At 36.6% G+C, this 144,179-nt stretch overlaps 2 protein-coding genes across 3 annotated transcripts; both read left to right on the forward strand.

Moving 5' to 3' along the window:
* Positions 1–552: 552 nt before the first annotated feature.
* On the forward strand, positions 553–92,783 carry LOC133519039 (band 4.1-like protein 4). 2 transcript variants are annotated; one of them, XM_061852906.1, is made up of 21 exons: positions 553–1,149; positions 38,097–38,205; positions 56,043–56,147; positions 56,622–56,743; positions 60,687–60,784; positions 77,416–77,536; positions 79,405–79,492; positions 79,878–80,030; positions 81,697–81,851; positions 83,690–83,781; positions 83,964–84,042; positions 84,620–84,805; positions 85,076–85,222; positions 85,807–85,882; positions 86,028–86,113; positions 86,949–87,131; positions 87,620–87,763; positions 87,839–88,078; positions 89,531–89,783; positions 91,074–91,258; positions 91,665–91,791. In XM_061852906.1, the coding sequence occupies exons 2-21, from the start codon at positions 38,119–38,121 to the stop codon at positions 91,678–91,680; spliced, it is 2,616 nt and encodes an 871-aa protein (XP_061708890.1). In that variant the 5' UTR covers positions 553–1,149; positions 38,097–38,118; the 3' UTR covers positions 91,681–91,791. The 2 variants fall into 2 exon arrangements, with proteins under 2 accessions (XP_061708890.1, XP_061708891.1); XM_061852907.1 differs by lacking the exon at positions 91,074–91,258 and having other exon boundaries at positions 556–1,149; positions 89,531–89,576; positions 91,665–92,783.
* On the forward strand, positions 26,559–32,246 carry LOC133519037 (uncharacterized). Its single transcript, XM_061852904.1, has one exon. The coding sequence runs from the start codon at positions 26,900–26,902 to the stop codon at positions 32,078–32,080; it is 5,181 nt and encodes a 1,726-aa protein (XP_061708888.1). The 5' UTR covers positions 26,559–26,899; the 3' UTR covers positions 32,081–32,246.
* Positions 92,784–144,179: the final 51,396 nt, after the last annotated feature.

The raw sequence follows: 144,179 nt of genomic DNA on the forward strand, positions 1-144,179 counted from the left end.
GGCGCGACTTTTTGATATTTAACAAATTTAATACATATCTGTAAAAGAATAAGGATCAAAGTCAAATGGCGTTCTATAACTTATAATCATCTGTCGAAAGATGGCAGTAAATGTACTATGGTTACAAAATTTTCTTTGACAATATACCTCTATTTCAAATTCTCTTTGCCTGTATAAAACGTTCGCATTTATATTAGGCAGGTATTAGTATATCCTAAAATTTAGTCCCAAGTCCAAATATTATTATTTATTATATTTGAAAAATAATTTCGAGTAGTGTTTACCGAGAGAACTAATGTTCCTTTAGTAAGCTTAATAGTATTTATAATAATTAATAAGCTATTAGCTTTACAAAGACTCGGGTATTTTAGTTTCATCACATAAAGCCATCTACCGGATATCCATGAAACGCTAAATTTAGCAATGAACATTTGTAAGTTATCTCAGCTTTAATCACAATTTAACGCACAGATATAAGCCGCTAACTGAAGTACGGGGTACCACTTGAGTTGTGTAGATGGCACTGTATAAATTGTTTGCATAGATGGCGCCGCTGTGGTAAGTTTAGTTTAAGTTTGCCTGGCGCCGAGCTCTGCGTGTTTTCAAGAGCTTTACCACCCGACTTTGGTTTATCACGGGCAACTTTTAGTATCGCTGTACATTGCCGTATCTATAACGCTACCAGCAGTACCGTTACATGCTCTGCGAGTAATGTACGACGGTTGAGAGTTTTGTAATGTTATCCACAAGATGTTTGCGTTGCGTAGTGAGCTGGTGGAGTTGAGAACGCGGGACCAACACCGGGCTGCCGGTGGCAGTAGATACGTGTTCCCCGCGGTGACAGGTGGCCCGCCGCCCTCACGCAAGTAACTCGCGTTCGCGAAATCTTCCCTTTTGTTTATAACACTTGTTGTGCTCCCGGTTCGATGATAACCAGCGGGAGAGTTTCCTAAAGTTCGTTTTGAAACTTGAAATGTGAACTTTCAGTGTCGTGAAGTGTTTGGGGAAAACTAAACGGCGCGATTAGTCATGTTAACAAGTACGATTAAAGTGAGATTATTAACATAACTTTGAAGATTTTGATTGACATAGTTCCAGCATGGACTTTGCTGGTGTAATCGAGTCGAGTTCTCAACAAATTTAGTTACCGTAAGTAGATTGAAAAGTTAGTTCCCACGTTTTTTTTGCAGGTAGTCAAGATGGAGCATACTTTGTGTGTGAACCGGAGCGTGATGAATAGGGAGTTCTCATGAAGTATATGATAGTGATGGAACCGTGTTGTAGAACATAAAGCACTAGCGTGAGGCCATGGTCGAGTTGAATGGCCGGCGCCGCGGGCCTCGGACGTCGCCGTGCATACCCAACCACCCGGCCGCTCGCGGTTGCGGTCGCAACGTTCTTACCGAGCCGTAATAATGTGATAGGTATTATTGTTATTACGGATCTAATCAAAACATAACATCTTATACTATTTTATCATGACCATTTAAATGCTTATTAGAATGAAATACGAAATTATTCTCGTCTAAATCATCTCTACTAGTTATGAGCTTGATGTGCTGGTTGCGTAAAAGACAAAAACCCTGTTTAACGTAGAAGTGCTATTATTTAAAATAATAGTATTTCTAAGGATTAGTTCTGTAGCTGGTATATTCTGAAAAAGAAGGACGCCAAATCTGATAAAATCTAAACATCTTAGATGCCTGGGAAATATTAAGGGTACTTTATCATTGGACTAAGTTAACGGACCCCCAGAATTACTTATAAAGCTACAACCTATAATATTATAAGTTATAAGTTGCTAAAAAATATAAGATGGCAATTCTTACATTATTACTATTTATTACTAGCTCTCCTGCTGCTACTAGGTACTACTATAGCTCTACGTTGCTGATTACGGAAGCACTAGATTGCCCAAGATTTTTATATTGGATGTTCTACATGAACTTTTTGCAGCTAAAAAAGCAGTTGAAAACACGTCACATTTGTATCTCAATATCTACATTGTGACACAAATGTCACGTGTTTTCAACTGCTGGTAGAAGACTTCAAAAGTTTCAACTCTGTTCTCGGTACCTACACACTGTTAATTTTCCCCTCACAGAAAGTATTTTCCAAAACTCACTCATCAAAAATTTCGGTCCGGATAGAATGTTTTTTTTTTTTCTTTTTAGACCCCTTAGTAGTTGAATTAAAAAAAAATACTGATACTAAGTACTTGTTTTCTAACGGTGAATTCCTCCGAAGTTTGTAGTCCCTCAATAACTTTCAACCCCCGTTAACCCTATTAGGGGCTGAACATTCAAAAGCACTGAAATTGCATTTCTAGCTTTCTAATATTGAGTCATCCTACGCGTTTAATGTCCCTATCAAATCATTCGCAGTACAAAATTTCAACCCCCTTTTCACCACCTTAGGTGATAATGATACATTTTCAAAAACGCTGAAATCGGTTTTTTAAATAAAATACACTTTAATACCTGTAGGATGCGAAAAAAATAATGGGCCCTGGAGGGAATGTGCCCTGAAACCTAAGCTCATTTTACTTAAAGGAAACATTCTTTTAGTTTTAAAAAGAAACAAAATTGCATGGTTTTTATTTTATTCGCTTGTCTCGCCCGGGCTCAGGGTCCGGAGTTGATCAAACCGACTAAAAAGAAAAAAAAAAGAAAAATAAATACTCGCTATTTTATTGCGCTAGTTCATGATAATGTTATAAATTAGAGATAGGTACCTATTTAGTCTTATACTCGTCTGTCGCACGAAATATCACACAATAGTACACAAATATATTTTTAGATAAGCAAATTGTAATCAATCTTTGAATGCAGTTTTGTTTCTTTTTAAAAACTAAAGAATGATTATTTTGAGTCAAATGAGCTAGCTTAAGTTTTAAGGCAGTTTCCCGCCAGGGCCCATTAATGTTTTCCATCCTGTATATCATAATTTAAAATAAAATTGGAACGCCATACAAACTTTCATCCCCTTTTTAACCCCCTTAGAACTTGAGTTCCTTAGATATGAAATTTCAAAATTCAAAATTCAAAATGTGCCTTGATGTACATAACTTGTGCTTTTGTAGTTTCGGCTCTGCGTTGATGAATCAGTCAGTCAGGACATACGCATTTATTATATATTTAGATATAATGTAGAGTTGAAATTGTTATTTTAGGTTTATTTGAGTGAGATTGTCTTACATAATTGGTATATTTATTTATTAATGGCAACTTGATATCTATTATTAGAGGATCAGTTGAACCCAGTTTACTCAACATGCCCGTGTTTTATTATCTACATAAGTCATCATGATTAGTAATCGATGCATATAAGTCAACACATTTTTTACGAGACTGAGCTATTAATCAAGTAGGTAGGTAAGTCAACGTTTCTCGAGAAGCGCTTTCTTATATCAAGATGGGGAAAAACCAATATGGTAACGCTTTCTTTTGCACTATGTGGGTAATGAAGCAGCAATTCCAACCAGTTCTGCAATAAGAACCCTGCTTAGCTAAAGGCGTGACGCTTTACATTCAGGCGTACATGATTTCTGATTTGAACTTGTTGTGCTATCAAGTTTTTGAGATCCAAAATACAGTAAAAAAATACCGTTTACATAGCTAATTTACTAAATTGCCGAGTGCCAAATTCTAATCTTCCAACTTCTGGTTGATGCGTCCGATGACAGCAGAGAGCTGATGGCAGCTACTTTGACCAGCGGCTAAGTCTGGCCATTCAAAAAGGAACTGCAGCCTGCCGGACACCATCACCTATAGATCACAAAGTGTCACTCACGAAGACGCGTACCATGACTCGTATTCCTATGTTAATAAAGGTTAGATTTGACAACTCTGCGCGTAGATGACACGAACTATACTGGGAAGCATTTTTTATTTGTATGATATTATATTACATATAAGTTTAATAGTTTTAAGTTGTATATAATTCCAGTTATTGTTCATACAGAACGAAAGTTAACTAGATCCGAGCCACTTCCTGACTTTTTGAGCTATAACATCTTTCTTGTCGTTCTTTCCTTATATCGAATCATGATCATAACTAACGGAGATCTGCCAGAATAAGATGATATCACAGCGTTCCGACATTTTCTCGTAACTGTCTATAAATAATAAGTTCGTACGCGGGTGAAGACGGTCTCCGGGGGGCTGCCATCTTTCTTCTTTTCGATCTGGAGCTGTCAGTGATAACGAGCTCCATTTCATTTATTAGCCAGCTTCCTTTAGAATAAATGTCTTTTACCATAATTATTTGCTATCACGATTTCCGGAGGCTGATTGATTCATGACGTCGTCTAATATTTTAAATGTTTGAGTAACATACAGCTGAATAATTTGACTTATCTCTGAGAGCAATAACAGCAGTGTTTTAAAACAAATTAAATATTTTTTATTGAATATAATAGAGTAAGACTAAGCTACGTTTGCAGCGATTTTGATAGCTCAGCCCAGGTGGTGCAAGTGTTATTTAAACGTCAAAGTACTTTGACGTTTAAATAACACTTGTACCGTCTGGGTCATCAAACTCCCTGCCAACTTAACTTAGTCTAACTCTAGTAAACAAGTTGCAAGATGTTTTTACTTGCCTGAAAGATTTAAAGGAAAAGATTTAAAGATTTTAAGAATAATCTTTGTCAGCTATGAGGATGATATTTCGTGTAATTTTAAAATATGTTTAATCTACTTAATAGAGTTGCGTGGGAATTATTGTGGGTCTAAGGAGTGTGAGAATGAGTCATGGCTAGCACATGTTTCTATTGGAAAGTCGGCAGTTGGGATACGGCTGGTGAAGTCTTGGCGAAGCGGTCAAGTGCCCTCTTGTCCTCGATAGGGATTTGTAAAATCACGATCCGCTTTAGCACTACCGACTCTTTAGCTTCATTCCGTCAATAGGAGACAGATTATACGGTAACGATTAAAATGAATGTATAAGAACAGTTTCATAATGTAAAAATTGGAACAGATGGTTCACTCACTAGCAAGGATGTCACAAATGTCGCAAGATTCACTTGAAACTTTGATCTATGGTCTGAAATATAATACACGTTCAATTATTAGCGGTGTGTAAAGGAGAAGGAGCTCTTTGAAGTAAATCTGGAACCATAAAACACTGTATCAGACCAACATAGGAAGGTATTTATTGTTCAAGTAAAGCCCGTCACGATAGCGAGAATGTACCAAAAGATATCTTATAAGTAGGAAGACATCTTACGATATATTTTACGTACCTTTTGATATAATCCACACACGAAGCTATAATATATATTTTGGTATATTTCGTCTCTCTCACAATGTAGACAGTGATATATATTTTGGTATCGATGGCGTGTGTGGTGCTTAGCTATGCTATAAGATATCTGTCGGTATCTTACGGTATATTAATATAAGTACATGTATGTATTTGACGATCGGTCTGGTCTAGTGGGTAGTGACCCTGCCTATGAAGCCGATGATTCTGGGTTCAAATCCTGGTAAGGGCATTTATTAGTGTGATGAGCACGGATATTTGTTCCTGAGTCATGGGTGTTTTCTATGTATTTAAGTATTTATAAATATTTATTTTTTATATTCTGTAAATCGTTGTCTGTACCCTCAACACAAGCCTTATTGAGCTTACTGTGGGAATTTGTCAATTTGTGTAATAATGTCCTGTAGTATTTATCTTTTTATGAATTAATTAATTTATTTATTCGCTCCATCTGTGACGGGCTTAAGATTTACTTAAGTTGAAAGAAATATTTATTGATATGTAACTGCATTGTAAAAATGTATGTAGTAATTATAAGTTGGAAAATTTGAGATATATTTCACAAGAATCTATTCATATGTTTATCTCGAGATAGTTAATTTTACGAAAAAGAAACATGAAGAGTCCCAGCGCCAAGGTCATTAACAAAGCTTGTAGCTTATATAAGATATACATATATATACAGGGGCAAAGCATATAATGCATGTGGAATTGATAAGTTATTAAGATCAAAAGGTTTTGTTGTAGAAATTAGGAAATTAGGTATTTTGTAAAAATAGAGTTAAAAGAGATGTTTATGACATGAGTGTTTTATTCGAAGTAGAGGTAACTAAGCAAATCAAAAATATATCAAAAAATAGAACTAGAAAACTAAATATTTGTCAGCACAAAAGAGGTTACAAACTACAACAGCCGCCCTTAATCGAAGTTGTGCCTGACAAACACAAAAGAAACAAAGAAAAAACTTAAGTTTCTAATCCTAAGTTAAGTATACACCGTTTATGTACTATAGGTCCTAGTGGCTTCGTAAGTACATCGGCAGGCATATCACTACTTTTGATATACTCTAATTTAACAACGTTATTTGACACCTTTTCCCTAATAAAGTGAAACCTGATATCTATATGCTTCGTCCTGTTGTGGTGTACAGGATTTCGAACGAGGTTGATGGCACTCTGACTGTCAGAAGCTAAGTTAACTATATGCAATTTACCTGTTATCTCATAGATAAACCGACGTAAGTAGCATGCTTCCTTCGTGGCAGACGCTAGTGCCATGTATTCCGATTCGGCTGATGATAAGGCCACTGTAGGCTGCTTCTTGGACTCCCAGGATACTGGACCTCCACTTAACTTGAAGGTGTATCCGGTGTACGACCTTCTGTCAATCGGACAATTTGCCCAGTCCGCATCACAAAAGCCTTTTAAAGGTTCTCCACTCTTCCTGTAAACCAAGGAATAGTCTAAAGTACCCTTCAGGTACTGCAGAACCCTTTTGGCAGCATTCCAGTGTTCCTTAGTAAAACACGTATTAAACTGACTTAAATAGCTTGTAGAGTAAGCGATGTCGGGTCGTGAGTTTACCGTCAGATACATGAGACACCCTAATAAGTTCTGATACGGATAAGACTCACCTACTTGACCATCAGTTCTTCTTTCCATATTCTTTTTAACTAAAGGAGTATCCACAGTCTTACAATCCTTCATGTTAAACTTTTCCAATATTGAGAGAATATAATTTCGCTGGTTTACTTTAATACACTCGGAATTACATTCGATTTGCAATCCTAAATAACATTTTAATATTCCGAGATCTTTTAGTGAAAAATATTTCAACAAATCGTTTTTGACAGTGCCAAACGTTGAATCTGATTGAAAGAATACTATAATGTCATCGACAAAGATACCCAATATCACGAGTTCCTTACCAAAAAGTTTCGTATATACGCAAGGCTCGGAAGGAGTTCCTATAAAACCTATTTTTAAAAGCGTTTCGTTTAACTTTTTGTTCCATGCTCGCGGTGCCTGTTTAAGGCCGTAAAGGGATTTCTTCAGCAAACAAACCTTGTTTTCTTTGCCTTTTTCGATGAAACCCAGAGGTTGCTCCATAAAAACTTCTTCTTCTAAATCTCCGTTTAGGAACGCGGTATCAACGTCTAAGTGCTTCATTCTTAATCCCACCTCTGCAGCTATGGCAAATAAAGTGCGGAGGGAAGAATGGCGAATCACTGGTGCAAACGTCTCATCGTAGTCTACTCCCTCGACTTGATGAAAACCTTTTACGACGAGTCTCGCTTTATACTTCGTTATATTACCGTACGTGTCCTTTTTAATCTTGTAAACCCATTTACATGGTATGACCTTTTTATTAGGCTTATCGACTAGGTCCCATGTGTGGAGTTTTTTCAGTGAATTATACTCATCAGCCATAGCATGTTTCCACTTATCTGCATCATCGGCATGAGTAGCTTCATAATATGTCGTAGGTTCGCTAGAATCAACCGTCGACACATTGTAAGTTAGGAAATCTGGTGGTTTCCTATCTCTTGAGGGGTATCTCGGCTCAGGGAGAGATTCCTCTTCCACAGTTGCTGTCTCTTCATCCGCACTAGGTAGCCTTGGTTCACTGAAGGGCTCTCGCTCTTCTGTAGATACTAAATCTTCGGCACTTTCTAGATTTATCGGCGAAGGTGATGGCGCCGCGTCGTTACTTTCATCACAGTCATAAAATTGACAATCTTGACAGTTTTCAGACTCGGTCTCTCTTTTATCTTCAAAAGATAAAATAGAGTCTGACTGTACCTCAGCTTCTGGTGACCTCTGTTTTAGCTCTGTAAAACAATTCTCAAAAAAGGTTGCATCTCTGGACATAAACATTTTTCGTGGGTTAGCAGGATGCCTAAATACGTAAGTACCTGGATTTTTTGAATAGCCGACGAAAATCACTTCCTGTGCCTTGACATCTAATTTCCTTCTGTGAGATGAGGGTATATGGACAAGTGCTCTACATCCGAACACCTTCAGGTGACTAAGATCACTTCTACGACCATACCACCTGTCACAAGGAATTTGTCCACCTAAGGCTCGATGAGGAGACCTATTCTTCAGGTACACTGCAACTTGGAATGCGTCTTCCCAGAATGCTTTCGACAGTGAGCTTTCAGCAAGCAACGTCCGCGCCTTCTCTGTAACTGAACGATGTGTGCGTTCCGCGACTCCAACCTGTTGAGGACTATAAGGCGTTGTCGTTTGATGGTCAATACCTTTTGAAGCAAGGTAATCAACAAACTCCTTATTAACGAACTCCTTACCTCCGTCAGTCCTAACCGATTTTATTTTCCTATCTAGTTGATTTTCAACAAAAGTTTGAAATAAACCAAATTTATTTTTGACCTCTGTTTTGGAAGAAATAAAATAAGCAAACACCTTTCGCGTATAATCGTCTACTATCGTAAGCATATACCTATTGCCTTGAAAAGAGGTCGTAGACACTGGTCCCATGAGATCCATATGGATCAGCTCTAAGGGGGAAGTAGCCCTATTAAACGCTACCTTCTTGAAAGGTTTCCTCGCTTGTTTACCTTCCACACAAGCGATGCAACTATTTTTATCTACTACTGAATATTTTACGCCTACCTCGTGATTCTTCAGTTGGTTCATGCCTATGCGACACAAATGTCCTAGCCTCTTATGCCAAAGTTGATAATTATCCTGACAGTCAGAGTGCACATCCTTTGTCATATAATTATCTGCCACATTCTCGGGAACATTGACAGTACCGTCTAAAACGTACAGTCCACCACAGGGCGAGGCATGAGCAACAGATTCACCTGTAAAACGAAAATTATCAGATTTATAAAAATTACATCCATTAATATCAAAAACACATACAAAACCCTTCTCAACCGTTTTATGTACAGACAACAAATTAGCTTTTAAATCTGGTACAAAATCAACATCATTAATCTTGTTGACCACGTTCTCGGGTGTGTTTATTGAAATATTTCCAATTCCGCAGCACTTAATTTGTTCGCCATTTGCGACAGTAACGGTACCTTGATTCTGTATCGTAAAATTCTGAAACCAATCTCGTCTAGAAGTCATGTGTCTAGTACAGCCCGAGTCTACATAAAAAATGCTTGAGCTGCCAGAAGTATTAAGTGCTGTAAGTGTCATATTATTAATAGTTACTGCATTGGTCTTTTCCTTCTTGCTTCTCATTGGACAGTCTGGTCGTTTATGTCCAGGCATCTTGCACTCGTAGCAAATAATATCCTTCTTCTTTAACTTCGGCTTCTTTTTCGCATGAAAAACGGATTCTGATGGCATAGCCGCATCTTTAGACATTTCATTTAGCAGTTTTGTCTTAACTAAGTCTGTAGTCACGTCGACATTACAGTTTTCTAAAGCCATAATGAGAGGTTCGTATTTTGGAGTGAGACCTCCCAAAAGTATTGCAGCAATAGACTTATCCTCTAAGACTACATCTATATCCGCCAGATCCTGTGCGGTTGACATAACTGCGTTAATGTACAGTTCCATATTCGAAAAGTCCGACAGACTCAACCTGTACATTTTTCGCTCTAAAGCTAGCCTTCGTCCCATTCCCTTATCCTCAAAAGCTTTCTGCAAAGATGTCCATGCTTCGGCTGCAGTTTTTGCACATCTTACATGAATAATTGCCGCACCATCTACTGTCAAACATATCTTTGCTAGTGCTTTCGAATCTTTTCGTACCTTTGTAGGGGCAGGGGTCGTGTCTCCTTCTGGGTAGCCACCGATTGTCTCCCACAGATCCTCGTGCAATAGGTAATTGCGCATCTTGAATTTCCATACAGGATATCCATCTTTGCTCCTTAAGCAAAAAAATGGAATAGATGCGCTCGAAGGGGAATTTCTAACACTCGCAGTATCTCCCGTTTCATGTGACATTTTTACTATTTGTATTTTTTCTTTAAATCACACTAACACTACAACTCAATATTTTACGTAATACACTTTAAACTCAACTTTCCATTATTAATTATAGCATTCGTGCTGATAACGTGTTGTAGAAATTAGGAAATTAGGTATTTTGTAAAAATAGAGTTAAAAGAGATGTTTATGACATGAGTGTTTTATTCGAAGTAGAGGTAACTAAGCAAATCAAAAATATATCAAAAAATAGAACTAGAAAACTAAATATTTGTCAGCACAAAAGAGGTTACAAACTACAACAGGTTTTTATATTTATATCAATATAAATAAAAGATGTATAAATATGTTAATATATTATGCTTAGGTTATGCAGAGGCACATATTATTCTTTTCGACGACCGCATATAAAAAACGTGTCCAATCAAAACAGACACATTCAACGCAAATCTAATTACAGAAGTGGTCACGTTTTTGCTCGTAAATTTTAGCACAAATTAATTGAATGACGGTTTCCGTGATCAAACGGAATCTATGTGATCCAAATCTGTATGCATGGAGTATTCAATATGAATGTGCGCGGACGGCGGGCGCGCTGACCGGCAGGCGCGGGCAGCGGGCAGCGGGCAGTGGCCGGTTGACAATAGGAGCCTTTGTTGCACAATGCCCATTTCCGATTACCAGATTCACCAGATTGAATTGAATGCCGTCACTGCGGCTGTGCCACCGGTCGTTCAATTGAAATAATTTTCGCATCATATGGCTCAAAAGCTCTGATGCTCGCGAAATCTCAAGCGAAACAGCCAAATCTCAGAATCGTGGCTGTCTTGTCGTGGTGCTTCGTAGGCACAACCGGTTTATTGGCAATATACCGTTTTAACTCTTCAATATTTCGTGTTTTCTAATGAACTCAACAACAACAAAAATTAAAACATCTAAATATCATCGACTTAGCTTGCTACGTAAAATAAATACTGAAAACTCCTTACATTTCTGGATTTACAGGGAGTATTATTAGATATAGGCTCAGCATTTATATAAACCGATTTAGCCAACATTTGCTATTTCCCAACGGTAGCTCAGTGCTTTGAACTCGGAATTTATACAAGCATCAAACGCGTTTCCCATCAAAGCTGTTACCGTTTCAAGATTGTTTCTGCTCTCATTAAAGGCAGAACTATCGTCTGTCGCTATCGGAACATTGTTACGGTCGTGTGAGTCGTGCGACGCCGCATTTTTCTTCTGTTTATCTTCCTTTGTCGCGTCGCAACAATCTCACGTTACCGGCATCGGCTCTGACGTCGTGTTTGCAATATGTTGCCTACCTCTTACCAAACGATTCTTTGTAATCATTTTCATCGGATGTTGAACATTGCTTTAGTGGTTGTGGCTTATTGCTTAGGTGGACATCATATCAGAACTGAACTAATTTTTAAGTACGTACTTCCGTTTAAAGATTTATTTCTCAAAAGAATAACAATTATTCACTTATATGAGAAAAAACAACAATCCATTACAAATTAAATTAGTGAGCGATAAAAGTAAATACATAAATAATGGTGCCGCGCTAGTGAGTAGTAGAAAAACAATCTAATATAATAAAAGTGGTGTGTGTCAGGTAGAACAAAAACATGCAAAACAAGTTCAAGAAGTGTGGTTGCTATTGCTAGGAGCGTACCGCGCTGCGCGATGCAAGTCGCAGTCAGCTCGCAGTAGATAAGATAAGACGAACAGAATTGCGCGGATGTAAAGAGCGTGGAAGTGGCTAAGTAAGTGCATGCATTCAACCACGCTCGGGGTGTGGGAGCGATATTTTTATAGTGCTTATTTTTTTTGTTTTTTTTTTTTTTATTTAATTTTTGCAGCTTATGTTAATTATATTATGTAAATTTTATATTATTTTTTTTTACCGAATTATTAGTGTTCTAATTAATTACTACTTGTTTTAGTTATGTTATTAAGTAACTGAATTTTTATTTTCAGTTACTTAACAACATGCATTTTACATATTTTCGACTATTCCTTTTATAGGTATTTATAAGTAATTGAAGTGATTAAACATATTCTTAAAGGCGTGTTAAAAGATGTTGCTTTAGTAATCGTTTGAATGTACTTAATGATTTAGCATCTTTGATGTCGCTCGGTAGTTTGTTATACAGGTTGGCTCCTTCATACAATATACATTTTTTGCCGTAGTTAGTTCGCGGCGGCCGGAGGACGAGGTTATTTGCATTTCTGAGTTTCATTTTTTGGATTTGTTTCTTTCTTGTAAACGAAATTTGAATATGTAGGTCCTTTAGTAGTATTTTTCTAATTAGTATACAGGTATGGTAAATGTAAGCATGGTCAATATTTAGAATTTTAGTTTCCTTGTAGATTTTAGTCGTCGGAGTTAAATAATTGAAATGAAATAAGACCTTTATGAGTTTGTTCTGGGCTCTTTGCAGCGTGGTCAAAGTACTTAAGTATTTTGTAATGATAATGTAAAACGTTTATAATGTATTGTAAGTACATGATGTAGTTCATGTAGGGTAGGTGTGTTTAGTTTAGGTGCACTTTACATACGTGCCAAAAACATTACATACCTACTTAAAATAGCTAGAATACTTAGTAATTAAACTTTCCATGAACATTATCCGTCTACACTTTTTTTATTAGTATCATGACCTGTGAAAGGCACAGTTGCGAAGCGAATAATATTTTATTTTTAATTCGGTACTCGCGAAATATCATCTTTATCCATTGTTTAGACATTAAGGATTGCATTAAGTTCAAAAATGTGCGATAAGGTAGGTTTATATTCAAATTTTATGCAATTCTTTGCAGCGACCCCATCAGTTTGACGAAAATTTGAGCTGGACGGAAACTAGCGCAGTAACCCTACCTACAATGTTATTGAAAATAAAGTCAACATCTTTCGTTGTGTGAATAACTCTTATTCATTGTGATTTAAAGGCAAATAGAATTGCAGACAAACACTCAAATTGATGAAATAAGTTTTCTACTAATTCCTGTAAACGACTGGGCCAGGCATAATTGAATGGTGGCTAGCTGACACGCTCTGTAACGTGCAACTAAGTCTCATAGCTTGACTGCAGTTTTGCGATTTCCAACTTCACAATCACCAAGTTTTTAGAAATGTTGCCATAATAACGAATATGTGTACATATTGTATGTAACGAACCGTATTGTTGTATGTAACGTTCTTATTTTTTTGCGATTATAATTTTTATTCCGAGTTTGGATCTTTGTGTCAATTATGATAATAAAGTTAGACCAAGGTTTTGATAGCACACGCAGTGCAAGTGTTGTTTATACGTCATAATTTCAAAGAAGTTTGACGTTTAAAATAACACTTGCACTGCGTGTGCTATCGCTATCAAAATCGTTGCAGACTTATCTGGGTCTAACAGAACTCTATTATAACTTACGTTTACAGGTTGATACTTAGTGTCAATGGAAACGATGCTAAATATACCGTTATTGAAAAATAACGACTTTTTTATCCCCAACCTAGCACAGTTTTCCAACTTCTATTTAATTCGAAAACGGAGCCCAAGTCGCGTCTGAGGTTTTCTTATTATTTCATTTACTTAACCTTTTTGGTATGCGGGTGAGGGAGGACATTAATTAACAACTTCCATAATTGGTTCCAAATTAATATTTTCCAGTCACCACTCAGGCATTATGATTAGGTTAGGTATTTTGTTACTTGTTTTGTTTGTGTACCTCTTCGTAAATAGGTATTCAGTAATTTTTAAATTTTACGGTTACACATTATAACGTACTTAGGTCACTTTTGGACAGTGTTGCATCGGGTAACATTGCAATAAACATACAGTTACTGAACAATAAACAAATTTAAAAATGACACTGTGGTCACCAATTTTATGAAACTGCTTATGGCAAATAGCGCTGTCTGGTTTAATGTTTAAATGGGCATTCAACAGTACAAACATGTACCTTTATAATATTATGAGCAAAAATTAATTCACTTCAAGCGAAATGTCGATTGCACTAGGATTAAATTTGGCGAGATCATGCTTGAGGGGCTCGGCGTGCTGAACACCGGCTCGTTGTAGCGAAAATTTAGACGAATTTGCGACGATTGCGTTTCATTAAGAAGCGTTTTAGTGCAAAGAGGCGCTTTGTGAGGCGGTACGAGTGCGGCGCAGAACAAAGTTTAGAGGGGTTCTTAGTTAGTTGCTCACTCGCGAGCGCAGATTACCATGCAAAGACACCACGTTATGAAGCGTTTAAGAAGACGTGAGTGGTTATCAGTGTTATCACACATAGGCGCTCCTATGGTTGTTGATTGTTCTCTTGTTGACACTCCGCGATCCGCAAATTCAAGATGATTCAATTCAAGGTTCGGTAGTGAGCTAGTGATCCTACCTATGAAGCAGGAGGTCCCGGGTTCAAATCCTGGTATAAGGGCATTTATTTGTGTGTTCATCACATATATTCCTGAGTTATGGATTTTCTCTATGTATTTAAATATTTATCTATACGAGTATCTATCTGTTATTCAAGTTTTATTGAGCTTACCATGGAGCTGTATAATAAAACTATTAGCCTATTAGCCTGTCTACAAATAAGTATAAAGCTTTGCTAATTGGACATACAATTGAATTGAGTCGTTTTCATACTCATATTAGTAAGGGAGCAGTAATGCCGCGTCACTATGACTGAGAATCGTGTAAGTAATCTGTGTTTGCAGGTAGAGGCGCGGTGAATATATTAATCGCGAATGTGCGAACTTTATTCTTACGCAAAGGTAACTTTATACTCCGCAATGCTTGTTACTGTGAGCTCCGCTGAGCTTAAAGTGCTGAATAGAATTGTGTGCCTACGTAAGCTACCTACCCTTGTAACGCTAGGAAAGACCTGCATTCTTTTTTGCAAACGTAATCGGAAAAGATTTGCGTATATTGCTGACTTCGATGAAGTAAGAATGGCCGAATTACCTTAATTTAATAATTAGGGTAAAATTTTACCTTTGACAGCAAAAATTCTTAAGATTTCCTCAAATTAATTATTACGTTTTTCTGGAAAATTGAATAATTCAAGATATCTATTATTGCCATCTATCTATATAATTAGGGGTCTCTATTGTTTCCATAAAGTTTTAAGTCATAATGTCTTGTTTGTTCGCATTTTCGTTAGTCATAATTTGGTTTTTCTCAGAAACGCGTAATTTTTCAGGATTGGCATAAAACAGACCTAACCTAACCTATCCTATCTATAGGATCCAGAGTTATGACTAATGATAATCTGACTATTATTACATTATGACTTTCAATCATTATGCCAAACAAAGGGATCCGTAAAGGGAGCTTTATTAAATAGACATTACAAGTTTGTATCTATTAGAAGCTAAGGTGCAACTCAAGCTTAGATAGTTGACTTAGGTACACTAATCTTCATACGAATTGACACAAAGAAAGGATGAAGAGACAGTATTAGGGACGCTTCCATGCCTTCTCATCTTCATATTCACTAGCAAATGGCATTATAAAGGCGCCCCGGATGAGGCCACAAGCATTATTAATATTCCATTTAGCCCCGCGCGCCGACTAAGCTCAGCAAAATCTGAGCGCAGAGAATCCTTACGTGATAACTGCAACTTTTTAATTAAGGCTGATTTAAAGCCACAGAAACTTAACGAGCCGTCCCTTCCGCAAATCCGCATCCTTCCTTTGGCTTCCGAACGCCGAGCCAGCGAAAACTTGGAGAAAGCCACTGACACCCATTTTGAAGTCAGATTTCAAAAAGCGTCTGTGAAACACTTATCCCTATTATATAGCCGTTGACCTTTTTATTTGACAGACGGCCCAACAATACACCCACAAGAAATTAGCCCGGGTTCCAGCATAATGACAATATAATTATCGGGGTCCATAATGAATAATACGAATCTAGCATTATCCCAAGCGAGTTGAAAAATGTTAAACTGTGGGCGTGTCCGGAGGTGTATGGAGCTGAGCCGGTGAGTCCGACAGCGCGCTGCTGATTGCCGCAGAGCGGGACCGCCGCGGGCTACCTGATGTAATTTGTGAGCCAACAAATTACTCATAATAATAATGTGCCTACTAATTTTAAAAATCAGACTTTAAATCCTTCCTCTCGGTTTGAAAGCAAGCTACAGATTATGTGTGACTCAGCGCCGATCTTGCATAGTATGCGTCTTACGACCCCGCTTGTAATTTAGTAGAGTCGTGCTCAAAGCTCCGCCTAGTTTGATACAAAGTATTAGTCTTCATCGGGCGCCGACATAAAAAATGCGTGAACTTTGTCTGGTGAACAGTCTCTAGTTTAATACAACTAGTGAATTACTACTCAATTATTGTTTTGTTAAGATTATTACTTTTCTTTCACACAACACAATTTAAAGAATGAGCCTAACTAAACTTTGTTGTTTCTATATTTGCTAGTCACACATCGGTCATACTCAGTTACAGTTTGAAAAATAGGCGAATAATTCACTTTTGTTAAGATTCATGGCACAAACAAGTTTTGACAAATGATAGTATTTATATTATAAATTAATATTTGCCGAAATATTTGTATTTTCCCCTACAATTCACATATTCAATCGTCGCCAAACCAATATGTCACTCGTAAGCCATTCGTGACTTGTTTTGGCTTCTTTCCAACAAACTACTTGTATCCAAACCGTAAGTTGAATGTATTAAAAATAAAAAAGGAATACGTTAAACTTCTCCACATGTCATCTTCCATAGAAGGGCAGTGTTGGTTAATTTAATTTGTGTAACTTCTCAGAAACCTTATATGTTTTGTATTCAATAAAAATAAAATAAATATTATTCTGAAGTACAGGATGTCATTACTGCTGCGGTCTACAAAGGTGTTATTTTTGTTGGGTAATATTGTTGAAGTTTTTTTAAGTAGCGCGATCAGTAGAACGGGCCACTAGTTGGTTCACCGAAGCTTGACGAGTGCCCGAGCCCACATCCCACAGCCTCCGCGGCGTGTTGTGCAAACTTTACGACGTCCGTCCGTCGAGATATGGCCTCCCTGATCAATTTATTTCCTATCGTTTTACATCACACAGTGTACCTAAAAGGAAACACGCAATTACGATTAAGTGTAGCGAACGACCGTAAAAATTCGATCGGTCTCATTTGACTTAATAGCAGTGCCGGATTAAGAAATTTTGATGCCCTAAGCATTTCTAGATCTTGGTGCCCCCTCTGCCTAGGCTCATCCAGATTACGTTGACAACATTGTTTTTTTTGGTAAACTAAGTTACGTTCATGGTCGCATTACTGCTGCAATTAGTATTTTCAATCCATTACTTATTTTATCAAGGAAATTGACAGTGCTGCAGCAGAAACGTTGCAACAGTAATGCTGATGCAGTCGCCATCCTAATGTCACCTTTATCAAAGCATGCGTGAACTAAATGACTGAAATTACCTATATCTATGATTGTGTACTTGCCTTTCCGCTAACTATGTGATTAAAACCCGCTTTGGTTCACTTCACAAATAAACCCTAGATGTAACATGACCAAAAGTAACCCGAAAGTTACATTAAGGACTGAGGCCCAGAGGCAATTGTAAATTCGTACGTGCGACAGGGAGACAACACGTCGAACGTGGTTCGCGGTTGACCCTCAGTTTTTTCAACCGCGGCGGGAAATCGTGCGAGGCCGAAGGCCAAATTGCAGGATAGCAGTGCTTGGAATTGAACCAATGGTGGCAATAGTCAAAAAACAAATCCAACGGCCACGCTCTTCATAAGGTTGAAGATCCGAAATGCCCACTTGGCGCTTCCGAGCAAGACCCAAAGGCGAAGTTGCGAGAGGGCTGGGTTTTATAACTGACTGAAAAAAATACCCAGTGTAAGCGAGGACTAAGGCGGAGCTCCACGCAGGGTTGAAAAGAGAGCTTTTCTGAGAAGCGCATTCATGTGAGGCCAAAGGTCGAGCTTCAGCAGGGCTGAGCTCTGGCAAGAATCTATGGCCAAGTGTCTTAAAAAACTAAGTCGAAAGCTGAGCTCTTCATTAGGCTGAAAGCGCGGTCAGATCGGCGCTTTTACGTATGAGGCCAAAGCCCACGCTGCAAGAAAGTAGAACTTGGAATTGACAAATTGTGTGAATGAGGCCGAAGGCTGAGGTCCTCATAAGGTTAGGTTAGACGCCCGGAGAGTCTGATGGAGGCGCGCTATAAAAAAAAAAACAATGGCGAATTGTAAACAAGGCATAATGCCCAGCCGCGAGAGACGAAAGCCTGGATTTGGACACATGGCCAAGTTTATGTGAGGCTTAAGGTCAACTTTTGCATAAAGTAAAAAGCCGAGTATGAATAAGACCTAACGAAATCGAACCAATGTGATCAGGGCTCTCCTGCTGCTCGGCATTTGGCCTCGCTATCAAAAGGGCACGTGATTAGAGTTAGTTGCAGCCGATGAAATAGGCGTTTCGAACCGAAGATTTCCTTTGGCAGGATTGGCCCCTAGGAGTTAGGACCCAAGCCCAAGGGTTGATTTAGTTAAGAAGTGGAACCACCAAGTTTTGTAGTGTATATTTTTAGAGGAGGGTGTGGGCTTTCAACTTTATCTTGATATCTACATCAGTTAAGCTAGTAGGCTATGTTTGGTATCGTTTTCGTAAAAATGGGGTATTCCGAACTCATTTACGAGTATGGTATCACATTGACACCATTCCGAAGTGGAAACATGTAATTTTTTTTTTTTTTTTTTAATATTCCTCTTCACGCTTCAACCGCTGAACCAATTTAGTTGAAATTTGGTATAGAGATAATTAGTTTAGTCCCGAGAAAGGACATAGGATAGTTTTAATCTAAAAAATCATCGCTAAGGATGTGTAAAGGAGGGTGGAAGTTTATGTGGGGAATCAATAACCGCTGCACCTATTTGAATGAAATTTGGTATGATCTACATTTTAGATTTTGTCGAAAATGATACCAAACGTAACTTAGAACCTAAACTTAAACAGTTATTGACCTCCGACTGACCGACTTCGCCGAAGCTGAAATAAACCAGAATCAAAAATCTGGGTGGCATCACTTCTTAATCTTAGGAAAACAAAGATTAATTCTGCTAAAAACCTTTGGTTCAAATAAAACCTCAAAATAAAAGCTTTTGGTTTTCGACCTTCGTGGGGCCCCGAATCTGCACTTCAGCCTTTGATTCCGTCATCAGTTTTTTTATCATAAAACTTTGACAATTAGTTCGCACGATCGCGGCTCTGCAGCTTGGCCGTGTGCAATACGTCGCAAACCAATCTGGGTGCAAGAGATCGGGCAGCATGAGTGACAAATTCCGATCCTCGAAAACCTGTTAAGACTTCGGTGCGAAGCCGAAGGCTGAGTTGCAAGAGAGCGAAATTCGGACACGACATAATTATAAATTAAGACAAAAGTGTAGATCTACTATTAAATTCGACACCCCGAGAAGGCTGAAGAACAATCTCCACGTAGGGTTGAAGACAAATAGCTTTCTAAAACTGAGCTCTACGTTGGGTGTAAGGCCCTTTGACCCAAAGGCTGACAGACTTGCAGAATGCTGGTAATCAAAAATCAACCACGAACAAATGGGTAAAGTATGAGGAAAAAATCAGGATATTGCAAGCCTGATGGAATGGGTCTCCTCGTAGGGGCAAAGGCCTGCGTCGGAGACGCGCTTACGAGCCCTGTACACGATGCACAAAGGTTCATGTACAAACTACCCGTTTTTTTTGCCAGCGATTTTGGTGCCCCCCCAGACGTGGTGCCCTAAACAAGTGCTTATTTTGCTTAATGGTTAATCCGGCACTGCTTAATAGGAATACACGGTAAAGTTATTTCAATTCCTCTGTCAAGGCCAAATTTTATGAGAGACAATATGTTGCAGTATCAAACGAAAGGTAATTACTTAGAAAGTGACTTACATCCCATGTTCGACGAATCGATCGACATGCATCCAATTGGAATCCTCAAAATGCAGTTTGGGCTTTATTTAGTTGCGCTGCTACAAAGCTATTCATTCATTCATGCACTGAAACGAACGAAATATTCACGTCTCGTTAGTCAAACGCATTGGCAGTGGCATATATCTATCAATTTTCCAATACGTTTTAGTATAGAAATAGTTAATTTCGTTTTTTTGTCCATTTAAGAATACAAATGTAAATTAAATACCTACCTAGGTAATATAGGTATTACCTACCTAAGTAGGCAGGTATCGTATAACATAGAAACGAAATACCTATTCATTATAACATAAGAAAATTTGTAACTTTAAACAATTAAGAATGAACGCCAATGTTTTTATATGGATAGAATGTTAAAATATGCCTACAGGGACAATTTCTAAAAGAATGGATACTTCTTATCATATGAAGTAATAAGTACCATTAAACATAATAAAAATGTTTCTGTCAATGTTCAAAGCAATGTAGTTAATTTGATTTTCAAGGGGCCTAGCTATCCCGCCCGGGCACAATTGGGAGGCGAGACACAAGGGCGCTATGTCAATGTCGTAATAAAGTACACATATGATAATTAAATCTGCCTTATTATATTATCAAACATTTCGAATAACAATTACCTTTATTATAAAATCGGGAGGCGTAGTCTGATTGTAATAACAGGTTATGGATTTGATCTGGATTTGTTATGGACACGATCTGTCAGTGTCAGAAGGGGCACTTCTGGTTTTAAATGTTATCACAATTATATATGCAATGTAAGCTTTGCTTAGTTTGAGCCACGGTCGATCTGTGTAAAATTAGATGTAAAATAGCTTAAAGATGGCCACTAAAGCAAAATATAACCTAAACAATTTAATTTTACTATTACAACATGATAGATTTTGTCGAATCTTGTACCGAAGCCAGAACAAGGATACATACAACACTACTATTTGGCTGAGAACTCTATGCAGTATGCTAACTTCAATATTTGTATGCAAAATTAAAATTACTCTACCATTTTTATGAGCCTTGCTTTGCCTTCTATGATTCTGTTACATAAAACGGGAATTTTATATAATTGTTGTATCATTTATGATAGAGGAAATGAATCTGCTTTTGTAAGTAGCCAAAAAATCCTTCTGGCAATTAACTTAATAATAACTGGCCAAGTGGCCATTATTCAGTCCCGGGCCCGGTTTACATTCTGACAGTGACTGTACCTCTACTTTCAAAGTACTTCATTGCTAAACGAGTAAACAAATTATGTTCTTGGATCCCAAAACTGCCGCGAGACGATTCTGTCACGCACGAGGCGGTATCCCATGTAATGACACTAACTATACATACTCTTTCCACATACAGATGTGATAAAAACTAATTAATAGAACTAGTGTTTTGAACTACGCGACAACCATGTTTTTTCCTATTATTTGTCTGATTTGATATTAAAGTAAAGCAATAAAGTTATTGAAGTAGTGTCTAAGCGGCCAGTGCCATCAGTATGCGAGAGGTCTGCGCGTGTTGGTATGCATTGGCGTCCGCTCGCACCTCTACTGGTGTTTAAAATGCATAGTAACAACTGCCTCAAGCCAACCAGTGTAGTTACAATCTCCGACTACTTATACTTGTTACAAAACTCGAGGTCACAATTATACTTGACGAATAAACGATGTGTATGTAAGCAATGGTCACAACACGACTGCTTATATTATAACCATATCAGAGTTATTCTTATGGCTGCTAACGCTTTTCCAAATTGAGGGAGGTCTGAAGTTAGATACATAGAACAGGAGTAAAAGTTTTATAGCGCTCGTAATTCAAAAGGTATTTTTTGGACAATAAACGGAAATTAGATTGTGAAAAATTTGGGGAGATTTTAGAATGCTATTAAAAATGTGTTCATGTAATTTTAGTTAGTTTTAAGCAACTTTGATGCTGAACTGAAATGCATTTGTTTTTTGATGACATCATATTTCCTATGTTGTAAGAAGGTTTGAATAAAATTAAAAATTACCCACCATTTCAAAAACGAGCTACTGCTAAGTGATGTTGAACAGTTATAAGTTCATTTCATTTTACATGCAATTTTCGGAATTTAAAAGTTTAACGTAGCGGAAAAATTTTGCTTTTTTTTTAATTTTACAGGTATCAGGTAGCTTTAGTCTACATATATTTTTTCAACACACTTGCTCAAAACGACGTTTTTATTCCACCAATTTTTAGCTCATAATCCTAGATATTAAACACGCGTGCTTTTTAGGGTTCCGTAGCCAAGTGGCATAAAACGGAACCCTTATAGTTTCGCCATGTCCGTCTGTCTGTCTGTCTGTCCGAGGCTTTGCTCCGTGGTCGTTAGTGCTAGAAAGCTGAAATTTGGCATGGATATATAAATCAATAAAGCCGACAAAGTCGTACAATAAAATCTGAAAAATTTTTTTTTTAGGGTACCTCCCCTACACGTAAAGTGGGGGTGAAATGTTTTTTCGCTTCAACCCTAGAGTGTGGGGTATCGTTGGAAAGGTCTTTCAAAACTAATAGGGGTTTTCAAGAAACATTTTTTGATAAAGACAATATATTCGGAGATAATCGCTCCGAAAGAAAAAAAAAATGTGTCCCCCCCCCCCTCTAACTTTTGAACCATAGGTCCAAAAAATATGAAAAAAATCGTGGAAGTAGAGCTTAAGAAAGACATTAAATGAAAACTATAGCGGACATGATCAGTTTAGCTGTTTTTGAGTTATCGCAAAAAGTTTTCCCTTCATAGTAAAAAGACTTACTTTAATTAGGTACTGATTATGCAAATTTGCCTATTTGTTTAACTCGGGTGAAAGGTACCGTTTCATCCCTTGGTTAACAATTTACTATACTTTAAGCTCCAGTTTAGCTTATTGTGACGGAAGAGTAACTATGGAACCCTACACTGAGCGTGGCCCGACATGCTCTTGGCCGGTTATTTTTCAGTATATTATAACACTTGGGCTTTTTCATTATATTATCCGACTGAGTTAAGAAGGTAACTGATTGCAAATAATATGCATGGAAACGGAGCCTTCTTAATTTGGTCGAGTACCTAATACATTTTTTTTAAACCAACTATGAGGTTTCAAATGTTAGTTCAAAGAGGTTTTATCACATCAAACATAATTAACATAATTTATAGATGAAATTATCTCGTAAATTACATTACTTAATGAATAAACATAAAATTTTATCGATTTGATCTCCATTCGTCGAATAGAAATACAAAAATATTAGCTTTTTTACATTTTTTAAATTGGCTGCTACATAACTGTGTTCGCTATCGATGACTGAATTAAAAAAATTGGTTCCTGATCACCGATTAAATTTCACCGTGTACAGATCAGATTGTACCTTGGATTTCAAACCTAACTATCCGTTATTGGAAACTCTATATCAAAAGTTTATTAAGCGGAGTGATAATCACAATACCGCCAGCCAGTACAGTCACCATCAAAAGTAGCGGATCAAATAACGCTTCATAAGTATCTATAACAGCTTTATACCAACAAAAAGCGGCCAAGTGCGAGTCGGACTCGCCCATGAAGGGTTCCGTACCATTTATAACGTATTAAAAAAAACTACTTACTAGATCTCGTTCAAACCAATTTTCGGTGGAAGTTTGCATGGTAATGTATATCATATATTTTTTTAGTTTTATCATTCTGTTGTTTTAGAAGTTACAGGAGGGGGGGGGGGGGGGGGACACACATTTTATCACTTTGGAAGTGTCTCTCGCGCAAACTATTCAGTTTAGAAAAAAATGATATTAGAAACCTCAATATCATTTTTGAAGACCTATCCATAGATACCCCACACGTATGGGTTTGATGAAAAAAAAATTGAGTTTCAGTTTTAAGTATGGGGAACCCCTAAAATTTATTGTTTTTTTTTTCTATTTTTATATAAAAATATAATGCGGTTCATAGAATACATCTACTTATCAAGTTTGAACAGTATAGTTTTTATGGTTTCGGAAAAAAGTGAGTGTGACATAAACGGACTGACAGACGGACATGACGAATCTATAAGGGTTCCGTTTTTTGCCATTTGGCTACGGAACCCTAAAAAGTGATGTCTTTGATATAAAACAACTAAGACTGTAAAAGATATGTTTTTGAACGCGAATTTTAGAATTTTATCTATATTTGGAAAAGTTATCCGGAATATCATATACTTTTGGCGCGTTGTTTCATCCGCTACTTTTGATGCTGACTGTACATACGTAGCGCCGTATTTTATTTTGTCTCGCTACTCTCGCCGTGTGTGTCGCAAAACGACAATTACTGACAATTTATATGTATAAAACGGTCACAACACTGCGGAAACAAAAGCGTATAAAGCTGGCCCCAGCGGCGTCACCAACGCTTCGATAATTGGCCAATTTGGCCATATTGGTTTTTCCATGCCTATAGGTACTTATGTACCTACACTACGAACTTGCACTCATGTACTGGCGTAGCGTTTTCACTTTTCTCAAATATCGTCATGATAGTATAGACTTCAAAAAATATTTTGGTTCTTAATATTTTTGGGCAGAATGCTAATTCTATGCTAAGATATACTCAACATTCCATATCCGCATAAAGGATTCAAGATTAAAATTAAATAATTTTTTATCCCCAAATAAAGAATACATATAAGATAGGTAGTGAGAAAAGGCAATGGGTGTTGTAGAGGTAGAGTTGGTCTTTAAGGAGCATAATTTGCCTAGTTTCAGACTTAAAACCAATTAAAAAAACTGGCCAGGTGCGAGTCGGACTCGCGGACGAAGGGTTCCGTACCTTTACGCATAAAACGGCAAAATAATCAAGTTTGTTGTATGGGAGCCCCACTTAAATATTTAATTTATTCTCTTTTTAGTATTTGTTGTTATATCGGCAACAAAAATACATTATCTGTGAAAATTTAACATGGTTCATGAGATACTTCCTGGTGACAGACAGACAGATAGACGGACAGTGGAATCATAGTAATAGGGTCCCGTTCTTACCCTTTGGGTACGGAACCCTAAAAACATCCTTTTCTTGTTACTTTGTTCAAAATGCCTGTTTGTTTCCGATGTTGTCACTATGGGGCCTAGTCTTAACATCCTTATTGACAGATAACAAAAAGTAACAAGTAACACTTTGAAAAAACTGAAAGTACCAATTCATTATAAGTGAAAGTTTTACTAATGACATTAACTATTATGTACATTAAAAAAAAAAAAAAAAAAATAGAAAAAAATGTGGCGAAATTGACTTACACTCATATTATTTTTTTTCCTTCTTTTGGCTTCAGAAATGCATGGTTTAATATTTCGGGTTCCCCGTGAGCACCTTGTATTAGATTGTGATTCTCATTTCAAGACCAAATGCAGGCCCTTTATTCCACGATAACACAAAATTGTTGTTATGTGACAGTGATCGCTTGTGGGAAAGAAAATATAACGCGACCCCATGATGTTGGATAAGTGCAGCAAGCTGTCGACGACTTACGTTAATGTAATAACACCTAACGAGATTAACTGTGACTCGCTGTTACGTGACGGTGAAGTGATGAATGCAATGAAAATAAAAGAAATTCGCCTTCAGGAATTCTGCAATCCTTTCTTAACTATTTTATTTATCTAATTATCTGTCTCTGGGTAGATGTATAATTTTGTCATTTAAACACAATGTATAAGATTTCTACATCGCTCGCTGTTCTACTCGCACTTGGTCTTTTTTCAAAGCGTACATTGTAAAGACCAATAAGGTACGAAGCGGTAGGCAGCGGTTATTACCACAGTGAAACAGAAAAAGCTCTCAACAAGCAAACTGCTGCTCATTGTCGGTAATCTCGTTTGTGCACATGAGAAAAGGCACTCATGAGAACGGAGTGATGAATTGACGACTGCGTAACGATGTTATCGTGGGTACGCAGTGAGAATATTGCCGTTTCTATATTAACGGGCCTAATGCGGTACCTCTGTCTCGCGCGTGATTCTCGAACAAAGGGGAAAAAGAAAAACGCAGGGGTTGTTATTCTCTTTAGTTACTGAGTAGTTACTTGTTTTAAAGGACCAATGTATCTAGAGACCAGTGGTCTAGAGATCCGTAACAACTCTGCATTTTCGAAGATTAGACATGGTGTGTCTATAGCTTCGGAAGGCGATGGGAAGCACCGCTGGGGCGCGAGGGGACACGCTAAGATAGACGAGAATCCCACCAGTAAATCTGCCGCGTTATCTGCTTTAGATAAAAATAAGTACCACAGCCTCATTATCTGACAAGTTAAATGACACTGTCTAAATAATGGGTGTTGTATATTAAAGTGACATCTGTGGATTTACAGGACAAAATAATAAAAATCATGACTAACTTCTATTTTACGAAGTAAATATTAACTTCCAGATCGATTTTCTTACACAAACCACCATTACCATTGCAAAGAGTAGTTAACGCGCACTCGAACTTATCATAACTAGTAGTATTATATATGCATTTCATTTTTAGTAGCATTACAAAAATCATAGCAACAGGACGTGTTTTAATTCTCCACTCAATTATGAACCTTATTGCATTCAACATATGGTCCAAACGATCCGGATAAGGAAAAAGTGTTTCGAGCGCTCGCCGTTGGACACCTGGCCGCGAGAACAAAAGAATGTGATAAACAAGCCGATAGAAACAAGTTAAAAGATAAGATTTCAATGCAATTTCGTTTCAACTTAAATATTTATTTCAAATCATTGTGTTTACTTGTGTTTATACGTGAATAAGTGAAGATTCAACTTACGAAAAATGGCTACGGCGGAACAATTGATGACTGTTTTACAAGATACGGCAGGTTTACTTCAGAAAACACAAGTGAATTTAAAGAAATGCTCTAAGGCACGATTAACAAGAGGTTATGTTGAGGCGAGATTAAGCTGCATACAAGGATACTGGGCGACGTTCAAACAAACACATCAAGAACTTATTAAGGTTATGCCACGCGAACAACGAGCTGTTACGCAATATTTTATTAACGAAGAATACTTTATTTACGAAGATTTATACTTGAACATTGAAGGCGATCTGAAAGACTTATTGAACAGCAACACAAAACAAATCAACCTCAATACAAATAACTCGGATAACCAAGTGGGAAAATTACCTCGAATTCAACTTCCAAGTTTTACCGGTGGTTATGAACAATGGCCCACTTTTAAAGATTTGTTTTTGTCAATTGTGCATAACAATGCGTCGCTTAGTAATGTACAAAAATTGCATTATTTGAAGACCAGTGTATCCGGCGAGGCAGAAGCGATTTTAAAGCACGTTCAAATTACCGAAAGTAATTATACACAAGCGTGGGACATTCTTCAAAAGCGTTATGGAAACAAAAGGTTAATAGTGAATTCTATATTGAAGCGGTTATTTATGCAAAAGAGATTAAATACTCAGTCGGCCACTAACCTGAAATCATTATTGGATACTACAACTGAATGCTTAAATAGTTTACATAATTTGAATATGGCCACCGATTCCTGGGATCCTTTAATCATTTTTCTGGTAGTGCAGAAATTGGACCCGGAGTCACACAAGGATTGGGAGGAGTACGCTCACAAGGATGATTCCGAGGAATTACCCAAGTGGACAGACTTCGTCAAATTTCTGGAAGCTAAATTCCGAACGCTAGAGCTCATCACCGCTTCTTTATCAACTCCGCGCGAAAGAAACATAGTCAAAGAGCGCACGTTCCACGCCACAGAATCGCATACAGAGAAGAGTTGTGTCATGTGTAAAGGTAATCACACACTCTCTCATTGCAAAGAATTTGCAAAGATGCTACCTAATGAGAGATGTGAATATGTAAAAAACAATAGGCTATGTTATAATTGTCTAGTACCAGGACATGCGGTTTTCAAGTGTCGATTGCCCATGTCATGCCGAATATGTCGCAAGCGCCATCATTCACTCGTCCATGTATCCAAGAGCCCGGAAACAGCAGATCAAGATAACAATACCCAACCGACGCTATCCAAGGACAACGAGACTGAACCAGGAATTCAAGCTACCGTGGCAATTGCATCACACCACACAGCTAGACATAGTGATGGCTTATTAGCAACTGCAATCGTGAACGTAAAGAGTGAGCAAGGTCACACCATTGCACTCAGGGCTCTTATCGACCCGTGCTCACAGGCATCTTTCATTAGTGAGAAAGCGGCCCAATTATTAAAACTTAAAAGAGAATCAACAAGAGCAAGTATAACTGGATTGGGGCCTATAAAGGCGAACGCAAATCAAGTGGTTCAATTAAAGGTTTCGTCGCAATATCAAACGTCGTATTCCATACAGCTTCGAGCCTATGTGATTTCCAAGCAATTGACCACTGAAATGCCTGTGAAAACTATGAATACAAGCAATTGGTCTCACATACAAAATCTACACCTGGCCGACCCAAAGTATAACACACCAGGTCCAGTAGATCTTCTCCTTGGAGTTAAAGTATATGCACAGATTATTCAAGAAGATACACCAATAATCAAGGGTCCCCCGGGTACACCATGTGCTCAGAGAACCTACTTGGGTTGGATCCTATTTGGAGATAATGGAGAGACGGATACAAGTATACAGGAAAAATCTTTTATTACAATGCATCATCAAGTCGATGTAGATGATTTATTGAAGACTATATGGGAGGTTGAACCCGATACAAAGAGAACATTAACGGAAGAAGAACAGACATGTGAAAGAATTTACAAAAATACCTACAAAAGAAATGAAGAAGGAAGATACATCGTCAAGCTACCTTTAAAGACAGAAGTACCAAGAGCATGTGAAGGAAATACACGAGAAATAGCACAGAACAGATTAATACAACTAGAGAGAAGATTTCTAAAAATGCCAAAGCTTAAAGAAGAATATGTAAAGGTGATTGATGATTACATCGAACAGAAGCACATGGAAAAGGTACCAACCGATGAAAGACATACAAAGAAGAGTGTATACTTAGCCCATCATGCAATTATTCGAGAAGAGAAGGAAACTACAAAAACGCGTGTCGTGTATGACGCGTCGTGTAAGGGTACCAATGGTTTCTCTTTAAACGACGACCTCCTTGTTGGGCCAGTTTTACAAGAAGATTTGAGAAGTTTGATAATGAGATGGCGTATGCACGCTGTATGCTTCGTCTCAGACATTCACAAAATGTATAGGATGATTCTAACAACTAAAGAAGATTCCGACTACCAGAGAATTTTATGGAGAAGTAGCAGCGACAAGGAAATAGAAGATTACCGTCTCCTAACAGTAACTTTCGGAACAGCTTCAGCTCCATATCTGGCAGTTAAAACGTTGCAACAGCTGGCTATAGATGAAGGAGACGAGTTTCCTGTTGCAGCAAAGATGATCACAGAAGACTTCTACGTCGACGACCTGATGTCCGGATGTGACACTATCGAACAAGCAATAGAAGCCAGCAAACAATTGCAAGAAGTTATGCAAAAAGGAGGATTTCAGCTCAAGAAATGGTCATCCAATAGTGTCGAGTTTATGCGAAGTTTGAAGCCCGAAGATAGATCAGTTAACGCACATATTGATTTAAACATGGATGGCACGATCAAGGCACTTGGTGTTCAATGGAACATGGGAACAGATCAATTCGAGTACAACCTTAATCTTCCAGAGGTAACTAATCATATCAGCAAACGAACCATTTTGTCTGACATCCAGAAACTGTTTGATCCTCTGGGCTGGATCTCACCCTGTGTCCTGATGGTTAAAATACTGATACAGAAGTTGTGGCTGGCAAAGGTGAATTGGGACGAGGAACTTAGTCAACCCTTAAAAGATGAATGGCTTCGATTAAGAGTAGACTTGAGACAGGTCAATGAGGTCCGTATTGATAGATGGCTGGACACTTTGAGCACTGAAGGAGCAAATATTCAGATACACGGTTTCAGTGACGCCTCTATCTCCGCTTACGGTGCAGCCGTTTACATTAGAGTAGAAAAGGCAGACGGTACAGTCAAAACAAGGTTAATCGCTTCGAGAACACGAGTCTCTCCAGTGAAACCTGTCTCTTTACCTAAATTGGAATTGTGTGGAGCTGTTGTGTTGGCAAAATTGTTAAGACAAGTCCGCTGTGCTATGAGAATGCCAGCTTCACAAATATTCGCATGGACAGACTCTTCCATTGTAATTTCATGGATTTTTGGCGAACCACAAAGGTGGAAAACGTTTGTGGCAAACAGAGTTGTGGAAATAACAAACAATGTTAGTCAAAACCAGTGGCATCACGTTACTTCAGAGGATAACCCCGCTGACATTGCATCTAGAGGAATGTACTTGTCAGAGTTGAAGGTTTCTAAGATATGGTGGGAAGGCCCTGAATGGCTATCTAGAAAGGAAATAGAATATAGAAGACCAAATGTCATTTCAACCGACATAGAAAGGAAAAACGTGATACAGGCAAATTTAAACGTGTATGGAAGCGAGAAGGAGAGAAAATTAACAGAGCAATTTAAAGACTTTGATAATTTACAAGAATTAATAAAAACCGTAACATATTGTCGCAAATTTCTGAACGTGAAAAAACTGCAAATAGACAATTTAAAATTAACTACTCATGACTTAGACCACACATTGCAAATATGTTTAAGACTTGTACAAAAGGAAGAATTTGGAGAAGAAATAGATAGACTAACGACGAACAAACAAGTACATAAACGGAGCACTATAAAATCTTTAAATCCCTATTTGGAAGAAGGTCTACTGAGAGTGGGAGGAAGGCTTAGACTTGCAAACATAAATAATGAAGAAAAGCATCCCTTAATATTGGGCAATAGAAACAACTTAACTCCTCTGATAATAGCCGACGCACACTTAAAGACCATGCATGGTGGAATAACACTCACGATGAGTTATTTACGTTCCAAATTTTGGATTATAAAATCAAAGAATTTAGTAAAGGCTCACGTCAATAAATGCCTTGTATGCGTCAGACAAAACGCTGCTCCAAAAGCACAGCTGATGGGAGACCTGCCAAGAGAACGAGTTACGCCTGCTAGACCATTTTTACATAGTGGCGTCGACTTTGCAGGACCTTTCACTACCCTAATGTCTAAGGGTAGAGGAGCAAAGACTACGAAGACGTATGTAGCTATATTTATATGCTTATCAGTTAAATGCATACATCTAGAGCTAGTCAGTGACCTGACTTCTGAAGCCTTTATAGCTGCCTTCAAGAGATTTGTGGCCAGGAGAGGGAGATGCAACCATTTGTGGAGTGACCAAGGAAGAAACTTTGTTGGAGCCAATAAGGAATTGATTAACGCATGGAAAGAGGCACAACTAGATTTTACAGGAGAAATTTCCGATTCCTTGGCTAAAGACGGTACGCAGTGGCATTTCATCCCCGCCTATAGTCCGAATTTTGGTGGTTTGTGGGAGGCTGGTGTAAAATCCCTGAAACATCATCTAAAAAGAATCGTCACCTCTCACCTTACCTTCGAGCAATTTGTGACAGTCCTTTGCGAAATTGAGGCATGCTTAAATTCAAGGCCGTTATGTCCAATTGATAACGACGATACAGACAGTATAGAACCCCTAACACCCGGACACTTTCTGATCGGCGAAGCACCCATAAACGTCCCATCGCCCGACTTGAAGGATGTTCGAATGAGCTCACTATCACGATGGCAGCACACACAGAAATTGGTCAGAGATCTTTGGTGCAGATGGCAACACGAGTACCTGTCACGTTTGCAACAGCGACCAAAGTGGTTAAAGAGAGTAGAAGAGTTCAAAGAGGGACAGATTGTTCTCATTAAAACCGACAATCTTCCACCTGGAAAATGGGCTCTCGGCCGAATAGTCGCTAAACATCCAGGTCCAGACCATATTACGCGAGTGTATAGTGTTAAAAGTGGTGATAGTGTGGTGAAAAGACCAGTTACAAAACTATGCTTATTACCAATACAGATTAATGATTAATGTACCAATATATTTGCATGCTTTCAGCTTATTAAAATGTATAATTGTTTTTAAAGGACTTAGTAGTCCTTTGGCCGGCGGTATGTTAACGCGCACTCGAACTTATCATAACTAGTAGTATTATATATGCATTTCATTTTTAGTAGCATTACAAAAATCATAGCAACAGGACGTGTTTTAATTCTCCACTCAATTATGAACCTTATTGCATTCAACAAGTAATTTTTAAGATTAATGTGTTTTAGAAGAGTAGAGATTTATATAATTAAATGTGATGCATTATATTTTTAGTTATATCCTTCTATCTAGGCAGTTTTCTTCGTAGTATCTTAAAATTGTATGAACACTTTTAAATCGAAAAAGCGAACTAATTTACCCACTTATAAAATTAAGACAATTAAAAGTCGGGTTATGTTTATTTGACAGTGCTGTCGCCGTAGAAATTGTAACATGTAGTCCTGAATAATCAAAACCCAGGACTAACATTTCAAATTACATATTGATGTCAAATGTGTTATTCTTTCGCCTGTGCATCTCGCTCGCACTTACGTATTCGTGTGAGCGAGATGCGCTGCGAGTATAACATAATAACAGACTTTTAAAACCTTACCGCTCCAGCTCGCGAGCGGGACTCGCTCGGCCCGCCGCGTTGCAGCGCCACGATGTCAATCGCGACTCCTCTTTTTGCTTCCGCCGAGACAATGGCGGGAAAATGTTTTCCACGTGTGGGGTGGGGTCAGGGGGCACTAATCTCTGTCGGGCTCGTTCGGATTAATGGCTCGTATTGCCATCTCTGTTCCGTTGTTTGCTGCCTCCAAGTTCTTGGCTTGTATAGTTGTTAGAAGTTTTGCAATGCGTTAAACGTGATGCGTTAATGTTTGCCTTTTCTTTTACGCGATGTCTAGCACCAAGGATTCATATCTTACGTCGACGGGAAATTTGTTACAAAAGTGGAAAAGTTATGTAAATTGTTAAAACCTGCTACTACTACTTAGAACACGGAAATGTTTATTCACTGTTTTTAATTGTTAACAGGTTTTATTTAAAAGTTTCTGGTAGTGAAAATGCAAACAATAAGCGTGTTAAGGAGTCCTCGGCAAGCTCGGCTGAATTTCACCTTCCCATACAAACGGAGTTTCGATCTCCTTTTAAAACGAGTTGGATTTTAATGAAACGTTGCACATACAATGACATGAGGTATACATATCTGGGGCTGAAATGAGTTTATATTGCTCCACCTTATAAAGCAAAAAATAGAGCAACAACAATTTTTTTTTAATTTTTTTAATTTCGCTGATTTTTAGGGTTCCGTACCCAAAGGGTCAAACGGGACCCTATTACTGAGCCTTCGCTGTTCGTCCGTCCGTCCGTCCGTCCGTCTGTCACCAGGCTGTATCTCATGAACTGTGATAGCTAGACAGTTGAAATTTTCACAGATGTTGTATCTCTGTTGCCGCTATAACAACAAATACTAAAAACAGAATAAAATATATATTTAAGGGGGCTCCCATACAACAAACATTTTTTTTTTGCCGGGTTTGTAAATAATGGTACGGAACCCTTCGTGTGCGAGTTCGACTCGCACTTGCCCGTTTTTTTTTTATTATGGTATCTGGGGGTACATAAACTAATTACAGTTTAGATATATACCTTATCCTATTATAAGTAGGTACAAAGTTGCACAGCAATCTATATAGTCGTTTTAAAAATAGAGCGTAACTATGTTAGAACCGAGCTTGTGTGTGTGTAATTCCAATAGACTAAATGTGTTAACTAAACCACATTATTTAGTATATTGTAATAAACATGATGTACTATTACAAAGACAATCATTGTAATTTAATGTAATATTATTGTACACAATTATTTATGGTGGGTACCTACCAAACAATGCCATTGCATTATACCTCACAAATGGCAAATTACGCCGCACTATATTTGGTTTAGATGACTCGTGTCTATTGTGTCAACCATTTACCAGTTACAATTTATGTTTAATTTAAAATAATAATCTACACAAAAGATGGGAAGATGACTTTCCTGAAGACTGGAGAAGACTCTCAAAAAACCGTTAGGAGTGGCGCCGCCTGGAGGAGCCCTATGTCAAGAACAGCCTGACAAAGAAAAATAAACACAGAAAGAGTAAAAACATAAATAAATAAATAAGTGGATACTTGTATAACTTTAAAAGAACTAAGTGTCAGGAATAAAGGCTATAATTCAATTCAATAATGTAAGATTAGTGTTAAAGTCATTCTTATTGTTGTTTGTTGAGTACCTGCATGTAAGCAGTACATTGAAGTAGGTACTTAGTATTTGTAAATTTTTTAGTTCCATGCCTTAAAAACATCTCTCCGTCTAATCAAGACCTTTTTTTCAGCATGGTATTTCGAACGCGTGGAGGTATCTAGCTGAAATTAATATCAAATACTCGGGTTTTTTACAACCTTTCGAATAGTGAAAAAAGAATACTTCGAAGTCAACGCCATCTAAGGGTTTATGCTCCGTGTATAGAGCATATTTTGACGCTCGCAAAAGAATCAAAACCTACAGGGGATTTCCTGTTGACCTAAAAATTTTTTTATACCACGTTGGTGGCAAACAAGCATACGGCCCACCTGGTGGTAAGCAGTCACCGTAGCCTATGGACGCCTGCAACTCCAGAGGTGTTACATGCATACACTCCTTTTTTGAAGAACCCCATACTGTATACCCTCGGGAAAAATGATGAAATTTGAAATCTGGCTCCTGGCAATGTCATGTAGCAATTGTAGCAGTTAATGAAAAATCCGAAAATCGTAAATTTGTAGTTACATCACAAAAGTAATGCATATTGAACCCTCCGCGCATGACTTCTGCTCTCACTTGACCAGTATAAACTGGACTAAGCAGAATAAGGTCTTGTTAGATTTGTCACTTATAGGGTTAAAACACAAACTTTTTTCTATTTGAATGAATTGATTATTTAACAAAATCTTTTTTAAGACAAGCAAAAATCTGGAAACTTGTAAATCCTCCAGATTGATATATGAAATTTGTTATAAACAAACTGATAAGTAATAAATCGAATTGTTTGTGGCAGCTAATTGTTTAACAACTGCAAAATTTAGATGGGAGATCTAATAAATCTTAGTCGAGTCGAGCTTCGTAAATAATACGGCATCGGCTCATCACGTAAAATCTTAATTAATTGCGTGTCTACTCATAAATAACAAAAGATTCATTTTATGGTTAGGTTAGGTATTATTGCTTATACAGGTACAGCAATTATAGGTAATCTATTTCATGGACCATTTTCGATCGCCACGTATAATATCGTGTTTACTATTCCGAACGGTAAACTTTCATTCCAGGTTCAAATGTGGTATTTTACGTTCCTATTCCTATTTTTCGTTTTCCAAACAGGCATTACGAACGCGGTCCTTACTGTTACTTTAACGTACGAAAAACCTTTTAGAGATCACAAAAAGTCCCGCCGAATCGAATACGCCTATTAGGGAGGGCGCTGCTACTAATTAAAACAAAATTGTTAAAACACACCCTCCCTGTGCGCTCGCTCTCCCCGACTAACTTTTAACGAGTATATATTTGGTTTCGACCAACCCTTTGGTGATTTTACTATTGAGTCTGACTGCAAATTCAAATAACTCCGTAATTGACTGCAAACAACTTCTGGTTTTACGGTCAGAATACTGGGATTTGTATTAGGCTACCTGCAAGGGATTTAATTTGCCCTAAAGCGCAAAACCCAACTCCAAATTTACATGCAGTTTCATACTATCTGGTAAATAGGTTGGCTTTATGCTTAAAACGTACCCACGAACAGAAAGCAGCTAATGATTACATTGAATTATAACCCGGCTACACTACAACTGAAGGGATGTTAATATGGGACTTGATTTTACTTGTGTTGATTAACAAAATCATTATTTACATAATAAATATATACAGTATCACTATAACTAAGTAGCTTAGGCGCGGACTAAGGATGCTGTCGCCATTTCCTAGTTGGATCGCAATGCTGATACGTTATGCGAGGATGCCGTCAGCTCTAAGGTCACCAGTTACGTCAACCTGACGCTTCTCGGACCTAATTGTGTTGACTTAAATTTACAGCAGAATTATCTAACAACCCCCAACCTCTTTTAGAATCTTGATGGAGGTCTCGCGAGGTCCTCTACATACCTATAATAATTTGAATTTGAACACGTAGTTTATACTCAATCTTACCTGGCGAAGGCTAACTTACATTAGTGCTATTCACTATGTACACGACTGTCACGCAACCTAGCGTCCGCAAGTCTAGGGGAAAACGTCAATTCACTATATCTTATAAAACTACTCCAAAACTAAAAACTACTGATTAGATTTTCATACGACTTTCATCTATCAATAGAGTAATTCTTGAGGAAAGCTTAGGTATATAACTTGTTATGGTTTTGTGTAAATTGGTTGAAATATAACGATATTTTCGGAAAAAATTGCGCTGGCTAGGAGGTTTAATCGAAAACGCTGCCTAATCCGTTTGAGCTATAACATTAACAACACAATGTATGGTGGGGTTGTTTCTCATTCATAGGTCTACAAAAAAGTCCGCGATGTTAAATGTCTATCTTTTAAGGATAACTTACTATACCCATTCTTAACTTCTAGAAAAAGATCACGTAATATGTGGCATTTGCAAAGCTATTTACATGGATAAATTATTAACAATTATCCAATTAAATATTTCATACAGATTACAATAAATGAATATTTCAGGAGAAAACGTAAATTAAAGTTTCATTTCGAGCCATATAACTTGTACGAAATGTTAAAACACTTAAAACGCTATCCGCAGTTAGTTCTCATTTTTACCACCTTATGCGCTGGGATCGCTTTACTTACCCCCACCATGCACTTCGCACGGTCCCAATAAGCTACGGAGTAGTGCTCGTAGGATAGATTATCAGGTACATCAAACAAATGTTAAACTTAGAACGTGCGTTTATGGTATGCCAAAAAATCACAAATTATTCGTGGAGAAGGAGGAGAAAAATAACAATCAACTGCGAGAAATTTTTTGTTCCTGCTCCATACATTAAAAAAAAAACAACTTTTTTCAAGCCAAATCGTTTGAAATTCATATGTTAGCATAACAATGATGGGCAAAACCAATATCAATAAAAAAAACTTTACAATGATAACTAAATATTTGCTACTTTTCCATGCAAACAATAAACGATTAAAAACCGCACCCGTGACGTGAAAATGTAGTATGCCAAAAAAACAGAAATAATTCGTAGTATGATCATCAGCGAGGATATTACGGTATATATTGCGGTTCTTGAAATATCGGTGGCTGAGAATAAGTTTAGCCATACTAATCCATAAAAAAAAACCGTGCTTTAATGATTCCTAAAATAACAAAATAATATACTATATAATAATTGACACTAATCGGTTTAAAAATAAAATATTTTTCAAAAATGTTCTGCCATATCAGCATTTTTCTATAGAATAATTTAAACTTTGTTAACAGAAAATTAATTATATTTATTTTAGGATTTTTCTGTATTTAATATTAGTTTACGTGACTATTCCACATATGCGCCTAAACGCCCTGACAGGTTATTCGTATAAAGATACAAGCAAATCTCGTCCTTATGGAGCCGCGACAAAGAGGGACGTTTTGCCGGCCGCGGTCACTTATGACATATGAATATGATCATCCTAATAAGAACGAGATACAAGCCTCTAGTTTGACTTCTCACGTGGACGCACATTTTGATCGAACAGCTCAGTCCGGGTTATATTCAGGTTCGTGATTTTTTTTGGAACCGCGGCGCCTATATACGAAGACTAGCCACGTAGGTGAACTTGTAACAAGTTTTCGAACTTGTGTCTTGTGCCGCTTTGAGAGGGTCAATTTTAATTATTATATGATATAAATATTTACAATGGATATTAGTATGGCTGCCTGCTATAGTAGCCTACCGATTATTTAGCATGTTGCTGATATTTTTTTTTGTTGCAGGGCGCCAGGCGCACGCAGCACGATGATGGACTGCCTGTGCCCCGCGCCGCGCACGCTGGCCTGCCGCGTCGTGCTGCTGGATGAGCGAGAACTACTCCACGAAATACAGGTAATCATATACATTCTGTAAAAACACCCTACCATAGTAAGTATAGTAAGCATTCTCTTTAATTTTGTCTTAAATACTTACTTTCCTTTAGAACTGCGTATTTTTTTATAAATAATACTAGTTACACCAACACAAATATTGAGTTAATTAGATTTGGATTATAATTGGCAGATATTGGGGTGTAGTTTGGTGGTTTTACGGTTATTACTATTAATAATAAAAACAGGGTATATTATGACAATCTGTCTTACCTAGTGGGTAGTGACCCTGCCTATTAAACCGATGGTCCCGGGTTCGAATCCCGGTAAGGGCATTTATTTGTGTGGTGTTATTTCCTGAGTCGTGGGTGTTTTCTATGTATATAATTATGTATTTATCTATGTAAGTTATGTATATCTTTGCCTGGTATCTATAGTACAAGCTTTGCTTAACTAGTTTGGCGCTAATCCATCTTTATTTAATTTTATTTTCACACACCAAAGCTATGTACCATCTTTCGGATCACTGCTGCTACAATCGCCCCATCGCACTGTGGGCTGAAATTCGGCTCTCATTGACACAGAAACCGAAGTTGTTATTTTTTTTTTATTGAAATAGGTTTTGCCCAGCATTGTTATGGTAATTGGTTACCTATGAATTTTAGACGATTTGGAATGAAAAATGTCGAGTTACAGGTATTTTCATTTTTTTGTTCCGGCTCCATATATATATATATATACATATATATATATAAATCATAACTCTATTATTGCGGTATTTGTTGCGGTTCTTGAGATATTATGATATGTTCTTCGGGCTCCATACATTTTTTTAAAAATCATAACTCTACTATTTTCTTTTTAAATCGTCTGAAAATTCTTAAATTCTTTTTCTTTTTTCTTTTTGAATCGACTTCCATGCGTCTGATTTGTAATAAAGCAAAAAAAAAATATGGTGTTTTTTGAAACTTTCAAAATTTCTCGAGATACTCGAGAAATCCTGGTCGATAATTCCCGTGCCTCGAGAAATAAAAAAAGGTCGACGACCAGAAACCCTAGATCCGTGCAATAAAAACAATGAAAATTTACCTAATAGTTTCACATTTTTTTGCTACAGTTCCGTATTTCTTCAATTTCACGTTCAAAGTCTGTTTGTCCATCAAAACATCTCCCTTCGGTCGTGTTTTAATTTATCGCCACTCGTTGCGAATGTCCTATTTTTCGCACTTGTGTCGCACGTAATTTACTATAAAAAATGTTAATTAAGTTGTCATTTTTATCCATACTATCTACTAAAATTACTTCTTTACAGTCAAATACCCATTAACTATAATACCTTTTTAATATTTTGTGTTTATTTATTTAAATTTTATTGCACAGTAAAAAATATACAGTGACGAAAGGCGTAATGTAACGCGGCATTCTCTACCAGTCAACCAGTTGTGTTCTACATACATTGTATCAATATATATGTATCGGAAGTCTCACAGTTTGAAAAGCCACAATAATTCCGGTATCTGATAATATTATAGTAGGTACTAACCTGGGCCCTTATTCGACATGCTAAAAGTGACGTTTCGTGTTGATTTCCATTTGATGTGAGAAATATTGTGACTTGTCGAATTGCTATTATCGCCACCTGTCAGTGAACAATATCCACACTAGAGGCGGGGCGTTGTACCGGAATAGTTTTTGGAACAGGTTATTTGTAATAGACTACTTTTAGCTTGTCGAGTATTTAAGAGTACGGACTTTGATTTCTGAAATAAAACAAATATGAAACTTTTATCACCTCGTACCTCCATTCTTACCGTTACTTTAGGTAAAATAAAATTTTGTTAACAGATGCTCGTCTGGGTGTCTGTTGTATCTAAAAATAATGTAATAATATATAACAAAAATATGACAATAGATTCATAGCCTTCACTCAAAACGTCACCATATTTCCGACCCTTACCGAAATAATAAGTCGATATTTGTATAAATAATCCTTATTTGTAAGACGCCTAAGCACGGCAAATACGTAAACTGCCTATTGGGGGTCATACTCGTAAAACTGGTATTTTAGACGTACTTTTGGTACGAGTAACAGAGACGTACTTTTGGTACGCAGTCCCAGCTCTAGTCAGGATTCTAGTTGTCAAATATAAGCGTGTCGAATACGTATTAGTTAACTGTCAAATGAAATTAGATCAACGGTAGACATTTTTGTCGATGGGTATGGCTGCCATGTTTGGATTTATGACATTTAAAAGGGGATCCTAAGGCAGAGAGTAGTTTTACCTGTACGATTTTGATTCTTCTACTGGACGCAAGATGGAGTTAGCTGCCAAATTCCGATCAGGCTGACGCAACTAGGAAGAAAAAGTTTTGTATGGAATTTGTTTCGCAAATCATTGCCAACGAAGAAAAAGAAAACGTCAGTGCTATTTATTCTGTTAAGTTTACATCAAGTCTACTGTCAGCCTAATTGCTTTGTTTGTTTTGAAGGCTTCAATGTTTTGTTCGGGTATTTCGTGTAATTTCTTTATTATTTAGTGCAAAAATCGAAAATAGTCAACCGTGATCAGAGTAAAGAGCGAGTTTGTTACAATGCCAGCGAGAAAACGGTTTACTAAGTGTGAAATATGTGGCAAACGAGCCACTCGAGAAAATCACGAAAAAAGGGATTTTATGGCGAAATTTCCCTTGGATGAAGACTGGTAAGTATTGCTTTAGATACTTTTGACCTTATTTTGGGTCAGCAGGCTATAAACACATTGAAAATTAGATTTTTTACATTATTTTTCGTTGTGAACTAGGGATGTACTATAACTATCGATAACTGTAGTTTTATTTGTATATCAGTGTAAATAATTAAATTAAATATGTGAAATTTCCTTAGAACTAGCATGCAATATGACCCTAATTAATTCGTCGAAGATTAATAATGCATAAATTATCTATTACTTATGCATTAATTGTCATTAGTTAACATATTTTTTTTAGCTAGTGATTATTTAATATATTAACCTAAAATGTAAGAAAATTAATCTTTGTTTTTATGATAAATAAAGAAATATTATAGGACATTATTACACAAACTGACTTAGTACTAAAGTATGAATGGCATGTGTTGTGGGTACTTAGACAACGATATATATATATACCCACAACACATGCCATTCATACTTTAGTACTAAGTCAGTTTGTGCAATAATGTATATATATATATATGTACATAGACCTAATTTATAAGTATTTATAAATACATAGAAAATACCCATGTCTCAGGAACAAATATTCATGCTCATCACACTAATAAATGCCCGTTCCAGGATTTGAACCTGGGACCATCGGCTTCATAGGCAGGGTCGCTGCCAACAAGGCCAGACTCGTTCTCATGATTAACAGACATATAAATACATAAAAAGTTAAAGCATTGATAAAGGGTTGTTGATAACTGGATGCCGAAAAACATGATTTATAGATGCATATTAGCGCGAAATAATCAGTTGATCATCTCATTAGCAAACACATGGAATATAAACTGTAGATAAAGTCATGTTTTTCCAAGGCTGTATGTTTTCAGATGCAGGCAGAGGGCCAAATTTGTTGGAAACGAAGACCTGATACATCTTCCCATAGAAAAGTTACATTTATTCAAACATGTATGTGCACATCATTATGAAAATCAAGCATTTAATAAAATAAAAAACACGACTTAAACACTGTATTTAAATAATTCGGGTCCACATTAAGCCCGACCAGATAGTAGTCCAATTAAGAACTATCCACTATATAACATACAACTTAAATGTGGACTCGATGCTAACCTGATTTCGAGTACAAAATTTGTAGACAGGAGCCTATGTTTCAACCCTCCCCATTTTATCGATATCGATAAGAATCGTAAGCGTCTAGCGTACTACACTATTGAAATCGCTTATGTTGGTACTATGGTTCATTGACAGTTCTTTGTCGTACATTTTGGTAATGATTTGCGAAACAAACTGATTCCACTCGCTAGTATGGAAGTCCCGTCTCTTAAAACGTAGTGATTATATGCTCTTTGACAATGACATGCAGTTGCGTCGATGTAGATCTATAATAAAAACGTACATGTGACGCATGTGACAATTGTCCAGGATGAAAGAAATATCTTGACAATTCACATAAAGCAATACAATACCACAAAATGTCAACAAGAAAACAGATTTATTATAAAAATACAAATTATATACAAAGCTTCATTTTAAAACCAATGGTCGTGGGTTCTAACCCCGGCTCTTAACAATGTGCATCTTGGAACATGTACCGATTGCTTTTCAGTAAAGTAAAATATATTATCATGAGGAAGATGGAGTAGCCCCAATAAGGTATATTTTCCCCTCTGGGTTAGAAGGTCAGATAGTAGTGAGACAGGGAGATATAGTGAAGAATGCGGAAAAACAAGCATTTATTGTGTTGTTAGGCTAGTTCTTTTTTTCAAAATTTGAAAACGAACGCAACAGCATGCTCAAAGCTCCCTGTGAGTCAGAATCTGTTAAATTCAGGCTTAAGACGAAACAGGAGCTGAGCCCGTACACAAATTTGAGATTTTTAGGTAAAAGGTAAAAAATATCGCCGTCGCGCTGACGAGTGTGGCACCCCGTACCTAGCTAGAGACTATCCCTTGTGTGTGTACCAACAAACCAAATTTTAGACAAATATGATACGTCTTCTTCTTCTTTGTCGTTGTACTCTTTGCATAGCGTCGTGGTCAACTGCTGATATCAGGCGCAGATGTTGCTTGCCGTACGATTTCTCGCCATTTTTCGCGGTTGGGGGCCATTCTGGCAAATGCGTTCAGGGGACCCTTCATGGCAGATTTGATTTGGTCAGTCCATCACATAGGTGGCCTTTTGCGCGGTCTTTTTCCGTTTGCTCTACCCTGCACCACTAGACGCTCTATGGAGTCGTTGTTCCTCCTCGAGACGTGACCGAAAAAACTGAGTATGCGGGTCTTTACGAGAGTCGAAAGGCGCTGCTTGATACGGAGTTCTTTAAGGATGGAGACATTAGTCCGAAACTCGGTCCAGGATATCCCCAGCATTTTCCTCCAGTACCATTTTTCTAGGGCGTCTATCGTCTTCTACTCTGTCTTTCGGATAGTCCAGGTCTCCGCAGCGTATAAGAATATAGGAAAAACGAGGGCCCGTATAAGCCGAACCTTCGTGGTGTTTGTGACGTTTCGGTGATACGTAGCCTATATGTAAAAACTAGCCAAGACGAATCCTTTATAATTTCAGGATTTTCTACACAGCACAGAACATGGCACCCATATAGATCTCAATTCCGTTGTCGGCGAGTCAAGAACGACACATATTCTTAATATTGAACTTAATTGGCTCTCATTTCACATTTATGTTTTAAATTAATTATAGGCATAGACATACCATATCCTATTGTAAGTACAAAGTTTCAGAGCAATCTAGCAAGTCATTTTAAAATGAGAGCATAACTACATTTGTATGGAGAACCGAATTTGCTGCGGACGCACAATGTAGCATAATCGGATTAGGACCAACCTCGAAATCTCTGTAACAGTCATGCAATTTATTATGTATATAAATTAAAGGCCCCTTTTTCATGCCCAAACCCTACTTTTACTTGTTCTATTAAAGAAAAATCAATACAGCCGCCTTGAGAGGACTCCGAATATTAAATCATATTTTTTCTTCTAGCGCCTAAACTATTGAGCAGAGTACAGTAAAACAGACATCAGTAGATCCACAGTTAGTATACAAGTGCTATGCAATACAAAGTTACTAAAATTAACGGAAGAAAAAAGTTTAGGGCTAAATAATACGTCATTTAAAAAATCCGTCCAGTATCCTAAGCTACAGGGTGTCCTGAATCCTCAGTACTTATACCCATAACCCTACTTTCTGGTTAAGTTGCAGTCAAGTAAAATATTGATATTGGGGTAGATTATGTACAAATGTATAGTTAAAAGTGGAATTTTTATTCTTCCAAGTTTCCTATTAAGAGAATATCCCATGAAAGGGTATAAGGGCTAAATCTGGGTTTTGCAAGTATTTTTTAAAGCAAGATCATTTTTTTTCGCAAAGATGTCTAAAACTATTTTGTGTAGAATTTTATAAGCTTGAATGTTGGCTTACACGATTATTGAATAAAGAACGTAGATTTAGAGTAAAACGCGAATTTCTCCTGGATGGTCCACATTTTCCAAGATGGCTGCGGTTCCTCGAGGTCCCCAAATGTCAAATGGTGTGGGCATGAAAAAGGGGCGTATATACATACCAAATTTCATGACTGTTCAGACATTTCGAGTTTGGTCCTAATCCGACTGTGCTAATGCCACTATGTACGTAAACTGTAACTGTACTGCGGACTCAACCTTCACGTTATAATTTTTTAAGTATTAACGTTGACATAGTAACGAAAATAATAAACACGTCAATTGAAGTAAACAATATTATTATATGCAAGAAAATTTTGCAAAATAGGTACATTAATGATTAATATGTAAAACACCATTAATTATTGAATTAAAATTATGATTTTGTGTTAAAAAATATGAGGGCTACATATTAAAAATGATTATCATGGAAACAGTAAATATACACAGGTGAACAAAGTTATAGTAAAATAGGTGCATAATTTCAGAGCTTGCCTGGCCCACCTGTACCACCTACCATGACCACGGCCGTCTCCTACTATTTTTTTTTTCTAATACCTATGGCCTTACTAGCGAATAGTATACCATGTTCTTGATCCAGAATTTAAACCCTTAACTACATATTTGTGGCACTTGGGGTTGAATTTGAAACTCTAGGGCACTAGCGTGGCTCTATGAGAGCGCCTTATATAGGCTTCTGGTGACCAGAGGATCAGCATTGTTAACCAGCGCGGAAATGCACCCAGCCTTCTGGGCACCCTACCGAGCGACCAGAATATAGGGCAAATATTTTATGTATACGTTTTTGACTTAAGTGTTTTTATCATGATTTATATTTAAACTTACAGATGTCGAACTACCAGCAAAGTTTTTGAAGAGGTGTAGTTTTTATATTTCCTGGTACCAAACTGATACAGGAAATTGGAACATCAGTAAATAATCCACACCGAAGACAATGAAATATAGTCACATAATACTTTAATGTTTTATTTTATTAAAGAAATCGGTAAAAAAATGTGTTAACTGAAAAAGATAAATTTTATTTTATTTGTAGTTGAATAACAAAATATGTATTTAATCTCCTTTTAACATAGGAATTCTCTTTGTGTAGGTACATATAAATAATAGGTACTTAGGTCTTGGTAAGTAATATAGACAGTACAGTAGGTCTTATCTTAATAATTTGAGATCTCATACATGCGTTCCGATATATCTGATGGCGACTGTACATACAATGGGGTCGCGTATACGAGTACAAAGAGCATTAAAATAGTTGTTGATAGACCAAGTGAGCGAGCTACTATGGTACCTATCTTTATATCAATTTTATGCATTATGTAATAGCGCAATACAGAATTTTTTTTTGACAAATGTAGTATTATTTTTATAGTAATAAAGGTTATTCATGAACCATCTCGTAATTTAAAAAAAAAACGGACTTTATCTCTAAATCATATGCCTTATATTTACAGATGTGTTAGGTTACAACTTGGTTCGTGAACGTGGTTTAGAAGCAACTTGAGACTGGGTGCGGAGTAAATTGCATCAATTTTTTTTACAATTTTGAGCGTTTATAGGAGAATATGTGGAGCGAGCATTATTCGACGTGTAGGTGTGGGTTCAACAAAAAGATCGCATGTCAATAGTTCTTTATTGTCGTTAAAATTCAATTAATAATCGCCTTTATCGACCATCAACTGTGTGGTCACTTTTTAATTGATTGACGTTGTCAGGTACAGTTTCACTACTCGCCGCCGCATTGTTCATAGCGCATTACTTATCCTATCGAATACAAGATGTCGCTGATTCCTGTAAACTTATGTTTTAAAAAAAAAGACGCTTTTCTCTATGACATATATTGTAGGAAAGGAAGGGTATTCCCTGTCGTACGTCAAAAAATCCAAGATGGTGCCCAAGCCCATGGACAAAAAAGTCTAGCAATAAAATCAACACTTGTCAAAATTTGACATTAGCAATCCACAGTCAGGTGACAATCAAATCAAACCGAACCACTTCGAGTTCAGAGCCATTTCAAACTATATAGTAGTAATAAACAAAGTTGATTTTTGTTTGATTATTTTTTCTATGAATGAGTTTTGATTGTTCCAAATGATAATATCCACAGTTGATAGAATCAACACTTGATACAATCAACATGCGATAGAATCAAGTGTTGATTTGATGTGGACGCGAAATTTGACAGTTGTGCATCTCGAATAAGGCCCCTGTTTTTGGTCGAAGAAATGTCATTGTTGACCGCTGACAGATTATTTCCATAAGGTATCCAGATCAAATTCATAACCGGTTATTACAATTAGTATAAGCCTCCTTGCTTGGGTTACATTGGAGCCTGGAGGGATTTTGTAAGGTCATATACTAAAATACTAAGTTGAAATTACTCGTAAATACGACTGCTGACCGCCGCGCTATATATTGGTCCAGACTCAATATCACTCAGGGTCACATTGGGCAAGCTTACATATATTGAGAACCGCACACGTTCATAAGTCATTATATACTCGTATCATTCTAGTTTGATACTATTGTACAGATATATAATCTTACACTAATCGATCGAGTTCCACAGTAAATTCAATGAGAGTGGTGTTGTGGTGACTAGGTGACGATAAATATAATGTATGGATACATATAAATACTTATGCACATAGAAAAAACCCATAACTCAGGATCAAGTCAAATATTTGGGATAAACACAAAAATAATAGGCAAATGCCCTTACCAGGATTTTAATAAGGAACCTCCTGCTCTGTACGCAGGGCAACTAGCGACTAGGAACCCGATGTATTTGATCTGTTAGCTGTCAACTAAGACGTTTCTGGACTATAAATTACTGTTTTTGGATAAGGAATAAAAATAAAAATTGAGTTATAGGTTAGGAGGCCATCAAAATAGTTTTCATATTGCATGAATAATAACGCATTCGTTTCATTTTAATGTACATATTTCATGAACAAGTGGAAGATCGTTTTTACTTTATTGCTGCCCTATCATATTTAATCCAGCTGTAAGAAATTACATTCAATGTACCTAGGTATTGTATTGTTTCCTTCCCCTACAAAGCCAAACTATCAAGCACGGGCGATAATCTTAGTGTTATATATTACAATTGAAAACAACTTCACTTCTCTGTGATGACTTCGATTACCGCTCCTAGTAGGAACGGCGAAAATTGGCCGGGGATTATTTCGAAATTCAACCTTCGCCACCTCGTCCCGGCGGACGCTGGCGGTATTTTCAATTTCCCTCGTATGAAACAACGCGTGAATTTTTTCTCGGATTCCCTTCCCTTACTTTTGAAGTGCAGCAGCTATTCCGAGACGAATTATTTGAAGTACACCCAGGGGCTCGAGGAAGGTCTTTTATATGCGAGGCTCGGGTCCAAGGTGCGGACGATGAATTCACTGAATCGTACGTCGACTCTATGAATATTAAATTCTATTTGGCTGGCATTGTCGCCGCGTGGTGAATGTGAGAGTGGCTGACTCCCGCCGCGCGCCCGCCGCCGCGAGCTTCACTATCGGCCAATTATACCAGCTGGCTCATCATCGCGCCCCGAGAGCGATTATTCCTTCTACTTGTTGAATGGCGTCCCATATCTAAAGCTTCCCTAACACTTTCCACTCCCACGTTGAAAACGTTGTTATAAGTTTTTCCAAAGCTGAGATAAGTTATGGCTCCAAAAACACCCTCGTCCGCCGAGGAATAATGGCCGCCTCGATCGACCTCACACACAATGTCTATTATCTCCAAAACTCCGACAAACTTGGAAACATAGAGCCACCGACTTCGAACGAATACCGACCAGTTACTCTGTCATAACCGTAAACAAGGACGGAATTTGTCCTAGAAATGCTTTTGTTTGGCATTCATGGATCCTCAACTTACACGTCAAACAAATTCCCCAGAAAATATATTGAGGCCAGACTCATCCAATTTGGGTAAAGTGAAAGCGACGAGAATGCGACATTTTATCCTAAATTGTATGGGTATTTTAGATAAATCGCCTTTCTTCCCTCAGTTTTCCATCTACAAAGGGACATTTGTCTTAAACGGATCTAACAAAAACTTTTCTCTTTTCACACATCCGATATCCAATAAAATATCGTGATTTGTTATTCACAACTCTCGGATAGTAGGTTTGTGGATTTAATTTCAGCCTCAAACCTCTTTGCGTTGATTTATAAGCTTAATAATCTATAATTATTTCACTCACCTTATCTCGCAGATGAAAAGGATGACTCACTAACGTGAACGGTCCGGGGCATCCGGCACTTCGTTTTCTATAGAAAACATCACGTGATCACCGATCACCTGTCATAGAAACCGAAGTGGCGGACGCCCCGGCCCGGACGCGGAACATTCTAACCTTAACTGTATTTTTAAATGTTTAGCAAAATAAGTATGAACAGGTAATTTAAAATCACCAAAATAGTGGAGCTTCATCGATTAGAGGTAAACGTTGAAATTGAAGAATAGCGGAACGTGTAATTGGCTGCGCTTATACTTTTATCATGTTTATTACCGAAGATTACAGACGGGGCGGACGATCGCTCTCAGCCGCGGCCGGCACCGCCCAAGAAATAGGTTATTCCAATAACTTGCCGACCTCAAGTCAGCTAATTTGATGGCAACATGTATAAGTAAGCATATTTGATACCAATTGAGATTTCATGGTTTGTCTGCAGCGAGCGTTCACCAGCGTTTGGTAAACATTGGGAATAAGACTGACTACGTAGACGGCATAATTATTTCAAAATTTGTGCGTCAGACCAACTAGTATAAGTGAACTTGGACCTCATAGAGTAGGCAATATGCATGCTCTAGGACGCACCAGCTGGTCCACGAATGCTCGCAAACGCTCAGGAAACGAAAGGGATTAACATCCCAGGATACTTAATCGTCCATACAAAAAGAAAAAACGTTTTTCCTCTTCTAAATATTCTCCATTCTCCATTATTTTTTAGTACGTTATTGAAACAATGAAAAATTAGGTTTATAGGTTTTCATTTTTTTCAAACTTTGCATAACAAAAAAAGGAAAACCTATAAACCTAGAATATATTATGCTGAAGTGATCGACGTCAAAATCAAAGTGATTTGTTAAGATTTAGTTAGTGGAAGACGTTTTCTCCCGAAATGGAATTTCATAGAAAAAATACCGTTATTTCCCTAGATTCGAAAAGCTATTCCCTCTTAAGTGCCTACTGTATAATATCTACAATATAATAGTGGTACAATTTGTGATTTAGAAGTAATAACCACATGACAGCATAGTAGCTACAACTTGATTCGAGCTTTCTAATGTAAGTTAAATTTATGGAAATTTAATTAAACGGTTGCCAGGAAATGTTGAATTAATTAAAAGTAAAAGTTAATTAATTTTTTGTCATGTTTCGCTGAGTGACTTTGACGAAAAAAGATATTCCTATTTATCCTTCGTGTAAACCAGGTCAGAGGCAATAAATACCTTAATAAAATTCGTCCTTATAGCTCAGAGAGCTTATGGTTTTAATGAGAATGCAAAAGATAATTTTGATTTTGTTACTGAATGGACTCCGTATGAACTATTAATGTTAGCTATATTTTGATTTGAGTAAGCTAATTGCTAGAAGTTTTAATGGAAAATAGATTGTAATTGATTGATTAATTTGGAGTCATAATTTGCTAACCGTTAGCTTTGTACTTTTGTACCTACAATAGGATAAGGTATATCTATACCTGTAATTGGTTTATGTAGCTTCAGATACCATATTTAAAAACTACAGTGAATTTAAGTTTTTTGTTCAAAACTTGTTCTTCGTTTGTTTTATAAGCTGGATCTATATTAACTATTACAAGCATAGATATACCTCTTGTCATTGTATGTGCAAAGTTTCATTACAATCCAACTCGTAGTTTTAAAATGAGACCGTAACTCCATTTGTATGGGAAGGTGAGATTCGGCCGAGCTTGCTGCGTAATGTTAAGACCTTGAAGTAGAAATTTCAGTAGTCAAAATCATTCTGAATCGACTATCAATTTGATTTAAGTACTTATAAGTAACACGGAAGCTTAATTAGCTTGTAACGTTTCTCTAAGCATTGGCTAAAAGCGTAAGAAAAAGGAAGCTATCTAGTTGTCAGACAAAAGCAAGGCAAATAAAGCTTTGTCGGACTTTTCTAGCAAAGCTGTTTTTATTTGACTCAAACACTAGAAGGAAAGGGAAGATAAGAAATTGCGCAGCAATTTATGAAGCGAGCCTAGTGTCGGCGACAACGCGATGGCTCGCCATTGTGCTGTATTGCAGGAGCAAATTGACTCTGCAGAGTTTCACGGTCTGCTGCATGGTACTGCAGCAACGACTACTTGTTTTTCATTGATGCCTTCCTTTAACTTCACTTCGCGTTCTAGTTTTTCTTTCAAATTACGGATTTTTCACCTCGCGCGTAGTTCTGAGTGCACCAATGCACAGGTTAAAATAAATACGCAAAACATTTACAGTTTCTACAGAATTCCATTAACTCAGATCAACCTAGCCCCAAACTAAGCAAAGTTTATATTAAGGGTACTAGGCGACGATATACATTCTTGTATAGATAAATTCATACTTATATACATAGAAAATACCCATATCTGAACACTTATTCGAATCCAGGACCATCAGCTTCACAGTCAAATTCACTACCCACTAGACCATACCGGTCATCAGATATTTATTTATTTTTATTTTATTTCTTCTGTAAAGTATATCATGTATTATTCGTTCTGTATTTGATTATTGAAATACTTTTGTCAAGCTTAAATAGCCTGTAGGTACGTAAACAAAATATTCGATTTCGTATTATAATAAAAGCATAAGTTGAAAACACAGACCTACCACCTGAAGTGTGCATCACGTATATGAACATCCCATGAGTGCGACGTAATTTATAAATAGAAAAATATAAATCAATCGGGAAGAAAACTATACTAAAGCGTTGCAGTCAGAATAGTGTTATGATCTGTGCTGGATTGCAGCGTAACAGGACCAAATAATTCAAGCAATTACCCGTAAAAAGGTAAAATTAAATTATGCTAATCTGGGCGAAATTTTTCATACAATATTTTGTTGAATTGTGTGTGTGTAAACAAGTTTTTAATATTTTTTTCATTTAAGTCAATGTATTTCTTGGAGGAACCATCGCGGCGGTGCCCACCACCAGACATATATGTGCCAGTGTCGGAGCATTTACCACCCGGCCACAAAGAACCATGGCCCATCTGGAAGGCGATGAACAGGCTCAGGTCTCAGGTTGGCCGTTGTAAACAGAGCATGGTCGAATGGGGACTGCTTCGTGGCCACTCTATTCAATGTGCTTGCGACACTGCACCACAAACCATGGCGCACCTGCTGAATTGCCCCGCGTGCCCGCACTCGTGCTCTGAATCTGACCTGAGAGATGCCACGGTCCGGGCTGTCAGTACCGCTGCTTTCTGGGCATCCACTGTTTAGGGGAACCTCGACACGAGAGAAGAATTTAAGTCAATAATCAAGAATATTTTCTGTAAAAACCTAAATTGTTACATTATGCTAGGGCTGAAAAAATGATAATATGACTAGTCGATATATATATATAAAAATAAAACTATCAATTCACTAAAATTATTATATAACTTTCATATCCGACTTAAAATAACAACTATTGTTGTACTTTTTCAGACGCATATGTTTAGCGGTAAATTTCAACTACGATGCTTGATTTATTTCCTGGGAAGTATTGCAGGACCTGACATACAGTTAGCCTCAAATAGATAGTGACAGTCAAAGTGGCCAAATATATCGAGGCATATCATTCCATGGTAACAAAAGTGTGTTGCTATGCTATGTATAATTAATATGACATCGCTATTTTTGATCTCACATTGACAATTTACGCACACACATTTCATTTTTGGTCGCACTTATGAACAGTCTTTCATAGTTATCAGGTTCTGTGATTGGAACTATATATAAATATTACAAATATTACAAACTGTTAGAAATAAGTACCTAATTAATTCGAAAAACTGTGACAGTATTTGATGCTATTTGAAAGTTTATTGTCACTACAATTCCAAATATGTAGGTTCCAATCAAACCTACTTCATAAAGTATGAAGTAGGTGTATATGTAGGAATTATATTAACTACACTTACGTATATAATATTTAACGATTTTAATATACTTAGCTTTACTCCTAGCATTTTATGAAAATTTGAATATCCTTGGTCGTCTTCGTCTGCCTATTTATAAATTGACTAATTAATGAAGTGAAGCGAATAAAGCATTTCATAAATTAACTGTATTAAATCCCAGCAAATTACATCGAAATCGCTCTCAATTTCTACGTTCAACTGAGAGAATTCAGAATTTATTTTATTTTCGAATGTTTATTTACCTTTCAGCTTCAGACGCTATCTTTATAATTTTGCTTTCACAATTTTCCTGACATTAGAATTGGAAACATTGAGGTTAAATTTTTATGCAAATCCAAACATTTGTACAGATGCGGAAACAAAAGTAGCCCGGCTTATCTCCGCGACACAGATGCCAGCGCACTCGTATACTGACCAAGACTGCTTCTGGGAAACATAACTAACTTGTTTAACGTTTCTCGTCATATGATAAGCTGATTTAATTGCTTCAATTTACTCTGATTATCTCAACTTGATTCCAGGTTGAGAAAATGCTTGTAGACGCAGAAGGTATAAAGTAATAGGTGTATGTAGCATGTAATGTATGTTGCTGGCAGTGAGCGGCCGGAGGCCGAGCGCCCGCGGGAGGTGGATCGCGTGCACCGACGCACATACCGCGACTGCCGGCACTTTTTAAAATCGTTTGTTATTTTTCGACCCGAACGTACGTTGGGAGCAAACGCGCTCTGTTATTAAATCATTTATTATTCAACCCAACGAACTGTTTCGCAATTTTCCCACAAACTCGGAGGCTTATGTACAAGCAAATACAGCTCTTCTGCGGATACCTACTTTTGCTGCATCTACTATTATTGTTGCGTTTCCATACTGTGGATGTGAAGTGAGCTTGGCTTAATTATGTACCTATTCCGGTACACTTAGCTAGGCACTTGTCGCATAGCAAAAATCTCTGAAATGAAATTACGTGCACACTGCAATAAATCTAGAAGTTAATTAAGTTAATCATTAAAATTATACGTATTAACTTTTCTTTTACTTTGCTGGAGTCTATAATGTCTCCATTCATTTCCATCTGTTTATCACCCCACTTGCAAAATACCCATGTAATAAATAAAAGTAAAACTTACATGGAATGCCTTTACTTAATATATTTAGTAACTTATTCGTATACCTACGTATTTTAGCATTGCTTGATTGATATTAAAGGAACCTTCACTAAGATAGTTAGTTGTAACTACCAGGTATCGGTTGAGCACAAATACCTTCCATATAATTTTCCCATATCAGGTCATCGCCCTGATCTTTCAAAAAGCACGAACATTAATTTTAGAAGAAACAAAAGGCAGTTAGTAATTTCGCGGTCCGTTTTTATAGTAATTCTAGAGTAGTTATCGCGTCATGGGCACAGCTTGCCGAGCATTCCAACTGGTTTGTCGGCAAGCGAGTCGAATTCTTAGATGAACCAATACAACTTAGCTCCAAGACCGGTATTAATTTGCAAACAAAAAGGGGTGCCTATACTGGGTGTCCTCACTCCTCAGCCTTGCCCGTACTTGATTGGAATGGCAATGTTGCGCGCGCACGCATCGCACGCGAGCGCGCGCGTGAGACCAACCCGCTCATTATAGTGGATATCACTACTGGTCTTACTGGTCCAGCCGTTGGCATCGCGTGCGAATTACCCTAATTGTGGAAAGCCAGGCTTCGGAAATGCAAATTGGAGATAGTTACGTGCCAATACCGTGGGATATTAATATTCGGCTCTCGTGCATCTTCGCTTTCTAATGCTTAACAAAATCGATGAGCTTTTGAACAACATTTTTTAATGTAAATTGAAAATGCTCGTAGTAGTATACCTATCAGTCACATTCGACACCAGTTGCACTGAATTCTCTGTGAACGGAAACCCTTGATCATTTCTATTGAAAAGTTTATCAGCATAGGATATCTTGACTATAAATTTGTTGCGATAGTGATACCTATCTATGTATATTAATTCTATTCGACTAGTGGCTATTTTTTCTAATTTTTGTTTTTTTTTTTTTTCAACGTAGAATATAGGGAATCAATAAGGTTACACTTATATGACTGTACTTTAAGAAATGATACAGATTCCAGAAGAATTATGTAGAACCCAAAAACGGTAACATTTAGAGTTTTAGACTAAGTAACGAATGTACCCCATATGCTAAAGTGTTCAAGGCAGGAGCTTTATATGTAAGTAGTACTTGCGCAGTGTGAAAGAATAGGGAGAGATTAGTAAGCATTTTACCGTTATCATATTTTATTATTTTATCCTGAAAGTTACATAACTAAGCAGTAATGAAAACAGAAACGCCAGAGTTAACCCAAGAGTAACGAAGATTCCGTTCCAGACGTTTAAATTTATGACTTCAAACGTAAAGTTATTTGAAGAAACAACAGAGAAATGGAATTGCGAACAGTTAGTAGGTATTCAGTTGAGGGAACAGTTCCGAGACTTTTGTACCGCCCCGAGCAGATATAAATCTCTTGTTAGAAAATTACCCAAGAACAAACGACTCTTCTAGTACCTCATTACTCGGCTTTAAAACCGTTTAGTTACCATGGTATTTGTACCTATTAATGATATTTACAATTATTTATATGATTACGTTATTGAATAATATAATACTTATATGAAGCAGTGTTGGCCGAACGCTAACTAGAATTGACCATTAACCATTATAAATTGAACCGTAACCGTAACGGACGGTTACAGTTTACGGTTCAATTTGTAATGGTTAATGGTAAATTCTAGTGAACGTTCGGCCAACACTGATATGAATTTGAAAATAAAAATGCCATCAAAAAAAGTCTCGCAACTCAGTTCTTCTACCGTAAAAAGTAATGAGATCAATGTAATACCAAGTCGGTTAATTTATTCAGTCCCTACTTAAGGGACCTTCTGTCTTAAATTATTACGTTATTAGCTAACCTTACAACATCTTATAGTAACCATATCAATATTATAAATCTTTTGTTTTAAATAAATATATTGACTTGGCATGCCGCTTTTTTGCTCGACTTGGCAGGGGCACTGCCGTGCCCCCAGATAAAAATATCCGCTTGGAGTAGATACCTACTAAAAGATATTTTATCTCAAGGATTATAATCGAATATCGGACTGGTACGTCAAATCAGTTTTCTAAGCGTCAAAATGTTTCATCGTCAATATGAAGCCAATTAGCAATTATTCCAATTAACACGTAAGGTTGAACTGTTAGTGTAAATTGTATGCTACAAATAAATTGAAATTAAAGTTTAATGTTAGACAAGAAAATTTACTCCTAACTGTTGGCTTAGCACAGGAGCGGCACGATAGTATCTCGCGGGCTAGACTGCCCTTCCCTCTCTAATAAACACAGAAACAGGCTGGGTAGTCTATCTAGGCGAAATACCGTCGCCCCGCTCCTATATGCTAAGTCAGCTTAGAGCTTTATTTGACTAGTTTTAACTCGGTTTCATAAACGTCCATGTGATACAGTGTTATTTTTATTACAGGATAACAGTACGGGGCAAGCACTCCTGGACGTAGTTTTCCGGCATCTAGACCTCCTGGAAACAGCCTACTTTGGGCTGCGATACGTTGACCAGGACAATCAAACTGTAAGTTGAAAGTTTGTTGAAAGAAATTATGATAGTATTTAAAATAAACGATAAACTTGCTGACATGTCTTTTTAACTAGTGCAAAAATTATATGATTATCTCTTTTTTTAAAGCGATGAAGAACAAGGGTGCCTAGCCAACGTGCCAATCGTTTACGCTCCGTAGCGTAGTCATCTCTCCGTATCACTCTTTCATATTAGTGCGACAGAGGCATTTCGTTCCCTACAGAGCGTAAACGATTGGCTGGTTGGCTAGGCACCCAGGTCTGTAAAGGAACCAGTGAGAAGTTGTGAAATAAACTTGTTACTTGGTACCTACTCGTTGAAAGTGGTAATCAGGAATGCCAATACTCAAAAGGATATCAAAATTTTTAAGCTTATAAAGCTAAAGTTTTTGATATTATTATATAAGAAGAGGTAATTACGAGTAGCATAACAATATCGGCGTAAACTAACGCATTGTGTTGTGTACAGCACTGGTTGGACGTCGGGAAGCGCCTGCGTCGGCAGTTGCGCGGTTCTGACCCGCACACCTTCTACTTCGGAGTCAAGTTCTACGCCGCTGACCCTTGCAAGCTACTGGAGGAAATCACGAGGTATCTGGAGGAGTTTTTATATCATCATAAATATATAAATAATTAATTATAATTATCTTTATCTAGGTTGACCATTCTGAAATGCGACCGCTGACAACATAACAATAATAACTGTCCCAATGCCTGCTGTGACCGGTTCATAGATGTCTTGTTGCGCCTGTGAACGAGTTCCAGCAGGCGTTCTACAAAACATTAAAGGTCTCTAAGGGGTCTCTAAGTGTTGGATCTATATCCCCACGCAACCCTATCAAAAGACTGGGATAGGCCCGTGAAATTCAAGGAGATACAAATAATGACTGTAAATGTTATTTTAGTGATCTTAACTTCCATTATGTACATTAGTTTTACGTGAATTTATATTATTAAGCATATATATTAAAAAAAGCTAGCTATATGCGTCAACCCTTTCAACTTTTCCGCCCACATGCTCGTTAAGCCCCCAAATGCCCACATTACGCCCACAATATTAAAATGTAAGTATGTTGCCTACCAGCCAATTATTTACTGGCCTAGCTTCAAATTATTTGTATTCAGAGAAACCAAAGAAATGAAGAAATTATTTGTAGAAGAGATTGTGAAAAACTTTTAAGGTAATTAATAGTAAATATTAATTTTGGTATTGCATTTCTTCTCGCGGTCTAAGCGTTCGTCCACTATTGTCTTCACGTTTTGAAAGAACAACAGCCAGCCTAGCCAAGGTGACAATCGCTATCGCTCCGACAACGAATCGCTTTGTGTCTCTCTATCACTCTTCCATATAAGTGGGACAGTAACAGTTGCGTTTTGATCGCTACGGACCGTAAGCGATTTGCACGTTGGCTACGCGGCCAGTTTTGACATTTATTTATCAGCTACTTAGTTCAAAAGGTTCATACTCGTATTATTTTATTGCACGAATAAGATTCTTTTGTCCATTATTAATTAACGAACGAGAACGCAATGCGGTTCCTACCCAAAATATAGCATAATGGAATACCTACATTTACGCATTTTTGACGTGGCGTAGGTAAAGATTTAATTAAAAATTCTACATTGCTCTTATTCGCTTACGATTATTTTATGTTTGCATAAAAAAAGATGTTTTGTTTTCTTATACTTAACTGTAAGCGTCGATGTAAAACCAGTTTGCCGAGCCGTCTTGTACCACTGACCTTATCCCGTATAGTGCGTAATATATTTCGGTTATTATAAAACGGCCCGCCGAAACCGCTAACTGTGCTTTTGAATAATAAATGATCGGAGTAGTTACATTAATAATGAATGCGGCAGCTATATTTGTTTTACCTTTCGAAGTGCTTTCCATTTATGTACAAATAAAATGTACACATGTTACCGGTTTATCGTGTAATTGTTTATATATTTAATAAGATGCACTTATTTAATCTGCCTATATAAATAATTAAACCAGATAAACTATTTTTAATTCACATTGTGTTATATCATGTATATAATACATGGACACATTAAACATCTATAGTAGTTGCAGTAATGTTGTTTATTAAATTCTTATTTTGTCTTAGGTTGACCAGAAAATATAACGAGATTTTACAAATGCCAATTTACCTAACACATTCGTACGAGGAATTATTCGTACGCTGATAATAATATGAGGCAGACCGGCTGCGATCGAAACTATAAAAGACATCTGCGCTTCACGCTACTCAGCACTTTGCCATCACCTCGGACCCTCAGTTATTATTAAAACTATATACTTCGTGTTATTCCGAAAGGTCACTACTATGAACTGTGTCCTTAGGGAAAACTCTTATTTTGTCTCCAAATGTTAGTAGTCGCTGGCTCCATACCAAAATTTAGGTTAGTAGACTTAAATAAATAAATAAAAAGCAAAAACATTATTTATGAAAAGTATAAATGAATGATTTTTTTATTGCGTTTATGGTAATTCCAGTTACAATATCAGGTACAATTGCATATAACAAAGTAGTTCCACTGATCACTACCTTTACAGGTATACACCTCGTGTTGTGCTTGTGTTGTAATAACATACAAGTTAAAAATAGCGTCACTTTTTTATTGTGTAATTCTATTCGAGTGAGAGTTTTCACTGATAACATACTTACGAACACTCGTAATCATGACTCTCGAACCATTAACTCTATCGGTAGAGCAACCAAATGTAAGCAGACATTGAGTAGTGTGACGTGGGACGTGGGCTCACTGAATCCATAAACCAAACAGTTAGAGCCAGATAGATAGCGAACACGAAAGAGGGATCGCTCCCACGTCCACATACGTAGCTCTGCTTAGGAATTACGTCATGGGAAAACCACGCATGACCACTTTACTGTTACGCTTCGCAAGAACCATGAACCATGAGCCACATACGTTCTTGACAATTATAAATAGTTAGATACTAACTAAAAATGTACGATAAATCTATTGAAATATATTTTGTTTGGTAGCAATCAGTCAAGCAACGACAATCTTTTGGAAGTAACGATTTTAAAATACGAAATTACGAGTACAGTATCAATTTTAAGGAGTGGTTATTTCTATTGTGTTTCACTACTTACTCCGTTGGCTCAGCGACCCAAAATGAGACTTGGCCTCCGACACAAGACGGCGCCACTTTTCTCGATCCTGTGCGAGTTCTCGCCAATTTTTGACTCGAAGTTTGCGCAAATCCGCCTCCACCAATTCGCTCCAACAATACCTGGGACGTCCGGTAGGTCGTCCTCCTGCTAGGCGACCCAGGTACGCTCTTTTCACGTTCCGAACTTCATATATTCTCTCAAGTTGGCCCAACCAACGACGTCTGTGAGCTTGACTTCCATGATGTTAGGTTAGGCCACTAACTCAGAAACAAAATTCCGTTCGTTTTTTTTTATATACGTTTGCGACGTGTGAATAATACAGTAACACCTACACTGTTTTTAACAATGGCAAGAAATATCTCATTAATATATAAAACTTATACCTAAGCAAGTTGATTAAGTGCACACTTGAAACACAAAAGTGCATTCTACTTTAACTACCGTAGGTTTATTGGTGACTGCAAAATTTTATGACATAAAGTACAATGCGGGTGCGCAATAACTTGTGAGCCTCGTAAAGTCCCGCACAACAAAGGCTTAATAGAAACGCCAAATAAAAAAACTCCTCTAATTGAATTCTATAATAATGCATAAAACGGAGTTTCCGTTTTAATTTGTCGTTAGGACGTGGACTGTTAATTTCTTTTTCTCATTTGTATTTTTTAAGGCAGGGTTCTAATTTTTGGTTTCCCTTTTACCTCGAAAGTTTTACTCTCAACAATGGCACAATTGAAGGCAGTTAAGTGGAATATTTGAAAGTATTCATTATACTTTATTTCGACGTAGGCCTGCTACGGGAATTGAAATGTTTTATTAAAATTTCGTTATTACGACGTCCGCCGCCTCCTGTTACGGCGGTGCTGCACGAGGAAACATCTTCCTGTAGATACTTTAGATAAGAGCCACATTTAAAGCTCGAGTATTTTTACAGTAATGCTCTTTTAATATTTAATCTCGCATTAAGGGCTGTATTCCCTTAGATCTTTTTTTACTAAGCGCAATACCAGAAGGAGAAAAATGAGTTACAAATGAATTCTATTTCTCATTTAATTATCTCGAGGTAACTTTAACAAGCATTCCAAGCGTAACTTTCTATGCATTTTTCTTTAAGGAAAATCGTATTTAATTTTCTTATTACTTCTACCCTTTCATTTATAAATGGCAGCCGTAGGTAGGTACTATTTACTAGACTGTCGAAAAAAGAGGGTGACAATTTGTATTATTAGGTGAGTTCTCTAGCCCAGCATTCAACCATTTCATGTGTCCTAAGTTCATAGTGACAATAAGCTTAAAATTAAGTGTAATAATATTTATGTTAGGTTAAAAGGTTTATGTCTTGTCAAAACAAATAACATTCGTTATGTAATGTACGAGTGTGTGTTGCTCAGGTACCAGTTGTTCCTGCAAGTGAAGCAAGACGTGCTCCGCGGCCGGCTGCCCGTCAACTTCGACCTCGCCGCCGAGCTGGCAGCCTTTGTGCTACAATGTGAGTACTATTACACTTATATCATTTATCATCCAATTCCTCAAGTAATATAAAATACATGTTGTAACCTGGGGGACTAGCCAAGTGAAATTGGTTTAATTAAAGAAAACTTCCATCCAAACTCTTAAATCTCAAGTGACTTTTCGTTCGACTTTATCGTCCCGATATATATACATATATTTATAAAAAAGAATGATAAATGATTTTCATTGTGGTTACGGTCCCTGGACCACTACCTACTATCTATTTATTTATTTATTTAATCTTTATTGCACATAAGAAAACACACTGTACAATAGGCGAACTTAATGCCGTAAGGCATTCTCTACCAGTCAACCTGTAGGCAAAGCAGATAAGTTGTAGGCAGTGCAAAAACATAGGTATAGGTGATACAATTGATACATGTACGAACACAATACATTCATAAAAAAAACACATACATAAACATACATATATATTAATAATATTGATACAAATACATATACTTACATATACATACCTATATATATATATATATATATATATATATGACATCAGATGAACTTACAAAGCAGAAACATTAAGATTTTCCAGTACTGCCAGCAAAGTGCTCACTTAAGGATTTTTTAAAAGCAAACCTGTTCGGACACTGTCTAATTTTGACAGGGAGACTATTCCAAAGGCGAGCTGCCTGAATAGAGAAAGAATCGGACATGTAACCAGTTCGGTGAGATGGTATAGACAGAGATAGATTGCCAGAAGAGCGAAGCTGACGGACACGAGAGACACCATAGTAGTGGAAGAAAGATTTTAGATATTCGGGGGACTGAGGGTCGTTAAGAACAGAAAAGAGGGTGCAGAGCATGCGAATGTTGCGCCGAATACGAATGGGAAACCAGCCAAGTTTTAAGCGGAATGAGGAGACATGATCGTATTTGCGGAGACAGAAAACAAAACGGATACAATTATTCATTAAACGATCTAATTTGTCCAAGAGCTCCTCATTTAAGTCCGGATAACACACATCGCCATAGTCGATTATTGGTAGGATTAAAGTTTGTACTAATAATATTTTGGTTTTAATAGGTAAAAAGTGTTTAAGTCTGTTGAGAGCATGAAGAGAACCAGTAACTTTGCGGCTTATTTCAGCTATCTGTGTCCTCCAGCTCAGGGTACTATCGATATAGACACCCAAGTCTTTTACACTTTGGCTGTAGGGAATAGGCGTGCCACTAAAGTATACAGGAGGTATAAATTCGAGTTTAAGGAGCTGTCGGGCGCCGCCTATGACAATGGCCTGACACTTGGAGGGGTTAACGAATAGACCGAACTTCTGAGACCAATGTTGGATGTGTATAAGATCCAGATTTAACTTATCAATGGTGGCAGTAAGGTCAGCAATGTTACACCGGTCATAGAGTTGCAGGTCGTCGGCGTAGAGATGGTACTATGTTGAAAACTAAAAGGAAAAATGTTTTTAAATTTGGAATATTATGGTTCTTTTCTCTTGCTAATTCCCATTTACACGACGCGAGAACTTGCAAACAATATTCGATACATTGCTAACTACAGAAAACAATGAATTCAGTCCGATCTACTAAGTACTGCAATTTAACAAAAATCGCATGCAAATTCTTGATGCGTCTAAATGGGGCTTTACAATTGCAATAACAAATTGTTACCTTAAGTACTTAAGCTCGTTGTAACCAAAGAGTAAAGTGTTCTAACTTCTCATAAAGTATTGTATGATGATCACCATATAGATAGCTGTCAGTAAAAAAAGTTTAATTAACTATCACGCGTTGCCGTTAAATACAGCTTGTTAGGTAGGTATTTTTAGTTCATATATGCTTTCCAATGACCTATTTGGCATTGCTACGTAATTTAACTCGAGTAGAAAGTAGGTACGAGATACGCAAAACAAAATAGGAAACAACATTCAATTTTGCAATAACGTCAGAAACGGAAGCGAAAACACTGTTATTGGCCAAACTCTCTCGAAACTCTACACGGCACATTCCCGACAATACCCATTTGTTTTTCACACAGAATAAGTAAAGGGTTGTTTCTCCTTTGTGACCAATAAGCGAAATGGACTAAAGTCATAATAGTACCCACTCAAGGCGTGTAAAAATCCTGGTGTGAATTAGAGTTCCCTGGGCGCGAGGAGTGCCCGTATAAAGACGTGGGCCGTGCTCGGGTTACAAAGCGCTCTCGGTCAGTAATATGCCGATTCTTCGGATAGGGTTATCAGGTACGAATTTGTGAAATCCTGGTTAAATTCAATAGTGTTTGTATAACATTTTGTAATTTTTGCTACTTTGCAACTACATTGCGCTTAGCCGAGTTGATTTGTTTTTACTTTTAGGGAAGTATGTGACGTTCCCGGTAAATAGAGTCGGAATTTAGAGAATTCGAATGCTCTTATTTTGATTAGTTCAATCAATGATAGTTATTGAGTTAATTCTAAAGTTCAATGACATTTTTTTTAAGAAAATCAAAGGGAAAAAATATATAATACGGATCGAAAAAAGAGGCGTTTTTGATACGCATTTTTGACGTTACTCTAGTTAAGCACGTAGAGAGAAAATTCTACTCTACATTGTTCGCAATCGTTTAAACGATTCTTTTATTTTTATACCTATAAAAAGATTAACAAGTAAAAAAAATACCATACATAATTCTTCTTTCAAAGTCCTACGCTTGGCTAACAAACACCGCAAAGTTTAATAACATCAATGTAAAAAAGCGGCCAAGTGCGAGTCGGACTCACCCATGAAGGGTTCCGTACCATTTATGACGTATTAAAAAAAACTACTTACTAGATCTCGTTCTAACCAATTTTCGGTGGAATTTTGCATGGTAATGTATATCATATATTTTTTTTAGATTTTTCATTCTGTTATTTTAGAAGTTACAGGGGGGGGGGACACATTTTTTCACTTTGGAAGTGTCTCTCGCGCAAACTATTCAGTTTAGAAAAAAATGATATTAGAAACCTAAATATATAATTTTTAAAGACCTATCCATAGATACCCCACACGTATGGGCTTGATGAAAAAAGATTTTTTGAGTTTCAGTTCTAAGTATGGGGAACGCCAAATATTTTTTTATTTTTATTTTTGTGTAAAAATCTTAATGCGGTTCATAGAATACATCTACTTACCAAGTTTCAACAGTATAACTCTTATAATTTCGGAAAAAAGTGGCTGTCACATAAACGGACAGACAGACGGATATGACGAATCTATAAGGGTTCCGTTTTTTGCCATTTGGCTACGGAACCCTAAAAATATTATTTCTGTATTCGGTACGCTTCCTTGATAACATTTTTATACAATCCAGAAGTCTGGTAACCCTTACTCCGAGCTCCAGTGTCGACACCCGTCGTTTACCATTTCACGTAAAAGCACAACTATTTTACTAACCTGATTGTGCAGCTCTCGTTGTAAGTGGAAAACTACTCCATTTGCTTTGAGAAATGTGATCTATTGTTGTGGATTTTACGTGCACTGCTCACGGAGGAATTAGTAAATTAATCGTGATTTATAGAACCTCCTTAATTTATGTTATTATCACGCACAAACCATGCTTAGAATTTCTATTTGTTTTAGTAAGTAGCTATTAAACTTATTTACATTAAATTGTTATAAAATAATTTGTCTCGTCACAATGGAGGGTTAAAATCCGCAATCGTTGTAATAAAGGTGTTATTAAATTGTCACCATATGAATTAAACCTTCCAAAATGGGAATAAGTCATTGATAACTCCAAATCCTTTATTATAAGAAAATTTATGACAAAATGGATCAGGATCACCTATGAAAATTTTATGGGTTTTCTAGAGCACGACGAGAAATTCTCGGACATGAAAAAAAGGGTAGCTAAGGTGAACTTCGTGTCAAACTGGCATATAGCTTGCCACTAAAGGAATTTTTTGGCGAATTTCTCCATTGAACATGCTTTATAAATCTGATTTATGAAGACTCGCGATATGTCAGGTTTTTTTAGTTGTTTGCATTTGCACATTTGATTGGCTTCTACCAGTATTTTTGGATAAATCTGGAGAGGAGATAGACGGATTCTGATTAATGTTTCTGATTCCGTTTTCTTCTAATTTTCTGTTTTGAGTTTTGATTCTAATTTTCTATTCCGTTTTTTTAAAGGTTGACCTTCTCGTTGTTTTCTATCAGTAGTTCCATCTTGCCTTAACTTTTTTAGGATCCTTTGCATTGTTTCCCTAGTTGTTGCAAGTTTTTACAAGCTCCGAGGTAGATACGAGTACATCCTCAATGGATTTAAAGAAAATTAGTGCAAAATTAATTCACAGATATAAAAAACTATGTATTTGTAATCAATAACGTTAAAAAATCATTGTAAATGCTTTAATAGAGCTCTCCCCTTAATAAAAGGGTTATTCAACTTATTCTTGTCACTCGTTGCAATGGTCACCTAGTTCACTCTTATAAGCCTGGTTTTTATGGTACAGTCAGCGTCAAATGTTTTGTAGCAGTCAGAGTGGCTGCTACAAAGTGTATATATACACAAATAAATAATACACATAATAAACATATAATATATGGTGTACCGAACTATTTGGCTACTATGGTTGCTACAAAGTATTTGACGCTGACTAACCAAACTTATTTTTTATAGTTATACAGTCATAGTAATACAACTTGTCACTGGGTGCTAGTACTAGCGTAAGACAAAGGCAGTATGATTTTCTCTATCTATGTTAGAATTGAGGCAGTCCTAGGCCAAACTATATGTTATTATTGTCGCCTAGCTTATGGGACAGAAAAGCAAAAAAAGTAGATCCACCCAAGAACGTCTTCTGTTGTCAGTCGGTTTTTTGCTGTAACAGTTTTTTTCCAAAATTATATTTCACCTCGGAACTCGTAGTTCCAGAGTTTTGACTGTCAGTCCTGAATTCAATTCAAATTACACCAAGACGCGCGCCTGGACTTGTATTATCATGTTATTAAAGGTTAGATTTGAAAATCAGCGCGTCATCGTGATTGACACGAACTATAGCTTTTAAGTAAGCACATGAATATAGGTACCCGTTCGGTGTTTAGATAAGTTTGGCAGAGCCCGGGAGGCGTAATTTTGATTGTAATAACAGGGAATGGGTTAGAACTGGATTTGTTTTGGTTTGGATATGATCTGTCAGTGACAAAAGTCAACCAGAAACAGATCGGTACCCCTAGTGTAAATTTTATCGACAACATAACATGACGAACGCGTTTGCGTTAAGTCTCATTTTGTATAGGATTTTGAGTTTCCAAAACGTCCCGCTTGGCGCGCTCTTTCTAAATCCAATACAAAATGAGACTAAACGCAAACGCGTACGTCACGTTTCAAAATCGAATTTATTTACACTAGGGGTACTGTACGTATTTATAACAAATCAAAATCAAAAGATATAACCTGTTATTACAATCAGAATGCGCCTCAGGGATGGGTGATAGTTGAAAGCCATTCCTTGCGCGAGTGCCCTGGCGAGATAAGGCCAAGCTACAACAACGCTCGGGGTAGCCATTTATCTTGGGAATTTTAAACTATTTTACGTTGCTTTGGTTTTGTGTTTTGTGTGTTTGTCAGTGTTATTTACTCCTACTCTTATTTATTTTCATGTATTACATTTAAATTGATCGAATAGCCAAATGATTTTTTGATTAATTAATGGTCCTTGATTTGTCATTAAGACGAAAGTGGAAGATCCGCACGAATCACCTTTTCATACAAACGTAGTCCTGATTTTTCTCTCTGAACATTATTGAAAATATTTTGACATAAATAGTTGCATATCAATCACAGCTATGCCCCTACTTTTGATTTTTTTTTTCGATTTTTTATTTAGTATAGGAGTTAGAAGTATTTGAAATTATGTATGAATTTCGCCCTTTTATTTTAAATACGATTGTTTTTAATTGTATAGAATAGTATGTACGGATTACTACAAAAATATCGCTACTTAAAAATTATCACTAAATAAAATGAAAAATCCACATAATGTGCTGTTACTTTTTTTCTGAACCACTCCTTAATTTCAATATCTAGAGAGGAAAATGGTCTCCATTTGTATGGAGAAGCGGCCGTCCCTTTTCCTCTTAAGCACAAATCTAAATCGAAAATGAATATAGCACTAGACATGATTTTCTTTCGTGGATATAATGTCATAAATTTTATCAAACTAGTCGTGCCCTTAACTCATTCTTCACAAAGTTTCAAGTCATAAATTTTCCACGGAGCCTGAACACTTGTATTATCTTTTGGAAACTTGAAAGTCTAGCTTGAACTTATCACGGTTAATATTTGCTTTAAAGCCTTATTTTATTCATATCTTATCTTTACGCAGTACAACCCCGTTTAATATATCTCCTTTTGTCTATGAAACGAGATTTATTTATTTAATCGTATGGCATATTTTTTAAACAGAATACAGACAGCTATAGATGTAGATTCAGGGCAGTCAGCCACTTGATGGCCTCGTCGCTAAGGGTGATCAGGTCTTCAGGAGGTCCATTGGCATAACGCGTTATGGGACACTCCTCGATAATGTGCTGGATTGTTTGGGCAGCCTCTCCACAATTGCAGGCCCGGGATTCCACCCATCCACACCGGTGTTTGTAATGAGCACAGCGGCCGTGGCCAGTGCGAAACGAGATAAATAATATTGTTCACCTCAGTAGACGTAACACCATATAGAGCAGTTACGTCTTGTGCTTTTGACTCCCTCTCGCTACTGCAAAGATTCTTAACTATAGAATATTTCGCTTGAACGGGAACGGGACTCAAATAAATGCCGAACTTTACTCTCTTGTTGCAAAAACAACTATAAGTTATATGATTAGCAGTTTAGACATAAACATAATTTATTGGTAAAGAGGTATTACAGGTCAAGATTTCAAACTTATTTCTACACATCTTATATCTATTATATTTATATCAATGTAATATTAAACGATTAAATTAAATTAATTAATTATATTACGCTATTCTTTATAATCAATAAATTCTTGAAAAATAGAAAAGCTTTGTTTGACGAGCCAATTTTTTAGTTTTGTTTTGAAGGAACTAAGCTTTACCGCTTCTCTGAGACTGGCAGCTTGTTGTATACTACCGGACCAGCAACATAGACTGTCTTTCCGTTTTTGCGTTTATGTAGGTATGTGTATAATTTTTATATTTACAATTGATGTGTTCCACCGAAATGTTGCAAGCACCGAGACGATTTTCATAATAGAAAAAAAAAATTAAATGGCTGTGTTGTGTAATTTAGCCGGTATCACAGAAAAATAGGTACATCATATTAGTTTTATTTTATGTTTACTTCTATTGATGTATAACGTATTACCCTTACTCAAGCCACTCAACCTTTTAGCTAGTGACCAGAGTTTTTGAATTTCCCAAATGTTTTCCGAATGTTTCCGGTTTCAGGTGAACGGACAATAAATATGGAGTACATGGAAATTGTTAAAACCCCATGGGTAACCAACTGACTGTGTCTGAATCTACGGTTTATGTATTACTATAGATGGTTGTGGCGGGTGGATCAGTAGCTTTACCACGAGGTTGACAGTGACACTGACCTATACACTAATATATAACTCACTTGCACTAATATGCGTAACACGCTATCGAATATGTCAGTGTCAATCTCGAGGTAAGGTTAAAGTACTATTGTTTAGTGTTATCCGGTCTATAAATGCACAGTTATTAATACTTATTGCAATGTAATTTGGAACGAATGTCATGATTGTAATAAACTCCAGTCTTGTGTTAATAAAATTTCACTGCAATACTCACTCTCTCAAGTCTCTCAACACAATTAATTATGGTGGCTTAACAGGCTAAGGCGACAAAAGGGTGAGCCCTACCAAGATCCAATTCAAAACCGATATAAATAATTTGATTCCTACCGATTACGTAATTAAGTATTTAAAGGTTATTTTAGGGTAGCCTAGTAGGTAACTATTTTAATAGATCTGCCATACTCAATAAGTAAATTTTTACAAAAGTAGATTCATATTGATAACCTATCAATATGCGTGTTCTCTATTTGAGTAAGTATTCCAATTTTCTAATTATAATTACCATTACAACATCAAATTACGGAATGCAATTTACTGATTATACACAAACAAACATACTTCTCGGAGTACTTACATTTATTCTTGAGATTAAATTAGTACATATTTTATTTTCCTTAATTCTTTGTTGTCAAGTGCACAGTTCGTGGTCGGAAGACACGATTTTGAGTTTTCACATTATAACTATAAGTATCTAACACCATTCTCGCATGGTTTCTAAATCCTCCTACAGCTACATCTAAGGTTTCCTCTAAGTCATTAAACGTTTATCCTTACCTGATATTAATAACAGCTCTGTAGCTCGTTCTTCCCGAACCAATTTTTCAAAGGGCGCGTTTTTTACCTCGTCCCATTTAGGCGTAAGTGCCGTAAACAAGAGCGCGGGTAATATCGATGCGTTATTCAAGAGGTAAATGAGCCATCAGCAGTGGCGTCGTTTGCATCTAATCTCGGCCTTTATGCCACAGATTATATAATACGAGTATGAAGATGGTTATCCCGTAAGGCATTAATAGTCTGCCATTTGTACTATTTTTATGTGCAATAAAGTATAAATAAATTAATTATAAATTAAGCTTAAGCTAAACTAACAAACTACTCAAAGAGTTGCGAGTTGTTCCCGGCGCAAAGGTGCCCATCACACTCGCTGCGTTACCGCGTTGAATTGCGGTGGATAGCCTTTGTGCCAGGAAAGAACCCACGCGGGCATCACACCCCCTCTCGCTAGCTCTCCGCCCTATCTCTCTTATAAAATCCATATCCATATCCTTAAATTATATATTATAGCAGATCCGAAGGATCTTAAAAATAAACAGCCAAATAATCTACTTTTCCCGAGCCAAATCATACTAGGGTCACTATAATATTTTTCTGCCTGTGGGATCAGTTACATACGATTACCTATACGACTATCAAGCTGCGGCCTGGAGTTGCCATGAGCTTTTCATAAGGCGATTTGAGCGTACAATTGTTTGCCATATTATGAAATAAACATGAAGTTGTGGATACTGTAGCTATTGTTTTGGTTTGGAAATACATTAACATAAAACAAAACTATACATTAGACAAAAATATAAAAATAATAATAATAATTACAGTTAAGTATCTGTAATATTTTGTAATCTGTGCCTCGACCTTTGTGCCGCATCGCCGGCCCACGGGATACACCGGCGTCTCGTAATCGTGTGCAATTTGTACTAACTCCCAATTACAAGAAAGCGTTAAAGTTTACAAGACTTGAAATAACTTCATTAACAGAGCCACGTTGCCGTAACTACGCTGTAGCTGTATTAGATTGCTTAAAGTTCAGGATGCTCTTAGAATTTAAATGAAGCTGCAAAATGCTAACGATTTTTATTTAAATTTTATAATACGAGATTTTTTTAATTTCTAGAATCAAGTTATTACAGAATAAATCTTTGGAGTCTAGAGTTCCTTTTTAACCTACATCAGATCTTATGTTACCATATATTCATTGTGAATAAACGTTTTCATTCATTTATTCATTCATAGTAGGAAACATAAAGGAAAGAACAGCGTTTCAAACGCCGGTTTGTGTTCTTGACGCAGCGGTGTAACCCAGTCGTAAAGAGAAATTTCCTGATTTTCCGCCCTTTTTCACCCAAAATTACCCAAACCTGTGAGACTACCTTCTGGTGAGGGCGGACGGTTTCTTTATGAGATATTCTTATGCAGAAAAAAGTCGTATAAAAAAGTCATATTTATAAATGTCCGTTCATTTTTCTAAGTCTCAAAGTTTACGGTTTCTCGGAGACAATAATTTATAGTAAAAACGCTAAAGATACTGTTGTTCAAAAGTAAACAGAAGCGCATTTCAGGAAACGGCATCGAACAATTTATTACCACAGTTGGATGCTATAGTCTATTCTTAGTTTAGTCCCATATCCACGCGAGAGTCGCTTCTGCTTGCGAGATGGTATCGGCTTGGTGACAATACAGTGTTATTCTCGTAGCTCAACGAGAACACTCAAGTATAGTTTTGATCTCCAACTACACAAAGTTTTTACGGATATCAAGGCAGCAATAGCATTGGTTCGCAAGAGTCGAGCACTCGCTTATAGTAAACTGAGCACAGAGCCTAGTACTTCGTGCGGGCTCGTTCGCTCGCAACAAGTAGCGAAACACTCCTCGCATTAATCAACCGGGTAATTGCTGTCTGCGCCAAATGAGACGCTGTACGGTGACCACAATATGGATATTCCTGCTTAACTATAACGTAATAAAGATAATAAGCACTTGAAATGCTACATTTGAAGCTTAACGACCCCCATGAATTTTAAACGCTGTCGAGAACTTGAAATTTAAAGTTACAAGTTCGTGGAACGTTTTTATGAGTGAATAACTGTTTATTTAGGTCATCTATTAACACATGTGATAAAATCTCTATTTGTTTAAAGAAGGACTTTAAAATGTGGCTTCCGTGAGTCGTTGCGGTGGATATTCCTAATATCCTACTCGTTACGCTACCGCGGGCGAGTCAGGTTTTCGGTAGAACCACTGCAAGTGGAGTTCTGTAACAACTCAGAGAGCACACTTAAACTATTTCGGTTGATCCTTTTATCCTCCCGTGCTCGGTAAGCTATAGGAGCGACAACCCTGGACGGATGGGCGGTCCGCCTCTTGATCCATGTTCCCTCCACAGATCATTCACATCTAACGCAAAACAGATTCCTTTCTCTTCACTTATACTGATGGTACACACGATGGAAACCATCAGGCGATGAAATTCTTTGATGTCGAAATTATATTAGAAAACGAAACGCGTGGAGTGTTTGCGCTCATAAATTTACACAGATTCGATTGGATATTTTTGTTTAACATGCTAACCAATATTCATATCGCTCTTGGGGAAAATCTGTTTGATTTAAATGCGTATCATAAATTATTCATTCGAAATTATTCAGGTTTTCGATTTTTAGTAGGTTAATGAGGAAGGAGTTATTAAGTTTTATAGATTCGAAGAGGGTTAAATTACATAAATACCCTAAATAATAGATACTCTAAAATTACTCAATAGTGTATTTTTTAAACGGTCTATATACTTAATGTCTTATTGTAATTGTATTAAATTTAATTCCAATACTTACTCGTACTCAACCAAAATGTGTCATTTTCATGACATGTTGTGTCGTGTAAAAATCTTATTTCGTTGAGTTGAATTTGCATTGCCCTATTTGCAAAGTGATTTGTCTTAACTTTATTTCAACCCACATTAAATGTAAAAAAAGATACACGTGTATGCTTTCGTACTATGATCACACGTACCAGATGTGATGTCCGCAGCAAAAAAAAAAGATATACGGCGGGAAATGACACTCGGCTCGTCCATCCTACTTTTTCTGGAGTGTTATTCCTAACTTACTAAGTGCTGTCAAGTCGAACACACTAACCATTATATTTAAGACGCAACTGAGTAACGCGGCTTGTCGCTACAATACTACGATTAGTATTTTACGAATGTGTGGTGGCCTTCGCGTAAACGCTTTACAATCGGTAGGTACTAGTCTTTGAAAGGTAATCCATAGGCCACAGATAATGGATGGTCAAAGAGTGAGAATTGTATGGGGCAATGGGAATTACAAAGTCTGGAAGATTATTTATTTTACCGCAGTTCGCACGTCCGCTAAACGTGGTCGGTACTCGAAACGAACCATTAATCTTTGGCTAGGACCCATGAATATTAGGCCAACCATGAAGTGCCCGCAACGCTAAAACTATAAAGTGCTATTAACAAATATCGCTAAGTTACCACGTTTAAAGGTTACTTTAAATATTAACCCAAAGTATATTTTATTATAAAATATCAATATTTTCTATTTAGTTTAGTTTATAATATTAAACTATAATAACAACAGCACAATCTAAATGCGTAATTCAGTATAAATATCAGGCCCTAAGTTCTTGTTTTTTGCAAAGTAAGACTGTACTTGTGAAAAAAAAAACAAGAACCCTGTTTACAATATATTTAGCTGTGCTCGTGTCATCTCAGACTATGGCAATGCTGTAAGATTGACATAACCAACTGAAAGATGTTCATTTCACTCTAGTATATCCTCGGGTGTTGACTGTGTGTGATTTAATTTAAGCATCAGCTTAGCCGTTGCAAAAAGTTATTAATAGGAGGAGTGTTTAACAAGAAAAAAATCTTGAATTTAACAGCTAAAGTAAATGTCGCTGAATGCCTGAACGCATCTAGTTCGGCCCAAACTCAAGGGCGCGTTTTTCTGCGACGTTAGCCCTGTTACAGTTCTACGATTTATTCACTAGTTTGCTATAGTGATAATACTAACAGGTCAATTCGAACGTACGCTGACAACAGAATGATATTTGAATGATCTCATTTAGCTATCGTGCGTCTCGCTCGCGCCAATACATGTCAAGACAAGTACGACCGAATTGCAGGACAACTAAATGACATAATTTAGATGTCAGTGTACGTTCGAAATGGCTTCATGGCATCTTATACTTGCTTCTCAAAGCTATTCATCAGTGCAGTGAAAATAGATGGAGCCGGCGAGTTTCACTGCTAATTGTTATCTATAACGTTACTATATTTCAATTATGAGCCTAAATTCGTTAATAAACCCCACACGTAGCTCCTTGCGATATATAATGTCTGATATGTAATTCCAATCCCGATCCTGTGGACTCGTTCGAGCGATAACATATTAGGTACCTACGTAGATATTGGGATTTTCCATGATAAATTTAATTTGTGGAAAATAAATGGTTAGATTTTTATTTCCAGTATATAGTACTGAAAACAAGTATCCTTCTTAAAAAACTATTCTTTTTAAGTACAATATTTTATTTATTTCAAGAAATTTCCCTTAATAATTTACCAGTACCCCAGTGTAAATAAATTCGATTTCGAAACGTGACGTACGCGTTTGCGTTTAGTCTCATTTTGTATGTGATTTAGAAAGAGCGCGCCAAGCGGGACGTTTTGGAAACTCAAAATCCTATACAAAATGAGACTTAACGCAAACGCGTTCGTCACATTTTGATGTCGATTAAATTTATACTAGGGGTACAGAATAATGAAAACTTAAGTACCTTATAGAAACTATTTAAAAAAACGGCCAAGTGCGTGTCGGACAACGCATAATGAAGGATTCCGTACTACCTTCATACGATATAAAAAGCCATAAATAGAAGCAATATTCGTACCTATCTGTGCCGCACTTACGTTCTGGTAAATTTGATCAGGTTGCTAATAATTGCCGTGGTAAGTAGTTATGTATTTGAATTTATGTTCTTAATTTTGTTTAAATATATTTTTCGTACGCCCGGTTCAAAAGTTAGGGGGCGGAGTCACATTGTATCATAAAAATCTGAAGCTATTATTTACAAAAGTTATCTATGATGACTGATATACCTGATCAAAAAAGCTTTATTAGAATCGTTAAATTAATATAATTTTTGTCACTTTTACTTAAGTAGATATATTGCACCCCTAATTTTTTTTAATTCTTACCTCTAAATTAAGTAGCAGCTCATAAAATACACATATAGATAGTATTATATATTAAAATAGGAGTATATCTTATAGATTTTGAGAATAATGGCTGTGACTTATGGGCTGACGGACGGACGAACAGACACAGACAGGAGGACATGACGAAACTATAAGGTTTCCCTAACACTTGTCTTTATTAATAGAGAAAATACATTGCACGATTCATGGAATGGGTCGTAGTTGACAATAAAACCGGCTAATTTTACTGTGCTTGAGGTTACAGTTAGGCCCAACGAGTTTCTGATCTGAATGTTTATGAGAATGAATAAGCTGTATGATCTTATGTTAATAGTTCTCAATATTTTCTGATCTTATTACCTATGTTAACATTGATCGCGAAAATCTATCTACCGTGGGCTTAACACTCTGTAAGGAACGGGAATATTCGACCATAGCAATAATAATCGTGTTAACGAGCGTAGCTACATACATAATGTAAACAGCGATATTTAGTTAGATATAGAGTCCTTTGAATTGATTGAATTAATTGTTTCCGAAGATGGGGGCGGCAGGTCGGCGTTGTAATAGTGTTACGGACGCATCTCGTATATTTGTAACACCAGGGACAAAGACTAGAAAATAATGAAGATCGGTCACGATCGAAATACCTCTACGGAACTCAAAATATCCGAGCACACCTTAATGGCTTGGCTTAGTTTAAACACGAATAATAATACAACCATGAAGTCAACACAGAAAAAAAACTCTCTTCTAAGCATTTCCAGAAGTTAAGAATATTGAAACTTTTCTTGGTGATTTATATCGGCCAGAACGAAAATTGAAGGTGTTTCTTTCACCTATACCTATTATTATTGTTACGTAACACATTGTTCTGTAAGATTTTTTAGGTGAACTCTAAAGACTCCTTACAATCTTCTGTTTTTGTCAGTAATGTAGGTAAATATGGTAGATTCTCGTAAAACTATTGAACGTCACTGAACATTAAGCTTAGAATAAATTTAAAAGTGGAAAAAAAACTGTCTTGGGTGAGACTCGAACTCACGGCCTCTGGATCCAGAGATGAGAGAGGACTAATAGCATCGTTCGCAGATGTTTCTGCTTATTAAAAATTTGTCACTGAACATTTACGGAGGGTTATTCAATAGATAGTTTCCGATTAGGTTTAAACTCGTCTATCAGTTTTCAATAAATTACCATATATTTTAGGGACAAACTGTATGTAACTAGGTACAGGACACAGACCTAGTCAATTATCAATGCTGTCTAAAACAATTATACTGATACTAGACCTATATCGACCGGGATATTGACCGTGGGTACCTTTTCTATTGTTTTTTTTCTAACAACCACCCGCTATCTTCAGTTATCCGTCAAGATGCACGTAACAGCGTCGAATCAAAATATCGGGAGCTTAAAAACAATACAAAAGGTAATCAAAAATATCCCAATCGCTAGACTCGATTGACACTAACCGTGATTTATTCAAAACTGTTAATTATACTGATATCATTGATGATGATTGACAATTTTTTTAGGGTTCCGTACCCAAAGGGTCAAACGGGACCCTATTACTGAGACTCCGCTGTCCGTCCGTCCGTTCTTCCGTCCGTCCGTCTGGTACAACAAGGCTGTATCTCATGAACCGTGATAGTTAGCTAGTTGAAATTTCTGCAGATTATGTATTTCTGTTGCCGCTATAACAACAAATACTAAAAACAGAATAAAATAATTTATGGGGGCTCTCATCAAAAAAGTGATTTTTAGATAATGGTACCGAACTCTTCGTGCGCGAGTCCGACTCGCACTTGGCCGATTTTTATTTACTATCTCTGATCGTAACTATTTTCGTATCTCTACCTATAGGTATTCTTATAAGTGACGGTGCTCCAAACAAGGTATGTGTTACTAAAACGGTCTGTCGCGCTCTGAGCTATTTCTATCCACTTGTTTGAAGTGCTTCATTACCTATAAATGGACTTACTTACATGATACCAAGTATTTATGTGGTTTTATTAACCTCAGTAGTGTCACATGTGTACAAAGCCGACAATATTTTAGTTTTACTGATGGCGTACCTATATTTTGATAGAACGATATCTTAAAAACAAAACAGTGCAACGCAGTAAATCTAAATATTTATTACGTTATTTCAGAATTAAGGTAGAATGGTATAGGTGTACCACACACTTAAGCTCCAAACTCTGACACAACTGGAGTATAGTAAACTCAATAGTTTTATCTGTACCTATAGCTTGACTGCTTACTATTTAGCTTAACTCTTCTTATATTAAAACTTAACTATTTATACCACCCATCTTTTTTATTATACTACGTCGGTGGCAAACAAGCATATCTGACGAGACTGACGAAAAAGGGTGCTTAATGTGTTTGGAGTGTAGGTAAGTTATATCTAAGATGTGTCTATGTAAGTTTCTTTCTTTTTAGCCCAAACAAAGGGTATTAACCATTGTTTTATTACTGACTTGTCATTAAAGATAAACAGTGTTATAAATTTAAGCATCTCTCAAAATGTACCCGTCTAGCAAATAGATTGATGTAACCAGCAAACCAAAGGGTACTTTAGGACATACTTGCTCATGATTTATGTTAACTAAAATTTGAGCACTTACGTGTGAGTGTAGGTTTGGTTAGAAACGTGTCTCGGAAACATAATGTACTCCTCGATCACGATTGTTTATTACTGCTTGTGGAAGTGGAACGAAGTATAATGTGTGCATTGACATCTGTTGGAATAATAAAGAGAGGTCTGCGTTTAATGCCTGTTGGGAGTATTTATGTTTTCTAGTACTCGTAGAGTCGATCAATAAAGTAATCAATGTCTAGTGCTAGGGGAATAGACAGCAACACTATCCTATGGACGGTTCATTGCGTTTTCTGTACATAATAAACCATTATACAATTTAAAAAATCCTGTTTATGGACTGTATGGTATTACTATTTTTTTTTAATTTCTTAAATCAATATACACTACCAATTCAGCGTTCATAAATTGTAGTAATGTGTCATAATAATAATGATATTTATTTATACAGCGGAGCTTGGTGACTACGATCCCCGAAGGCACGTGCCTGGCTACGTGTCGGAGTTTCGGTTCCTGGCGCACCAAACCCATGAACTGGAAGCTCGCGCTGCTGACATCCACCGTACGCTCACGTGAGTCCATCCTATTACTTCTGGATAACCAAACTAAAAGAATGCGCGCGCTCATATGAGACACTTAATCCATTATTTCCTGATAGCGCCCTCATAAACCTGCTAATTACAAATACGATACGATGATCGATGAACGATGATACGATACGATGGTCGGTCGGCCTATGTTACGGCATAAGGACTGCGCCAAGCGAGACATGCACGCCTTCAACATCCCTGTTCATAAATGGGAGGAGCTTGCCGAGGACAGAGATAAGTGGCGCAAACTGGTGTTCGGCGGACGTAAAATCCATGATGAGGCTTGGTTTAAGACACTTGCTAGTAAGCGAGCCAAGCGTCATCAGCCCGACATCGACACCTGTTCGCCACGGACATACTACACCTGCCTGGCTTGTGGTCGTGTTTGCCGCTCCCGTATTGGCCTACATAGCCATGAAAAGCGCTGCCGCCCTACCTGACACTGTTTGAATAGTCTGTAATAGACTCAAAGGCCAATGATGACGATGATCGAAGTATAAGTTCGGGAGAATAAGAAAGTACCTATGTTACATTTTGACTAAAAATGCGTTTTAGTTTTCCGTATCGCCTCAATGAAAAGTAATTTATAGAAAAAACTCGTTTGCATAAAAATATTTTCTAAACAATTTGTCAAAACTAGTTTTTAATAAATAAACCAGTTCTAAACTAATCGATATTAAACTTTCGTGAGACATATTTAAAAATAAATATTAGAAACATGTCGCCAATAGCGACGAATAATTCACGTGAGTGTAACCGGTGTTATTTAAACAGTTAAAACTAGTTTTCACCGAGGCCTTACAGAAAACTGTTGCGATACGGAACACGTATTAAGTATAACCAGGAAAACGCGTTTTCATTAAAAACGGGTTTTTACAGTAACATCTATGTACTCATATAAATAAATAAATAAATATTATAGGACATTATTACACAAATTGACTAAATCCCACAGTAAGCTCAATAAGGCTTGTGTTGAGGGTACTTAGACAACGACATATATAATATATAAATATTTATAAATACTTAAATACATAGAAAACACCCATGACTCAGAAACAAAATTTGTTGGATATTTAATATCCATGCTCATTACACAAAAACATGTCCTTACCAGGATTTGAACCCGGGACCATCAGCTTCGTAGGCAGGGTTCAGTCACTAGGCCAAACCGGTCGTCAAAAACAATCATATAATACGATCTTTATGCGTGATTTGTACCTGCCTGTTACTTTCCAGTGTAACGCAGGCATAAGTAGCAGCAACGAAGTTCTAGACAACTGAACTAGAAACCTGCAAGTTTCTTCTTACGACTAAAATATGCAAGTTATGAGACAACAGAAAATCTTCACATGAAGTTTTAGACTTGTATGCATCTCACAAACAATGCTAACTACAAAAGCAGCTTGGAACAAAAAGACGCGTATACGGAACCTTGTATATTATGATCACGGCAAAGAGAGTAGCAAGTTGGTTGCATCGTCAGAAGAAAGTAAGTTTCAAGGAATTAAGATTTCAGAGGGAGCAGTTTCACGCCGGAAGAGTCCCCGCCCGCTCCGGAAATTAAACTTCGTCGCGCTTCTCGCCTAATTGAATGAATTTTTAACCGTACAAAGATGCAGTCTGCGGCCGAGGGCGCGTCACAAAGCCGCAATTACATGCAAATTACGTGTACTTAGCACCAAGTGCGGCCGCGACTGCGAACGCCGCGGGCGCCGTAACCAACTGATTATTCATTGTTAGACTTTCCAGAATAATGCCACAATTTGTAATAATTCACTTCAGCTATTCTTTATTATTGTCTTTTGTTTCTGTTACCCCTTTCGACTAAATTGCGTTATTTGTTACAGCGGCATTTCGCCGGCGCAAGCTGAACTGAGTTACCTGGATAAAGTGAAATGGCTCGACATGTATGGCGTCGATTTGCACCCTGTTCTGGTAAGATATTTGGCTGAATGCCTATATTATTCATACGAATAGCAAACACCAGTGTACGTACCTAAGTGAAATCTGGGTTTCAGGTTGAATGGAAATTTTATAGTGCAAAAGGCCGTCTGAATTCATAGGTAAATTATGCAACAAAATGTATCATATATTTTGTTGAATAATTTAACAACAAGCAAGGCATAAAAATGCCATACAAAGATAAATTTAAATTAACTCTACTTTGTTCGGCAAAATGTCAAAAACTACTTATCTTATAAAAAGCTTTATGGCACTAAAAAAAGATATTATAATCATAATCGTTGTAGACAATTCCATAGTTAAATGACTAACTATCATTATATTTTGTCGTGTGTACTTACGTTATTATGTCCAATAGGGTGAAGACAGCGTAGAATATTTCCTCGGCCTGGCGCCCAGCGGGTTGCTATTGCTGAAAGGAAAACACACCGTCGCTAACTATTACTGGCCGCGCGTCTCCAAGTTGTATTACAAGGGGCGTTACTTCATGCTTCGCGTAGCGGACAAAAATGTAAGCACTCATCTTTAATGTTAATTACTACGAATATTTTCCTCCTGCGACAGCGGAAGCGAAAAATCCGGCGAAAAACTTCACTAATTGAGAGACGAATAAATAAACAAAATCCTGAGTCTTGACCCCGTTTTCGGTTGGCAGCTATCTCATAATCGCGCAGTGAATAGTGAAGTGGTGCAAGACGTCCACCTTCTGAGGCTTCCTTGAAAGACATTCGTAGGAAGGCAATTATAGATAAGTCAGAGGACTGAGCGGCGTATTTACTGCGCTGTGGGGCGGCTGATAACCGCGCGCTCGCTCGCGTTCTGCGTCTTGTAGCTGGGTATTGGCCTATTTAACAGTTAAGATGATTTTTTTTTCTATTCTATATTAAACGTGTAATTCAATTCAATAATTTTAATTCAGAAAATAAATGCTATACATTAAAATACAATATAAATTAAAATTAAAATTAAATATGTTAGTAACAATGGGTAAATCCTTAAGAAACTATGTTAGTAATGTATGCTCCTAAGTTAAGTGTTTATGGTATAAACATTATAAAAATTACATGTTCTTCAAAATAGTTTAGCGTACGCGCGTAGCGTAGCGTACGAGTATGTTCTTTGATAATTTTTATTGTGTTTTGTATATAATGATTTCTATTTAGGATGTCGTGCTGTTTTGGACTTAATAGGAGAAAACACTGACAATGAATTTTCATATATATATACACGGTTTTTTTTTAATCCGTTAATTTCAAGGGTGCATTCCTAAGCTTAAATTAAGTAACTTTCTCAAATAAATCGGTATTCAAGCTAACTCTAATTTGGAGATAATCAATAATTTACTTTTATCTGGTAAGGCCCCCACGAGCGTGTACAACTTCCCTTAGGGCCTGTTACATTTGAGTTTATACATATTACATTCGCTACTAAACGCAAGTACCTACTATATCGGACAATCGCTGTTCGAAATGTCATCGATATATCATAGTTTTCAATTGTTTGCTGGATTTAAATATAATATAAGGACCGTGCGCGTTGGAGGGTCTGCCATCTTGTGGCCTGAATCGGAACAATAAACATGTAAATTTACACGTCACGTGTTTTGTCGTGCATGGTAGGTTCTGCCATCTTGTGGGCTACATTGGAACAATAAACATCAGATTTACGCCTCGCGCCAAAAATCTGACGGCTCCTGTGCTGCCTCCTATAGTTCATGCACGCTTCCTATCCGTGTTACATTACAACAACGCTATTATTACGAAGAATAAAAATAAATGAAAATATGCCCTATGCCATTCAGTTTTCTTACACCAAACCACCATACCTCGAAGTTAAGGGAGTTTATAAAAAACGTGTAAATAACGTACCTCCCATTACGTTACCTACGACATACAACGTTTATGGACCACACCATTAATAAAATGTTCGTAAATTATACCAAGTCTGGGTAATCATTTACATAAATAATTGTTAAGTTTGTTTCCTTTTTTATGGTGTTTCTTGTTTATAACACATTGAGTACCGGGAACCCGCTCGGCGGGTTCTCTGTTCGTAGTCGCTTTCCTCTACAATGCGGGAAAACTCTGGGATCGGCTACGAGTGTAGCGCTACGAAAACGTTGGTAGCCAATGTGTTAAAAAAATACATACCTATTATAATTATTTATCGTTCATCAGAATGAGACGTCAACATACGGCTTCGAGTCTCCAACGCGGTCGGCCTGCCGGCACCTATGGCGATGCTGCTCCGACCACCACGCCTTCTTCCGCCTCCAACAGACTTCGCCAGCCTCCGCCGACATCTTTGCGTTAGGAACTCGGCTGAGGAACAGGTTACAAACAATCCTAACATTAACTATAGAATGAGACATCAACATAGGCCGACCGCGTTGGAGACTTCAAGTAGTCCAAGCAGTCATGGAGTCTCCAACGCGGTCGGCCCGTCGACACCTAAGGCGCTGCTGCTCCACCACCACGCTTTCTGTCGTGCGCAATGATCATTTCTTACCTTTTATAGGCCTGAATTATTTTCCTATTAGGCAGGAAATCGTTTCTCTATGTGCCTCCTTCCTATTAAAATGTAATTATATTATATAAATAAATTAAAATTATATATCCAGTTTATTAATACAGAACTATGAGTGAAATATCTAACTCCTTTAATTAGGTAGTGGTAACCATTAAATATTGCTTTGCGACGAAGTGGATTGCGACGATAGTTAGTCTTAATTTACATTTTAGGACGTGAAAGATCAGATGTCAATAAATATGTCCAAACTAAAAAAGTAAACACGTATAACTTTAAAAAAACCTGCTTCAGCTCAAGGAAAAACTAAGTTCGTAGCAATAACTGTCTATCAGATCAGTCTGATAGATATTATAAATTCCTTATTGAACTTCCACGTCCCGTAGTTTTTACACTTCGCTCTCGTAGTTTTTACTTGTTGAACTTTTCAACAATCTTTTGAAGTCGTTTCGCACCTCTTATTTTATATCAATGGAAAATAGAGCTGCATGATTTATTAACAGGGGTCGGACAAAAAGTGCGAATGACGTCAAACCACTTATAGGATGATTTCAAATAGTATTTTTGATTTTCATAAACAATTATCACGTATCATTTATCAATCTCTTTATTGACCTCTTTATTAAACGATATCGCCACTTGAAAAGAGTAAGTACGTTTTTGACTGACACATTGTCAATCAGATGAACAGTCAGCGTCAAATACTTCGTAGCAGTCAAAGTGGCCAAATAGTTCGGTACACCATACTAAATATATGGTGTACCGAACTATTTGGCTACTTTGACTGCTACGAAGTATTTGACGCTGACTGAACAATAAATTGACTTCGTTATTGTTTAGCTATTGTATCCTCACGATTATATTTAGCTAAAATTTATATTTACTAATATATAAGAAAACGCTCTAAAATGTCATCTTTACTCGAATATTGTGGCAATTTTCCGTTTTTGGAGGTACGTGACAAACACGTATACTGCTAATCTTACCTACTGTTCCCACTTTTGACTATTAAACCTATTTATCTGAGGATCCCACAGACTTGTTCTAACTAATTTCAAATAATTATACCTTATGGTAACAAGTTTCGTGAAATTTATTTTATTCACTACATCACCCTACCACCTGTATTATTAATTCCATGGATTTATTTACGATTATTTTGTTACTTCATTAATACTACTTTGTTACTACATGTCACACGGAAGTTTAAATACAAACTCAAACATCATCCTGTGTGCAAGATTAAGTACGTCATTTTTACGTCATCCGCACTTTTTGTCCGACCCCTGTTTATTAACGTTTTGAACAACTAGATCGAATAGCAATAAATTTGGAAGCGAATAAAATGAGATCTTATACTGAAACTTCGATGACTTTTAAAGCTATAGAATGTTATTACATCAAACATCGGCTTTTAAATATTATCAGAAGTTTAAAAAAAAACATATTTTGTGAGCGACACTCTGGTAGAGTCATATAGGTACCTACTATGTAGTAACATCACCGAAATAAATAAATAATTTCAGCTATCCGTTTTCCTAAAAAACGGTACGACTTATGGTTAGGTGGAAAGAAAACTAGATTGACTTCGAAACAAAACTCGACGAATAAAAGTGTATTTATTTTCTCTGCTTGTTCTGACAGCGGGAGAGGAGCCCGGCCGAGGCCGCCGCCGGCCTTCACACGCACGCCATCGCGGCGTATCGCGCGGCCTCCACACGCCTCAATGCACGACGGTAAAATCAATTAAAACAAGCCAAAAAATTGATTGAAATTCCATTCATATTTCCTAGGAAATACTCGTAGTGTGTTGCATACATGTTGGGAACTATGTTCTCTTCGTTTATGAAGCATATACCTAATATTATAATATAGGTACTAAGAACTTAATTGTATAATATTTTTATGATTTTTTCAGTGCACAAACTAGAAGACTTGAGAATAAAAGACTGTCCCCCGGAAATTAAACAACCTACCTCAATACACCGACCCGTTTCGTGAGTGTCAATTACCTACTTCAGATAGATTTCGATTTGATTGAATTTATTGCTACGCGGCTTGATTGAAAATATCATGACGTAATTTGATTGAATCGATTTCGGTAGGTCTTCGAATTCGAAGCCTTTTCCGGATGTCATATCAATAAAGTGAGAAGTAAAAAAAACATAAACACAAGTCACTACATGATTCCATATTAGACCTACAATTAAATCACGATAGTATTAGGTTTTCATTCAATGCAACTAAATTAATGGTTGTTAATCCGTTACTTAATTATTGTGACAGTTGCTTTGAGAATTTCCACATTTTATCATTTTGATGTCAAATTAAGTCTTGCTGCTAGTTACCTACATAATGAAATCTGTTAATTTAGATACCTGCGATGCAGAAAAGACAAGACACAATCAGAAAAGAATTAATTACTTTATAAACTTAAGATTAATTATTTGTAATTGAAAGCAGTTTCTATAAATCGCTAAAACTGTCATTTTCAACAAAATTTATTGTGGTAAAGCTATATTTAAGATAGCTTAGCATTGCGAGGGAAGAGTTTAATGTTACCTTTCTTCGCAGCATGAGCGTCGATGGAACGTTAGAGCCGGCACCAGCCCCGGGCTCGCCGCGGTCGACGCGCTCAGCCCCGGCGCGGCGAGGGCTGTACTCTGCGTCGCCGAGCGCAACGCGACCACCTCCAGCGCCCCGGCACCGCTCCGCATCCGTCGACTCGCAGAGCTCCAACGACTCGCGATCCAACCGCAGGTCATTACAGAATTGACCATAATAATATGTCGAATTGGTTGGGGACCCCAGCACACTTTAGCCACTTGTCTGTCATAGTTAGATAAGTAGATAGCCCATATCTCTACTCTCCATCAGGGATAATGACCGACCTCTACAGTCGAAGAACTGGTTTGAAGTCTGGCGACTAGTGATACAGTCGGTTTCGTAAATTATTAACACACATAACATATTATAAATTAAATTGTTACTATTTTTGGTTTAATGGGTGTGTGTGTGTTATGTGTGCAGGCATAAGCACCGGTCTCGAAGACAGCAGTCGGACGCCGAGAGTGAAATGTCGCGCGGTTCAGGACGCTCGGGGCGGCGGCACCGGCGGCACCGCTCGCGCCACAAGCACGAGTCCGGCTCCGAACACGACTCGCAACCCGATACCAAGTAAGTGTCGTCAACGTAAGCACTGATTTGACTAAGTTACAGATTAGGTATCTGATGTTAGAAATAGCGCCGAGGACGCATAAAAAGCGCGTACGCATCCCGCTTCCTCTAATTATGAGAGAAGATTGAGAAGCTACCTTGTTATACTTGATTTACACAAAACTTAAGAGAAAAGAATAGCTTTGCTATCCTAACGAAATAACGGTAATTTTTCTATGAATTTCCATTTCGGGAGAAAATGATTTCCACTAATAAAATCTGAACAAATCACTTTTATTATGATGTCGATCGTTTTAGCATAGTCTCGCTTTTTTGAAAGATTTTGTTTTGTTTTGCAAATTTTGAAAAAAGAAAACCTCTAAACCTAATTTTTTATTGTGTCAATAACATACTAAAAAATCATGGAGAATGGAAAATATTTAGAAATGGAAAAACATTTTTTCTTTTTTTGTATGGACGATCTGAACGATCTCGTGCTATACTTCCCAGTAAAGGCTTTATCTTTTCGTTAAAATACTACTCGCGTTCTAAAATTAGCGAGCGAACGTGAAGCGAGAAAACGTAAAACATGACATGTTTTGCAGAGAATACGAGCTGGTGGAATCTGAGTCCCAGTGGAAGGAGGTACTGAGACAGACGACCGCCGGCAGCGGCGTTCAAGTAAGTGCCGACCGTAAACATAACCATCAAACTGCAGACGCTGCGCTTGCATTATTCAAATCCTAAAGATTAAGAACGTCTAGAAACGGACATAGAAAGCGATACGATGGAAATTTACATTTTAATGAAATCGTTCAATTTGTAGGTTGCCAACGTTCGTCGTTCACAAACGGAACCAGAAACAGGAACGCACCGATCCTCTCACAAACACAGAAGGCACAGGAAACATCGGTAAACTTTATGCGCGCTCTCATATTATCTTACATATCTGTATGTTACCTATATATATCTTGTACCTACTTTTGTAGTTATGGATAGTGACTTAGCCGAAAACTTTGATCGTAACCAACCATTACACGAAATTGAGAAAGTTTTTTCCTGCCAGTCACTTATTTTAGAATACAAATAAGAAGGTAGATATAAACGCAAGACATATTCTGTATTTGATTGCTTTACCCTTAAGGCTGAGTTGGATTTATTAAGCGAAGTCAAATTGAAATCTAGATCCAAGATGGTTTTATTATTTACTCCGTCGAAATCTTATTATTGACTTTAGAGAAGGCAGGCTTATTCATTGTATAATTTCGTGAATTCTGCTTGCAATATTTTAAATCTGTATTTATCATGAGACGATATAAATTATATAGGTAGGTACCTCCCTAATGTCCAATTCGATATCAGAGCCGATATAGGCGGTTGTCACTCAGCAGCCGCATTTCATTGCGAAGTGCGATGCGACAAATTTACGAACGTATAGCTGCGGTGCAAGTTGAATCGCGTAAATCGCGTTTATTAAAAAAAATCGGTACGGTACGGCGTACGGAGCTCGGTGTGCCATCATTTGCTCTGCGGCTCTTCGTGCGATTCGGACCTTCGCACGGAGAGGCGGAGCCAGTATGTTTATACCATGAGGTTTTTATGTACAAAGTTAAAAACCGCAGCACCGGATGTCGCTCCGAAGTACGGAGCAGTGTTATAACCGCCACTAATATATTTATTTTATTTGCTGTACCATACTCGTACAAATTTTAGCCCACCGTTTTAAATGCCATTGTGTCTATATTAGGTCTCGATCTGGATCTCCAAACGATAAGAAATGGCTGCCTAGCGAGCTGAAGCAACACCTAGAATTTTCACTTGTGGATACGGCGGGCATGACAGAGGAACAACTCAAGGAGATCCCCTACACCGTGGTACAGACTAGCCACGCGAGGCAGAACAAAATAAGGACCTCCTCTCGACATAGACAGTGAGTAACCGATTATTGGACTAAATTAAATGGATATCATTATCGATACGACACAGTAATAAATACTGGCCTCTAGATTTTAATTTAGGTATTTTTCTCGACCCGCATCTATCAAATTTGCATCACATCACTAATTGTAGTAAATAATTGTATTTACATTTTTATTGTTACAAACATAATTCAAATAGTGCAGTGTAAAACTAACATCTAATTTGTTTATATTTATTGATTAATTTGACCAGGGTTTCATTCGCGCCCTAGAATAAGACTTATTTATTTATCAACTTTGTTACTCCAAATAAAAATAAAATAAAACAAATTATAGGATACCTATCGTATAGTTAAAGAATTTGCCTCATTTAGATTGGTCCATTTGTATAATACCTATTTACCGCAAAGCAAAACAAGTAACAAAAATAAGCTGTTACAAGTTACACTAATTGTGTTCACTGAAATGTCAAATTCGCCAATATCAAACTTATTTTTAGGACGGAACACGGATCATTAGCGAGACGAGAGAAGAGTTCCTTAACTCACAGCAAGAGCGCCCATGACAACCATAACCAAGGATCCCTCCGATCAAGCTCAAGCACCCTCGGCACGCACCGAACCGGCATCGAGAAATACGGAAGGTACGAACTCGGGAAACCGCAAAACAGATTTATTCGGTAAGCTTCAGGGTTATGTAATATTACAAATGTTTTCAGGCGTGTATACCCAAGCTACGACGAGACCGTCGGTCGGAATGGAGATGATTTCTTAACAAACAACGGATATAAAGGCAACGTGACGCCTGTCTCGAACAACAACAACCCTTACAGCCCAGTGACAAATAGCAATAGCAACAGCTCAAGCGGAGAATTGATATCAGGGAGCGTGCGGGTCTCCCACGAACACACCGACTCGGGCCTGGGGGCGGATCAGGATTACGCCTATTCTTCCGAAAGGTGAACAAGCCATTTATTTAATCGTTTAATCACTTACCTACATAAAAACGTCCTTAACTAGAGTACATAAAGTAAGTATAGGCACTTTGGAAAAGCGAATATATTTGTCGCGATGAAAGTTGAAAGGCGGTAAATGATGCGATCGACTGATCCGATCACGTGTCATTCAATGCATTTTAAATACTGTACGAAACGAATAGCTTGTTGAACATCTGAAATTCAGTGTTGCGGGGATTTGGAAGATTTACATCGTTTTCATTCAGAGTATTGTAGGTACATTTGTTCGAAGGTGGATTGATGCTACCTATATTATTTGTCTATTAAATCTATCAATTCATTCAGTGGGTATATATGTGTATATACTCGTAGATATTTTTATAATAAAAAAATATTTTTTTAGAAACTGAGCTCTTTATCTGTGCAGTGTTTGTCACATAATTATTTTCTGAGTACCGAGTGGTTATTAATTGGAATTTAAGCGTATTAATAGGAGGGGAGCCGGTGATGCTAAATGTAGTTACTCGAGCGACGTAGAGACCTATTGGATTCGAAAGATTAGATAGATGATGGGAAGAGAAAAATATAATGACTATAATTTTTTTTTTTAACGAGCCAGACGATTAAAAAAAATCTATTCAAGACAATTTTAAAATTACCAGTCGTTTATATTTGAACTTAACAGATTAAACATTAAAGGTACTAAATCCTGGCGTAATAAAAATAATGGTAGCTTAGCGTTTTTTCTTAAAAATGAAATCGATAACTTGAAAAATTATAACGCCTGCAGAATTGTAATAGCAAGCAAAATATAAAATGAGTCAAACTTGGAAAGCACAAATAAAATGACTCATATTGTAATTGAATATGAAGGTACAAAAAAGGTACAAAAATTTGGGTTTATAGAATTTATCAATAACCACGAGAACATAGCGTAATAAAGTACACCCGCCATTCTGACCGTCAGGATGGCGGGTGTACTGTTTTTTTATTGTACCGTGACCGTACAAATTAGGTACAAAAATATGGTATGCTTTTCAATTATTTTTATTTAGGTACACCCGCTATTCTGACTTTCACAAAAATCCCGTCTTGGGCTCCCTTAGTATAAGGGCACTAGGTATATACTAATTAGTAAATAGTGTTTTTATTGTAGGTATATACTTAGAGTCAATAATTCTCTAACGAGGGTTAGAGAACTAAAAAATATATTTTTATAAATATTGGTTTTAAAGTCAAGCTTTTTAAATTCAACTATATATGAGGATTCACAAGTGCTATAACTATTTATAGAAGCATCCAGCCCTTGCTTTCGCGGCGACACTTGATCCCGACTTCAATCCCTCTTTTGAGGGAAAGGGACTTCAAGTGCTTCGTTCTTTCATAATGTTTGAAATCGTGATGATTCGCTTTTTATCTAAGTTGGTGTTTTTACAAGCTGTATTTTGATTGCAGGTCGAGCGACAGCGCGAAGTGCGGCGCACCGGTGTCGGCGGCGCCAGTGAGTAGGCAGTGGCGCGTGGCGGACGGGCCGGGCGGCGCGGCGGTGGCGCGGCGGCCGCCGACGGCGCCGCGCGCGCGCAGCTCGGCGACGGGCTCGCAGCGCTCGCTGCTGTCCGTGGCCAGCGACAGCGCCACCTCGCGCCGCCCGCGCGACCTGTTCCCTCGCTACTACCCCCATCCTGCGGACACGGGCTTTTCTCTCTTCGTGAGTGGGCGCTTCGCTTTCTAACCGAACTTCCGCGATCCGGCGGCCCTTGGCGAGCAGATATTAATTGAGTTCTGAAGGGTTATTACCAGTAGGAACTACCGCTATCAGAATCGGATAGTCGCCGTTTAACTTTGGCGATTATCAAAAGGTTCAGCGCCGACTGCAGATGTTAAAACCTGTTGGAAATAGAGGGAATAAAAACAATTATTAGCCATTTCCGTCAGTAGAAAAAGGCGGCAAACATAAAAAAATGTACCTAGACGAGAAGGGTTGTCCTCCCATAGAAATTATTATTACCTACTAATTTAACGCCTTTTTCTACTGAAAAGTGGGATTCCAAGAGTATCTATAATCTATATGTATTTTATTGAGAAAAATGGTTATTAAATTATAGATTTTTAAATTGTAAAGTGATGCAAAATATGTTTCACAAGTAGTTTCAAATTCATTTAATAAAATGGTATCTAATTGAAGACAATGGATTGAAAGGAAAAAAAACATTTACAATGTACTGCAAATAAAAGGCGGTATTTATTAAATTGAAGACTGGCGAGCATGAAAAACGCCTTCAACGTTCTCTTTTAATTGCTTCGGCGGCGATTTAAAAAGAAGCCAGTAAAGTACAATAAATTACAAAGAAGCTTACAAGGGCCGCCGGATTAATCCGCAGCTCCTGTTTCTTGGTCGCTGACGAAGCTAACCGTGTACAGGCTGCTGCCAACATCAAACCATTTACTGTTTTATATTTTTTTACTGGAAAAACTCCAAATATCCTTCTTTTCTAGTTTTGGCAACAATATTTAAAAATGTTTGTAATTAGAGTACCTTGACGGCTTTATTTAAGCGTTTTTTGACCAAAGTTGTAACGGAAGGATAACAAGAGGCGTTCCATAACTTACATAAGAGTTTGATATAAAACGTGTGTACTTACTAGACTATGATATGCGCATTTTATAGTACACCCGAGTTGAATAGTCTAATTCACTGACGCATATTAGATTTGGTATACATTAAAATATCATATACATATACTATTCTATGCTACGGGGCTTTCAATTTTCAAAACAGCAGAGCACTACGAATAATAAACAGCATAAGTAATGAAAATTGAACGTTGTTTATACTTGTAGTGCGTTGCGTCATTTATTGCCTCTCGCTATTTGGGGATATATCTCACTTTAGCTATGTTATAGTTACTTACATGTATAACCTTACGTCACAAGTACTGTATGAAGCTATGGTGTGCACCGGTAGTCGTTGACGCGCGTGTGATTATGGGATACGCAGAGACATGCTAGCAACAACAACATATTGGTCGGCGAGCCGGGCGGGTCGCTGGCGCGGCGGCCGCAGGCGCGCGAGTCCCGTGAGGCGCGCGACCGCAACGCCAACCTGGCGCGCACGCACGCGCGCATCCACCGCCACGACAACACCCTCGACATTATCCTTAAGCCTCTCATAGAAAGCACGCAGTAAGTAAGGCTCGCGCCCGACCCACCTCTGTGTCGCAACACGTAGCGGAATGACCTAGCTGCACGCAACCCCGGTTTGTTAGTATGTCCGCCTCCCTGCCTGCGGAGGCCTCTGTGTTTTTATTTTATATTTGTGCATGCCGGTTGAGGAGTAGTGGTTAAGAATGTGGTATCAAAGTAGACTAACCCGATTTGACTAACATATTACCTACTACACTTATTCAATTTCATGTTTTATCTTATTTTTATGCACTTGTGATTGTGATTAAAAATATAAATTGTACGTAACTAAACGTGTGATTCACTGTTTTTATTTCAGTATTATCTACTTTTATTAATTTAGCTTTTTGCATCATGTTTACAATTTGACGATTCGCTCTGGTAATACGACTTTCCATGAAAACAGGCTGCAGAGCAACTGAATTCTTCGAGCGAGGCGCCCGGGGACCCGGGCGCGGACGGGCCGCCGCCGGCCGGCGCCAAAACTTCGGCCACGGCTGAAATGAGCACCGAGCTGTGAACCGACTTAAATTACACTTAGTAAAAATATTGTGAATATTCAATTGTGTTTTTCCAAAATGTATGTTAACGTATGTTTAAATTTTATTTTATTGTTTACAATAATTATGTAATTCTCATTAGGTATGTTAAATATTTTCAAATTAAGGCATGAAGCTCACATCAGTATTTATGTTTGTGTTGTGTACAGGATTTTGTTTTAATTAGTAAATAGACAGATTTATTTTACTTTTATATCTTAATTATGAAATAAGGTTAAAACTATTCAATGATACCCATCCAAGATTGTGACAATTTATATAAAATATCAATTATATAAGATCTGTGCCAAAGACTTGTTCTTACTTTTTACTTCTGGGTACTAGACGTTGTTAAGTACTGGAAATGCTCAGTTTAAATAAGGAGTAATTTATTCGTCATGTTAGGAATGCCTGATTAACTCCATTAACAGTTTTTTCTACATCTTTTCTTTACATTCAAATTTGTATTAAGTATTAAGTGAAATGATATTTTTTTCATGAAGAAGACGGGTATTATTATGTACTAGGTACTTATTATCAGTTTCACTGAACAAGTTATTGAACCATGTACAGTTGTTATGTAGATTAGTATTTTTGGAATAACGAGCAAATGTGTAAAGTGTGAACATGTTCACCAACATAATATAAAGTAACTATCAGTAATCTTTTTCTAGTTTTTGATTTACATGTAAATAATACCAATAGAGCGGTGAAGCGTTAGGTTTGAAGTTTGTAAGCCGGTACCTAGTATTGATTACAAAACTCATTAAAAGTACCTATCTCCACAGAACAAAATCTCAGTACCTAATTCTGGATGTTATAAAATAATTTGTAAGCGCAAGTCACAAGCAGGTAGAGTAAGAGGGTCAATTGGTAGGGGAAAGTGGCAAGACCCACTAAACCTGGAAGTTTGTATCCAATTACAGTTTTATATGTATTTTTTCAAAACTGTTCCGATTGTCCACAATAAACATTACTATTTGGAAGCATTTGTTTACTTATTTCTACAAATAATACCTGCCAGCTGCCGAATGCTATTTATTCTCGTGACAGTTTAAATGTTGTCTCAGTAATAAAATAGAAAATAAAATATATAATTACACACTAACAAAGCTGCAAATACCGGATTTTAAAGGGCGAGAGGCTAGGTAGGTGCTTACTAAAGCAGAGACTAGACGTTCTTCTGGACAACAGAGTTATTGGATTTTTTTATAATTCATTGCCGTCCAACGTCCGAGAGCTATATGTCAGTATCGGCCCAATTCGTACGTCAAATATTAGGTCTAGATACGATATGGATCGGATATATCATTGTCAAAAATGACTTTTTTGTTTGAAAAAAATCTAGATCTAATATTTGACGTATCTTAAAGTTTGAATCGGGCCGTTAGTATATTTATAAATATTTATGCAAACCAATAATATAAATAAATGTGTCTAAAGAGAGTATATTTTGGCATAAGTAGCTATTCCCTATTATAGTTAGTTAGGCGGCGTAACCATGTACCTATTTTATAATTCAGAAATGCAGAAACAAGGTTTTAGACTATTTAGGCAAGATCACATGCAGAGTCGGGCTCAACTGGTCGTTGTGTAGATCCTCACCAAGGCTCTTTTGTCTATCACCAGAAGTTTTTGGGTAATGCTCATAGTCGAGTTTGATACACGGTGTTTTGTTTAAAGTAAATTAATTTCAAGGGTGCATTCCTGAGCTTAAATCAAGTAGGTAACTTTCTTAAAGAAACCAGTATTCTAATTATGATTTATTTTTATCTGGTAAGGCCTCTGACGAACGTATACACTTGCCTTAGGCCCTATTTACACATTGATTAATGTTTAGTATGAGTGTATACATTTGCTACTAAATGGAAGTTCTATCTCGGACGATCGATATTCGAAACGTCATTGATATGTCATAGTATTCAATTGTTTGGTGGATTTAAATATATTATCCGTGTTACAACAAGTCAATTAATTAGTTAGTCTTTACGAAAAACAAACTATGCCATTTAGTTTCCTTGAATGTACGTAGCTATACCCCAAAGTTAACGGAGTTTAAAAAAAACCGGCCAAGCGCATGTCGGGCCACGCTCAGTGTAGGGTTCCGTAGTTACTGTTCCGTCACAATAAGCTAAACTGGAGCTTAAAGTATAGTAATTGTTAACAAAGGGATGAAACGGTACCTTTCACGCGAGTTAAACAAATAGGCAAATTTGCATAATCAGTATCTAATTAAAGTAAGTCTTTTTACTATGAAGGGGAAACTTTTTGCGATAACTCAAAAACAGCTAAACTGATCATGTCCGCTATAGTTTTCATTTAATTCATCCACGATTTTTTTCATATTTTTTGGACCTATGGTTCAAGGGACACCATTTTTTTTTTCTTGCGGAGCGATTATATCCGAATATATTCACTTTATCAAAAAATGTTTGTTAAAGACCCCTATTTGTTTTGAAAGACCTTTCCAACGATACCCCACACTGTAGGGTTGAAGCAAAAAAAAATCACCCCCACTTTACGTGTAGGGATGGTACCCTCAAAAAAATTAAATTTTTAGGTTTTATTGTACGACTTTGTCGGCTTTATTGATTTATATAGCCATGCCGAATTCCAGCTTTCTAGCACTAACGACCACGGAGCAAAGCCTCGGACAGACAGACAGACAGACGGACATGGCGAAACTATAAGGGTTCCTAGTTGACTACGGAACCCTAAAAAAACACCGTTTAAAAGTAACTACTCAACAAAGTTATTATATAAGTATAATACATATAAAGGTAAATAAATAACAAATAGGTCATAAATACGTCTGTATTTATGTCTATAAGTACCTAAATCGTTATCAGAACTATTATAATAATTCGGTATAACAAAGGGCCCGTGGCTACGGCATTAATTATACTGTATCGTTCCGACCGCCATTACCGTTAATGAGGGCCGTTCGAATCGTCGCCGAGCTGCCTTTCATTTCATTGACATATGCTCGAAGCAATACACGTCATAAATATCTAAATAACTGTCAATGGGCGCTAATGCTAAGCTGTTGTCGAGAACCGAACACGGATGTGAAACTCAATATATAACGATTTAAGTTGTATTATTAAGAAATAAACTGGGTGAAAAACGAGCATAGGTCTGGCCCCTGTTTCACTATTTTGGCCATTGTCACCTAGTGGTAACTTCGCCGTACATTGCTGGGTAAGAGAAGGTATTAGATTTAAATACGTCTAAAATTGTACGGTTAGTACAAGACAGCGTATGGTCATTTGGTGAGAGTCAGAATGGCGGGTGTACCTAAATAAAATCAAATGAAAAGCATACCATATTTTTGTAACTAATTTATACTATGTATTTAGTACCTCGTTTAAAAAAATTTGTACCTCACGGTACGTAAAGTTATCATCAAAAAACAGGTCACCCGCCATCCTGACAGTCAGAATGGCGGGTGTACTTTATTGCGCTATGTTCCCGTGGTTATTGATAAATTCTATAAAAGCCAAATTTTTGTACCTTTTTTGTACCTTCATATTCAGCGTAATAAAGTACACCCGCCATTCTGACTGTCAGGATGGCGGGTGACCAGTTTTTTGGTGATAACTTTAAGTACCGTGAGGTACAAACTTTTTTAAAGGAGGTACTAAATAGTACAAATTAGGTACAAAAATATGGTATGGCTTTCATTTAATTTTATTTAGGTACACCCGCGATTCTGACTCTCACGATCATTTGATTAGCTCTTGTAAAGCGACAGCTGGACTTTACAAGAAGCACGTGGACTACCGGCCGCTGGCTCGAAAATGGTAGCTAAGCGCGTTTCAAGATTTCTCCATTCACTGCATACTACCATATTAGTTTACTGTATAATAAGCTATCGATTTTACACTTAAAATAATTTTAATGAGCAAAAAACAAAGGAATTAATCACGAGGCTAAACAAACAACAAGACTAAAAAGGAATAACCATCAAGATGGCGCTCGAACTGGAAGTCCCCTTGTTGTAACTTATCGATCCGGAAATATACAAAAAACTGTCAGTGTCAATTGTCAGCGTGATTAAATAGGTGAAGGTACCTAAAAGGATGCATCGTAGGCTCTACTAATACTGCGTGTATGAAACTCAGCAGATGCCTCAGGCTGTGACTGTTTAATAGGTACGAGTAGACAAACAAATCTGTTGGAAAAGTAGCCCATGTTGCCCGCGTTGCATTCACATCTTTTTGATCCCTTTCATTATATACTACGGTATAACAGCTAATAAATTCTATGCTAACTAATCTTGCCATGTGTAGTATAACTCGGGTACCTACATCCAGCTAATCGGTGCAATTTCTCTGTTATCCCGGCCCAAACGGTATCCGATTGCAACGTCTAATTTGATTCAACCAGTTTGGTTTTGGAATCGGAGCCCCTTCGGCCCTGTCTTGCTAACCACATAGTGCTCGTACGGGACATGCGATAGTAAGTACTTTGCGTCTCTTTTGACCAATGGAACTAATCAAATCCAGTGAACAAGATCCTTTATTTAATAATGATTAAAGTAGAAACTAACGAAATCGAAACGAAATAAGTATTCTATAAGTATCATATTATTTATTAATGGTATAATTAAACGATTACAGCAAATTAAATTATTTTCAGAAAATATTTTATTTTGTTTTTATTTCAAATAGAAACACTACTATATAAATTTTAAACTGAAATCAATGTCATAATGGCTCCTGCCGCGATAGGTTCGATTCCAGCTTGGGGTACTGGAGACTTTAGTATTTCAGTTTACCATTAAAGGACTTAACAAACAACGGCAAAATAACACTTTTAGTACTAATAAATAATTAAGCAAGGCTTCAAGCAGGATACTAGTCCTACTCTTATTTACAGATAAATTTCGCGGGTAGGTAATTTTATCAAAGCATGTAATCATATTTGTCTTTGCCAATTGAAAGCCAAAAGCAATGACTTCTTCGATTTTCTTTTTATTCTGCCTAACTAACTGAACGCCTCGCTCTTGATCAATTTGTCAGCACAACCAAAAGACAAAACACGACGCGGGTGGTTCTCAAAGCTCCAATGTCCATTCGTCGAAGGGTGAAAAGTCATTAACCGTATTTAATGAAAGGGCTTCTAGGGGCGTGTATGATTACTAGTTAATTGAAAGCCGGAAAATCAGAGAGCAAGACAAAGTAACTTGTAAATTGAAATTTAACAGGTAGAAATTACTTATGCAGTAGATGTACTCGTACCTACACCTACATTTTTCACAAAGCATTTTTTTAATCATACTTAGGTACATCAGTTATCATCAGGCATAGTAGGATTTACATTTTCATTACAGACTAATGAATGAAATACGTAGAACAAGAACAAGGTAGATGACGAATTATGGTTATAGTATTGACATATATCTAAGGACAGGCCTTATGGGTAACAAGAATGGTGCCAGTTCAGCGGTGTCACACATGAATTCGAGCCGATCATGTAGTCTAAAGCAACTAGTTGCCACCAATCGCGTTGTGGCGTTAGACTGCACGATTGGCTCGAATTCGTGTGTGACACCGCTGAACTAGCACATTATAAATGCCCGTAAGGCCCGTCTTGAGATATATGTTAATTAATCATATACTTCAATTAATCTTTTCAACTATAACCTGTCGCGAATGATGATATTGATGATCCCTATGACAATTTTTAGGGTTCCGTAGCCAAATGGCAAAAAACGGAACCCTTATAGATTCGTTATGTCCGTCTGTCTGTCCGATTCTGTCACAGCCACTTTTTTCCGAAACTATAAAAGCTATACTGTTCAAACTTGGTAAGTAGATGTATTCTATGAACCGCATTATGATGTTTACACAAAAATAGAAAAAAAAACAATAAATTTTGGGGGTTCCCCATACTTAGAACTGAAACTCAAAAAATCTTTTTTCATCAAACCCATACGTGTGGGGTATCTAGGGATAGGTCTTCAAAAATGATATTGAGGTTTCTAATATCATTTTTTTCTAAACTGAATAGTTTGCGCGAGAGACACTTCCAAAGTGAAAAAATGTGTGCCCCCCCCCCCCCCCCCCTGTAACTTCTAAAATAACAGAATGAAAAATCTAAAAAAAATATATGATATACATTACCATGCAAACTTCCAACGAAAATTGGTTTGAACCAGATCTAGTAAGTAGTTTTTTTTTTAATACGTCATAAATGGTACGGAACCCTTCATGGGCGAGTCCGACTCGCACTTGGCCGCTTTTTTTTATATAGGGTAGCTGTCCCGAAAAATGTTTGAAGACACTTTCTTGGAACTTTACTTTTTTAGCGCATTAATTTATTTAAAAAACATTTTTGTAATAAAATACGATAAATACATATTTTTACACGTAAGTATTTCTTGAACTAGGTAAGCCCAACCAAACCAAATGTGAATCGGAAAAATTGTCATAGGGATATTAGGGATCAACATTCGACGCGTGATTGGGTATATCGATTAACGCAAATTTGAAAAAAAATGCTTTTTTATTATACAGGGTGATTCATGAGACGTGAGCAGGACTAAACCTACACAATCAGTAAATGTTTAATGAATCGTTCACCATCATATTTAAGTACAACAATCACGCTTTTTATCTGTTATTTAACTTTTTGCTAAGAGCAAATTTGATTATCTACAATCATGGACACCCTACAAGACTTAATTAACAAAGATAAAACCTCTTTAACCGTTATGACAGCACTTTGATTATGAAGAAAATAAAATTATGTCACACTTGAGTGAGATACGATTTTATAAAAGTAACCACACTCCGATGACATTCAATTTGTCACTTATTATGGATAAAACAAAGAGGGTGACCATAAATATCGTAAATAAAATAAAACTCTTTTTTTTTTAACAGTAAAAATAAATTAACGTTAATCTCACGAATACTGATACGAAACAGTTGCTGCATGATAACTTACTGAATATGCAGGTTTGATCTGTCTCCTGAATCATCCTGTATTAGTCATGTATATATTTTAAGTCGCTTTAATCTCACTATCATTATAACAGCGTGGCGTTGATACCGAAATAGTACTTGCGCGTGAGTAATTGAAATAAAAGCGTAATATTTAATTGAATTAGCGATTTCATCTCTCACGTAATCACTTACCCATAAAATAAAGGCGTATCGAAGGCTTAATCTCATCTAAACGCCATGCATATTAGAGTAATTGTTGTAATTTATGAAGCAGGGTGAAGCAAAAGTAATTCCCAATGAGCAGTTTAGAGGCTTTACAAAGGTTTGAGATCGATCTTAAACGTTTTTAATTTAATTGTTTATGTTAATTTTAGGTTTTATACAACACACGCAACGTTGAACTAGAAGACCGTCGAACTTTATTAATCACATGATTTTATATTGATCTAATATTTATTTCACAATACTTGCAACCGTCACGAGTGAGAGGCATAATTACATAGTTCCAAACCACTATCGTGCTACGAATATCGTAGCACTTCGTAGCAAAATATTAACTTAATCAATAGCTTGCTTTATATGCTAATTACTTATAGATATCTGCTGGTGATCTCAAAAAATTAATTAATTTGTAAGATAATAGTATAGATATATCGGTTTAAGAAGTTAACTATGTACGCTGTTAAAATATGGATCCAATAGATTAAGTTAAATGCTTACAATTGTTATAGTACATTACGATACAAGTGCGAAAAATAGCAAATTCGAAATCAGTGGTGATAAATTAAAACACGACCGAAGGGAGTGTTTTAAATCGACACGAGTTGCGAATTACCTATTCGCACAAGTATCGTACAACGTTTTACAGTACATATGGCCCTTTAAATGTTCGACATAGTTACGTAATATGCTAATTTTCGCACTAGTGCGGTAAAGTAGCACCATATGTACTGTAAATATATTTTATACCATTGTGCATTTTTTTCAATGGCCGGTATCAATATCTGCGACGCAAAAAAAAATCGAACGGCCAAAAAATTAGTATTGTTATTTGAACCGAAGAGAATCACGTCCATATTTCATGAAACAGTTCTTTTAGGGACCCAAGCAATGACCGAACAATCCGCTAGTCTCAAATATTTTCATCGTAATCACGCTGAGTGCTTGTCGCCATTTATTAAGTTCAGACGGGATTTACTAGTGTATTTAGAGAATTACGGATCCAATGTACCTATATCTACATTATATCAAGAAAACATATGCCGTGTATACGAGTATATTTCACAAGATGAAAATTATGTAAGTATACCTAACTATTACAATATCGTTAGTTTTTGCAACAAATGTATTTTATAGTATTACAGTTTACACGATTGCTGACAAGATTCAATGGAATTTATTTAATTTACTAAATCTCTACTTGTAGGATAAATATATTTCTACGGAGTACTTTTTCACTTGAAAGCTAACCATTTTACTTTTTCACTTGAAAGCTAACGTAATTCCTCTTTACTATGAAGATTTTGTAATCCTGAGTCCTATGTCTTTCCACATGAATCGTTATAATTTTTGGTTCTAAAAAGCAAAGAAATATTACTTTTGAGGTGTAGTGAATTAGTTCATTATTATCTCTGATAGTGTTTCTTTAGACCCATATAGGCATAGAAAATTCTACCTACCTGTAGTACCTAGGTACGTATGCGAAAAAGTAAGCGGGTTCTACACGTAGTAAGGCGCAGTGCGCACTCGGTTACGAGCGTGGTGGCTGGCGGTACAGAGTCACCCTCTGATTATGTTTATACTTACAAAATTTGTGTAGTTTGTTTGGTTACAGCTATTTAGTTAAATATTTAATATTTACGAGGGTATATATAATTACTCACAGATTCCTACAAAATTTCTGCGAAGCTTTCTACAACATTGACTTCCGAGTTTACACTTATAGAAACCTCGCATAATCATAAAATTTGGAAAGATTGAAAGAAAGATATTGTAAAGAAATTAATGAATAATATATTGTTCATTGCCAGTTTTGTAGTAATGTAACTTCAACCGTTTTCCTACTAACAATAACAATAAAAACTGAAAAATGGGACATAAAATTGGGAACAAAAGTGGGAAATACCCATTGGACCCGTTGTTCCCCTTCTTTTTTTTTGTTACTTTAAGTACCTAGACTTAAGCTACGTCGTGCCTGCAGTTTCTTCCAAAAATGAGTCGGTACTTTTTTACGTAAATAAGTTGGATTAGCTATAGTAAAAACTACTGACATATGTTTATCGCAACGCAAGCAAATTATAAACAGAAATTAGAGAGGCGTATTTTAAACAGAAAACAAATATTTCTTAATTGTTCATTGAAATCAATAGTTAAATCCAACGAAGGATGCTATAAATACACATTTGAATTTAATGACCAATTCAGAAATATTTGGTTTTAGTTGTTGAAGCTTAGAAGCACACGTATACAGAGTAAATAGAACACATTGATATAGGCAATTAACGTTTGATCGAGCTCGTCGGCAAATCGTATTTGCTTATAGCATTTCCTCTGTCAACGGTATTTGCTTTGCCAATATCCAATCGAAATCGCTGTTATCTTTATGGGAGATACTATAATATCGAACCAACAAATAAAAATAATCTCTCTTTATATTTGATTAGGTACATTTAGTTAATGGTTTATTTAGTGTTTGTTAAATTGGTAATTGTATATAACACTGGCTCGACAATGCCCTCGATAAATACTTGTAACTTCACATCCACAACAGTAATCATCTAGCCTCTCCGCCATCATACCATTGACAGTGACAGTTACATTTTTACGGCTTTCCCGCCAACACAAGGACACACGAGATAGCGTATGTATGCTATTTAAGCCACTCGCATAATCGCATACACAACAGTTTATAGTCTGTTCAGAAAGAGAAGAGTCGTGGAATGTATTGGGCCCCATACATTCCACGACTCTCCTCTTTCTGCACAGAGTCTATATAGTAAATACTTCTTCTCCTCATTTCAGCGCTCTCTAACTTAATCCCAAACGTTGGCGTAAACTCTAATAGCCTTACCACGAGTTTGACACTGACATAGAGTCAGATCAAGCTAAGTTGAAAACGATTTTGATAGCCCAGCTTGTACAAGTGTGTGTCTGTGTGTTAAATAAACGTCATAATTTTATAGAAGTATGACGTTTAAAATAACATTTACATTGTCATGGCTGCCAATTAAGTTGTCTGACTCTATTCGCTAGCGTGTACCTTACTTACTTTCTCTGCATCTCGCTCGCACTAATATGCCTGTATGATATGAATGAATATGAATAAGATGTATCGAAAGAAAGTTATTCAGACGTTAGTGAGTGTCAAACTCGTGGTAAGGCTATAGTTTTTACGAAAACAACTGCCAACCCATATGAGAAACGAGTATCGATGTAAAGTAAAATGTAGAGTGATCGCTTGGCTGGACTTAGGGTTTAGTAGGTAGTTTGCAACAAGATGCAGCATTGAGAAGAGGTTATCAGGGCCACTCTGCACATTGACGATAAGAACTCGATTGCTTAGTTTATAACTCAACTAAATCTTAGTTAGTAGTTTGAAAAATCACCCTTCAACACAGAGTGTGCAGAAACTCCTTTCCTCCACAACCTACATATTGTTATTGCACTGTGGTACCTGCAGCGTAATATCAAGACAAGTAAAATGTAGAGTGATCGCTTGGCTGGACTTAGGGTTTAGTAGGTAGTTTGCAACAAGATGCAGCATCGAGAAGAGGTTATCAAGGCCACTCTGCACATTGACGATAAGAACTCGATTGCTTAGTTTATAACTCAACTAAATCTTAGTTAGTAGTTTGAAAAATCACCCTTCAACACAGAGTGTGCAGAAACTCCTTTCCTCCACAACCTACATATTGTTATTGCACTGTGGTACCTGCAGCGTAATATCAAGACTCCACATTCCGAACTTATCGTGTACTTTTATTTTAACAGCTCGCTTGCCACAGTCGTAAACAAACCTCCTTGCTAAATATTATAAGAGTTAAGACTGATGTAAACATGTAAAGTTTGCTTTTGAGTTGAGGCAACTCGAGCAGGAAGCGCATTCGAACTCAACTGCGTGGAAAAAATTATTCGAAGTCGCGGGGCCGAGGCCTCTTCCGCTCCCCCAGCTTACGTATGCCACTTCTAAGAGCTTTACTCTTACTCAACGAAATAAAAATACTATAATTACTTCTGAGATCTTTTCACTTAAGTATATAATAACTATATGCCGCCCGCCAAATTTATTGGTATAACTGAAGCATCAGAAGTTCATAACGAATAGGTATATTGTTAGAATGAAATATGGTCAGTACCTATTGGGCAAAGTCACTTTTCAATATGTGACCGGAATTTAAATATATCCCTCGCTTCAAAAAGCGATGGCAAAGGATGAAATTCAAAATTGCATATTTGGCGCATCATATAGGTGTTGTAGAGAGGGAGCGAGGACGCCAGTGCTCGGCAATTAGCAGCGTGACAATGACATTCAAAACGTGTGCAAATAGAGCAGCGGCAGCGGCCCCGTCCTCACGCCTTACGGGTATGCTATCAACGTTGCTTACAAAACAATCGGGGTAGGAACTAAGAACCAGTGTAAATAAATAAATACAAAAAAAAACATAAAAAATGATATATATATATATAAATGATGTTCGCCTTTGTATAAATGATGTGTGTTTTTTCCTGTTTCTTTTTGTACAAAATAGTGTTTTACTACTTACTACCATTTTTGACAACAAGCAGTAAAGCTCTATTTTAATGTTTGGCGACGGGGTGTGACTCTTAAGACGAAAGCGGAGGACCTGCGCGAAATCGCCATTTCATACAAACTTAGTCCTCATTTTCCTCTCTAGATTTTATGATAAATATTTTGACACAATTAGTTGTATATCAACCACCTACACTTGATTTTTTCGATTTTTTAATTATTATTTAGTTTTTCGCGTGCGGTTAATATACACCAAATTATATTTTCCATAATGTCAATAACTAGAGAGGAAAATGGGGCCTACGTTTGTATGGAACGGCCGTCCCCTTTCCTCTTAAGTAACACAGAATTTTCAGACTGTGACGGACGAACACAAATTAATCAAGTAACTCTTAAATAAACATGAAAGTTTTACAGCAAAAAGGACGACGTAACGTGAATAAGTATGTATAGTTATAAAGTTATCCAATTTGCGATCGTTAACAATGGCCATTGAAAATGTCCAGTGACTCGTAACAATAGGGCCAGAGCCTGGCACAGAGAGGGCGTACAGTCGCCAGGCGATGGAACTCACTCAAAAATAAAAACTAGCAGAAAACTTTAATATTTTAATCAAAATGTTTTATTTCCTTCCATTTGAATGGCGTAATCAGAGTAATCATCAAAACTAGGTTGTGTCCCGAATGTATAACGACTAATTAAGTAAAGGGAAATTCCATTCCGAATTATTTGTGAAAGTATAGCCAAATCAAAAATCAATACCGCGGCTGCCTCAAGGAGTGCTAAAATTTTAATCCAATTAGCGAGAGTTCCCGTTATATTTTAACGTCAAAATTAATTTAACAATAAATTAATCTCCTAATTCAGCTTTGTCAGTGTACATTGTTCTGATAGTAGGTACATTTTTACTTGATTTTATTGTTTATTACTGAAAAGGTTGTTTCTCCTTTCGAAAACGTCACGTTACTCCTTACATTTGTGGGAGCATAATAAAATTATCATAAATTGTGACTACTTCAAAGCAATGATTAGTAACAAACCTTCGTCATCTGTCTAGATAGGTAGACAAAGAACGGGACGGGAATTAAATTACACAAAGGACTGCTATGTTAAATTGAAACATGGCTTAGACTAACTTGTCAGACAGGTACTTGTTTCAGTCGACGCGACGACGTCTAGCTATATAATTCCCTGTCACATGATTATTAGATCGGATACAATGTCGAAACAGACTCAGCGCTGCGACGGAAATCACTCCCCGAACGTAATAAGCTCAAAGACACACCTGTACCTGTCAGCTACTCAAGTGTTTCAGCTATTATTACGCCTTTAGATGTTGGAATAAATAAAAGCATACTTATGGGCAAAATATGCGCGACACTTTCTGTTCAACTTCCTTTTTCTTTCTAATCTGTTCAAGAAACTTCAAACATGTTGATTGTTCCTTCACAGTTTATTTAAAAGCATGACAGATGTTGTTATTGTTATTTGACAGTTAGGGAACAAGCTGAAAACTGATAAATTTTATATTTCTTTACTCAATGAAGTAACTGTTTTTTTTTAAGTTTTCCCAATAACGAATTAATGAACACAAAGTAAAACAATATAATTTACCCAAAAATCCATATCACAAGGTACTTACAACATTATGAAAGCGCGAATCGATGAAATCCGGACATTAGTTGATTTTTCATTCCTGGGGATACGTACTTGCGGCAATCGTAATTTTTCTTCGGTCTAGATCCATCGTTGGTCTCAGATGACCCCTTTTTAGCTGCCCAATTTTCTGCTAAAACTTACTTTAACGTGTGGTTTTATTACATATTATAATTATATATTAGTTATTGAGAGAAATGCTTACGATTACTGAAACCTACAAGTATATACATAAGCTTCTAACAATATGTCTGTTCATTGAACAAGTTTGATCTAATTAATCACCTACTTAATACATGGGCGTACCGTACATTTAGACATCCATTATATATTAAATGTGCTCACCTCAGTAACAAGCTCAGTTTATCAAAGGCTGCGGGGTGATTAAAGGCTTCAGTGCAATTGACGTTTGATTTAGCTTTGAGGGCAACACGTAAACCGGGGAATGTCGGCATGCCCAGCCGTATTGAGCGGGCCGACTTCACCTGTAGCCACTTCGTAAATTAATTTATATTCTAATATTCTCTAATAATTTCTATTTGAATTCCTTCAAATTCATGAGCATTCACAATCACAACCTGAAGGATCTATTTTCCTTAACAATATTACAGGGCAACGGACGTATCGTGTAACTTTATTACAATTTCCTTGTTTGGAAATAACAAGCGGCAGGGGTCCCGACCCCCGCCTCTAATATCTGTTTTGTTATTAATGTCCTTATCCGGATCTCCAATTATCTCGTAACAGCGAGCCTCGCGCTTCAATAAGCGACGCAACCTGTATGTTATGTACGTTTGCTATAATGCAGGTACGCTTAATACCGGGAGATTTACCCTCTTATTAAGACCTGGATGACGATATGGGGTTAAAAATGTATGCAAAATTCTTCATTTTTCTTAGGGTTCCGTAGTTCAACTGAGACATTAAAATTTATGCTCGATATTTAAGGAATAATATGTCAAAAGACGACGTTGGAGTTTATTTCTATATGGGTAACAATATATCGGGTGTTATTACACATTGAAATTAATTCTAAGACGCAATGTATTGCGAAATTCGTTACGTTTAAAGCGTGACAAGCAACCTCAAACACACTAATGTTAGCATACATTGAAAATAATATGTAAATTTGTATGAAAAAGATAAAATCTAAAGTTTTCGTAATTTTTAAAAGTTTTTAATCAAAAGTTATAACGTTTTAGTAGTTCTATATTATTAATTAATTAAGTACAATATATTTAATTATTTCCTAGTGCATGTTACAGGAAACACCCGGTATACATAGGTAATCTGTGAATTGAACATGATATAGGAGTAGTCCAATTATCAATAAAATAATAACCGGAAGAATAAAGTGGTTCATTAAAAGTAAAATAAGTACGTTGAAGCAACTAGGGGCCTATTTTTGGTTTTCGAGCGCTCGAAACCAAATAGTGATTTAAAAAAAATCATTGCTCTTTTGATATGAACTTAATAATTAATGATGATTTACAATAAATATATATAGAATAGCGCAGCCCAGTGAGGTACTCCACCCATATTACTATTAAGTAAGTTTGCTTAGATTTTTAGAATAAAATTTGTCGGCATCGTATTTCTTCTTAGAGAATAATGATTTTATACAAAATTGAATCCATGAAACTTCTTATAGTGTATCAGCACCAATTCCAGAAGTGTGTTTACGAACTAGACCAATTTAATATCATTGGCAAGAACCTCTACCGTGTACCTAGAGTGTAGTGCGATACGGCCACGTTACGTCGTCTGCAATTTGTCTAGCGAGCACAGCCTGCGGCGCCTGTGATTGAAATTCTTCCCGCTCCTTCTGCAACACGACTTCACAAACGCCAAAAGTCCTACAACATGTTAAAGAATTTCTACACTTAAGTCTTTTGCACAATCCACTTCACCGCAACCTGCTTCAAGTGTAGAGTTTTCTAGTCATGCACTTGTGTCGGATTTTTAAAAGTCACAGAATATTGGGAACGATATAAAATCGCCCGCAATTACTAAAACAAGAAACACTATACTGGTTGACTTCCAAAGTAGTTAGGTTTCCTTCCAAGATAGTTTCGATACTACAACTTGGTACACTACTTGATTAATTTTGACGACGTCGTTTGACTGGAAAGTTTCCGTATGTAGCTTGCCCGACAACCACCATAAGTAAATGTGTAAATCAAACCTGACCCGTGGACTAAGTTATAACTAGGTACCTACTATCATTCCTTTATTAAATTAAGTTTAGTACAGTCAGCATCAAAAGTAAAGGATCAAACTACGCGTCAAAAGTATCTTCCATTCTCTGAATGCTTAACAATAACTTTTACTTGATTTTAATGCGTCCACTTTTTGATATCAACAAATACAATATTCACAGTAAAAAGCCTTTCTTTAATGTGTTCTATAGGGAGCAATCAGGCGATGTATACGTTACCTATATTTAGGACAAATATAAAGGTAAAAAATAATTAGATTATGAATGTGTCTTTTCTTTTGTTTATTCAAAAATCGTACGGCTTCACCGCATAAACAGGATAGGAGAAAGGTGAAATAACGCGAAATGGGTCCTAAGAGTTATTTCCATTTGCGTCGTCGTATTTCCTGGGAAACAAAGCGGGACTTTGAAACTGGCCAAACAGTAATAAATAATTTACAAAAGCGGTCATGTGAAAGAGAATCCCCTCTTCAGTGGGAGTAACCATGCGGTGGTTAGGTATTTGAATTGCTAATGACTTCCCGAACCGAATAACTTGGGGCACAGCGTTAACTGGTTTCGGAGACATGGGATACATCGCGCTCGTTGTTCTACGAGTATTGCTGCGGATTCCGAGGACCTCATATCAAATAACTATTATTTCTTTGTTTGATACTATAAAAATACACACGTAATTTGTTCTCAGAAAAAATTAAATTACTTTGTATGAAGTTGTGTTTTTACAAATAGACACACTATTTAAACTATAAACGAAATAAGTGTCATTTGCAAAATAAACAATGACCAAGGCCTCCATTGTCCAGGTGCAATTTTTTTCTGGAAATCAATTAAGTAATAAATCCCTTGCTGTCAATTTCTGAAATTAGACTACACGGCAAAATTACACTACTTATTTATTTTACTGGCCCATAAGAGTGTCCCACTGCTGGCCAAAGGCCGACCCTCTTTTCCGCCATTTGGTCCTATCCAATGCACACTCCCGCTACTCTTCACAAACAGTATAGGCACTTTATCACTGCCAATTTATATACAAATTAGAAAATGGTTTTATAGGAAAGTACTATACTGTACTTTTATAGGAAACTAACTTTGCTTAAGCTAGCTACACTTAGTAAAATAAAGCATATCACCCTGTCAGTGTCCTAACTCTATTAGTTAATTACGTCGCAAAGATTGGAGGCACAAAACATCCCGACGCAAAACAGAATAAACAATTTCACGCACCCTATCAAATTGGATGTGGCGGTGGAAAAGCTCTTTTATACGCCATGTGGATTTTTGTTTCTACCCCTACGCTTTGAAGAGCCTGGTATATCCATAGTTATCTGCACACTGTAATTTAAAAATAATTAATTAAGCATTTTAATACTTAATAATACGAGTAATTTATCGATGCAAATTGAAATTTTGTTTTTAGTTAAATCTGTCCATGCTTTTCATAATGCGCGGTTAAATAACGCACGTGGGTTTGTAGTCGAGGTCTGTCGCGGTCGCCGCTGTGGAGTAATTAATTGCAAATTGTGGTAATTGCCCCTCGGTATGTTTGTGTGTGTGAGAGCCTCCCGTCTGCGTCACTAGAATGCTACAATGCTGCAACACCCCGTGCTATTGTGGATGCCCGGCTTTAACCGGGCATCCGTCTATAAATAGTACGACCTTAATTACTTCAAAATCATGTAAATCTGAACTGTTACAATTCCGTATATATAATACAAGGTGTCTACGACTGTCTTTAGCTTTGTTAAAATATTTACTTTTGTTGTGTGGTGGCAAAGCAATAACAACATTGAGAAAGGAGGGACGGATATTCAAATATTGTGACCTTAAAGCTGCGATATTATTTTCCATAGTTACCCGTGTCCACTAATTTTGGGGCAGGTGCCTGTTATCTGCGACGAAGCAAAACATTGTTATTTCCTTCGGGCTGCTACCCTACGCAAAGTAATGATATGGGTTGGTTAGTAAATAACTTTGTGTACGAGTAAAGGCCGCTAGCAGGCAAAATTACAACAGAGTACACTATAAAATAGGGTACAAAACATATTTCTTCTAGGATGGAAAGCCTTAACATTTACGTTACGATAAATACCTACACTAAATATATTTTATGAAATGATATTATCATAAAAAAAAATCATGAAAGAGTAATGAAGTATCATTTTCAGCAAAACGTGTTTAAGGACGGGGTGGGAATTGATATTAACGCTTTTAGCGATTTAACGTCAAATATCAATATTGTAACTTTAATCATTAGGACTGTAATAGCTATAAAGATTAAAGTAATGCTAGTTCTTTACTAACTCGTAACTTCAGCACTTAAGGGCAATTTGCACATCGATAAAACTATTAAGGAGCGCCTTAACGGTGATAAAGTATGGTTTAGAAAGTCGAAAACAAAGCAATTTGTACGAAACTGTCCTGTTCATGAGTCCCAAAGCCATTCAAGCAATAGAACTATATTAGTACTGAAACCATTGACATATATCCAAGGACGGGCCTTACGGGCACTAAGAATGTTGCTAGTTCAGTGGTGTCACTCACGAATTCGAGCCAATAGTGCAGTTTTACGCAACTAGCTGCGACCAATCGCGCGCGTGAACCGAGCTCATCAACCAATCGCGTTGTGGCGTTTGACTGCACGATTGGCTCGAATTCGTATGCGTGACACCGTTGTACTGGCCCCAGTGTTATGGCCCGTCCTCAGATATATGTCAATGACTGAAACAATCTTAATACCTACATATTAAGTTCCTGCGTACCAAAAGTTCATAATTGATTTTATACAACTGATTTTTTATATTATTAGCCTTAATTAATCTTACCATAATCACATCCCGCTTGAACTGAACTGATACATTATTTTCCTTTACATTTATAATAATAGTTTATCTCGGCACTGTGCTTTGTATAGTATAAATAAACAAGCAATTATCTAGTTATCTAGAGTGACTTATGCATACTTTGCTATAAGTTTAACAGGCTCCAATTCATTGGACCGCTGCAGTTTGGTTTCAATTAGACAGAGTCAACAGCCGTTGCGGAGTGGACTTAATTGATTTTCTTCCGGTCAGTCTGGGAAATTTGATCACCGGACATTAAAAAAATTCAGCCGAGCTTTCCCAACGAAGTGCTTTAATGGAATCATTATGAAAATTGTTTGATTAGAATAAATAAATAGTATAATATCAAACAGGAGTAATAGTTATCGTCAGTCCCACTTTGTAAAATAGATAGAATGTGGCATATAGGTACTTTTGAATGCGGCCTGAAGAGATATTTCCCAATAAGTAAAAGCCAAAGTCAAATAAATCATTTATATGCCATACTTACACAAATGATACATGCAAATATACAATAAAATAGTATTTACATTACAATAATATTTACTTTATTATTTACAGCCACACATGATTAATCATTCAAAGTTATTAATAACTTAATATAAAAATAATTAATTTATTTAATTTAATCATCTTCAAAAATCATGTCAAATACTTAATGTAAATATAAATTAAAAATATAATAAGTAATTCTAATGTTTAATCTAGTGAGTTTGCAAAATATTCGTCAATTTTATAATAAGGTCTGCTTTAAAAATATTGCTTTAGTTTTCTGCCAAATGTATTTAAATATCGCTACAGTCTTTTATCCCATTGTTTAATTTGTTATAATCTTAATGGCCTTAAAACTATTACTAAAACATATTATACGACCGGTCTGGCCTAGTGGGTAGTGACCCTGCCTATGAAGCCGATGGTCCCGGGTTCAAATCTTGGTAAGGGCATTTATTCGTGTGATGAGCATGGATATTTGTTCCTGAGTCATGGGTGTTTTCTATGTATTTAAGTATTTATAAATATTTATATATTCTTTATTCTTATATATATCGTTGTCTAAGTACCCTCAACACAAGCCTTATTGAGCTTACTGTGGGACTTCGTCAATTTGTGTAATAATGTCCTATAATATTTATTTATTTATTTATTTATTTATTATAGTGTCGCAAATACTTTTGGCGCGTCTTTTTTTATATCGAATACTATTTCAACTAACTACTACCTAATGGGCGTACACATACTACCTATCGCAATCATTTAATTAGAGAAGAAAATACGCAACATACGGGTTTGGTTAAAACAAAAAAGCCGTATTCCTTTATTTTCTCGGTACTCAGATATTAAAAATGATTGGTGCGTACAGTTAATCATGGTATAGTATCTAAGATGAGTAATGTAATGCTGATAATAATGCCATCTCTGGGTTGTGCTTGAAGTCTATTCCTCAGCCGTGGTGCCCTGCTTAGACAAAAAGCGGTATCTCAATTGAAAATTTAATGCAAACCTCTACCTTACATTTGAATCATAATGTTTCATATCCAGTTCTTTCGTTTTTTAGATCCTGGTAAGGGCATGTATTTGTGTGATGAGCATGGATATTTGTTCCTGAGTCATGGGTGTTTTCTATGTATTTAAGTATTTATATATTATATATATCGTTGTCTAAGTACCCTCAACACAAGCCTTATTGAGCTTACTGTGGGACTTAGTCAATTTGTGTAATAATGTCCTATAATATTTATTATTATTATTTATTATTAGATACCGCCTTTTAGCATGAGGATGGCTGAGTGTGGCTAGATGTAAATCTTGTATGAAGATAGTAGAAAACAAAATATACTAAACAAATATTTAAGCAAGTAACTTAATCGTGTTTAATTTAATCTAGAAGAATATATTTTAATATAAATATTTTGATAGATTTACAATCATTACGTTGCAAATGAACTAGGAAATAAATTAAACATGAAACGTAAGTAGTTTTTTTTAATATGTAGTGCAAATACTGTGCAATGTTTCACTGACGTATTTTGACGAATAAAAAAACTGATTGACGTTTGGTTTGACGGGAAATTTTAATATTATTTCTAAGTTGGTGTTTAGGTTGTCGTTGAGATTCAAGATGGCGAACACGTCTCTAAAATATTATTTTGTGTTTTGCTCATTCATGTAGTTTAAAGTGTAATATTGATAGCTTATTATGCAGTGAACTATCGTAGAAGTGTGCAGCTAATGAAAAACTAATCTTGAAACGCGTTTAACCATATTTTAATCAACACCCGGCAATCCATCGTGGCTTTTAGTAAAGTCCAGCTATCTCTTTACTAAAAGCAACTACCGAACAACGTCATGCTCTACGAGCACACTTAAAACTTACAACATAACTTGACATTGGCAAAATCATCATAGATTTGATGGAAGCCATATTTTAAAAGAAGAAGTTGGTGTTTAATATAAATTCCGGTTAAACATATTAGTGATCACATTATGTTAAGATATTAATTACCAATGTAAATCTAAATCCGTAGTTCCACCAATGAGAAGTTGGTTCAAAACTATTGAAGCTTTCCAAAGCATCACCAAGTACTTACACTCATTTGGATTAAACTCAGTGGTACTGCGAAACTAATCGGGATCATAATCAGAAACATATAAAATTATGGTGGGAAAAATACATTTCGGGATCGAGAAGATGAAATGAAAAGGCTGCCTTTGATTATTATTTAAAAAGTAAAGTCACGAAATAGACAGTTACTATATACCCGGACCCGGGTACGTCCTTAAACTACGTCCAAAAGAGAGGTATGGGCATTGTGAATGTCATCTCGCTTTGTGTGGTAGGGCACAGCACAGCGGATGTCATTCCAGATCTAGAGCAGAGCCCAATTGGGGAAGTACCTCCACCTTAAAGAAAACAGCAGCCAAATAACACTAGACCCTACTCATAGTGTTGTGTTCCTGCCGGTGAGTAAGGTTGCCAGAGCTCAACGAGGGAGGGTGGGTTTAGGGTTGGCAACGCGCATGTAACTCCTCTAGAGTCGCAGGCGTACATAGGCTACGGAGACTGCTTACCATCAGGCGGGCAGTATGCTTGTTTGCCACCGACGTAGTATAAAAAACACAAGTATGTGCATGTGTGTGTGTGTCTATGTGTGCTTGTTACTGTATATAGAGTTTCCATTAGTTGAGAGCACGTCCACTAGGGGCAGCACTAGTAGAGACGTGAACGTGAAATCGCCGAGAGTTACTTATCTATTACAGTAATAGTATATACTAATCTATGCAGTTGATTGCATTTAAAATTAATCAAAATGTTAACTTTATTACAAAATCCTACAACAACAATAAAATCAAGTTAACTATATCAAGCACTCATCAATCATTTATGTTGTTTAAAGCATTTTTCTGAGTTTTATCCAAAGGCTCACGTCCAAGTAAAAAATAAAGTAAAATGAAGTAGTAAAAGAACGATTTTTTTTACATCGCACGTACCTAGTCAACATAATTTTCCCCATAAGTGCAAAAATGAGTATATTCTTTTATACAGTTTCGACTTTATCACGATGGGTTAAGGTACAATACAAACGTGTTAATATATCTTTGTCGTCGACAGTACAAACAAGTGTGGTGATAAAGTGCGCGGCGATTCGTAGTATTAGCGCAGAAGAGTTAAATCACCTGCCTGCGAAGCCATTTCACGAATTAACCCACTACATTACACTACCCACTTATCGCGCGTGTAATGGAGCTTTGTTTGTATCCGACAACATAGTTCCTTAATCCCATTTCACCGGCCATTTGCGGGAGGATTTCGAAATGCTATGTATATATTATATTGTATTGTTTCATAGGGGAATTTTTATATTTTGAGGAAATATAAATACTCGTATGTCTACTAATTTATTTTCTCGTATGTCAATGAGAATTTTGAGTCGATTACAAGGACTTTTTTTAAATCACACATAAATTATTATTTTTTTTTGTAAACGTAGGTGGTTACACAAGACCAGGCGCAAGTTTTACCTGTTTGAATAGGGATTAGAGATCATGGGCTCATGAAGAATTTTGTAACAAAATTTACTTATAGTTAAATAGATAGCAAATGAATTTATCACAATAAATTGAACACTAAATAAATATGTGTAAATTATAAAAAAATTCTCGTTTCGAAATCTAAGATTTTTTGTTTTACTTCCAATACGGAAAAAATAATGTTACCATTCAATTCCCTACAGTTTATTAAAAATAGATTGTGTCGCAACTATATAAATAAACGCAATATTCCACCGTCAAAATCGCAATTTTCTTATTTTCGACGCTTCTAGATGGCTTCTCAGTGACTGACGTCAGGATCACTTGCCGTTATGTTTGGGGCGTTTTGTGAGTAGAGTACGATTGTCAGACTTTGACTACATGTCGACTATCATTTTTTAATTAAACATGTGATCCTCATAAGTTAATAAAAAACTGGATAAGTGCGAGTCGAACTGCCCACAGAGGGTTCCGTATTTTTTAGTATTTGTTGTTAGGTATAGCGGCAACAGAAATACACCATCTGTGAAAATGCCAACTGTCATCACGGTTTATGAGATACAGCCAGGTGACAAACGGACAGATAGACAGACGAACGGACAGCGTCGTCTTAGTAATAGGGTCCCGTTTTACCCTTTGGGTACGGAACCCTAAAAAATGTCATCTAGCCTATTGTTACTATTCTTCATCGTTACAAAACAATAAACAGTCTTAGGGTCTGTTTCATAATGTCCAAGTAAAGTCCTGAATAAGACTTATCTGACTTCAAATAAGCTGAAATGATAGACTATAAAGTGCTAAGTTTTGCAGGAAGTTTTATCTGGCAGTTAATTTATTTGTTATTTAACTATCCAATACTTTATTCAGACTGTGAAACAGATCCTTAAACTAAGCTTGACCGTTTGGATCTTAAGCGAGTATCGGATTTATATAGAAGTATGCACGTTCAGGTGAATATTTAAATAAAGAAATTAAAACAATTTTCAAAGTTTCTCCTTAAACCTGCGTATATGTACGTGACTTGGATTTTTCACAAAAACTGAAAGTTTAAAGAGAAATCGCTTAGCTTACTAAAATGTACCTAGTATTCCACAACTGGCAGCCAACGGGTCATTCCGAGAGTGAAACCCTTTCGCGGGCGTTGCGGGTCTAGCGGAAAATTGAATTGTAACCTTCGCCGGACTTATCTGCGCGCAACGTGTCGACTTGTGCTCCGCTGCAGCCGATGTCGCTAGAAAATGTACGCTCTCGTAGTCCATCCATACGTGTTAAAGATTTATTTTCAATTATAGTAAGTAGCTCTTCTGTCATCTTAAGAACGGAGAGTTCGCTAAGTAAATATATTCTGTCACCAAAGATATAAAGTCACATGACCAAGAAGTGCTTTTTTATATTCGGCGAATAAATATATCATTAAAATTTGCATTCCATGAATGATATTAGTGTTTCCATGCAACACAATCTAACAAAAACATGTTGTTTGATGCATATTTTGTAATCATACATGTACCTAAAATCTGCCATCATAAAGGGAATACAAGAAAGATGGAGTGTATTTTAAGCACTATTTAAATGAGAACGAATGGCATATATGTAGATAATAACGGGTTAGTATTATATTACATAAAACAGTTACAGCTGCAACTAAATTAGAAATTTGTATTTGTATTGTATTAACACATAAATAATGAATAAAGAAAGTTAATTTTAATTGAAAAAAATAAATTTTAAGCTATAAGTGTTTTTTATTTCACCTGAAAACCAACTTTTAATTTAAAAATATCAAATCTACAAGTAACTAATTCCAAAAGGTCGTAAGTGTAGCATGGCGTCATTACTAGGGCTAAAAAGCTAAAATGTACTGAAAGAAAATTATGTTTGTTTATATTTTATCTAATACAGCCATAGTAATGGCGTCACACTTCCAGTTTACACTTTTTCACGATTTCTAAGAAATTAATGGAAAAAATAACTTAATGTATACAGGCTGTATATTAAAATTATTTTAAACGGGTCACTCGTGACTTAATAATACGTGTATTATAGAGTCTAATAGATGCTCAACATGTTTATGTTTATGTTCGAGTCTCACGAGAGTTTTATAGGAAGCATATTGTTTTCGATTTAGCCCACTTTACAAATTTAGGAATGTTGTCAATTAAGACTTCGTATACCAATCTGTAATCGCGTACTTTCCACTATGTGCTCCCGACTCAACTAGAAACGCTTTAGTCAACTGAAATTAATGTCGCCAAAGAATAGAAGAAAAGACACCAACGCGTTACTATTTAATGAATAAGATATGCGTTGATGTCTTCTGTACAATATTTTTGTCTACTGAAATACTTTCCTCATTTTGTCTAAATATTTAGGTTTTAATGTAGAAAAAAGAAATATTTTAGCCGACTCGTAGAAAACGTATTGTATACAATAGTGATATAATCAAGATTTTCAATCTCTTACCTCAATTAGGCCACTCAGCAAGCTTTGTTCCTTTGGTCTAAAACCGTACTCGACTGAAAAGCTCTCTATTATATCACGATTGTATAAAATACTATTGTCCGAAAGCCTTTCATATTTATACCAGAATCAATAACGCAAATTATTTGACAAACGCACTAAAGCTCAAGCAAAGGAAGAGGGAACATTCGGGAATTCCTTTGAGAGCGGAATTTTGATGTTCAAAGAATTTTAGCTTATGGTTGCGGGCGCAATCCAAACTTTGTCTTGGCTCATATTATTTTAAAACAATCATGAAAGGACCAGGATGATAAAACGCTTTGTTCATTTCTCGACAAACCGCCTTTAGCACAATATCTTTTCTTGAACATTATTTCCATACTTGCATTTGAAATTAAAAATATCAGCATAATTGAAATCGTAATTAATGCAATTTTATTCATCAGCTGAGTTTTTAATTAAAATAACGAATATTTCTCGTTTCTCTTATTTTCAAAGTTTATTCACTGATTTAAAAATACATAATATAATTTAACCGTTTTTCCCTTATACACCGTGTTTTTATTGAATTGTGTTAACTCCGGGGTTTCGGTAAGTACGTTTAAGGAAACTAAATGGCATAGTTAATTTTCAAAAAAAATTTTTTTTTTGTTTTTTTTTTACTTTTTTTATTTTTATAAAAAGTAACTAAATGTTGCATATAGCGTTGTTGTAACACGGGCATTACATTTAACTCAATCAAACAATTGAAAACTGTGACATATCAATGTCATTTCTAACATCGATCGTCCGAGATAGTACGTACGTTTAGTAGCAAATGTATGAACTCGCACTAAACACTAACTAATAAGTAAACAGGTCCTAAAGCAAGTGTACACGCTCGTAAGGGCCTTATAATATAAAAAAATATGATTGATTATCTCCGAAATGGAGTTAGTTAGAATATCGGTATCTTTGAGAAAGTTACTTAATTTAAGCTCAGGAATGCACCCTCGAAATTAACGCAAATCAAAAAAAACACGGTGTATAAGGGGGAATATTATAAATACCATAATTTTGGATGTATACGTATAGGTATAGTCAATTTTTTTTATATGTGACCGATTTTGTACCTTGTCACAGTGACAATTAATAGTACGAGTATGAGGTCTCTAGCGACTTTCATGTTGTTTGTCGCTGTGGCAAAGTACGAAATGGGTCACAAAATAAATCTTTTGACTGTACTGGTGAAAAGACTAACGAGACTGAGAGGTGAGGTAGGCATTGAAAGTGAAGTCAGAGGGTGGTGTTTGAGGGGTATGAAGTTGGGGGTTGAGGGGTTGGAGCTTGACGAGTCAGGGTTTGAAGGGCAGGTGGGTTAAGGGTACGGTAAGTTAATGGGTCAGGGTCTGACAGAGGTGAGGGATCGGGGTTGGGAATTAAGGGTCCGGGGTTAGAAGTTACGGGTCTGAGGTTGAGGGGTCGGGCATTGGCGGTTCAGGGGTTGGGAGTTCAGGGCCAAAGGATTCAATGATCAAGCCTTGTGGATGGTCGTTGAATTTCTTTACATTTAGGAATCAAGTTCTCTAGGTGTGAACCGAATTGAAACCCACTCCTTGGCGCAGTGGGTCCATGTACATCTGTTCGATCACTTTCAAAGATTGAAAGGCAATCCACTGTATCTTTATCAAAGCGCACCAAACTTATAGTAGGCTTCAAAATTTGACTTAGTAGGCATGGTAGACTTCAAACGGTTCCCCTTGCTTTAGCATAATGTTAGGTTGGAGAATTATTTATGGCATAATCTATATTATCATAACTAACCTTGAGCACAATAGGTTATGGCGTAGTCCAGTTTAACATAATTTGTATACAGATTTTTGTTTGTCCGAAAATGGTTAGTGCATAAAATGGATTCTCCGAATCGTTTTTAGGCATAAATTATTTATGCATAATATTGGTGACAACAACAACAAAGGTTCAACAACAAGAACAAATAAGGTTTCAGTTACATTAACATTCATCGAAAACAGATTATGCCAAATCTGTTATGCGAAAAGCGTTTTTAACAAATAAAGGTATACCAAATAGAGGGAACCCACTTCAAACACATCAGTTAGTAAGCATATACTTTAATATGTAGGATAATATTTTATCTTATACTTTTTAATGTTGGTTTTCCTTTTTTTTGTAAAAAGATTTTATATTTTACTACAAAATGACCAGAAATTAGTAATACTCGTAGGTAAATGCCATGGTAATAGGTCTTAAATAAAAATAAGCCTATGAAGCCTTTTTTCCCGGTGGTTTGATTTTAATTACATGTAGAGATTTAACACTACTGTAAAGGTATCATCATTCAGATTTCCCCAAAATTAAAACATATTCACAAGCACGGGACTGGATTGAAAATCATGACCCTCTCTCTCATTGTTTGAAAGTTATAAGTTGCTTTTATATTAATTTACTTTATACTAAAAACCCTAACAATGTTTCGCAAGTCACCCCATGGTGGTAAAAAACTAATTCTGTTAAGAATCTTTTGCGAGTTAATAACTTTTGTCAAAAGAAACATTAAATACAGTCTGACCGGGCTAAGTGAAAAGCCGCGGTCGACGAGGGGGAAAATTTATACTAGGCCAGGAATTTGCGCTCGGAAAACTTTTGCCAAAGATTTTTTTAAAGGAAAACATAAGACTGTAAGAACTATAAATTATTTCTGCAGGCACTCCAACAAGTTGAACTTTCAGTTTTGTAATATTAACGGGCCCTTTTTATAATAAGGAGAATTTTACTTTTAATTTTACCGAAAAGTCTGTTCGCTATTTTTATCGAATTAAAACCTCATCTGTGTTGAAAGTGAGGTGTAGAGTGTAATAACAGCATTTAGAGCGAGGAGCAAGGAGAAAATGTACGTTAGAATTGCGTCCGTCAGAAAACTTATTGCAAGTTGTTTACCTCGCTGTCTTCGTTGCCCTTTGTTCCAGGGTTGTTATAGCAATCACTTACCAAAAGGAAATTAGTCGAACACTTTAACAGACACGTTTAACATGAACCTTAAGATACTTAAAAAGTATGTGTAACCAGAGGTACACACTTAAACTGGTTTTTCTGCGTATGACTCACCTCCACTCGGTAAGCGATTGTAACACGGTGCATGGCACAACTTTCCGGGCGCCCGCGGACACTTACTTCACCCCCTATAAATATAATTTACATTTATTACGCGCCCTCAAAACTCACGAAATAAGCACAATAATAGTTGACGGCAAATAGAAGCAAATTATTCAGTTTCTTCAGTCTGTCGGATAAAAACAAACTGAAGTTTGGCTGTAGGTACCCAGTCAACAATCTGTAGGTAAATTCATATACCTACAGTGATTAGAGTTGATCAAGGTTTACGTGTATTTCTACATAATTAGGCAGCCTTAGCAGTAAGTGCAATGAAGATTGTGTTATGTCACCTAGTATGACTATATAAATATCAATGACTAACTAATAATAAATATTAAATATACACCGTGTTTTTTTTTTTCCGTTAATTTCAAGGGTGCATCCCTGAGCTTAAATTAAGTATCTTTCTCAAAGACACTGGTGTTCTAGTTAACTCCATTTCTGAGATAATCAATATTTAATTTTTATCTTATAAGGCCCTTACGAGCGTGTACCTTGGCTTAGGGCCTATTTACATATTGATTAGTATTAAGTATGAGGTAATACATTTGCTACTAAACGTAAATACTATCCCGGACGATTGATGTCCAAAATGACATTGATATGTCACAGTTTTCAATTGTTTCGTTGAGTTAAATGTAATGCCCGTGTTACAACAACGCTATATGCAACGTTTAATTACTTAAAAAAAAAAAATATTTTTATATTTTTTTATTAACTGTGCCATATAGTTTCCTTAAATGTACTTACCGATACCACGAAGTTAACGGAATTCAATAAAAACACGGTGTATATACATAAAACTTAGAAATACATTAAAATTACTATAAAAAATAAATACAATTAGAAATTAAAACTAATAACATAAAACTAATAAAATTCTACTAAACACAGAAAAAATATTAGGTGATCATGTAGATTATATTAAACGACTTCTATTATGGACCAGTCCTTAAAACGTAAAAATATTAGCTGTTGAAATGTATGAAATAGGTGGTTATTTTTTATTTTCCTCGCGGGGTTATAGAAGTTATTCAGTAACACCAACATATTCACCGCTTAGACTAAATGTCTGATATAACACAATCGACCACTATAACTATAAACAGAAACACTATGATTTCTCTACTGAGTTAATAATATAAATTCTAAATTTTACCGAATGATCGAGTCACGTGATTTTGTTTCTTAACATTATCTTAAATACTTAAAGAAATAAACTTAAAAAAAAAAAAGTAAATAAATTCAGAGAGAGTTTTAGTTACGCGAATAACCAGTATCTACACAAACTTACATAAGAATATAGCTAAGTGTAACGGGATGTAGCACGAAATTGTCCACTCTTAAAAGTTATTTACTTTTAGGTAATTCTATTGGCAATAAAGGCACGGCTCAGCAGAGAACGAAGTGGTCGTAAAAGTCACTTTTCGAGACAATGTCTGAAAATAACAGTCAGGGGTGGCAACAAACCGCTTACGGTGAGGCTGGACCTAATGCATTTACACTATATCGTGCCCGAGGAAGCGTTAGCGTTATGTCGAGAACTCGTTTTTATATAGCAATCTCTTAATGCATTTAGGTTTAAATATAAAGGGATCTACGCAAATAAAATAATAAAACGCCTGGCAAACCAGGGGTAAATTTATTAGCAGCAATAAAGCTAAATCAATCGTATTGAGGAAGAGGGATCTCAATCGGACCCTATCGGTCAGATCTCTTAGCAGTGCCGGTCCCTTGACTGCCCTAATTCCTATTTACAATGGAGAGTGGTCGAGGCATAAAGCTGGTGGCGTGCACCGCCGTGTGGTTACGTAAGCGTTATTGACGACAATAGGGGAAAACTTATGAGGATCAGAATTTACAATATATGTGTCGAAGTCTAGTCAAATGTCCCACTTTGTCGCTTACCATCTTGTCGCTTACGAATAATCTGTCAAAGTGTCCTTATGCTAAAGTATACTTTTTGCACTTAATCTCTCAAAGTGTACATTTTGCTTGGAAACGACACATACCATCTTGAGATATAGTGAAATTTAATTTTCGTCAATCATGTGTTAGGCACCATATTATTTGAACGTTGCTTAATATTAAACATAGGTATTTTTATCATTAATTATTAACTTGTTTTTTTTTAGGTTATTCACAAACAAAGCTAAATTTCATAAATCAAAAATAATTAAACCCGGCCCCTACAAAATATTTATTGGTAAACGTCGTCAATTTAAATCACATATATTTTCGGATATTTCCGGCACGCCGGAGACTTCAATGTGCGCTCTTAAGTCAACAAAGTAATATCTCTTTGCTAAGATAAATGTAAGATTTGAACTGCAGCTGAAAATGCGTCAAAGACAGAAAAGAATCTCGAAAAAGTAAATCTTAGAAAGAGCACATTTCGCGGCTGAGTGCTCGCCGGATATCGACTTAATGAAGAACACTCCCCGCCATCAGCCGAGGCTCCACTATTTAACAGGACCGTTGCCTATTCTCGCTGCACCCTGGGGACCAAGAGGATCTCACACTTTAATGAGCCACATTTTGATTAAAAGTCGGCAGAGATCTGCGGCGAAGAGGTTCGCGCTATTATTCTAATTTTTTTAATGGCGTAATCCGAGCTTTTCATTAGAATGTCACCCGGCCGTAAAAAATATGCGCACCATTTTTATCACCGTGAGATTCAAGAGGTAGATGCACGCTTACATTATACTGGTTTCTATCCGCGACTTTGTCTGCGTGGAATGATAATGTTCGATAAAATCTATACTATGTCCTTCCCGGGGCCCCAAACTATCTCCATACCAATTTCATCTAAATCAGTTCAGCGATTTAAGCGTAAAGAGGTGATGTACAGACAGAGTTACTTTCGCTTTCATAAATAATTGCGAAAAATACTAGTAGGGATTCCACGTCGATCACTTTTATGCCATATATTAGGAACACAAAACCATAAGAATTTTATTATAATATTCACCGCTACATATATGAAGCGGTACGGAAGGGACGAGGGTTAGTTTTATGACCATCTTTAACGGTTATGTCCGTAAATGGATGAGCATACGTCATAAGCTATAAAAGCAGGTGAAGAGGAAGAAAGAGGTTTATTATATCTGTCAACGTCACATCATGGAAGTTACAGCTTTATTAAACATGGCGATATAACAGACCCTTAAAAATAGTCTTCGATAAAGTATGTCTTGTTTATTTGGATTAGGTAAGCCAAAATCGAAAGTGGCCAACGGCGGATGATCCCCGCTCGTGAGTCCCTTAATCAAGTGCACACGAAAGGGCGCTCCGTTACCTTAACATATCGCCGATTCGCCGTCCGCCCTCCCTCGTCAATCTTCTCTAATAACCTTTATATGGTACATACTCAAGCGTACGTGATACGTTAGGAAAGCGTTTGATTCCCGAAAAACTCTTTATGGGTTTTTTCCAGTTATAAGTTCTAAAAGTAGCCGGATCGTAGACTGTAGACTAAGCATTAATGATAAACAATGAAGGATTAAACTTGAACTTATGAAATACGAGTACGTGTTGTATTATATATGTTTGTAAAACATACATTTATTGTAGGGTTTGAGCGGTTCATATGTCTAAACATTGTAAATATGAATTGTTGATTTTTTATCATAATTTATAGGTACCTGCGGCGGTCGCATGGTCGCATTTTTATCATCTGGCACCGTACCTGTCACGTTCTGACATTGCACATTATTAGTGCGAAAGTGACAGGCATAGTGACAGGCGATACAAATATAACCATGCTACCACCGCTGTTTTTTTAGAACATGACAATCTTTAAGAAATACTCGTACTTAGTCCCGAATTTTGTTTTGACATCAATGGATAGAATTGTTGACATGATTTTTTATTTCAGACATTTATAAATTGTATCTTGTATTGTATTACATTATATATTGTAGACATTTACGTATTGTATTGTTTTTATTATGTTACTCGTATTAAATAATATTGATAATCATAATTAATATAGATTAATTTATATTGTAATTTTATATTATGAGAATAAAAATCAAATGGTAATGACAGCAAATCCCGCGATGAAATACCGGCAATTAGGGTAAAAAAAACACTTCATACATTGTACAACTATAGGGGTTTTCAAAGTCAAGAAATCAATCTAGTATAGTCAGTCCAAATTGACATCCGCGTCAAATTTGCAAGCGACAGTGTAAAACCAACACCACGTATAACTACACACTTATGTCTAATTTCTATGAAAGTATGATGTGTGTAGTGGTGTTCCACTTTATCACTGCCAACTTGGTGCAGAGTTAGTTTAAACGGACTTTAGCTCGTAGGTTTCATTCCTGAAAATGTCGGTGTATCTGCAAAAATAAAATAATGCATTTATTAATACCTATTTACCATTAATTTTGAGAGTAATCCTCAAGTGATTATTTTATTACTGTTTATAATAAATCTTCTCCCCATTTCGACCGACGACAAGGATCTTTATACATATATATCATGATTGGGGTTGTCCACGAAAGTATGAAAAAAATTTTTTTGGCATTTTATTCTCGCTCCACAAGTCTTTTCCCGTTCCATTGTTTACAAAAATAAAATAGACCAAAAAATTGCTTCCTATTACCTCATTTAGAAGTCGCGATGATTTGCAAGTAACAGTATTTATAAGTATGGACGTCGAAAAATTTCAAATTCTAAAATCAGTCCTCTTACTCAAGTGTAAGCGAGACTCGTTAAGAAATTCGTATTCTTATCCCCGAAATGCATGAAAATGAGGTAAAAATGGCTTATTGTTGACTTTTAAGGCCGACCTAGTCCATCAACTTTGCACCAAAAATAGAGTCTAAATACTACGTGATCATCATCGAAAAAATACCAGTTCTCTATACGGTGTGTATTTTATTTTATTGTCTACCATAATGTCGAAATTTTCTAAACTGAAAAATCGTCAAATCATTGCGACCTTAACTTTACACAAATATTACGCTATAATTTTGCATAGAGACATTTGAGATCTAATCTAGTAAAATAGCACGTCGTTCACATGCCAATTATGCACAAAATCTTTTAAAAGCACTAAAGGACTAAATATACACACGGCGAAAGCCCACAGACCTTGCCTTACACAAATTGTCCCTCCAATTCGCAACAGTTCAATCAATCCGCCTTCTTCCCTTCCAATAGCCACTCAACCTACCACCCCATTTCACATTCATCTCAGCTATCTGAAAAATAATATATCCATAGTCAAAAGAATACCCCGTGGGGCCAGAATATCCGTCGCCTCACATCTTTCTAATCTCATAAACAAATGTATCGAAACCAACACTACTGCAGATTGGCACCACCTCCTACTTTTTTCCTACCATACCCTCCACGTCCAAGAAAATGATCCGAGCATATCCCTGACCCAAAAAATAAAAAACAACTGTATCAACAATCCAACACCACCCGCGTATAAAATTAAGCCAAACAAAATTTTTAACCAGAAAAGACATATTGAGAACAAAATTAGCGAGGGCGACCTTAAAGGTGCCGCTCGCCTCCTCTTCTCAAGCGACGTGCTATCGCCGGATACCCAAGACACTCTTTTGGCCCTACAGACAAAACATCCCCCAGGTCCCACCATCCCACACTTTTTGGACCCACCAACGGCAAACCAGGCCTGCCTACAAATAAAAAACAGAGACGTAATCGAAGGTATCTCTTCATTCAAAATCGGTTCTGCTGCAGGCCTGGACGGGCTCTCACCCCAACACTTAAGAGACCTTACATCTCACTGTGTGGGCGATGCTGGTGAGCGTCTTGTCGACTCTCTTACGAAATTAATCAACCTCATGTACACAGGACACGTGAATCCGGAAATAGTCCCGATTCTATACGGGGCAAATCTCATCGCTCTCACCAAAAAGGACGGAGGGGTGAGACCGATTGCCGTTGGCTCTACTATCAGACGTCTCGCCTCCAAAATTGCAGTCAGGTACATAATTTCCAAATTAAAACCACTTTTTGAACCTGTACAGCTCGGTTTCGGCATAAAAGGAGGTTGTGAGGCAGCCGTCCATGCCTTACGCACATACCTCTCAAATTCATCCTGTGACGTGCTGGTCAAAATTGATGTTCGGAACGCTTTCAATTCAGTAAACAGGGATACCTTGCTGACTGAAATAAAGAACAACATTCCGGAAATTTACAACTACCTCTTGCATTGTTATGCTGACCCTACCAAATTGATCTATCGCGAAAATGTATTATCTTCTGAAGTCGGCTGTCAGCAAGGTGATCCTCTCGGGCCGGCAATATTCAGTTTGGTTATTAATCCGATTATTCAAAATTTAAAATCAAAATTTAATGTCTGGTATTTAGACGATGGAACCCTCGGAGGCGACCTCGATTCCGTACTGTCAGACCTCTCGACGATAAAATTAAAATTTCAAGCAATTGGGTTAGAGCTAAACTATAGCAAATGCGAACTTTTTGTTAACAACGCCTCCTTAAATTTTTCGGTTATAAAACCAAAATTTGACCTACTTACGCCAAATATTAAAATAATAGACAAAAGCTCTCTTTGCCTCCTAGGGTCCCCCATCTTTGAAGAATCCTATCCAAATTTCATTTCCGATACTACTGCTAAATTTCAAAATTACAAAAGTCGTCTTCTCGAAATTAGCCCTCATTTCGCTTTATCTATAATTAAATTCTGCCTCTTTGTTCCAAAATTAATGTACGTACTTCGCTGCTGCCCTTTTTCAAAATTTCAAAATTTATTAACACCACTTGACGACTTGATCAAAAGCAATTTAGAATCTATTTTGAACTTGCAGTTTAGCGAAGAGTCCTGGACCCAGGCATCCCTTCCCATTCGTCACGGTGGGTTAGGGATCCGCAAAATTTCAAGTGTCTCTACCCCGGCGTTTTTATCCTCCGTCCATAGCTCAGCAACTCTTGTAGGTAAAATCCTAAGGGCCTGTCCTTCAAACTACGAGATTGCTGGCTTAACGGACTCTAAAAACGCCTGGTCCATTGTCTGCCCGGGTAAGGATTTCCCCGAAAATCTAAATTCGCAAAGGACCTGGGATGACATACAATGTAAAATCATTTACGACTCTCTCTTAAGCCGCAGTACAGGTTCAGCACGCGCCAGACTATATTAGCTGCAGGTGCTAGGGAATCCGGCGCCTGGCTACACGCCTTCCCGTCGGTACATACCGGTACCTTCCTGGAACCGCACACTCTGCGCGTTGCTGCCTGCCTGCGACTCGGCGTCCGGGTCTGTGCCCCACATAGGTGCCCCTGCGGCACTAACGTCGATGTCCTTGGACACCACGGGCTCTCTTGCCAAAGGAGCGCCGGCCGCTTCTCCCGACACGCCGCGCTCAACGATATTCTCCGCCGGTCTCTCGCCAGCGTCAACGTGCCAGCTCTACTTGAGCCCGCCGGCATTTTAAGAGACGATGGTAAGAGACCGGACGGAATGACACTAATTCCGTGGAAGATGGGACGGGTGCTGGTATGGGACGCCACTTGTGTAGACACTCTAGCCCCGTCTCATCTCCACGGCACATCTGCTGGGGTCGGCGCGGCGGCAGAAGCGGCCGAAAATTTAAAAATGACTAAATATAGGGGTCTCGGCGCCGAATACAATTTCATACCTTTTGGCGTCGAGACCCTTGGCCCGTGGGGTCCAAGTGCCCTTAAACTCTTTAAGGACCTTTCAAAAAGGTTAGCAGAAGTCACCGGCGACCGCAGAGCTGGCAGCTTCCTCGCTCAAAGAATTAGTCTTGCAATACAGCGAGGAAATGCTGCCAGTATCTACGGCACCATGCCGCAGGGGGATATTTTTTAGTATTTTATTTTAAGTTTAGTATTATTTATTTTTAGATTTAGGTTTTAAGTTTTATAGTGTATTCTACAAATTGTATAGTCATGTTACTCGAAATAAATATAACTACCTTTATATTTATAAATCAGATCGTATTATACGTTTGTTATTTCGTTGACAAGCTGTCTAGAATATAGCTTGCTCGAGCTGCTGAAATCTAGTAAACAAATCCTTATGGAAGGAGAAATAATGTTTTTGGACCACCTTAATCATGACTTTTAAGTAATAACTCGTAAATTTATTTTATTAATGTACTTACATTTTGAAATGTGAGGCAGTTTTGGCGAGTGTTACAGTATATTTTACTTTTTACTAAGTATATTCTTAAACTTCCAAAAGTTGAATTTAATCACATTGAGGTTAGGAATACTCATACGAGCGAATTCAGTTCCTTACATTACCAAGAAGCCTAAATATGAAATAATTTCTCATTGTATAATTTATGTCTGAGGATGTTTTTGGTATGCTTAACATATTAAATCATCAACGTATAATGATAAATTGCGATGTGTAGCTGAGTTTGACGTTATATTAACAACGGTATATAAAATGTTTTTCATGTAGCTCTTTCTTGTGATAATTAAATTGACGAGAGCCTATTTTCATGTTAATATTCAGTGTAGCGTGTTTTACGCTAATTATAAACGGTTCAGTACACTAACGACACAATGAAAGCCGTTATGATCCAAACTTATTCAAATAATATTGAAGTTATGAAGTTATTCAAAAGATAACAATAGTTGATGTCGCCGATTTGTCGATTTGCGTAGTTTTCCTTGGCCTTTTGTTATTTCATACGTGACACTTACAGTCCAATTATAACTATGCTTATAAGATGGATGTTACAGCGATAGTATACCGATTTCTCAGTGTCAAAAGTGACGTTTTTCGATAAGGAAATGTCATTTTTGACACTGTCAGATCAGTATCGTATATGTGTGACGTTTTATAAGCATCGTTCGAATTGGGCCGTTATAATAATATAATTTCATTTCGTTGCATACATAAGTAAATTAAAAGGAGTATTATTTAGTATTCTATAGCTGTTATATACCTACTCGTGTTTCTTTATATTTTTATTTGGTTATTTTGGTATTTGAGTGTTATAATTCTATAATAAGTATTTAGAATTGGAACATTTTAATATTTGAAAATCTACGTTGTGATTGAACCAACAGCATTGATCTGTCAGGATGCGTAACTTTTGATATCCATAATCATTTATTCACAAACAAAATACTGCACTGCCAATGACATTATTTGGTTATCACCCGACAAGTGAAACAAACAAGGTATCAAAAAACGCGAAATAGCCTATCCCGGTTAAACTCGCTGAATTGATACAAACAAGCACTATCGTGTATGTATTTATGTTTCATTAAAATACTATTTGTGTTTAAATATTTAATAAGTTAAATTTCGACTGCACAAAATACATAGATTTCGCTCACGCATATACTTTATTATCAGCCCTATTTAACATCAAAGGCATTTTAATGGATATAAGTACCGTGTTAAAAATGGAAAATATTTTCACGAGGTTTGCCCTGGTGATGTTGGGTTGGTGCGGGGGTGAGAGAAAGCGTTCGCAAATTAATTCCGGTACCGTTCTTTGATCTCAGCAGTAGGTATTGTTGGCTTGCAGTACAAATAAGCACAGAGGCGCGCCGCGCCGCGCCGGCCCGTCTGTGATGTCTCCATAATTGCTCTCTCCCAGGTGACTCGTGTCGACGGTGAACTCATATCACGGGACTGTCAATTTATACAAGCGACTTAGCTCAGAAAGGATATAAACTCTAGGAACCAGGCCTGCAATACGTATTGGGATTGTTTTAGGCTGAATGTATGTTGGCAAGGATGATGAATAAGGAAATACATTTATTCGACTTGGTATGAATAATTTAAAGAATCACAGGTGTTACACTTTTGCCCGTAAACGAGTTAACTTGTTTCAATTATTACATACTCTAGTTTTCTATAAGTTCTCATATAGGTAGGTACATCGTCACCGAGGTAATTAAGTTTCATATATCTGGTTTTCAATATTTATTTTAGACGGTTTGTGCGATTGCAAGTCGTATTTACGAATGTGGAAATGTATTTAAAAATGTCTCTCGTGTCCTGCTTCCAGACCGTCAATGAAAAGTATGAAAGAAACACGTTTGTGTCCATAATAGGATTCGTTCATTAAAAGTCTCTTCACATCTCATCAGGATGCGTACCCAAGATGCCAGTCGTTCGCTCCGTGGCGAATGATACAGTAGTCTCTCTCTATCACTCCCCCATATTAGTGCGACAGAAACGTTGGCGTTTTCTTCGCTACGGAGCATAAGCGATTGTCACCTTGACTAGGCCCTCAGTTGTAGGGTTGTTTCATTTGTTGATTTGTATATGCTTCAGAATATTTTTTTAAACGTGCAAAGACTTAGGTAATGCAGTTTTTAAAACATATATTTTGAAGATATTTTGGTCTATTTATTGATACGTACTTAACCTCTTTTTTTAAGTTTTGTGTTATTTTCTCAAAATTACTTTTTTTCCAATAAAGCGAGATGCTTTTTAAATCAGAAACCAATCCAAAAGTGTATAGCTGTAAGCTATAACTAAGATCTCTGATTTCAAAAATAGATATGCTGCTTACATCGTTACCCTTTTTATGCTCCTTTTATATTTTATACGTTCTACTTTCGTCATCAAAAACGTATACACAAAAATAATATGATTTATCAAGTGTCATTGTGAACTGTATCAGAGGGTTGTATTAAGGAAAATAGCCTTATCAGTGGCCCAGTGCCTCGGGAGCGGGAATAAAAAATAACAAAGTATCTGTTACACGGGGATAAGCCAGCAAAGGGGCAGCTTTCAATTCGCCGGCGCTATCTCGACGAGCCACAAAAACATCGCCCTAAGCCTAAGATCCTTGTGTTGCGACTCGTGGGGAAAACGACCACTACACCGCATACACGCCGCCGCGATTTATACGCTAGATATTCTTAAGCACCCCATTATTTGCAAGGAAATTCTATGCTGTGAGACTCGGTGTTCACTTAAAATCTGGAGATAAACGTGCATGGCCTGGTTTTAACATCTCTAACTAGCGTCAGACAAAATTATCCTTCAACGATTTGACATTTCTGTCGAGATATTTGATTTCTATACAAATATATTATTTTATGTATATGAATATGTTACCGTATAAACCCATTTTTAGTGAAAACTCAGAACTTTGAACTTGAACAATTAGTCAAAACTAGTTTTCTCCAAGGCGTCTCGAAAAACTAGTTTTAAGTAGGAATGACACGTTTTCACTTCAAACAGGTTTTTACTGTTTAACATAAGGTATACCTGGCTAAGATCGAATAGAGGGTAAGATCGTATGATCGCAATTGCAACCCAAATACTAGTTATACTACATTTAATCAAAAAATGTAATTCAACTTTGAGTGTAGATTACTCCTAACCTTAAAGAGCATTGCATTTTTTAAAAACTATTATTATGTTTTTATTAACACAATATAAGTACTGTTGTTTAATGCTTTTTCTAGTGACTTATATATGTTTTGCATAGGTACACTGCAAAATACTTAAAATGAGTTTCCTAGCTAAACTCGGGCCCTAATAAATTCTAATTAAAACTTCGTCGAGATACAGATAGCCAAGAATTTTACAAGATGCAAGGAACTTTTAACTTGTAACATGCTTCCAGTTTCGAGCTTGAAGGTGACGTTTACATCAGCATTGGAGCTGGAAATTCGGATTTAAAGTCTAGAACAGGAACACGGCGCCGTGTGCGCGCCAAATGCGAAACACTTATCGCCCTCTGCGACTGCATATGACTAAGATTTTCACGAATATAAGTGAAGCATAAAATTTTAAAACAAAATTACAATAAGCTACTGCAATCACTACGCGAGTTGGTATGATAGATAGTCAAATTTGTCTTTAAAAAAGTTAGATAACAGAAAAAAGCATAACTGTTTTCCTTAAATATGACGGTGAACGATTCATTAACATTTACTGATTGTGTAGGCTTGGTCCTGCTCACGTCTCATGAATCACCCTGTATGTGGTTAGAAGCTTGTCCATTATTTACAGGGCACCCGGTATATAGAATGTTTTTTCAACCCTTGGCAGAATCCGCGCAGAATATGGCTATTCTGCGTGGAGAATGTGTAGGTCATACTACCTACTCGTAATAAACATTTCACTATGAGTCTGACCACGATATCGTGAAAAACGTTTTTATTGCCACAGAAAAAATCGACATCTGATCAGCTAGATTTTTGAAAGTGCCAATATTTATTTCGGTATTTTGGGTCTAATACTACCTAAAGGCTGGTCGATTTTACAGGTGACCGAAGAGCTGGCAGTTTTCTCGCATAACGTATTAGCATCGCAATACAGAGGGGAAATGCTACCAGCATCCTCGGCGCCATGCCAAAGGGGCCAAACTTTTTAGACGCATTTTAATTTTATTTAGTATTAGATTTTAGTTGTAATTTATTTTTATTTAATAGATAAGTTGGTTATTAATGTACCATTCATGAATAAATAATACTACCTAAAAGTAGTTCAGTTTGAACTATTACGTATTCACGTCGCACTAGGTAAAGGTTAAAAAACATCCTGTGCAAATAATAACTATACTCTGTATCTTTAGGTATTAAAAAAAGGTAAACAAAATCTACCCTCAAATGGCTCCTTAAGCCAGTTGAGGGTAGATAAAAACATCACATGATCAAATAACGTAGGTTTAAAGTCAGGTTGGTTAACCAATAAATGTTATATGTACCGAAAATGTACAAATTGTTTGTTTACTTTTTTTAAATACCTAAAGATACAGAATATAAGTGCGGATAAGAAATACAATTTTCTTGCAAAGCTCAGAACTTATAGTATCACAATCATAAACGAAGCGATCCTATTTGGGGAATACGCAATAGGAAGTTGGCCGCCAGGCAGTCGCGCCTTGGCCACGCGTGCTCACTCCGACCTATTTGCCGGAATAGCACCGATATCCTGCCATTGAGTAGCAAATTGCTCTCCATGAGCGTGATCCCGCATTTCATTAAGTGTTTGTTAGCAAAGGAAATGGATACAAATTTCTTGCTTTCTAAACAATATCTTTCTATGTGCAGATTAGAGATTAATTGATGCAGAAGCGATGGAATCGATGCAGTAACTGTTTATCTGCTACTTTCTGAATATTATTCTAGCAGCGGCCATTTTAGTCTACTGAACCTTTGTATTACTGCGAATATCTACTTATTTGCTTTATTTCATCTTCTATATCGAAAATTCCCGTCCAGAAGTCCCGTTGAAGTCCTCTTTAAATTCTCCTGAATTTGATCTACTGTATAAAATAGATATATCGGTGCGTTCAAAATATTCCTATAATTTTACACTGAAACTACGAGTACGCAGATGTATGCCAACGTGAATTGAATGTTTCTAGAATACATAATAGTACCTACTAACGTACAGAAATGACACTTCCTGCAATACCGAAGATTGACAACGATTCAAGGACAAATCATACTGTCCCTCTCTAATGCATGGCACTATCCCTTTCAACTCTTTAGGGTTATCAAAATTCAAATTATTACTATTGGTCGTGCACGCATAGGGAGGTCAAATTGTGCCAACCCTTATAATTGCTCGGAGCAATACTGATCCGAATGGAGCCGAGATACCCGAAGGAAGAGTGTCGCCCCACTGCTAGAACTAAGTAAAGTGGTAACTTATTGTACAATATACAATTGACCTCATTCAACGTATTGGTATGTTATTTGATAGTTGTAAGCCACATTCGTTTTTTCGGCCTCTTAACCTAGTCGGTTGTAACCCTGTTGAGCCTTATTGAAAGTACTGTTGGATGAGATCAATTTGTGTTAAGGATGCCATATAATAATGCGATCCAACCCTAAGTATTTTGACTGACTCTATACGTACAGTAATCTTAGATAGCAAGCACCTCTTTTCCCCGTCACTAGAGGCTGAAGATGCTTTGTAGCTTACCGATGTATTTGCATAGGAAACACATAAACAAGCACGTTAAGCCATATCACACCTTATGCCGAGGCTATTAAGCGCATATTTCCATAATCCAACCTTGTGACACGAGTGATCTGACTGAGTATGTATGCAAGGTTTACGCAACAGCAACATGAAATACGTGAATAAGGAATGTTTACGTTCGAGCATGAGGTATGCAGGGTCAAACGTAGGTATATTATTACTGTTACATATATAAATAAAAAGATACTGTTTCACCACACCAGCTGGTAAAAGCTGTCTTGATTGTTCAAAAACTGATGAGAAAGTTCCATTCTATCCAAATGTGTGACAAAGTAATCAGATACAAATTTTTAGTTGTTTCCTTATGTTAGCTGGTAAAAATGAACTAAAATATGATGATTTTGAATAATAAATGTTTAATAACGTTAACTTGGATTTTGTTTTGTTTGATATCTTACAATTAATATTTTGTTCGGGTTGGTGTGGTGAAAAATTTTGTGTTTCACTCGGGGCCAAATTTCTTTAACCCTCGGGCTTTGAAACCCTAGCAACGCTCGATTTTAAAATCCTACGCTTGCTCGGGTGTCAATATTAGCACGAGCGGTTAAACAACAACTTTGCCCCCTTGTAAAACAAATAACTCTTGTGGACAATGAAACGCACGCTTTAACACTGCTGCCAACTGCATTACAGCAGGAAATGACAAGAACATTTTTATCAAGAAATTTAGGTTTGTAAGGGTTTTTAAAGGTATCATTCGTATTCAAACTGCACCAGCATTACTGCTGCAGTATTACAGCATGACATTACTACAGACTGTGACGACACAAATGTCAAAACCGATGTTGCCGCCCGGAATTATGACATTTGCGGCAGCAATGCAGTCAGCAGTAATGTAGCGCTGCAATATTTCTGCAATCACACTCCCGAGTGTAGTACTGCAGGTAAGGTCATAATCATAATACCTAAACATCTTTGTAAAAATGTACTTCTTTTTAATTTCTACAGTTATGCAGTCAGCAACATGCCTGCAGCAGTACTGTACAGGTGTTTTCAAGGTGGTGAAATAATAAGCGAGATTTAAGTTAGTTTACTTTCTAAATTACAAAAATACAAGAGTGGCACAGTGAATTTTCGTCAGGGATAGGATAACAACCGGTAAGTTTTCGAAAGCTCTAGGACCTGTCAGAATTTTGAATATAAAATTGCCATAGGTAAATTTCAATATAGAGGCATTGAATGATGATTGAATTTATATGATACATTTCAATGAAATGTAAAAACATTTTAATTAAAAAATATGCAATTTGAATGCATTAATTATAATAATATTTTGATACATGAAATTAAAGTAACTACAAAATTATGAAATTGATTTTTAATTGCAAACATTAATATCCTAACGAATAAAGGATCAAAAATTAGTCAATTTTTAAACGATTCGTAACATTGCTGACACAAGTGTCAAAATCAAAACAGGCAACAATGGATGCTAATGAGTCAACAATACAGTCAGCCATAATGTGGCGGCTATACTGCTGCAGTAATGCTAGTGCAGTCTGGATCGGAACGGTACCTTAAGACAGTTTGCCGTTATCGTCTATAGATTCGTATTTCCCTTCAATGGCCACTGAAAAAAACACCCAGTACGTCGGACATAAAGCGACCGTATGCTGTACAGCTTATATGATTACTGGTATCCATTGTTCGTGCAGGTATATGCTAAAAGTGACACTAGGTATTCTGAAAGTGACGAAATCAGAAAGTGGCTAACTCAAAAAGTGCCGTACTCAAAAGTCCTAAACCGTCTGGTAACTATTGCAATGAAAACGAATTTTCGTTATGGTACTTTTGATACGGATGCGTCTTAACTTTTTGAATTTGTAAAGACGAAAATCAGGCACTTCGCATGTTTTCAAAGACGATGCGAATATTTTCGAGCACGTTGGAGAAAACTCAATGTTTGTAAATGTTCCCAAAATTACGTAAAATTTTCCGCGCAGTGGATTCAGGACCGATTTGACTCCGCACAAACAAGGAAACTTTGGCTATTTAGTGTGGTTGGTGGAACATTTTATACGAAGCGCATTAATTCGAGACAAGGCACTGTGGAGCGGCCGGAAACTATATAGCTGCATCTTCCCCGGAAACGGAAATACGCCAACTGTGACTTTGATAGAGAACAATGCCCTTTAATTACATTTTCATTAAAAATAAGCGATACAATTTAAAAATGAAACCTCATACAGTATGAGATCAACCGGGATAATTAAAGCTTACTTCAGAAAATACTATACACGTAGAAAAGAAGAAGAAGAATTTCTACTGGCAGCGAAGTCACCTTGAATTTAGAAAACCAACGAATTATTTACTTTATGATTACAATCGCCTAGGCAAACTTTACCCGTAATTATACAACAGACGTTAATTACCCATACCAATAAGCACATATAAGTAACTAAATACCCACCGTATGCTTCCTGACGAGCTATTTTGATGGACTTACAATACCGGATCTTCAAAAAAAAGGGAATAGGTAAAGGATGGACAACAAGCCTCTGGATATGCGGGATTGCAGGTATCCGGGGACTATAGTAACTATTTAGCATCAAGCGAGCTGTATACTTGTTTGCCACTGAAGTGGTATAAGATAATTTTTTTCGAGAATAAATATAAATCGGTTTCTTCAAGGTTAATTAGGTGATAATTACAAAACCGTTTAATTACGCAACATAATACAAACACTCAAATATGATCCAAGCACAGAATATATATCGCTACGAATTATTCAGTAACTACATGGATATTAACTGTTAATAATATCCTCAACACCGGTCAACTGTAGCTCGTTTACCTAAGGTCTTATTCAAAAACGAAAACTTACAATTTCTATTCAATATGAGTGTGTCGCACTCACACACCTGTGCCAGTCTTCCAGTGCGAGCAAGCGAATGCAGTGAACGTTTTTGGTTTAATGTTCATGGGTTCAATGCACGTTCGAGTATAGGGGCCCAGTCAGCTCGTATTACTCAGACGCAAGATTCTCCAGTAGGTATTCCATTAACTGAGCTCGTGACGGGACGCGGTAAGCGGATCAGAGAATAGGTTTACGTCTTGGATAAACATTAAACGCAGTACCAGACATATTTACATGGATATTTGGTAGGTTACTTTTCCAAATCCATGTTTAAAAATTATCAAAAACCGAGCTTTTTTTTACATTTAATGAATAAAATGCTAGAAATATAATAGATTATGATTTAATTGACATTCAACAAGATAAAGAATTTAATGTATCCAATTTAATTTATATTACATTTATATACATTTTATATTTTTTTAAGTCCATATTAATTTAAATTGTATTTTTTATTTTATTTAAGTAATGCATGTTAATTATAAGACGTACCTAATGGTTTCGAAAGATGTGTCCCGCCAAGATTCTTGCCGGTTCAGTTTATTGGAATACCCTCCATAGGAGTTCCTCTCCTTACAATTTAGGAGGGATTTAAATCTTCTCGGGTCAGAGGTGTAGGGTTAGAGCAGGCGTAGCTTTATTTGACGTTCATAAGCGCATTGTTCACCCATTCTCTAATTTATGTCTTTGAAAACCTAATTTATGTCTCATTTAGAAGTGGCGACGACGAATCAAACGAATGATATACCTATAGATGCCAGGCACCGAACACCGTTTCGTCGCGCTCCCGTTCCATGGTGTTGGAAATGTGACATGTTTATTGCTAGATTATATCATGCCTAAATGCGCCAAAATTAATTGTACAGATTCAACCAACATTTAAAAATATTAGTTTACCATCAGGTTTTTCTGGACGTTATAGTTTATTAAGACAAAAAAATCGACACGCTTGGTTTTCATATCTTTTTCCGGTGCTTTCTAAAACTACTTCAATCTATATTCAAAATAAAATAGTTATTTCGATATTTAGATAATGCCTGATCGACAGGCTGACCTCAAATATTATAAGGTACTACAACTTTTAAAAAATATAATCGACATGAAATTTACAACCGAATACTAACTGAAGCTATAAATGTAGTGACTGGTTTCATATTTGAGGTTTACTCCTAGCGTCGAAGCTCAATCGATATTTGAATTCCCAACTTGTAAAAGGTTGGAGAATTGTATCAAATGTATCTCAAAGTAGCTCAACATTTACCTGTATCATATAGACTGAACCACTGATTGCTAATTCCATTGGAGTGGTAGGCGGTCGGCTTCAGACCGATTACATCATTTAAATTTGAGATTTAATGAATTGAAATAAAATCAAAATTCCAACAACTCAAAAACGACGTATGCCACTTGAAGAGATGCTGAAAATTATAAGTTTTTAGCGATCCATGATCAGTTTTTATTGCTTTACCTACGCTAGGTAACTATTTCCTCTTTTTGTAAAAAATACCACAAGAAGGAATAAATTTAAACTAGTATGCTCAGCTAACTATATAAATGTTGATAAAACTTAAGAAATACGCAATGGTTTTGTTTTATCCATAAACGAGATTTCCTTTTATGATTTCCCATGAGTCCTTACAGAAAATGCTTAGGTCTCATGTGTTGATATTATTTTATTTGTGATTATTATCCATTCCCGTAATATTATAGTATTGTTGAGACAAACTAGTGTGAATATATATTTAATTTCACATCACACACACACACATATGTATGCTATGTACCTTATACCTTACCTAATATCATTACTGTCCAAAACCGAATCATATTTGAACCATGTTCTCTTTCAGAAAATATACTAGTTTTTAATTTTAGTGTTACGGCGTGAGCGTATTAATTAATACATATTAATATTGTTGTTATAGATACTACTCCTAGTAAATAATGTGCTCTACTCTAATACTTAAGTTTTTTTTTTTTTTTTAATTAAGGTTATGTTAAACACACCGGAGTATTACGATGCTATACATCTCAATGGAGGAGCGGTGTCTCTTGACACGGGTATTTTTATACTTAAAAAGAGGCACCTACCTGATTATTGTAAAATAACTTGTGCTACTGAATAAATATATTTTTTTAATTTTTTTTTTAGAATGCGCAGAATCATCGAACGTGTTCCAATTTAGCACATACAGGTATGTTAGGTATTAGGTACTTTATAATGTAACTCAAATTCTTGTGTACTTAAGTATACTTGTTTTTTCTGTCCTTACTGTGTCCTTCTAGTTAGGCTATGTTCTTCCAAAATATGTTATTTAAAGTCGGCTACAAAACAACTTAACACCTCCTTCACATAAATGATACATTCGATCAAGTAACATTGTAAACGCGCACAAAACGTAAAACGACGTTCTGGTACCTATTTAGGTATCTAAAAATATAATTACAAGTCTTGCGATTTTCTTAAAAGCCTCGCCAGGCGAACTTTTAAGAAGCTCAACGAGGGTGCGTAGTGTTAGGGTCGGCAACGCGCATGTAACTCCTCTGGAGTTGCAGGCGTACATAGGCTACGGAGATTGCTTACCAACAGGCGTGCCACCGACGTAGTATAAAAAAAATCGATCAGTAAAAAATGTAAAAGAAAATAAAATAAGTTAAAATATTAATGTTAATGTGATGCTGATCTATTTTTGCAAACTAAATAGTATCATTCAATTTTGCTTCTACACTAAACACATCGCTGTATATATTTCCGTGAAAGAATCGTGACGTGCGTGTAAGTTACCTATATGTGTGAAAATAGTGGTCTAATAAGAATTCATCAAACGCCTCCATGGTTTAATAAGACTTCATATACATGACAAAGATACTTTTTATGGTGTAAGAAAGCAACAAACATACGTAGGTATGCTCTGCAACTGCCAAAATGTATTATTTGAAAACATTTAATTGTCATTGATCTTTTCAAAAAGGCTGTTTCCTGACATACAAAGATTAAACCAGAGTATCTTTTAATAAGTGTCTATCAACAATATCGTCTCAAAATATCTCTTCGTAGAGCAATACAAATGTAGATTTACTTTACGTAAAAGCTCACCGGTTTCAAAGAAACTCGGAGCTAATGAAGACGCCACGCAATAAAGTTTTAAGGACGACAGGTGTGACGGGAAGGAATACGAGTTCTGTTTGCAATTTCGCAATCCGCAGAGATGTACGCGGTGTGGAAGGGCTTAGTGTATTCTCACGGTGCTGCTGGGTTGAAACATTGGTGGTACAGGAAAATTAAAAAATATACGCAGTGTTTTTGTTGGAAGAAATGAAACCTTTATAGGTATACTATCAGGCTTAGTCAATTCTCATGCAAAATAATAATTCATAACTTTTATAAAAGTTAGGTTTATTTACTTTGCAAACTAATTTTGCTAAATATGATGTTCGTAAAAATGAGGCAACATTGTTACATTATATAAAACCAAACAAGATTTCGAAAAGAGATGTAAACCGTACGTGTATTGTATACCTTAGTATATATTTATAAAGTACCTATAAATAAACTAATTCGTGCACGGTTTCTACTGAACTTTGAAATGAAGGTACTGTATTATACAGTGATCTCTGCCATAGATAACATAATCCGTACGCTGTGCAAGCCAATGGTTGGCATGTAGGGCGGTGTGCGTAGCGGGCGACGCGACGATCAGTGAGTTTGTCACCCGGCCCGCGCCGCCCGCCGACAATTTAAGCGCTCACGCCTTTGTTGCCTCGCAATACTTCTAGTTATGTTGCATTGATGGAAATTTAAATGAGAGGCTTTGTTTTTTACTCGTCCTTTGTAATTGTAACAATAGAGGAGTAAGTACCTATTCGGATGCAAATCAAATGCAACCAAATAACATAGTCATTATTTTTCATTGTACCTTCCTCGTCAGAACTCAGTTTTTTTTATTAGCAAATCTCATAAAATAAATTGCATTAAAAATTTTAATACAGCGAAAAATCTCGCTTGTATGCGATACAGTAACATGACAACATTATCCAGCGTATTCAACTTCATTTATTAGTTTGAAAAGTTTCACTTCTTCCACATGTAGGATGCACATATTTCTTATTTAAAATATTGTCTCACAAAGCTTAAGCCCAAATCTTACGGGAATGGGATCGAAAAATCTTACGGGAAATTGTCACTCACACGTTTAACAAAGTTTCTACATCCATACCGACTCATACATTTACTTTCGGCAAGTCAATGATATTGGACTGGATTATAACTAGTCTGTAAGTCTGTAGTAGCTACTCGACACTCAAATAGTTTCCCACAGCATAGGTAATGTTAGATTGAATAAATCCCTGGAGTGTTTCTACTATGTTTAATGATTACTCCTGGTCATCCCGAAATCAAATAGGTACTGTGTTGAAAAAGTAGTCGGTGTGCACCAGAAAACCTATTTCTAAGAAAACAATTTTACTTATTGGAAAATCTAGCTGCGAATAATATTGAATAGCTGTTCCGGCTCACAAGAGCTTATAGAAAAAAAATTCAAAGCTTCTGCGACCGAGTCTTGGGACTCCAAGAGCTTGCTTGAGTACTTCTGCTGTATTCAACTAAAAATCGTTAAATTAGCTCCTATTCTTTATCTTTACCTGCGCAAACCCTGGCACTGGCACCCCTATTTTAAACGTATCAATATAAACGGCATCTTGACTAATTTTCATAACAAAGTGTTAAATTTGGAGATCAAATAGACGTATTATTTCTTGTTAGGTATCCATGCGCTAGACTGACAAAATAGATACGATTTACGATTCAGTCTCATTGGAAACCGATGCGCAAATACTGACTAAAACAAAGAAAACAAGCATTACGGGAATAGGAAAAAAAGAAGGAAAAACTTTGTTTTGCTTATACAGTGTGTAAATTCAATACGGGCAAATATTTAAACGGTGGTTAGTATAAGACCTAAGAAGTATATTTAGATTAGATAAATTATGCTTAGAAATACAATGAAAATATTAACCATACAAAGTAATTCGGCCCGCAATGTAAAGCAACACACAAGGAAACGCTTGTTGGCAGTTAATATAACATAACATGACATGACATTAGGAGATACGAGTCCTAATGTCATGTCATTACGAGACATAATGTTAACATGTATTGTAAACAATACATTACTGCTCGTTAAATTTTCAAAAAATAAGTAGGCGGTCATACATAATCAGAGATCGGACAAATTTGCGTCATTGCTCGCAATAATGTGGACATGACTCCAAAATTAATCAAATATGTAATCATTTAATTAATTTCTTACTTGACTTAAATTTTAATTCCTAGTCAATAAATACAAAATTTTGTTAAAGTACAGATTTATTAACGAAAATAATCAGTATTTTTTCCAAAATTTCTGCAGTCAGTCTATTTCTTTTTACATCAAAAATATACTTAAGTGCTGAAAAACTTTGCTCGCACTCCACTGATGTTAATGGGGCAAATATTAGTTTTATATATATTTTCTGTTCTTTGTTTAGTTTATCCCGATTTTGAGGTTATCGCCCACAACTTAGAACAGAAAATAAACTCTGAATTATACTGGAATAATAATATTCCTATAAAACTACTTAAGTTTGCCCCATTAACATCAGTGGAGTGCGAGCGGAGTTTTTCAGCACTTAAGTATATTTTTGATGTAAAAAGAAATAGACTGACTGCAGAAAATTTGGAAAAAATACTGATCATTTTCTTATTAAATCTATACTTTAACAAACTTTTGTATTTATTGACTAGGAATTAAAATTTAAGTCAAGTAAGAAATTAATTAAATGATTATATATTTGATTAATTTTGGAGTCATGTCCACATTATTGCGAGCAATGACGCAAATTTGTCCGATCTCTGTACATAATTAAGTGTACGTATCTTAAAAAAACTTCTTAATTAATGATTACACGGATAAATTATATATCTAATTTATCGCCTGTATCGGATTTACACATCGTAGGGTAATTTTTTATTTTTAATATTTGTATATTATGCTGCTGGATAACATAACAAATAATACTTTGTATAAGGCTTGAGCGTATCACTCCACTTTATACTTCTCGCGTCGAACGATGGTCCCTACATGACAGTTTCTTCAAGTCACATTTAGTCGGACTTAATTTAAAAAATAATGAAAAAATTGTGTGAGTGTCGTGGAACACTCGGTTGAAACGAAGTATATTATTATTGATAAACGTAGTATATTATTGATAAGCAAATCCAAAAAAAATAGTCATTATCGAAACTATTCACAAAATTTCACAAATCAGTTCAGAAAAAAAAGCGATTCACAGGCAGAGTTTTTGTACAAGTTGAAACTGATACACTTAGCTCAAGCTTCACACTCGCTTAGTCAATCAAAACATGAAATTCAGTGCAAATAACAAAAAAAAATTGACCACATACACGTACGGGGATCGAACCCGGATCATCGCTGTTACCGTCTTTTTCTAAGTGGTTGTTTGCCAACTGCGCCACTATAGGGTGTAAGCCGGTGAAATTAGGGTACTTATTCTCGAGAAAGAATTTATAGAAAAGAGGGCCGTGACGGAAAAGATATTACACTTTTTTCGCTTAGCCCCCATCCGTCTACCGTCCGATAAGGAACTTCGATCCAAAAATATGTTTTTATCGCATTTTTGTAACTTAAATGTTCCATTTCTAAAAAAAATATGTGTAAACTTCCAAAAAATATCTACAAACATTTTACATGACAGCTACTCCATATAAAAATGAAATATCAATGTACTATCCTTCGATGCGAGAGGTATAAGTACTTGTCAACGTCCATTACGTAAATTTGTACCACCATTTGCTGATTAGTAGAAGTGCATTCAGGTATCGACGAGAGCAGACCGGGGATCGGGCCGGACCCCGGACCGGAGAAGCGGACCTAATAATTATCATAACTTACCGAGGAAAGAACCCTACGTAATAAGCACAGATCCACTAGAATCGTAAGCATCATTTTATAGGTAGATCTGTGGTTGTAAGTATAGATATATGCCCAAGTATTCATATTGCAACTCTTTCTTTAATAGCGCAAATGAACGTCCAATTCGATAACAAACCACAAACTGAAACTTATACCTATTAACGAGTAATTCTTAATATTTCGGGGATCTCGGAAGCGGCTATAACGATTTCGATAAAATTTGTTATGTGGGGATTTTCGAAGGGCGAAAAATTTATCTAGCTACGTCTTTAAAGCTCGGTCTTTATTTTGCGTGATTTCTATTATTATTATTTTATTTTATTTATTGAACACAATGCAAGTTTACAGTGTCAGACCAATTCACTTACATGCTAGGAAAACATAAATTCTTATTATTCTTCTTATTATTATTCTTACATTATGCGTGATGGGCAGATAGACAGCAGACAGGTTGATTCATGAGACGTGAGCAGGACCAAGCCTACACAATCAGTAAATATTAATAAATCGTTCACCGTCATATTTAAGTAAAACAATCACGCTT

The sequence above is a fragment of the Cydia pomonella genome, chromosome 6 (assembly GCF_033807575.1).
Source record: "Cydia pomonella isolate Wapato2018A chromosome 6, ilCydPomo1, whole genome shotgun sequence".
NCBI lineage: Eukaryota > Metazoa > Arthropoda > Insecta > Lepidoptera > Tortricidae > Cydia > Cydia pomonella.

Bases quoted from the DNA above. Each gene is read 5' to 3' on its own strand.
- LOC133519037 (XM_061852904.1), top strand. From the start codon at position 26,900: ATGGCTACGGCGGAACAATTGATGACTGTTTTACAAGATACGGCAGGT.
- LOC133519039 (XM_061852906.1), top strand. From the start codon at position 38,119: ATGATGGACTGCCTGTGCCCCGCGCCGCGCACGCTGGCCTGCCGCGTC. The intron at 60,785-77,415 runs GTGAGTACTATT...TTATTTATACAG, and splicing joins GGCAGCCTTTGTGCTACAAT to CGGAGCTTGGTGACTACGAT. The intron at 84,806-85,075 runs GTCATTACAGAA...TTATGTGTGCAG, and splicing joins GACTCGCGATCCAACCGCAG to GCATAAGCACCGGTCTCGAA.